The sequence below is a fragment of the Schistocerca cancellata genome, chromosome 8 (assembly GCF_023864275.1).
Source record: "Schistocerca cancellata isolate TAMUIC-IGC-003103 chromosome 8, iqSchCanc2.1, whole genome shotgun sequence".
Taxonomy (NCBI): domain Eukaryota; kingdom Metazoa; phylum Arthropoda; class Insecta; order Orthoptera; family Acrididae; genus Schistocerca; species Schistocerca cancellata.
The window spans coordinates 343443790-343587968 of record NC_064633.1 but is presented as its reverse complement, the minus strand read 5'-3'; the positions used below and the strand labels follow the sequence as shown (position 1 = coordinate 343587968).

The 144179-nt window shown below is 42.6% G+C and overlaps 1 protein-coding gene and 1 pseudogene across 1 annotated transcript; one reads left to right on the top strand and one right to left on the bottom strand.

Moving 5' to 3' along the window:
- Positions 1–20089: 20089 nt before the first annotated feature.
- LOC126095961 (5S ribosomal RNA) lies at positions 20090–20207 on the bottom strand (annotated as a pseudogene).
- A 45652-nt stretch (positions 20208–65859) lies between these two features.
- On the top strand, positions 65860–135291 carry LOC126095563 (lipase 3-like). The gene is made up of 7 exons (XM_049910341.1): positions 65860–66024; positions 84434–84623; positions 89455–89569; positions 100346–100592; positions 115118–115205; positions 129210–129352; positions 135109–135291. Exons 1-7 carry the CDS (start codon positions 65860–65862, stop codon positions 135289–135291), a joined length of 1131 nt encoding a protein of 376 aa, XP_049766298.1.
- Positions 135292–144179: the final 8888 nt, after the last annotated feature.

Below are 144179 nucleotides of genomic sequence, written 5' to 3'. Positions count from 1 at the left end.
CACAATTAATTAAGTCCCCAGCAACTATAAAACCTACGAAACCAAAGCACAAGTGTAATTGTTCTGTGTGTAGGAGTGTGACTCAACGTACATCTGGCACGGTTCTTCTTCAACAAGACGAGAATTTTTTAAATATCGTTTATACTGACGTGATAAAAGAAAATTAGAAATACTATAATTGCGCAAGAAAACCAGAATTACACTCTAATACAAGAACACATGCCAGATGCTTTGTTGACTGAACCTGTAATGATGCATTATGTGAGACACAGAAATAATAAAAAGAAAAAAACAGGGAATTTGTTACCTTCATATATATTGACGAAATGCACTCTGATCATTACAATATCTCCATTAGAATAACATCTGCTATCTCTCCCATCAAATAGCTGCACAAAACATGGAACAAACACTCCCTACTACCACATCCCCACAACTCTCCACTACATCTGCACAAGAACCGCCTACCACAACTTCTCAAGAATCACTGCCAGTGGAGGCGGCGGAAAAAAACTCTCTGGCGCGATCTATATAGCCACCTTTCACCATTACAGCGCGTATTTAAAGCAAACGTCATTTGCATCCTCATAGCGGCGTTACTAGCGCCACTCTAATGCATCTGAGACGGCATTTGAGTATACATCATCTTTCAGATGTAGAAACACGCCTACCAACTTTTGTTTATGTCGTGCAGCTTCTTGTTGTTGTTGGGATATATATACTAGTCATATCCTCTGTGAAGAATTTCACATGTTTCGTTTTCATACCAAAAGATGCAGAATCTCTTACTGTAGGTCGACACTGTATATGGTGTAACTCAGTTTAGACCAACATGGACGTAACGAGTCATTACACCAACGCTCTCGATTAATTTTTTGGTATTAACCATGGTTGAGAAAGCACTGTAAAATTGAAGCACAATGCAAAACTTTATACTTATCTTACAACATTATTAATCTACGCAATGCTTCCGAAGCACTCCGGATTGAAAACAGAGCGTGAAACTTGATATTTTCATGACGTTCCAGAACAAGCAACTGTCAGTCTGAAATGTGGCCATTGTTCGGAGAAAACACGCGTCAGTCTGCGGTGAGTTCTATAGCAGTCCTCTGAGAGCTTCAGGAGAGGGCGCCCCGGCAGCGTAACCGGAGCTTAATTAAGACCCCGCGGCGCCCGTTCGTTGGTAGGATGGACAGCTTTCATTGTAATTGCTCATGAAGACTGCTTGGAAGTGCGACAGAGCCGTCCTGTTATCACTCAGGTACTCGCTGCACCGCTGGCTGTTCTCGCTATTCGAAAGGTCAGTTTGTATTGTATCTCTGATCAACTCAGAGTCACTTTCATTTTTGAGCTTCCTGAGCGTACGTTATTCCTGAGTTCGCCGTTTCATGTTTTGTGGTGCTACAGTAGCTGGAGCAGTAAAGTTAATTCAGAATCTATAACAGTAATTGAAGCAGTACATTCAACAACTGCTGCTTGTCCCTGACAAAGGAACACCGTGTTTAAATTAATAGCGTATGTTTTACTGACGAGATTCGTATTGCGTATTGAATGAACAGACTATGGGATTGCACTGTTCTGCCGAACTAGTTAACAGTATAGCAAATTCCCTATTATCGGGGCGCGGATTACCCCTGCATAACCTGGAGATTTTTGAAAAAATTAGAAACGAATCCAGAAGTTTTCTGTTACAATTAGGCTAGGTATTTTCGTTTAGAATATAAATTTCTGGTAGAGAAGACTCACAGATGTGGTTAAATAATGACGCCTGTAAAGCATCGTTATATGCAACTATGCAGGATAAATTCGTTTGACTGTACCGATGTTTCAACTCTCTGGAAATGAGAACCGTGTTCAGGCAAAAAGACTAAATGAAAAACAGAAACGAATAAAAGTTGACAGAATTTCCCGAAATTGCAAGAAAGTGACAAAGGTACAGTGTGTTTTAAGAGTTATTTTGTAGACAAGTTGTCATTTTCCGGAGAGCACTACGTTAGTGATCTAGTCGACTTTAAAAGTTACATGTGTTTTTTTTTTTTTAATATAGCAAACGGCAGATTCCGGTGACAACATGCGTATTTTGGATTATTCGTGTTTTTTTTGTTAAGCATGGAGTTTATAGACCGTTTGAGTCCTAATAATTGAGAGTTTCCTGTATTGACGAAATGATTTAGGTGATCAAACTCCGCTACTGAGAGATACCATCGAAATCCCAGTGCCAACGCCAAGCCTGGATAAAGATGGAGGGTTGGGCGTAGGGCTAACAACCCTACCCCGGAAAAAAGGGTTGGTGCGGGACCAAAGGACAAAGGAAGACGGGCGGATGTAACGAATAAACTGACTTGGCAACGGAAACGGCATATGAATTGGTATTTGGCGACATGGAATGTGCGTACACTGATCAAGACTGGAGGACTACAGAATCTGAAAAAGCAAATAAAGAAATATAATGTGATCATGGTGGCAATACAAGAGATGAAATGGAAAGGAAGTGGAATATTAGCTTCTGGGACACACGCATCGTTCTACAGCTATGGAGACAGAGTATATGGAGGCACAGGTTTTCTGGTTGATAATGCTCAAAGGCTGCCTTATTGAAATTTAAGCCTATTGGTGAATGAATCTGCGTGTTAGGAATGAATATTCAACGTGTCCTTCACATGTACGTATGCAGCAATAGAAGATGCAGAGCTGGGTGGAAAAAGATATATTCTATGAGCAACTGGAACAGGAAATAGCAAGATGTCAGAACATGATGTTAACGTGGTCAGGGGGGACTTCAATGCTCAAGTAGGAAGAGAAGTTGCCTATAAGAAAGCAGCTGGTAAGGAGAGTCTGCATGAAGCTTCTAATGACAATGGTACCAGACTAACTAATTTTGCCAAATGCAGCAAGATGATTATTAAAAGCACATGGGTGCAAAGGAAGGATATAAGGAAAGTTACAAGGTGCTCCCAAGATGGGATCACAAAATAAGCTTGATGATCTCAAGTTAATAAATGATGAATTGACAGTACAACAGTATAGAACTATTATGACAAATAGACTTAATGAAGCCAACGGTCAAAGATATAGTACAGGAGACAGCTGAAACTGTGCTGGGTAGAAAGAAGCAATTGAGAGCTCAGGTCTGGTTTGATGAAGATTGTAGGAGGAAGATAGAATAAAGGAATGAGGCAAGAAAAAGAATGCCGCAGAGGAGAACAAGAATTACTGTAGAAGAATACCAGGAGAAGAGAAAGGAAACAGGTAAGGTATGTAGGAGGAAAAAAAGAGAATTTGAAACACGGTGGAGAGAGAAAGACTGCTAGGGAGACAAGGAAATTCTATATGAGGGTGAAAGATATAGAGAAAGTGTTCCAACCCAAAACAGTCTTCTGTAAAGTTAAGGAGGGAATTCTGATAGGAGGAAAAGATCAAATTTTAGAAAGATGGGTGGAGAACTTTTGTGAACTATAGAATACTGAATCGAAAAACGAAGGTGAAGTAGATGCTGCTATGGTAGAAGAGATGCAACAGGAAGTAAACAGAGAATAAGAGTACCAGGAATCTGTCGAGAAACCTACACTGGAAGAAGTTAAAGGTAGTATCAAGACTCTTAAAAACAATAAAGCGCCGGGAGAAGATAATATTACAGCAGAAATGATAAAAATATAGCAGAGAAAAACTAATAACGGTTTTGCATTAGATTATAGTGGAAATATGGCGGAAAGAAAATATGCCGGAACAGTGGAATACAGAAATGCGAGGGCAGTTCAATAAGTAATGCAACAGATTTTTTTTCTGAAACAGGGGTTGTTTTATTCAGCATTGAAATACACCAGGTTATTCCCCAATCTTTTAGCTACACAACACTATTTTTCAACGTAATCTCCATTCAATGCTACGGCCTTACGCCACCTTGAAATGAGGGCCTGTATGCCTGCACGGTACCATTCCACTGGTCGATGTCGGAGCCAACGTCGTACTGCATCAATAACTTCTTCATCATCCGCGTAGTGCCTCCCACGGATTGCGTCCTTCATTGGGCCAAACATATGGAAAACCGACGGTGCGAGATCGGGGCTGTAGGGTGCATGAGGAAGAACAGTCCACTGAAGTTTTGTGAGCTCCTCTCGGGTGCGAAGACTTGTGTGAGGTCTTGCGTTGTCATGAAGAAGGATAAGTTCGTTCTGATTTTTGTGCCTACGAACACGCTGAAGTCGTTTCTTCAATTTCTGAAGAGTAGCACAATACACTTCAGAGTTGATCGTTTGACCATGGGGAAGGACATCGAACAGAATAACCCCTTCAGCGTCCCAGAAGACTGTAACCATGACTTTACCGGCTGAGGGTATGGCTTTAAACTTTTTCTTGGTAGGGGAGTGGGTGTGGCGCCACTTCATTGATTGCCGTTTTGTTTCAGGTTCGAAGTGATGAACCCGTGTTTCATCGCCTGTAACAATCTTTGACAAGAAATTGTCACCCTCAGCCACATGACGAGCAAGCAATTCCGCACAGATGGTTCTCCTTTGCTCTTTATGGTGTTCGGTTAGACAACGAGGGACCCAGCGGGAACAAACCTTTGAATATGCCAACTGGTGAACAATTGTGACAGCACTACCAACAGAGATGTCAAGTTGAGCACTGAGTTGTTTGATGGTGATCCGTCGATCATCTCGAACGAGTGTGTTCGCACGCTCCGCCATTGCAGGAGTCACAGCTGTGCACGGCCGGCCCGCACGCGGGAGATCAGACAGTCTTGCTTGACCTTGCGGCGATGATGACACACGCTTTGCCCAACGACTCACCGTGCTTTTGTCCACTGCCAGATCACCGTAGACATTCTGCAAGCGCCTATGAATATCTGAGATGCCCTGGTTTTCCGCCAAAAGAAACTCGATCACTGCCCGTTGTTTGCAACGCACATCCGTTACAGACGCCATTTTAACAGCTCCGTACAGCGCTGCCACCTGTCAGAAGTCAATGAAACTATACGAGACGAAGCGGGAATGTTTGAAAATATTCCACAAGAAATTTCCGGTTTTTTCAACCAAAATTGGCCGGGAAAAAAAAAGTGTTGCATTACTTATTGAACTGCCCTCGTAGGTTGCCCTACACATAAGAAAAATGACAAAGCCGACTGTGTGAATTATAGAGGAATTGCGCTGCTCTGTATAGTATGTAAAGTATTAGGAAAATTGAAGGCGGGGCGACTCAGAACATATGTAGAAGAGTACCTAGAAGACTACTAGTGTGGTTTCAGAAGTAATAGACCGGCTACAGATCAGATTTTTACTATCAGACAGATCCTTGAAAAAATGGTATAACATCGATGTCCACCAGCTGTTCTCTGATTTCAAATAAACTTATAACAATATCAAAACGGATCAACTCTGGTAGTAATGCAAGACGCAGAAGTACCCAGAAAACTAAGACTGGTTCAAATGACTTTGAGAAGAAAGTATTTAATGTAAAGGCTGAAGCGCTTTATCAAAGGCGTTTGAAGTTAACCAAGACTTCGACAAGGTAATGTGCTCTCGACTATTCTGTTTAACGTCGCCTTGGAGGGGGTAATGCGAAAGACACAAAGCGGCAACCCAGGGGTAACACTGTCTAATAGAATGACATAGGTTCTTGCATATGCAGAGGATATCGATTTCTTATCCTGGAGGAAACAGGAACTAAAATAAAAGCTCGAAAAATTAAAAAGATATGGAACGGAGATTGGGCTGACAATTAATCAGTCAAAGACCAAGTACATGTTAACATCTAGGAAAAGGTATAGTAAAGGAGAAAGAAGCATGAAATTCAGTGGGAAAGGATATGAACGCTGTGAGAGCTTAAAATATCTTCGGTCACTGGTAACTGAGAATAACGATACGAACGAAGAAATACATGCAAGGATTACAGCTGGTAACAGGTGCTACTTTGCACCGATTGAAGCATTTAAATCAAGAAGGCTTAGTAGGAAGCTGGAGCTGGGAGCGAGAACTGTAGTGATGTATGATTTGGAGACTTGGAGAATGACGCAAAATGATGAGGAGTTGTTGCAGAGATGACAGAGGAAGATACTTAGGAAAATCTTCGGGCCAGTGAATGATAGGGAGTTTTGGCGAATCCGAAATAATAAGGAGATCAGAGAGTTGTACAACAAACCAGGTATCGTGACAGAAGTAAAGAGTAACAGACTACTTTGGTTGGGACATGTAGAAAGAATGGTGGAGAGCAGTACAATCAAGGAAGTCTTCAAAGGAAAACCAGGTGAACGCCCTATAAGGGCAGATAAAGGACCAGATTGCTAGACAACGTGGAGGAGGACTTGAGAAGAATGGTAGTTAGATGATGGAGAGCCGAGGCAGCCACCAAAGAAGAGTGGGCGGGGATTGTCCAGGAGGCCAAGGTCCTAAAAGAGCTGTAGCGCCAAAGAGGAAGTAAATTAGTTCTGACGATCAGCTTAGTGCAGCTTAGAGCTTTTGAGTGAGTGAGTTGCACGAATTGTATTTTTGTCGTGACATTCTAAACAATAACCATACGGGATTGCGTGTATGCACACGGGCACCCATGTGTGTGTGTGTGTGTGTGTGTGTGTGTGTGTGTGGCCCATTTCTGTTTAATTTAATGTACTTGTCAGACATCACCTGTGTTGCTGCGCAATGGTTGTTGATCAAAACAGTGACGCTGGTGTTCTATGTCTTCTCTTCTGTCTAAAATATTAATTAATATTTGTGTCAGAATATGTAGTTTTAGTCGAATTTCCTAAACATTAATGGGGATTTATTTGTTTGGAACAATTGAGGTGAATACTGCGGCCTAGAGTGCCAATTTTTGATTTCGCTTTAACTGATACGACGGAAATTAAGAAAACAAGCTACACATTATTATGGCAGTCCAAGTAACTTTTATTGAGTGCTGTACTACACTTGAATGTGACACCCATGACACTGTTTTCTCACATAGACACCAAGTTCGTGTAAACAACGGTCATATCCTTTTACCAATCGTTCCTGACGTGAGAAATCCGTTCCTTGACTACGGAGACATTCGAGAACCGCTGTGTCAAAGTCCTCATTGTTGGAAACTTTCTTTCCCCAGATGGTCTTTCAGCCTGCCGGAAAGACGGCCTGGACACCATCGTCATGGTCTTCCTTCCCGATCGGTATGACTCCTATTTGTGTGGCTTTGATTAAAATATTGGCAATATTTCACTACGGTCGGACGCGAAATTGCATTTGGTCCAAACACGGTGAATCTGTGTGCAACTGAGACGTTTTGCACGCAAGAACTTCACTGTTCCGCGTACTTCAACACTTGAGTGCGGTTCCAGCTGCCACGCAGTTTCACTCGGACCCGTTACCCGTACGGAAGCTCAACTGTCTCTGCCGGCTTCCCCGGTAGTGTACTGTCTTCTCACGATACGCCACTCTTGTTCCACTATAGTCTTAGCGTAGGGCGACGTGCACAGCTTACCTTCTGAAGCCTCTGCGTGCAATAGCTACTAATTACGCTTGCCATGCAGTGAATTTTATTTCGCTGACTGATAGACGTGTTGCGTAACCGGCGTGGCGTGGGGTGATCCGATCTTGTTACAAAGCATACAAATTTTTTTAGCAGATGGAAAGCACAGTGATACCAGAGGATGTCATTTTCCTCAAACACGCTTCCTTATGTCACTTATCCAGCACTAGATGTTTAAACTACAATCCTCTGGTCATACTGTAACGTAGCATATTACTACGAGTTGCCATCTTGCATTGAAAGCGTAGGTTGCCGTGGAGCCAGGAGAAGGCCAGCCGTGGACTTGCCTAACTCTGGTGTGCAATACGCCACACATACTCTCTATGAATATGAAGAAGTACTATTATACATTAATCGATCTTTTTCATACCTAGTCACCAAATTCTATTTATAACACAACTGTACTCTTAAAATTTTAAATCAATAGCTTCAACACTTTCGGAGATATTAAGTTTTACCTACATCTACATATATACTCCGCTAGCCACCAAACGGTGTGTGGCGGAGGGCACAATTCGCGCCAAAGTCATATTTACCCCCATTTGTCCCACTCGCGGATCGCGCGAGGGAAAAGCGACGCCTCAGTACGAGCTCTTAGTTCCCTTATCTTTGAATGGAGGTCATTGCTTGATTTGAAATTTTGTGGTAATAATATATGCTCTACATCCTGGGTGAAGGTTGGATTTCGGAATTTAGAGAGCAGCCCCTTCTGTTCAGCGCGTCGTCTATCTGCAAGTGTGTCCCACTTCAAACTTTCCATGAGATTTGTAACGCTCTCGCGATGACTAAATGTACCAGTCACGAATCTTGCCGCTCTTCTTTGGACCCTCTCAATCTCTTGAATCAGACCCAACTGGTAAGGGTCCCATACAGACGAACAATACTCTAAGAATGAACGAACTAACGTATTGTAAGCTTTGTTGAAGGACTGCATCGCTTCAGGATTCTACCAATAAACCGCAATCTAGAGTTCGCCTTACCCGTTCCTTGTGTAATCTGATCATTCCATTGGAGATCATTTCGAATAGCCACACCCAGATACTTGACGGATGTTACCGCTTCCAAAGACTGATAATTTATTTTGTACTCATACATTAATGGGGATTTTCGTCTTGTTATACGCAGTAGATTACATTTACTAATATTGAGAATATTGAGAGATAACTGCCAGTCATTACACCACGCATTTATTTTCTGCAAATCCTCATTGATTTGTTCACAACATTCGTGTCATACTACTTTCCTGTAGATTACAGCATCATCGGCAAACAGTCTAATGCCGCTGTCAATACAATCAACCAGATCGTTTATGTAAATCGTAAAAGGAAGAGGACCTACTATGCTGCCCTGGGGTACAATTGAAGTTACGCTTGTTTCTGTTGAAGTCACCCCATTCAGGACGACATACTACTCTCTGTCTGTTAGTAAACTTTCTATCCAACCTCATATGTCATCGGATAGACCGTAAGCGCGCACTTTTGGAGCAAGCGACAGTGAGGTACTAAGTCGAACGCCTTTTGAAAGTCGAGAAATATGGCATCCATCTGGGAGCCGGTATCTAGAGCCTGTTGTATATCATGCACCTAAAGCGCGTAATAACCGTGCTGGAATTGTGAATCTGTGACTGTAATGTATTCATTTATAGCATGAATTAAAACTACAGCTAAGAGGACAGGTTCACGTAATTTAATTTTCAGAAATTTTCTTTAGTTTAATCGCCACAGATTTCTGACGTACTTAAAAGTACTTTAAAAAATTATTGCCTCATCGTGTTTTGGTTGTGTGAGTATTTTGAAGAGATTGAGAGAGTGAATGGAGAACATATATAAAGTGAAAATGTAATAGTCTATTAAAACTATGTAAAATGCGTGAGAAAGTTGTTGTGCAATAGGGGAATTTGTGACGTAGGTCCGAGTGCGCCTGATTTTGTAAACGGCAGCCAGAAGGGGCATTGAGCATTAAATTTCTTAGTAATTTATTTTGTGGAAAGGAATCGTATCTTGTTTTCATTAAATTTTATTTAGTTTCGGAATTACGAGATTTCTAGTTTAAATTAGTTGTAATGTGTCCGACTGACGTTAGAAATACCGCGAATACGAAGTCCTCGAGAAAACCTGATTGGCTGCTTTACACGCTAGCCAATAGGAATTCAGCATTTCATGCGCGTTTGAGTATGGCTTTGTGCCTCACATCTATGAGCCGTCTTCTGGTAAACACCGTGTTGATCAAATCTGTACAAAAATGAAGAATTTCGCACGTTTAATCGGTTCTTGTGTCGTTCACGAAAAGCGACTACTGTGTTATTTTGTGAAAGTTTGAGCTTTGTGAGTGGTTTATTTTAGGAGATATTCACCTATTAACATTTAATGTCGTCCATAAACTCCGTGTGGCGTGTTTCGTGCAGATTGCGAGACATTACGGCGTGCACTTCTTTACAGGAAACTTACTGAACAACTGAATATGCTAACTCGCACGTAGTCGTGGGTCAGTCACTGTTTAGGACGTCCAAAATATCGGGTCTGACTAAATGTCTTCTGATTGCTTTCAGTTGTGATCTTAGAGAGAGTCAGTATTATTGCATAATTGATATCGGGATATTAAATACGTGCTCGATAGCCATTTTCCGTCTTTTAAAGATAATAAACCAACTTAAAGGAAATTTTAGACATTTTTTCAAGCGAGTCATGGAGGAATACTGACGCTCGATAGTTTCATTAACTTTCAGCTAGTGCTCATGGACTGGAGTCATGTGGCCTTTGCGTGGTAAGCGTTTAGTCGAATTTTCGTCAACGCTGCTTTTGTCGGTTTAATCACTATATACCATCGCAGAGGTAAGGGGCAGACAACTTGAAACCTATCCAGGGAGGGGCAGTGATGGTTTAAAGGGTAGTGAGAGACCAACCCGCCCAGCCGAGTAACGCAAGAAAGAAATCCAATATTCACAACTGATTTAAGACGTCATGCTTTGTTTTACATCGTCAGAATTTTATCTAGGATCTAAAATGTTTTAGCTACTGCATTTCATCTGCTTGAAGCAAAAGTCTATGTTGCTATAGAAGGAAGATGCATTCATTGTACATGATTCATTCGCAATTGATACAGTAAAACATGTGTTTAAATACAGGTGTTAACATTGTTTAAATATAAAACTGAATGAAAAGCCCAACAGTCTGCTGTAGCTGTATTTATTTAAGTCGATTAGACACCCACGCTTCGCAACGTTTTGGTTGCATCTTATGATTGTATACAAACTTTGTGTCATATGGTACTGGAAGTACTGGAAGTTAGACAATGCCGCAGAGGCCAGGCAAAGTTGTCAGCCCTCCTCAACTGACAAAAACCATCGTCAATGATGAACGTCCTATATGTGTTAAAATTACGAACTGTCATCACTTTACCGATCGGCCTATGTCAAACGACAAAAAAAAAAGGTTCAAATGGCTCTGAGCACTATGGGACTTAACTTCTGAGGTCATCAGTCCCCTAGAACTTAGAACTACTTAAACCTAACTAACCTAAGGACATCACACACACCCATGCCCGAGACAAGATTCGAACCTGCGACCGTAGCATTCGTGTGGTTCCGGACAGAAGCGCCTAGAACCGCTCGGCCACAGCGGCCGGCCGCATACATTTTTTATTTATCAGTTATAATACATAGGCTGCTTAGTATGATTATTATCGCTAAATAACGCACTATTTTTATTTGTTAATAGAATTTGTGTAAGCTCCTCGGCTAGCTCATTTGCGCATTTCTTGTGCGTTACACACATAATACCCACTACACCGAAGTTACGTTAACAGGCTTCTACGTTAGTCAGTTGACAAGCTTAATTCCTGAAATTCACACTTATGTTATCTCACGACCATGACTTGTTATTTTATTGTTTTCGAGGCGTATTTTTACTTGATAGGAGCCACGCGGTTTTTTCTAACTCACTTTTTCCACACAATTTGTAACAAGTTAAGTGTGTACTCTTGGCTTCTAGTATTTTAACTACATTTGCTGTTTCTGTTTTATTTCAACCTTTTGTAATCAATGTGTAATTTCTGGGCGTTATAATCTCCTTCTGAAGAAGATAATTTTTTAACTATTGAAACCTAGGTCAAGGGTTCTAATAAATCTTGTTACGTATCTTGCTGGATGGTTTTTCTCATCCTTTACAAGGCAATCGAACCCGATTTGGGAAATCGCAAGAGCTGTCTCGCGTTGTACTGACCAGTAATATCTGCGATAGAGCCTGAAGTTAGGAAGCCTGTCTAACGAGTTGGCAACACTGTTATCTTCCGTGTTCCATTACGGCGTATACCATCGTAGAGATTATTCATCCTGAATTTTCCGTTAGTGACTAGTGTGCTTTCGCTTGTTCCCTAGAGTAGTTGTTTCCGTTTAATAAGCAATATTTTAACGCCTCATTCAGATGCTGCGAGTTGTGCTGTTATGCCTACTGGTTGCATAGACTGCAATCAGACTGAACTATTGTTGGTAACGTACCACTGTTTGTAGCTGAGTTCGGTTCCCGACGCTCACTAGGCCTTTCGACGGTATTTTGTTTTTCAGAATCTGTACTTGTATACAGTGAAACAAAAATTCTCTCAGCGTTTCCCAGCTCCGCGTGGGTGTGATGGCCGGCGACATGTTAATAAATTGAGTGCCGGTCCCCAAGCCTTACTTAAACGTAAACATTCGTCCTGTGTATTTGGCTCTCTTCATTTCGACTCTCCCCTGAATTATGAAGCCTTTTTTTAGGGCAGTGCTACCGAAGCCCACATCCGACACCGGCAACGAATTCAGAAGAGATCTATGCGACTGGCTCTAGATCTTTCTGGGGTCTCTCCTCCGCGAAAACTGCAGCTGCTGGCTGATGTACCGCAATGGAAAGAACGACGCTGAGAAACTGCAAGGAAGTTCTAGTATCAGACTGCCTGCTCTACAATTACAGAGTGAATCAGGAGGAAAGGCACAACCTTTGACGGTTGATAATATTAGTGATTTTGAACAAAAAGCACCAATGACCATAGGTCCTTTTCTTGACAGTTTCCGAGGAAACTAATGAAAACAGTTGAGAACAGGGCAAACGCAGGTGATAGTAAATGAAACCTTGTGTTCCAGTGTTCTAATTCATTGTGTACCTTTCCTCACAAAAGATGTTCAAAAAGTCCACTATCAACTGCAATGAATTTTGCAGCTCTTTGTAGACTGGTGCTGTGTTGTTGATCTGAGCTCGTTCGTACGGTCCTTTACTTGAACACATACATGTAACATATGAGCAAGACGTTCCTCCTTTGTATGAACTCTGTCTGTGTTTGCAGACTTCGTTCTTGAGCCAACTCTACAAGCAACAATGTAATGGTGTAAGAACGGGTGACCTCGGTGGCCAAGAAATGATTCCACGGCGACTGTTCCAACGCCCAGGATACGTTTCAGTGACGTACTGTGTTACTAGCCGTAGGGAATGTGCGGGTGCTCTGTCGTGCACAAGGGGCACACGAAGACGTGCTGCCAAAGAAATACCCTGCAAGTATTGTGGGAACACATTTTGAAGGAAATAAAAATACCGTACTCCATTAAGACGCTTATGTCAAATAACTGGACCTATAAGTACGTTTTCAATAATCCTGCACCACACATGCATTGAGCTACGTAGCCTAATGTCGCTTTGCTTGTGAAGAAGGACATGCGACTGACGCCCGTGATTTTCAAACAGCTATATACGGTTAAGAAAACGGTATTGTTTATTTGAAGTGTTTTGTTCAGTGTCACCAATACTATCCTCTTCAATGCATGTACTTTTCTACTCACTCACCCTGTATACATATCAAAACTTGGGTAACTGAGGCGAGTATGCGCTGACTTTGCGATGACCATACACCTTCGGGACTAATATAGTGCCATAATAAAAATAAAATAAACTTAAAAATCCCTTACTTAGGCAGCAGCAATTGATTTCACCAAATTTTCTTCAAGTAATGACAGCCATACTTTAGAAAAATACGGAAAATCAAGCAGCGAAGGTGAAGATAAAACATAAAGCGTTAAAACTTTATCTTAAATAGGAAGTAAAGAGTTTCCAGTACTCAAGCTCGCATATGTCCGTCAATAGTATGGTTGGAATCCAAGCATCGAGTAGACATAACAGCAAGACTCTCTGCACCTGAAGAAGAATTATGTTAATTCTTTTGGCGTATTAAGAAATTATATTGTAACTGTAGCTCTGGTTTTATATGTAATATTCTTTGAATGTAATAATTTGTAAAACCTCTGTATTTTACTGTCCGTAAGTAGGGAAGCTAAATGTAAAACCTGTGGTAAAGCCCCGCCGCTGCGGAAGTAGTTTGGTGGGAGTTGAAAACGTGGACCTGGCGAGCAAGGCGCTTGATTCCTTTTCAGCGAGTGACATTTCGAGTTCTGACTGTGATACTGAGTGTTCCGTTGGAGCCTTGGTCAGCTAATGTGGTTAATTTGGATGTATTAATTGAGGCAAGAACAGCTTGCGAGCATGTAAATTAACCTCGGATGGAATGTAAAGTGGCCTATCGACAATGACATCATTATTGGCCCTCTTTGGTTAAAATTACGACGCCAAGAAGAGCTATATCAGAGCGTGACTAACATAAAAAAACATGGTTACTTTACCGCCAATTTTATAACCACTGTAATTTGCCACCTTCAGCAGAATAGTTATCTAAATGTGTACATCCAGTGGACCTGGTATTATGTATTGAATAACAAAATTTGTAGGACTTCTAAAAAATGTGTGCATATCTACGATTATCCTTAGTCACATTCCTAGACAGGGTACTTTCTATGTGAATTAATTCCTGGTATCCTGTTTTTATTAAGCTGACGCTTTTGACAGTAAACCATTTTGCAGTTTTATTAACTTTGGGCATTATGAAGTTTGGTTAGTTTTCTGTAAAGTGGTAAATGATTTAATCCACATAAATTTTCATCTTAAAGTTCCCTAAAGTATGTTAATAAAGAAAGAATTATTCATTGAATAAGAAGCTGCCATTAAAATAATCAATAACCAAAATGTAAAGTGCTTATAGCTGTCTGTAAGCAAAAGGTATAAAAAGACTGTAGTATTATTTCACTTCCAACAGGTTTGCAAACTTGTGATAGTTTGTTTCTTTGTATATGTTGTTTTAAAGCAGTTTTTCAAGTTGTGTGGTCATTTACAAAGCTAGCTGGACTTTGGGTCCCCTTGTTAGCTGTTGAACTAGTTTTGCATTATTCATTAAACTTAAAGTTGTTAATAAAGGTATTTGCCATTTTTTAAATTTGGTATTTTACTATTTACAATTGCTTATGGTTTTCCAAACCATACCAGTTGAAGGGAGCCCATAAGCTACTTAGCTTGTGTTGTAAATGAAAGTAAACGCTCCTTGTGAGCAAGTGTAGCAATCAGTACAACCATTTATTCTTATAAATTAGCTGTACTGCCCGTTTGTGTAGAGTACCTTCATGTGCAAATTTCTGAAGCCGATAGTAATCAGTACTATTTCAAATGATTGTTGATTATACTGGGCAATATTCTTTGCGAATAGCAAGTGTTGTTATGACATAGTGTGTACTGCTACATTTATTGGCCATTCTATGTTCTGCGTAAGGGTTACCTGTTGTGTTGTTTCCTAGGGCAAGTTACTCTATAATATTGGGAGTAACTGTGTTACAAGAGATTAGTTGGGGTATCAAGTGAGGTTAGTTTCCTTAGGTGAAGTTTATTTCCGCTTTGCCATAAAACTTGATACCGCATTGCCTAATTAGCCTTTGATACCGCATTGCCTAATTAGCCTGGCGACCGTATGTACACATAATTACAGTTTACTTTCGTATTAGTAGAACGTCAGTTCAAAACCTGTTTGCTTTGCTGTTTTACTGATTCACTTATTTCGCGATTACAAAAGTATTGTACGATTCTCTGTCATCAGGTACTGTCACGGTCAGGCTAAACCCTTCACAGAAGGTTGACATTGTCGGCGATTGCCAATTTGGTAAGGGCCGGTAGAGTTACGATACCACTTCTCGTTAGTTCCTTCCCCTTGCGAAAGTGTGTTAATTTCTATGATTACCTTTAAGTATTGTTCCATAATACATCAACGGCGGATATTACTGTAAGTTTTATTTTTAAGTCATCGTGCGTGGTGGTCGGTCGTAGTTATTTCTTTCGTTCACGTCACATTTTCGCGTCTGTCCTTTCCACGATCTTGCTGTCTCGATTTTGTAGAAATCTGCACTCCTCGAACTGCCAAGTTAGTTTGTACACAAAGCGTCCTGTAAGGAAAGCATATCTTCTGGACACTTCTAAGGCAACAACGGGTCCCTAGGACTCCTGCCTAATGATTCGTTGCAGACGGATTTCACGGAACCACCGCACTTAAGTCTGGCGACAGGCGGCGTCTTGTTGTGTCTTTCCGTGCGGCACGCGTCGGAATCCACTCTCCGCTATCTCGTGCGTCTGTCAGCGCGCCGCCAGGCTGCCGTCCAGGACCTGACAGCCCGCTCGGCAAACACGACAACTTCTGCAGCTGCCGGGCGCCGCACTGAGGATACAGCAGTATCTCTGGCACAGTCGCCGACCATTGCAACAAGGATTGTGGTCTTCTCAGCAGGTTGGTCACCCAGAGATTAGTTCCTCTAACCCTTACAGTTTCATACGCACATCATAATATAACTATTTTATCTCTGTACAGTCGGCCGGTGTGGCCGTGCGGTTCTAGGCGCTTCAGTCTGGCACCGCGAGACCGCTACGGTCGCAGGTTCGAATCCTGCCTCGGGCATGGATGTGTGTGATGTCCATAGGTTAGTTAGGTTTAAGTAGTTCTAAGTTCTAGGGGACTGATGACCACAGATGTTAAGTCCCATAGTGCTCAGAGCCATTTGAACCAATTTATCTCTGTACAAATGTACAAACAGTTCATATAGTAATTTGGAAATCTTACAGTGGGATTTGCTATTGTCAAAAACCCCACCATTCTTATCGAATCTAGAGACTACGAAATTGTGATTCAAGTGTGATATGACGTAACATCATGGTACTTCTGAAGCTCGTCCTGAGAGGAGTATTTAAGGTTGAATCCGTACGTAATGACGTGGTAATCATCGTGAACTTTACATATACTAGCACATGATACCAAAATGAATATAGTGATTACAAACGGTTATAATACATAGCGCACATCGATAAGAATTACAGAAAATATAAAAGAAAGTACAAAATTTCGATCTTTCCGCAAGTGCTGTGATTAGAAGTTTCATATTTTTAAGTCAACAATTTTCAAACAATGATTTTATCTTGGAACTCTTTCATTTGGTCCGTGTTTGCATAGAGAAACAGTAATATCAGAAATTGAGTCCGCCTTGATGCAAAACACCTTGTTTTTCGTTTATTTCTTTATTATCCCAAACTAGTAATATTATGGATCAGAAACAAAGAGCTAAAGTTTTGTTTTTCTGCGTATAAAATCAGCCACATACCATCCAACGAACGTGAGTACACGAAAGCTGAGTAACAGCTCAGTACACACCAAATAACTGCTTTCCACAACACTATCACATCCCCAAGTATATATTGCTGACATATGTTCACCTTTTAGTATTTTGTTTACTAACTGCCGCTCACATGGTTGCAGATGACATGATGTTCGCTAAGTAAAAAAACGGCAACAGGAAGAAAAAGAGCACGGAAAGTATGTCGCAAACAGCGCCAATAATTGTTTAAAACATGCCGTAACATACAATAAATAAGGTAGTATGAAAGTATCCATAGAAAACTATATTTCAAAAGACGAATAGTAAAAATGTAATAATGTTGTACTATGTTTGTATAACCATGCTATTTTCTGCATGTTTTAGAAAAAAAAAACCCACTGATGATGGTGATATTGGTTGCCGAAACTATTTTGGGATAATAAAGAAATAAACGAATAACAAGGTGTTTTGCATCAAGGCGGACTCAATTTCTGATATTACTGTACAACTTTCAAACAGATAAATCGGTCGTAACTGGACAGGATTCTGTTTTATTCTGCCCTTAACCCCCTGGATCTGACACCCATTGATATCTTTTTATCTGATTAAACGAAAGAACGTTTGTAAGTGCCTCTTTTACCAAAAACAATTCCCAAACTCAAAATAAACATTTCCAGTGCGGTCATGTCGTTGACTCCTCACATTCTACAGAATCCATAGAGTGAAATGGATTATTGGTTAGATATTGTCCGTGTGACCAACGCATCGCATATAAAACAAGTACAAAGTATGTAAAATAATTCAACTTTCTATTCACTCTTTGTAATTCTTATCGACGTATCGCTTTGTTTATCCGTCTGTAATCACCATATTCATTTTGCCCTGTACTCCGCTCTCAATCGTTTCCCAAATACAGCTGTCTCAAACTGTCAAGAATGGGAAAGACCGTAAACTACTGCAGTTTGACTTGAGGAACCTGTTACTGATCTGATTAGAGAAAACATATTAGGTTTTAAAGGCCATGTCGATGACGAGATCATTACAGCCGGAGCACACCCTTAGAATGGACAAAAATGTGATTTAGAGAAACCATAAAAAATCTAAATCGTATGGTAGGACGGGGGTTTCTACTCTGTGCCTTCCGAGATGGATCAACTGTCTAACCACTACGACACCTCGTTCTGTCACTTGGAAGACTTGTATCTTGTAAATAAATAGGTGTTTTGACCTCTAACAGTCTAGTGTTAATAGCGGTAGACTGACGTCTTACTGCCAGTTTCCATATACAATTCATGTTCCTTAACGCCACCAACTTCAATACATTTAGTATATAAAAAATGTGCTGCTAATAGAAATTGGTCTCAATAATCCTTTTCAGCATGCGCACGAGTTTTTAAAAAGCGAAAAAGCAATTTCACTCTCTTGTTCAGGCTTTTTCACATTGATTGGAATCATACAAAGAACTATCTGGTGGCGGAAGATCGGTTGACTTCGATGGCCATATGACAGTATCGTATGGAACAGACCAGCTGCATGTATAAGTGGGGAGGGGGCGGGTGGGACTTCTGGGCTTAAGTCATCCCACATGTGAAATAATAGACGTGTTTGTCTTACACGTCTGCATACAATATAATAATATTCTGAGTATAATACAAGGGTTAACAACACCTTTGCTTCAAAGGCAGGTTGTTTGCTGCTACATTATACCAACGACTACTGTTTTCCAACAACTCTCCGCACAAAACAGAACCGCCGATAGCTGGCATGGTTGTACGTGAGACTGGTTGATAGTAAATAGAGTTTATTAAAGCATTATAGCTTATTAATTTAAACAACATGCTTCATTACATAGCAACATTATATGATTCCAGTTTTTTTAGTAACAAGTATCAGTTTAACTTCAACAATGAATTAAATACAAAGCTTATGAGCTCACTCTCAGCACATTTTAATGAATACAAAAATAATGCGCATTTTGGAGGTGGTGGACACATTATCGGAACATATACTGAACAGGAAATTTTCCAATTTGTTTTGTACACGATTCTCTGCGTTACCAGTAGTTAAATTGTTGATATGATAATTTTGCGAAAACCAGTGTTATTGAAGCTGGTATAGTGAAGTCTCAAATCAAGAGCTAAGAAAGCGCATCGCAAAACAGATGCTGGAAACATCGTGCACTACTTCTCCAAAACACCACGTCGAGAAGAAACTCTGTCCTCTAAGGCCGGAAAAATGGATTATCCTCCACAGTTGACACCGCTGCTGTTTTCAAACAATGGAAGCATTACTGCTAATTCAAAATCAGATTTGACTGCTCCTGAAGCGGAATCGACACCTTTCATTGACACATCAAGCTCTGACAATCCACCACCAGGCTGTAAGTTGGACATAAGTGATTGTTTGCTATCAAATAACAAAAAAGTAGATGACCACGTGAAGCTACACTATTTCCATTACCTTTTTGTGGGCGACGCAAATTACAAATTTCGCCCAACCTTGCAAAGTGGCCAATATCGTAAGTTCAAACTACATTGGATGGAGAAATATTTTTGGTTAGTAGACTCTTCCAAAGTGCCTTCTGTAAGTAGTGTGCGTATTTCGCTAACAGTACAAGATCTGGTAAAGATGGTCATAAAAATGTTGGAGGTATGCTAAGCACCAAGTTTCCGAAGTAGAAGCATGCCCTTGAATATTTCTGCATCCATGCGATCAACGTTCACCACAAGGCTGCTGTAATCGATGGTGACAATTTTCTTCACATGCAGATGAACAAGACAGAAGATACCTGGACCAAGGTTAGGAGGATCAGGTGAAAAAAAAGCAAAGTCCCCATCATCGAGACGGCGATTCTCTGTGGAGGTTTAGAGATTGCATTAAGGCGACACAGGAGCTTCGGGTCTATTAAAAAAAAAGCACTCCGTCTTCAGGCCACGAGTGGCCCATTGGGACCATCCGACCGCCGCGTCATCCTCGGCTGAGGATGCGGATAGGAGGGGCGTGTAGTCAGCACACCGCTCTCACGGTCGTTAAGATGGTTTTCTGTGACTGGAGCCGCTACTGTTCGCTCGAGTAGCTCCTCAATTGACATTACGAGGCTGAGTGTACCCCGAAAAATGGCAACAGCGCATGGCGGCCCGGATGGTCACCCATCCAAGTGGCGGCCACGCCCGACAGCACTTAACTTCGGCGATCTGACGGGAACCGGTGTATCCACTGCGGCAAGGCCGTTGCCCCGGGTCTCTTAAAGCTGGCAAACAATATGACAAGAACATGGCTAACTTTCGATCCATTCTAAAATGTTGCACGAAAGATGACGAAAACGAGCAAATCTGGAAGGAACTGGTAAACGCGACAAATAAATTAGTGCCACAATCCAAAATCGAATCATCATTTGCCTCATTAACCAACTCCCGGGAAGGATTGTGCAGCGTGTTAATGATGCCAAAGGTTTCAGATTCTTGCGGATAACACTTTTTGCGTTGCTGAAATAGAGAAAACTCTCTCTTTGTGTCCGTTATATTTCCCCATATCTCAAGATTCGTGAACATTTCCTCCACTTTGTCTCAGTTTTTGATGTGAAGGGTAAATGATTAGCTGGATCTATAACTGGAAACTTGTAATATTTGGTCTTTGTATGTCATTTGACGAGGACATGGTACCGCATGCGTGTCGGGAAAAGCTCGTGGGGCTGATGCATTCATACAACAGTACTATCGTTTAGCCCTATACTCTCATTGTGCAGTTCATAGTTTCAGTTTGGTAGTCACCGACACATGCAATATTCCACATATCAGGAATTCACTAGGAATAGTAGAAATACAGGCAGTACGTAATTTCTTTGGGCCGCTGAAGTGTAGGCAAATACTAAATCACGCCCTTCAATCATTATCCGATGTTCGAGACAGGAGTATGAAACGTATGGCACTCGCTAGATGGGCTGAGCGTCTTCGCAGGGCAAAAGACTTCAAGGAATTACATGGTTGTTTTGTTTCAGCTCTGGGGAAGATTCAAGAATTTGGCCACAAGACCACATCCCACGGTGCCCTGATTCTGTTAACAGGCATCACTAGTAGATTTTGTCGTCTGCTCGGTTATACTTTCTGAACTATTTGCACTGGGTGATTCCACCCTCAGCTTTAGCGCTAATATATAGATTTTGCAGAGTGAATCAGCGTTGCCAGGGATCTCAAAAGTGAACTGCTGGCAATGAGAGAAAATGTTGATGATACTTTCAGCCGGCTAGTCTTAGAAGTCAGGGAACTAGCTTCAGTCAGTGGAGCCGAAATCAAGCAATCACGCATTTCAACCAAGCCGCATGTCGTGCAAATCGGGATACCGGTGTTGATGTTGAGGGTTATATCAAAGTGTCCATGTTAATACCCTTTCTGGATGCCTTCGTTAGTTCAATGCAGGATCAGTTCTTGACGCACTGTGAACTTGCTAACAACTTTAACTGTCTTCCACCACGAAAAACTGACGACATATATATCATTGACGGAGTTACGAAACTCCATTCATTTTAGGCTTCAGATCCATTAGTCGCCTATTTAACAACAACAACAACGGCTGAGCTAAGACTTTTATCAACGTCTGAGTTGACTGGAGCTGTTGCCTCAAAACGCAATGGAAGCTGTGTCTGCCTGTGACCGTCAAGTCTGTCCTAACTTGTTTCGGTTTGTACACCTCTTGCCAACTCTACCAGTGACAACGGGCACGAATGAACGTAGTTTCTCCACCTTAAGAGAATCAAAATTAAGAATACCTAAGGAATACAACTAGGGAGGCACATCTGAAAAACTCTGCCAGAAGAAAAGATTTATGCCCAAGCTGTAATTAGAGATACGGAAAAACAAAGATACCGTCATCTTCCTTTTGTACTTTAAATTTTTAGTAAATGGTTTAAAAATTGTTCTCTTTATGCGCAATAAAGTATCAGACACAAATATTTTATACACTTCACAGTCAATTGACACGGGCCTAGACTATAAAATAGGCAATTAATAGAATCGGTACAGAAAATTCTTTTAGCGGTGGATTCTGTTTTATTAAAATTATTTAAACTTCATCACCTGATTTCGTGATGTAATTTGTAACCTCAATAAATTGTTTGCGTGATGTCATACGTGCTCTTATTAAACAAAGAGATTCTCGGTAAGTATGAAACTGGACAGGACTTATTTCTGCTCTGTATTCGATCTAAAATCTAATAGGAATTCCGTCGCGGTCTGTTTCCCTTCCGATTCGAGTAATGGCAGACGATTTTCAGCACTGACATTGCTTATTTTCGTTATTCTATTTGTGAGTATTTGTGAACTCACTCACAGAATAATAACTGTTGTATTATATTGCCCGAAAATTTTTATATCTTGACAAATAACAATGGTAAGCTCCATCACGTTATTTCTTTGCATACTCATCGTACACATCTCTGTCCAAGTGATATACGTGTCTGTTAAGTGTTATACCCAGTCAAACAAAGGCACATTTTACACAGAATGTGCTCAGTAACAGATGTTTTCACGTCGTACTTGATCATAATACGAGCAACACCAGGATTATCAATAATGGATGCCAACAAGCACAGTCTTGGTACCCTTCCTGTTCAACCAGTAATGGGTATAGGTGCAGATACTTTTATTGGTGACTGAGAACAGTGTATCGAACAACATTATGTCAGTATTTACCATATTTGAGGACTAATAATTATAGCTATTACGAGTAGTATGTTTTCAGGCTGGTTAGTACCTCCAAGTACATGTAGCAAGAGCAAACCATTAACGCTTATTTCCCCCTGAACAGCGAATCAAGTGTTTTGAAGTGTAAACACGTGGACGCAAAACAGGTGTAGTCCACTTAGCGGTGCAGTTACGACAATGCAGAAAACATCAGGTACTAAATTATGTGACGTGTTTGTGGGCAGAAAAAAACCACCAGCACATCGATGTGTGTACTTATTAACTGGTATCACATACAAAAATATTTAGATTTAACACCAGTTACGTCCTATGTAGCCGATCTCCCAGCCATAGCGGGAAAAAGTTTTTTTAGGCAAATGCTATAGCTTTGGCAGTACTGTACAAATCTCTTGTTGCAACAGTCGACATTCTTACTGTCCTACATACATAATTCAAGAGATGGAGACTTAAACGTAATCCATCTAAAACTGACGTCTGGACTTTCATCTTAATAATAAGGTGGCAAACATATGAATGAGTGCGCAGCTTGGCGGGGTTAAACTGAATCATAAAAAGCATGCCAAGTGTTTAGAGACGACATTTGACCGCACTTTTATGTATGGAAAACACCGTGCGAACATCGCAGCAAAAATGTTAGCTCGAAATAAAACATCAGTTCATAGTAACATAATTCATAAAATCTGTGGAATCACTTGCAGAGCAACTGCTGAAATTCTTCGCACTTCATCGCTTGTTCTAGTATTGAAGAGCCGGTATGAATGAAGAGCTGTCATTCCCAGCTTGTTGACAGACAATTGAGCAACACCGGGAGACTGATCTCTGGGATAATTCGCACCTACATACTGGTTTTCCGGTATTGTATAGCGTGTTACCTCCGGAGAGGCGTAGAAAAGAACCCCTCCTACGCGAATTACGAAACATTGTTAAAAAGCGAGGCCTGCCAGTCCACGAAGATCTTCCACAACTAAGTCAAAAGTCCCGACAAGCAGAGCTACGCCTGCCTGAAAAACTTCTAAACGACGGTTATGAGTTAAGTGATCAATGGACGCGTAACTGGAATCCAACAACAAACGAATAGCTACAAGAACTGTTCCACAGCTGCAACCATAACATCTAATGTGGGTAAAAGGACATTCAGGCTTTCGGCATAATGATGTAATAGTGGTCTTGTTAAACAAAGTACCAAAGAAGGGAGCCCGCTATTTACGCAGCTTCCATATTCCGACTTTATAACGCATAAAAAAAGAGAGAGGCTTGAGTTAAAGGGAAACGCAAAGGCAAATATCGCAGCGGAAAAAGGCTTCTCGTTCGTTTCAGTTCAGTGCACTTTATAAACCGTGCTACAGACAGAAAAGTCTACTCATTCTTGTTCCAACCCTAATCTAGTAACTGATGTCACTAGAATAGGGTTGGGACAAGCACGTGTTCCGCACACACTACAGAATACTCTTCCACATCCAGAAGACGATGGAGATCTTGATCATATCGCAGAGGGATTTTCCAAATATGTTTAGTATCAAATAACTTGTAGGAAAACCTCGCAAGAATGAAGATTCCCATGCCAATAAATATTAAAATATTAATGAGAGCAGTCTCACAATTAACGGTTTAACAGTACGTTAGTCACAAAGAGCAGATATGAAGCTCTGACATATTAAATACTGAATTTGTAATTTTATGTATGTACAAAATAACTGGTAATATTATGTATGTATAAAATAGTTGTGTCTTTTAAATTTGATTGGAATTGCTAACCTAAGTAATTGTAATGGCTGTATTGTTTGCTACAAAAAGCCATTAAAATTAATTAAATAAAACATCAACATTCTGGAAACTGAAATAAACCGAAGACAATAGACGGAACTTAACTGGGTGCGCACTGAACGTGGCAAGTGAGTGGCCGAAACGTTCGTTTTCTCCAGCAGTAGTTTTATACAATTTGACGCGGTACCATACCCAGGAAACTTTTATGTCGCCTGACTCTGGCCGCGGAAGCCTACGCAAAAATACATTATTTATAATAAATGACTTTTACTGTTGCAAATAAAAATCCTACTAAATTAATAAGAAAGGCCTAGAATCTTTTTGAAATCAGTGAATGAATAAAAGATTTAGAAGTGGATAGACCCCAACATGCGATTTTATCTTTACAGTTTGTGACACTAACAACTAAACTATAATTATGTGTTACAATATGTAAAGACCATAACTAATGATGTCATTATTTGTTATTTATCTATGAAAAATTGTACCAAAAAAAGCGCGCTTTCGATAACTCATAATTCTGCCGAAGCGTTAAAACGGCATACTTTCACAGCACACAAGTTTACTGTAACAAATCGTATCTAAAACGACGCATTTTCGAAAAATCCTCATTGTGCTGGTACTTTGAAATAGCTTATATTCATAACAAATACACTATAATATAAAAATCGCAAAAAACAGAGTTCAACTCTGTATAAATTAATTCAAAATAGCTTCTCCTGAGTTCTGCTTGTGACGCCAAATCGATGCTTCATCTCACAGGCCACATTCCTCTCCACGAGGCAAAAATCTGACATGGCGGATTCTTCCTTTCACGCTTGGCAGTGCAGTGGAACGTGGAATTTCACGCTGTGAAGTCACCAGCTCCTCGTCCATGAAGGTTTTCATGTCCTGTGAGAGGACGCCTTATGGCACATCTCCTGGAAAATAAAGGAGCGTTCACCAATGCACCAAATGTGACGCCTCTGTTCGTGGCGTATTGCAGTGATACCGTAGTAGCATGTGTAAACTCTCAATTTTAGGTGGCGTCCCTGCAGTGGCACCACTTTCCGCCGTACCACTAAAATATCGAAATCAGCTGTAATTACTGAGGCTACTAGCCTTTCTCCACTACGGACCAACACCATTCGACTGGTAGTTATATGTAGTTGCGTATCGAAAAATACGATTCTTCGTAATCATCTTAGGTGACTCTAATGTCGTTTGATAAGTTCAAAAAATTCTAAGGGTCTTCCTCTATCACATAATATTTTATCAGAAAGTAAAGGCGAAGATCCAGAAAATTCATACGAAACTCATATATTTAAAAAAATCTTTATTAATATGATAAAAATAAGGTACTTTTAAGATTATAATGAAGTAATAAGTTCTTCAGTTCTAATGCAAAAGGTTAAATCTTAATGTCTCTCTTCCTTTTCCTCTCAGATCTCCGTAGTTTCGCCTTCGTATACTCTTTTCTATTATTTACTTTGTTTTGTTTTACTATTATTATTATTATTTGCGTAACAACGCATATATGAAAAGAGCCGCGAAATACCTTTTAGTAATGCTGTGCTATGAATTTCTTTATAATCATTAATATCATTAATATATTGGGTTCTTATTGTTCTGTATCTGGCTTTCTATTAAAGGAACATTTTTCGTTACTGTAACTCACTCTAAAAGTCAACATATCTTCCCTACTTTACAGTTATTGAAAATGAAAATTACTTTGTTATAAATACTGCTGTTACAGTTCGCATGATTGTTCAACAACAAAATTTTGCAGTGGATTTTGGTTATCAGTAAAACACCATTCAGTACCACGACTAGCCCAAGAACATGAGACTATTATCGGAGAAAAATACGTTTTCACTATAAGGTTTGCCAGACCAGAACCAAGCACAGCAAGATTCCTATTATATTACGAAGGTAAATTATCTTTTTGTACTGTTAGTTATATATATTATCAGCAGCCCGCGTCAACCTGTAACACATCATAAAATCTGCTGCTCTGCTCTGCAAGTCCGGAAGCTGAAAGAAATAATTTTATTTCACTATTACCTTCCCGCTTCTTTGCGGTATGATAGATTTCATTTAATGTAGTTTGAATACGCCGCGGCAGCGGCTCGTTCGTTCGTAGCGCAGCTCGGCACCACGGATAATATTTAAATAACTGAAAATGTCTCAAAAGGATGGGATAATATGCCAAGCAAGCTATTACAACTAATAATGCAAGGTTTCATTTAAATAACTCTATTCAAAACATTTAAATATGTTAACTATTACACACCTTTAAAATGAGTAAGTAATGGCGTACATCTCTCAGTCTTGACAAAAGAAGGCTACGCTAGCGTACAATACAACGTCACAGGCTATCCTACTCGCTTAACTCCAAGAAGAAGAAGAGAGAAATTAATGTTCGCTCTGTATTATTTATGCTAGTTGCACATTCTCATCTTTGTTTGATATTTATCGTCTGTGGCGGTTTCAGTACTCGCCGACACAGATATTATAAATAATAAAAAAATACATAATTTTATACAATAACAAAATATGATACACAAGGTTTTCTCGTTACTACATAATATGTCTTTTGCTAATAGACGTTACAATGCCTCCTGGCAGCAATTGACTAACGTTAACAAGGCCCCCGGAGTAGACAACATTACATTGGAACTACTGACGGCCTTGGGAGAGCCAGTCCTGACAAAACTCTACCACCTGGTGAGCAAGATGTATGAAACAGGCGAAATACCCTCAGACTTCAAGAAGAATATAATAATTCCAATCCCAAAGAAAGCAGGTGTTGACAGATGTGAAAATTACCGAACAATCAGTTTAATAAGCCACAGCTGCAAAGTACTAACACGAATTCTTTACAGACGAATGGAAAAACTAGTAGAAGCCGACCTCGGGGAAGATCAGTTTGGATTCCGTAGAAATACTGGAACACGTGAGGCAATACTGACCTTACGACTTATCTTAGAAGAAAGATTAAGGAAAGGCAAACCTACGTTTCTAGCATTTGTAGACTTAGAGAAAGCTTTTGATAATGTTGCCTGGAATACTCTCTTTCAAATTCTAAAGGTGGCAGGGGTAAAATACAGGGAGCGAAAGGCTATTTACAACTTGTACAGAAACCAGACGGCAGTTATAAGAGTCGATGGACATGAAAGGGAAGCAGTGGTTGGGAAGGGAGTAAGGCAGGGTTGTAGCCTCTCCCCGATGTTATTCAATCTGTATATTGAGCAAGCAGTAAAGGAAACAAAAGAAAAATTCGGAGTAGGTATTAAAATCCATGGAGAAAAAATAAAAACCTTGAGGTTTGCCGATGACATTGTAATTCTGTCAGAGACAGCAAAGGACCTGGAAGGGCAGTTGAACGGAATGGACAGTGTCTTAAAAGGAGGATATAAGATGAACATCAACAAAAGCAAAATGAGGATAATGGAATGTAGTCGAATTAAGTCGGGTGATGCTGAGGGAATTAGATTAGGAAATGAGGCACTTAAAGTAGTAAAGGAGTTTTGCTATTTGGGGAGCAAAATAACTGATGATGGTCGAAGTAGAGAGGATATAAAATGTAGACTGGCAATGGCAAGGAAAGCGTTTCTGAAGAAGAGAAATTTGTTAACATCGAGTATAGATTTAAGTGTCAGGAAGTCATTTCTGAAAGTATTTGTATGGAGTGTAGCCATGTATGGAAGTGAAACATGGACGGTAAATAGTTTGGACAGGAAGAGAATAGAAGCTTTCGAAATGTGGTGCTACAAAGAATGCTGAAGATTAGATGGGTAGATCACATACCTAATGAGGAAGTATTGAATAGGATTGGGGAGAAGAGAAGTTTGTGGCACAACTTGACCAGAAGAAGGGATCGGTTGGTAGGACATGTTCTGAGGCATCAAGGGATCACCAATTTAGTTTTGGAGGGCAGCGTGGAGGGTAAAAATCGTAGGGGGAGACCAAGAGATGAATACACTAAGCAGATTCAGAAGGATGTAGGTTGCAGTAGGTACTGGGAGATGAAGAAGCTTGCACAGGATAGAGTAGGATGGAGAGCTGCATCAAACCAGTCTCAGGACTGAAGACCACAACAACAACAACAAGAATGTTCGGCAATATGCTGCCACTAACGTCTGTTTTGTCATTGTCTGTCACCTTAATTGGAATATTCACTGTTCACTTCTTAGCTCTTTTGCACTATAGTTTTAATTACACTCTTTATAGTTTTCTCACACTTTGCGAGGTGACCGTAAACCTAGTCCCAGGGTCATTACAGTTATCTGGCTCCCCCATTTGGGCTACGTGCGGTCAGAAAACCTGGGAAAACTGCGCCGGAGCCATGGTCATCTCGCCGGGTTTGTCTTAACACACAGTTTGATTGTTCATCAAAAAAAGGTTGGACTTTATCCAATGTTCACAGATGACAAAGGCTATTTATGACAAAATGTTAAACTTTTAGTCTCTTTGTTAAAAATGTACCTTCTACACTCTTTCATATTTGTATTCTGTGTTACAATGAAAGTCAATCATTAAACAGTTTTACAGTATTGTAATGGATTGTCTCTGCACTTACTCACGACAAATGTTCTACCATGGTATGGCATTCGTGTCAGTTTACTTCACTAATATGATGAAAACATATCATATATATCACTGAACCAATGAATATTTTGAGTCTACACACAGTAACTAAAGAAAAAAAAATGTTCGTCACGTAATTTCGTGTCCAATAAACCATTTTCATATTAGTACATTAACCACGTAGTTGGTAGTTCGGTTGAATGACAACAATGTTGTACAGAGCGGGCGGCGCGAAGCAATTGTTGCGTAGCGTCGTCTGGAACGCTGGGGTCGACGACCGGCTCGCAGTAACAGTGACGTCGTGCTGAGGTGGCGCCCGAGCAGTCGCGAACCGCGCCGAACCATTCACCAATGTCGGCGTGTTGCAGTGGTTTACCGCGACCGGCTGGCTGGCGGCACGGCACTCGTCTCTGCTTCTCCGCATGGCTCCCCGTCGTAACGCATGAAACAAATATTCCACAACAGTGTACTGTCTTTAAGGATACAGATTACTAGCTGTGGAAGAAAATGCAACTTGGTTAAAAGCGTTTATTGTTCAGTAAGTCGTCGCTTCGCTGGTATGCACAGGATGTTTTGGCGTGATAACAGTTTTCTTGTGGCATTGTGACACTGGTATTCAGGGTTCGTCACACGCACATTGTACTACACACTTTCACTTGTTCTCACGGTCGATACGCTGCCAGAGCGTCTCTCAACACGCGAAAATGTTTCGGTTCACACGCACTAAATGTCTCCGTCGAGCAATGTTTGTTTGAATCGACTCCGAACGGATCACTAACTACTGTTTTTATACAAAGTATATTGTTCGTTGAGCACTGCACTATGACAGTTAGTCACTCAACACTTGACTTATGCCGACGTATATATTGGTGCAGATACAACAGTCATTTTCTGTCCCTACTACACACAATATTCCGTCCATTCCTCGATTGTTTATGCACACAGTTTATTTTTAATGCATCTCAACTGTTCTTAGCATAATCACTCTCATCTACATTGAGTCCATTGTTTTTACCTTGTCACTACACACTTTTAATGCTATTACTAGGCGTACATGGCCTTTTTATAATTATTTAAAGGTGTGTGATTTTTGGTACATAGCTTTCTTTTCCTTTTTCAGTGTAGCTTGCCAGGTTATCACCCATCTAGCAAACAGATTTTATCATGTGCATGACAGCTTGACTTGGGCATATTGCTCAATAAATACTTCATTTAGTACTAGTATTATTTTTAATGATCTGTCCTACAGGACTACAGTGTAGTTTCCGCGTTGATTGACTTGATTCGCGTATCGCGTAATTAATATTCAAGGGCGTGTACCAAGTACACAGGCTTCAATTGAAGCATCGATACATACAAAGCGGAGTTCACACTGAACGGGTTTGTTTTTGATTGGATTCTGCTCCAGTGTCGTTCTCAAATCACTACTGGCAGTAAACGTTACATCACACAATTGTTTCGTACTACAAAGTCAATTTTTGGCTAGTAGAGACTCTCTCTCAGGGTTCCTTAATTCTAACACAATTACATCTTTTACTTTACTATATGAGATTGCATCATTAATTGTACTTACTTACTACAAATGGAAAATGATTCAAAAAATTAATCCTTATTTTATCAACAAAAAGATTGTTCGTTGTTTGATGAGCATATAGTATTTTAATGACACTAATTGTCTGTAAACAAAGTCTTCCCTTTGCATGCTATTGCTCAGTTTACTGATTCTACTTCCTCAAAGTTTAATTACACACAAATTCTTTCTTAAAACTAACATACTTATACTCTAAAACACAATTGAAATCTTCTTATAACTACTACTATTTACATGTGACATGTCACTGAATAAAAAATTTTACATCTTTATGTGGATACAATCCTTTTATCTTCCCCGTTTGAGGATGTGCTAACAAATAGCTACATTCGTGTGGCACCTTTATTACTTCAAAGGGCCCTAAATATAACAATTGCCACTTACTATTTTGCTTTAAGGTGGCTGAGGATTTGGGGTGGTTACGAATAAGCACCATGTCCCCTACATTGTATTTCTGTTTGTTAGTTACACCTCGGTCATACTTCTTTTTTCTCTTGGCAGCACAGCTGGTTAGTTTGTTCCATATCTTTTTTATCTTTTCCTCCCTTGTTTCTGCCCTGGCTGGTAGTCTCGGTAAAGGCGTGAGCCATTCATTCTGTGTCTCATTAACTCCTTTCAATATCTCTACCGGTGGGTATCCTGTACTTGAATGGGGTATTAAATTGTGTATTTCTACAAATTTAGGTACCAACCCAGGCCATTTTGTATGTCGGTTCCCTATGTAAATTCTAAGGAACTTATTCAATTCTCTGAATGTTCTTTCGACTAAACTTGCTTCTGGATGGAACCGGGATACCAGAATATGCTGTATACCTTGTTCCCGTAGATAATTTTTCCAGGTGCGACCCGTGAAATAAGTGGCATTGTCAGTCGTTATGGCTTCTGGTTTCCCCACTTGAGGCAAGTATTCTTGATTGATCCGTCTGACTATGGTTTTGGCAGTAGCTGATTTTATACAATAAATTGCCAAGTATTTGGAAAAAATATCGTACATGGCCAGTATATATTTCATACCTCCTCTGGCCATGGGATAGGGACCTGCTACATCCAAAGATACTAATTGAAGTGGCCGGAGTGGAACTATGGGATGAAGTTCAAATTTGGTGGACCTATTATAGTGTTTTGCTTTCTGGCAAATAGCGCAAGTCCTAACTATTGCCTGAATTTGGTGTTTCATTCGGGGAAAGTAGCAGTATCTCGCCATGATTTCTGCACACTTCCCGATCCCTGCATGGCCCCATGCCAAGTGCGTGTGCCATATTATAACTTTTATGGACTGGTTAGGTATGCATACTGCCCAGCAGTCTTCTTTCGTGCTAAGTTTATGATACAAAATATTGTCCACAATTTTAAAACCTTGCTCATCTCTATTGTTAGCACCCTTTTCAATATTATTAATGATTTTTGCCCACATTGGATCTGATCTCTGTAGTTCAAACATATTTTTACATAGATATAAAAAATCCTTCCTGTAAGTATTGTCACGTACTAAAAGCACTTTATACTCGGCGGATTGTTCTCGCATTTCTGCTAACGCCGGTAATCCTACTGGCAGTCGCGATAAAGCATCCGCTACTATGTTATCTTGGCCCTTTATGTACATAATCTTTATTCGGTATTCTTCTAAGGTAAGCATCCATCTCCTCAGTCGGGTATGGAATAGCTTGCATGACATCAAAAAACTTAACGCCTGGTGGTCACTATACACTTTAATCTCCTTACCATATAGATAGTAATTAAACTTTTTTACAGCCCAGACTACGGCGAGCGCTTCCAGTTCGGTTGCCGAGTAGGCTTTCTCGCAGCTAGTTAAAGTCCTACTGGCAAAGCCAATAATCTTTATTGTTGCCGGGTCGTTGCCTTCCTCCCACAGGAACAGGCACGCTCCCAAGCCATAGGAACACGAGTCCGTCGCAAGACAGAAATTTTTTGATAGATCCGGGTGCTGCAAAATATTTGCATTCAGCAGGGCGGTTTTAATTGCTTCGAAAGCTTGCTGACATTTGTCAGTCCAAACCCACTGCACATTTTTTCGTAGTAGGTTTAACAATGACGCGTCGTTTAACAACTGATTAGGTACGAACCTTCTGAAAAAAGACGTAAGTCCAATGAACGCTTTCAATTGTCTCTTAGTTCGGGGGCTCGGAAATTCTCGGATCGCCTCTAGTTTTTTGTTGTCTGGGCTGATATCAAGCGGCGTGATAAGGTGGCCTAGAAATTTAATTTTATTTCGTCCGAATTTTGACTTTTCTAAATTTGCTGTCACACCTGCTTGCTTAAATCTCTCTAATACTCTATGCAGCAATTCCATATGTTCGTCCCAAGTAGCAGTAGCGATTACAAGGTCATCAACATATACTGTGATTTTTTCTAACAAGTCTGGACCCAGTACCGTGTCTAGAGCAGTAATAAATACTCCAGCACTCCATTCAATCCGAAGGGAAGTACCTTGAATTGGTAACTTCGCCCTCCGAATATGAAGGCTGTGTACTTCCTTGATTCTGGTGTAAGTGGGATTTGCCAGTACGAACTTTTAAGATCGACCGAGGTCAAGTACTGCACTCCGTGAAATTTTTGTATCTGCTCATCTAAATTTTCTGGACGAGTCCTGACAGGTATAATAATTTTATTGATGTCCCGCGCATCTAACACTAGCCGGATTTTTCCGTTGGCTTTCGCCACTGCTACAAGAGGACTATTGTATGGGGAGAAAGAGGGCTCAATGATATTCCACTCTAACATCTACCGAATCTCTTTAGCCACTACTTCCCTCCTCGACCAAGGGATGGAGTAAGTTGCGCGACAGTATGTTTTGTGGGGCATCACCTCTATGTGATAGTGGTACCCTTTGACTATTCCTGGTCGGTCGGTAAATACCATGGTATATTCCGATAGCAGCTGCGTCAACTGTTGCTTTTGTATGTTGCTTAAACTTTCAGATTCCTGTACTTTGGTTTGAAATGCCTCAACATTTGTTTCAAAATTTCGATCCTCTAAATTCGGGTAATAGAGGTCTGCTACATATGAAAAATCATCGAGGTGTAGTACCCAGGGGTTCCTACATTTGATATTAATTCGGGTGCAACATGGCACAAGTACCTCCTTCGATTTCATCATAGGCAACTCAATCCTCCTACCTTTATTAACTATGCTTAGTTTTCCCGAGGAGAGGTCGATCACGGCGTCTCTCTCACGGAGAAAATCTACTCCCAGAATGCAGGCCACCTTTAACCCTTTAACAATGAGGAACGAGCTCACTATGGCTTCGCCCTCCTTACAAATCTCCACCTGCACCTGGTACTTAACTAATTGGCTCTGTGCACTTATAGCTCCAGACACCTTGCAATTATTAACCGGGAAAGTCGGTATGCTACGTCCTTTCCCCAGCGCTTTAAACAACTCTGTACTCATTACACTCACTGAGGCACCTGTGTCGATGATTATATTCACTGCAACATCATTGATTTTCGCTTCTATTATGGCTTGCACATTCTCGTTGCTATCTTTCTTACATTCGTGCGGTTCGGTCAGTAGATCTTTATCCATACTGATACCGTCGTTGTATCGCAGCATACGTATTCCAGGGATATTATTGTCATTCGTGTTGCTCTCACTCCACCCCTCGGCCAGCGATGGAGAGCATATCGAGGCCGATTCTAGTTTGTTGGATTGCTTGCTTGTGATGTACTTGGACGGCTATTGTCCGCGACCTCTACTATGTGTACGTTTTGATTTGTAGGCCGCCACGACTGCGCAATAGGCGCGTTTTGCAGTGTTGGTCTGTTGTTGTCGTAGCGGTCATTACCCTGTCGCTCTGGGCTTGGTCGCTGATTCTGATTCCAATTGCGATTACTGTCACTGTAATTGCTATGCCACTGACCTCTCGCATTTTTCCAGCGGTTAGTCCCTGGCAGTCCGGAATCGTACCGGTCGTCAGATCGACGCTTTTTATTATGGGACGGTTGCCCATACCCGTTCTGACTTCTACCATTATTACCATTTTGCGAATGCTCCTGCCTCTTGTTACCACCCCCACCATTTCCATGGTTGTGGTTTTGTGCACTATTATTTCTGTCATGTTTACACCCTGATCCATTATTCCGTGAGTGATCACACGCTGCTTTTGCGTCTTCCTGGATTAAGTCTATTGAATCTAGAACAGACAGGAAATGTTCCATGTCGCTCTCTGGTACGTGTATTAATTTCTCTTTGATATGAATGGGTAAATGTGATTTTAGGAGTCTTATTAGGTCTCTTGGTGAGATAGGCTCGTCCCAGTAGCGCGTTTTGTTTATATACTTTTCAAAATACCGTCTCAAATTCCCAAGACGGGGTGAGTACGGTTCGGGATTGTATACTTCTTTTCTTAGCCGCTCTTGTATACAAGGCGACCAGTATTTCGACAAAAACGCCCTTTCGAATTGTTCATACGTCATGCAGCTGTCTGCTACTTCCGTAGCCCACAACGCTGCATCACCCTGAATGTATGACATTATGTATTGAATTTTCTGTGCTTCGTTCCACACACTAGGCAAGATATTTTTAAAGCTTTTTATGAATACTACGGGGTGTACTGACTTCCGTTCAGTAGTAAACATTTGAAACTGCCTATTTTTGATTAAACTTTCTCCAACTAATATTTTTGGACTATATAGGTTTGCTCCTGGGACATAGGCTGTGTGCTCCGAACCGAAGCTACAGCTCTTCGCATTATCGCCTAAGGATTCACCATTGTTACGTCGCGTATAAGTTTGTGCGTTGCCAAAAACATTGGCTGTTGGCGACATAGTTTCATGTTCAAGATGTTTGCTGCTTTGTGCTAAACCCTTTTCCAAGTCGGATATCCGTTTGTTAATATTCACTTGCCACTGCGGAATATCCTCACTGAGTATTTGTTTGATGGTTTGCACGTCGTTCTGTACCTGACTATTTACTGCGGTACTGAACGATTCGGAATCTCTATCGGCCATGGCTGCTTGTATTTTAGAATTAATATTTTTGTCGATATCACTACCCTTCGCTTCTAGCAATGAGTTGAATTCGGTTTCAATTTTAGTCGCTTGTTCGTTCCACTTCTGCTCTACAAGCTGTGTGGAGTCTATTTCTAGCTTTTCTAATCGGTTGGCTAAGACACCTATCTCGTCTACCCTGTTAGTGTTTGCTACTTGCAGGTTGTTGACCTGTACAGTCAACTCCTGCACGGCTTTAGGTATCGACTCATAATTCTGTTTCATACCGGCAATCTCTTTTTTCATAATTTCTAACGATTGCACAAGTTGCTGGTCTCGCTCAGCTTGCTGGCGATCCCGCTCAGCTTGCTGGGCAAGGAACTTTTCCTCTAGCTGGCGATCTCGCTCAGCTTGCTGCGCGAGAAAGATCTCAATTTTTTCATCCTTTTCAGCTTGTTGTTGTGCAAATTTTGAGTGGTAATCCAGCACGCGCTCTAATATCGCCTGAAGTGAATACCCACCAGGCAGATTACCACTCTCTGGTACCTGCTTTTCTGGGGTTGGTGCAATTTCTTTATCTACATCTCCTTGAGCACTGGTGGGCGGTGGCACCACTTCCTGTGCCCCTGCCCCCACATTTTCGCATGGTATATCCGCAAAAAGAGTACTTGTACTGCTTAATGCACCCGTTTCTACATTTCCTGCACTAACTAATGGCTGTTCCTCAGTATCCATATTGCTCGGACGTTGACTACGCAATTTAACCACATTCATAAATTGCCTACTCGAACACAAGATCTGACAGTTTTGCCACTTGCACACAAAATATGTTAATTTATCTACAATACTCTGCACACTAAAAATTACTATCTATACTCAACTTTGCCCTGTTATAAACACTAACGTCAAACTACGCACACCACTAGCGATATGAGATCACTTCACTGGAGTTAAGCTTCTACACACAGGACAACTACACTGTAGTCTTACCTTTATTTTATCTGATTTCGGGGTTCGGCTGCCCCCGGATTATGTAGTCGTTACAGTTTCTCAGTACTATCAGGATCGTTTCCTCTGACTCGCTTGCAGTAGTGCGTTTTTTCATGAAATAATGTTTGTACATTCATTAATACATGGCATTAATCATGATACACATACATACATTTATCACTAAATACATACATATATATAACAATAGGCACTGAAAAGAAAATACATAAAACAATTATTTTCGTGGCCACTGCAAATTCGGGCCCCGCGTTTTTTGGGCGACAGTTTCGCCTTCGTATACTCTTTTCTATTATTTGCTTTGTTTTGTTTTACTATTATTATTATTATTTGCGTAACAACGCATATATGAAAAGAGCCGCGAAATACCTTTTAGTAATGCTGTGCTATGAATTTCTTTATAATCATTAATTTTCAACAAAACAGAATATATTGGGTTCTTATTGTTCTGTATCTGGCTTTCTATTAAAGGAACATTTTTCGTTACTGTAACTCACTCTAAAAGTCAACATATCTTCCCTACTTTACAGTTATTGAAAATGAAAATTACTTTGTTATGAATACTGCTGTTACAGTTCGCATGATTGTTCAACAACAAAATTTTGCAGTGGATTTTGGTTATCAGTAAAACACCATTCAGTACCACGACTAGCCCAAGAAAATGAGGCTATTATCGGAGAAAAATACGTTTTCACTATAAGGTTTGCCAGACCAGAACCAAGCACAGCAAGATTCCTATTATATTACGAAGGTAAATTATCTTTTTGTACTGTTAGTTATATATATTATCAGCAGCCCACGTCAACCTGTAACACATCATAAAATCTGCTGCTCTGCTCTGCAAGTCCGGAAGCTGAAAGAAATAATTTTATTTCACTATTACCTTCCCGCTTCTTTGCGGTATGATAGATTTCATTTAATGTAGTTTGAATACGCCGCGGCAGCGGCTCGTTCGTTCGTAGCGCAGCTCGGCACCACGGATAATATTTAAATAACTGAAAATGTCTCAAAAGGATGGGATAATATGCCAAGCAAGCTATTACAAATAATAATGCAAGGTTTCATTTAAATAAGTCTATTCAAAACATTTAAATATGTTAACTATTACACACCTTTAAAATGAGTAAGTAATGGCGTACATCTCTCAGTCTTGACAAAAGAAGGCTACGCTAGCGTACAATACAACGTCACAGGCTATCCGACTCGCTTAACTCCAAGAAGAAGAGAGAGAAATTAATGTTCGCTCTGTATTATTTATACTAGTTGCACATTCTCATCTTTGTTTGATATTTATCGTCTGTGGCGGTTTCAGTACTCGCCGACACAAATATTATAAATAATAAAAAAATACATAATTTTATACAATAACAAAATATGATACACAAGGTTTTCTCGTTACTACATAATATGTCTTTTGCTAATAGACGTTACAGTAGTGTCTTGTGATGTGCACTGATGTAGCTGACATGCCATACGTCCTGGTACTGCCGTTCCACTTCTTTAGTCTTTTAATAGAACCTTACTCCGCTTTTCTCACTCACAGCCTCTAGATTTGCTAGGAAATAACTGACGCGAGAGTCTAGAAAGTGAAGTTTCAAGCTGATTGAGGCATCTAATACTCAGAAGATATGCGCGACATTTCTTATTAATTCTCGTAGTCAGGGTATTTGTAGTTGCCAATAAGCTTATTGACAATTTATTTGAATGATATCCAAGACGAAAATTTCATTCATTTTGTTTTCAGCTGTTTCGTCTGTCGTTCGTTTTCGAACTTCAGGACTGACGAGGAGGAGGAGATTAGTATATAACGCCCCGTCGACATGGAGGTGATTAGAGACGGAGCCAAGTTCGGATTTGGGAAGGATAGGGAAGAAAATGTGCCATGCCCTTTAAAGGAACCATCTCGGCATTGCCTCATACGATTTAGGGAAATTACGGAAAACCTAAATCAGGATGGCCGGACACGGGTTTGAACCGTCATCCTACCGAATGCGAGACCATTGTGCTAACCGTGGTGCCACCTTACTCGGTCAGGGCTGATGAAAACTCCCTTTTTTCACCTTAGCCTTCCGATGGCCACTGTAACTTACTTGTCACATACATGAAAGGGAGCTAATATTTTGGTAGGGCTTTAACCGATTTTTTTCATAGTGTCAAGTGTTCTGTGAAGTAGAAACAGAAGATTTTTGGGTCCATCATTGGATAGAATACTACGTTTTCACCTTCAACATTTGGTGGTCTAACTGGCCAGAGTTTGTGAGACTCCAGCTTGTCTTTTGCACATCTGTCGCGTTTGCATAGGGAGGTGGGGAGGTGGTTACTTCCTCACAGCTTGAACACACGCCATGTGGTGCCCATGACTTGCCCTGGTCCCCAAACTTTACGCCAAAGTACGCAAAATAAACTTCTTGGAAAAAGTCTGAGATCGTCCGCTGCTGCTTCATTACAAATTTTACACAGATGCATCACAAGTGGTCAGGAGAATTAATATAAAGTCTTGAACATATTAAATTCTGAGAAGCATGAACCAATCGATTTATCACTCGTTGATGAAGTTTGCGTGAGAAACGATAAGTGAAACAAACGTATGGGCTTCAACATTACAATATCATCGAAATGTATAGATAGCTGCATTAGAGACTATAAAATGAAAAACCTTTTTCAAACAGGTTACATTGCAAACCTTCACAAATCAGTACTAGCTTAATTACAACGATTAAATTATAATATTTTGCATACCTCAAGGAAATTTTTAATTTCTGTCAAAACTGCATGTGATTGAATATTCTGAATACATTGCCTGAAATCAGCATCCAAAAAATACATAAGAAAAACTCTTTGACTTTAAGAAAAAATGTCGTGTTCGTCCTTTATCTGTTAGGCGACAAACACTCAAAAAATACAAGGAGTAAGAAACATCCGAACTACAGAATTTCACACTACTGACGTCTCGGAATTTACCTTAAGCTTCGTGTATTAACGAATGTGTACTTCGAATGGTCCTCTAACGATTAGTATGAAATCTAAACGCGTATTGAAATGTTTTGCACAACAATAAAAACACATAAAATAAAGTAAACCTTGTTTAATGAACGGTGTCGACACTGTAAAAATTTTTGTGAATAATTTTGTATTACGAAGAAACTATTTTGTTTTTGCGTAAATCAACATTTATTGCAGTATTGAAATTAAATCTACATCTACATCATTCTCCGCAAGGCAGCTAATGATGTGTGGTGGAGGGCACTTCTGCTACCGCTAACTGAATCCCCCTTCCCTGCTTCACACGGGAATGGCTTGTGGGAAGAATGCTTGTCGGTAAACCTCTGTATTATGTTGTGAAACAAATACTAACAAAGACATAGAGGGGCTGGCCAGTACTTACCTCAGCTCAGTACAGCCGATAGATGCACATAAAACAGAACCAAAAATTTACATTCCTAGCTTTCGGAACAAAAGTTCCTTCATCGGGGAGGAGAGAGGGGAAAGAAAGGGAAGAAGGGAAAGGAGATTCAGTTACTCACAACCCAGGTTATGAAGCAACAGGGAAAGGAAAATAGGGAGGGTAGCAAGGATGGAGGCATGGTTGTCAGAGGGAAGCCAAAGATATTCTACTGTAAGTACTGTGCCAGCTTCAAACCAAAGAGGATGCATACAGAAGTAAAGAGGATATAGTATAAAGATAAACACAACTATGCAGGATGAAAAGATTCGTGAATGGCTAAAGAGGAAAGGGAAAGAGGAGAAGACTGAAGAGTGAATGGGAGTGAGGTTGTTTAACGTAGGTTCAGTCCAGGAGGATGGCGGGATGAAAGGATGTGTTGGAGTGCAAGTTCCCATCTCCACAGTTCAGAGGGACTGGTGTTGGGTGGGAGAAGCCAAATGGCACATACGGTGTAGCAGGTTCCTAGGTCCCTAGAATTATGCTGGAGGGCATGCTCCGCTACTGGGTATTGGGCATCTCCTAGGCGGACAGTTCGTCTGTGTCCGTTCATGCGCTCAGCCAGTTTCGTTGTTGTCATACCGATGTAAAAGGCTGTGCAGTGGTCTGGCCTTAAAAATTAATAATTACTTCACTTTTGAAGGCCAGACCTACAAACAAATCAGGGGAACGGCCATGGGAACCAGGATGGCTCCGTCCTATGCCAACCTCTTCATGGGCCGCATGGAGGAGGCTTTCCTGAAGACCCAACAGCTGCTTCCCCTGGCCTGGTATAGTTTTATAGATGACATCTTTGTGGTCTGGACTCATGGTGAAGAAACACTCCTTAATTTCCTCCATAACCTCAACTCCTTTTCGAATCTGAATTTCACCTGGTTCTTCTCCAAAACCCAAGCCACCTTCCTGGATGTTGACCTTCATCTTGTTGAAGCTCACATCCACACCTCTGTCCATATCAAACCCACAAACAAACAACAGTACCTTCACTTTGATAGCTGCCATCCTTTCCACATCAAACGCTCCCTTCCCTACAGCCTAGGTATTCGTGGCAAACGTATCTGCTCCAGTGACGAATCCCTCAACAATTACACCAATAACCCGACCAGTGCTTTCCTCTCCCGCAACTATCCTGCAGATCTTGTGCATAAACAGATTTCCCGAGCAATACATTCCTCCCCGTCCAACAACAATGTTCCTACCCCCAGACCACACAGAAGCATCCCCCTTGTCACCCAATATTATCCTGGCCTCGAAAACATCAACAAATTACTCCGCCAGGGATATGACTTTCTCAAGTCAACCCCTGAAATGAGATCATCCCTTGACAAAATTGTCCCCACACCACCCAGAGTTGCCTTTCGTCGCCCCCCTAACCTTCGTAACATCCTTGTTGCACCCTACAATATTCCCAGACTACCTTCTCTACCCAGCGGTTCCTACCCCTGTAACCGACCCCGCTGCAAAACCTGCCCCATGCATCCCCCCACAACCACCTACTCCAGCCCCGCTACTGGTAAAACGTACACAATTCAAGGCAGGGCTACGTGTGAAACAACACATGTCATTTATCAACTGACAAGCAGCTTGTAAGTCACATCCTTCGTGAATCAGTAACACTTCTTTAAGATTCTTTCTGTGACTCCCACGCTGGCATCTGCTTTTACTGCTCCTTGTTTTACGTGCTCAATCCAATTAAAGTCTCGAAAAATATTACGTATATGTTTCTTAATTTACAAATGTGCCTGCATAAGTCACTTTCGTTACGTTACATAGCGTCATATGTCTACTTCTGCTGCGACTTTTCCACACGCCCCATGCGCAGTAACTGTTTGTACGCGTATGTTTCAAAAGTAAATATGCGAGACAGTATATCCCTGTTCAATTACAACTCTCAAACCACTTTTCGCTACTGTGAAGAATTGGCTATAGGAATATACACTGTCGACGCAAAACGTTCCGACAGTAATGTTTCAGCTTAAACTGTTATCTATTAACAACAGGTGTTCATTCGACCAGTCTGGTTAGTGCAGGTAGTACTAAACAGTTGACGTGGGACCGTAGTGTGTCAGCTTTGTCAGTCAGCAATAGAGCAACATCCTTAAGGGGAGGTTACTATCTTTTGGTTCAAAAAATCGATTTTTTAAAAAAATTGCATTTTTGGATCCATGAAAGTGTTTAGAATTTACCCCTGAAACCGTTTTCCCGAATACGGTACGGAAATGTTTGTTATTCGCGGTAGAACAAAAAAATGCACCTGCCTGAAATCGACGTCTTTCGGAGGACGAATTATTGTACCGGTGCTTGGGAGGAAACACACAAAATTCAATGAAAGTTTGAACGCGTGTGTTTGGAAGTTAGCCCCCAAGAATTTGCATTCTGGTGTGAAGAATGTGGAGACCACGACTTTCCTGGCAGTGAGCAGCTTCAACGAAGGGTATTCAGCAATTCTGAAGACCATGACAACGATGGACGTCACCCTGAGTCTCTATTCGAAGCAGTTCGCCAAGCATTCGGGCGACCACCGGATTCAAGCGGCCGAAAACCGCTGTCACCGGCCGTACGAGCGGTCTGGAGCAGCGCAGGATGGCCCAGATCGAGCAGAACGCCCTCTATGGGTAAGAAGAAGGACCAGTTTATGGACCCGGATTAGCAGATTGAACGTACGTTGCATAATATTGCATTCATACGTAGTGAAAACTTCAAACGCTTTTTTCTCGAAATGACGTTTTTTTTTATCCCGCGGTTTGGTAACTTCAAATCTACTGAACCGATTGTTTCCAACGAAGCTAACTAAATTGTCTAGGAGTTGTACCACTTTTATTCCGATCCATCAACTATAAATATTTTTACTTGGCCGACGAAGTCGAAAAATCGATGAAAAAACTCTATTTTTTTAAAATGGGCGCCATTTTGTTTCTATGGTCCAAATAACTTAAGCGAGGTATAACTCCTAAAGAATCTTGCGTACTTCGCTAACGTCAACGCAATTTTGATTTCAGACGAGCCAGCTGACCTGTGACATACCGAGCGTGGAGGTCTACATCGAAATTTTGTTTCGTTCCGATGGCCCTTCCGCCTTTGCTCTTCATCATTTCCGGTCGAAAAACTCCAGTTTGTAGACGAAATATCAATAAACATTTTGACCAAATTTGACATTGATATCTATCACACATCCCGAGAAAGAAATTCTCAAAGAACATGCTTTTTTCGGGCCAAAGATAGTAAACCTTCCCTTAAATCAAACGTTCAAGACATTCTCCGGAATGTTTTGAAGAAATGAAAGGTATGTGCAACATTTGTTCCCACACATCTAGACTCCCGGATTAAAACTACGACGCGTGGACGCCTGCCGCGAATTCATTGAAACGCAAAACGCAGACAATTCTTTTCTGAAAAGCCGGCCGGAGTGGCCGTGCGGCTATAGGCGCTACAGTCTGGAACCGGGCGACCGCTACGGTCGCAGGTTCGAATCCTGCCTCGGGCATGGATGTGTGTGATGTCCTTAGGTTAGTTAGATTTAATTAGTTTTAAGTTCTAGGCGACTGATGACCTCAGAAGTTAAGTTACATAGTGCTCAGAACCATTTGAACCATTTTTCTGAAAAAATGATCGCAAGTGACGAGACTTGATGTTATCAATACGAAACTAGCACAAACCGACGATATGCAGAAATTCACATGAAGATCAACGCTTTTACATTATAACAACGTTCAGACCAAAGTGACGCGTGATTTGAACAACATCCCAATGAAAGAGTTTTCTGGCAGTTTCACGTGGTCACATGAACGTTTTGTGCGTTTGTAATCAATTGTCAGGTGGGGAAGGGTAGGGGGGAGAGTATGTACAACAACTGAAGCATTAAAACCATCATATCAACGGTTATTTTTATTTAACCGGTCTCGAAACGTTTCGAACTGAGTGGGTAGACGCAAAGCTTTAAGCTGCATTTGTTGTGTGGGATAGCACAATTATTTCTCTGATCTGTAAGCCGAAGGAAGTCTGTAAGTTCTGCCTTTGCTGTATAGTGCTCCTTGTGTACCGTACCTCCTCACTACTCGCAGAAGTGTTGAGTAACAGGAAGTTCTGTTTCGGGTGTCAGCTCTTTCATAATTACCAGCAAAGAACCCTGTTCTCAGCGACTTTCGTCACGTCCTGCTCAGAAGATAGGAACTTTGTCTTAAAAGTTTGATAGCAATAAGAATGCAAACATGCACATCTGGCTGCGATCCCCAGTGTGCGATATGATATGGTTGAAGAATTATGTCAAATTATCAATTTGATTGCGCAAGATAGACCGTTCAGAATTCAAATATGTACAAATGTACTTAAATGCATTGAATGCAGTACATTTGCAGCTAGTTTCTCATTTGATTACAGCCTGCATGAAGGTACTGACAGCTATTAAAAGGTAAATGAATTGACAAAGCAACCGAGTAATTTGTATAATGCTCAGCTTTAAGGAGCAGTTGTAGTCCTCTATTAGTGTATCGTTTAGCTGCATTTGGGAGTACTTCCATTTAAAATACTTGCAAACTTAATTGCCAGTTCCAGAGATTTACAGTGGGACATAACGTGAAGTAAAAAATGCCTTCGTTCACTGCAGTGCTTCTCAGCGCCATTAGTGGCATAAATCTAATGCCACTCACTTAACAAAAAAATCTCGTTACCAAGGCCGTAATGTCTTCATTCCGGGTATCTTTCTTAATGAAAAGCATTCTAAACGTGACATATTTCTATGAGAACTACTTCAGTTTCGCACGCTTGGAAGTGTTGGCGTAAAAACGTGATATACAGGGTGACCAAAAAGTCCATTAACATTTGAAAACTATTTACTTCACGGAATAATGTAGGAAGAGCGCTGTATATTGACACTCTTACTTGAAATGACACGGGGATTTAATGAAACTAAAAAAAATGTGCAAAATGACCAACAAATTGTGGTCGAATTGGACACTACACCATCCGTACTGTTCAGTGAGACGACTGCAGAAGTTCGGCAGTCAACAGTTGCGGCTCTGTTAGTTAGGTAAGCCGATCCACCACAGCAAGGTCGAATCACATCGACTGTAAGAAATAGATTTTTAGTTTACCTTATGCCAAAAAAGCAAAATGACATCGGTTTTTCGTTGTCCTGGTTCCAAAAACCACACAAAAAGCAAAAATGACATCGGTTTTTAATTGAATGTTCCGTATGCTATACACCGTTTTCTACCACAAGTTGAAATAGAGGAACAGCATGTTCCCTAACAGACCAGAGTGTCTCGGGGGTCACACTGAGAACGCGTTGTGCAATTCGTGTCTCTAGTTCAGCGACGATCGTCACTGGAACACACAATACATTTTTCAGATAACCCCCTAGCCAGAAGTCACACGGAGTAATATCAGATGATCTGTCTTGCCAGGCTGTAGGGAAATGACGTGTGATAATTCTAACGTTTCCGAAATGCATCTGCAGCAACCGCTTCAGTGGCTGAGCAATCTGCGGAGGAGCGCTGTCTCGCATAAAAATGACCCTACCCACACATCCACGCTGTCGAAGGGGTGGAATGACGTTGGAGCGCAAAAAACTCACATAGCGTTTACCAGTGACGGCACAGCTAACAGGATCCCCAGGACACATGTCCTGGAAAAAATGCGTACCTACGATAAACGATGCCGTCAGCCCGCCCCACTCAGTCATCCTTGCAGAATGAAGTGGTACCGGTTGACGTACGTGCCCAGTTTCCATTGTCCATATTCTACAGTTATGCGTATTGGGATGTCCTTGGAGGTAGAAATGGACTTCGTCAGTCCACAGAATGTTACATGTCCTTTTATCGTCCACTTCCATACGAGCAAGATACTCCAGAGCGAAGGTTTGTCTTGTAGGAAGGTGTTGAGCAACTCTTGAACATGGCTGATTTTGTACGGATAGCAATGCAGGATGTTTCGTAGGATTTTATGTACCGTGCTCGCAGGTTTGTTCAACTTTCGGGCAATTCCCCGTGCCCTGCATGTTTGCACACAACTGCTCGACCCCTCCTGCAGTGCTGTGGTCTCAACTTCGACAGTCGTCGTATCAACTGTTTTCTCTTCTCTGTCACATAGCACAAACGTCTTTTCGATTTTTGTAATCATTTACTCCAGACCCTTAGCCGACATCGAACCAGTGTCTTTCTTCATACCCTCGAGTGTCGGGAATTTCTGCAGGGCTACTGGCGCACAGTCACCTTTCTTGTAAAAGAGCTTCATCTCCTAGGAGACTGTCGTTGTGGGCGTCTCGGACGCAAACTGAGGAACAACTGTATGCTGTTGAAGGGTTGGAATGACGTAGGAACGCAACTGATATGTAACATCAGTTTATTTATTAGTTTAAATTAGATGAAATTGCCATTTCATACGCCTATAGCGATGTGATCCTCGACCGAACGACATCGGTAATTTCAACTGCTGTCACCAAGGGATAGTTGAGTTTGGATTGTGGATCAGTGGAAACGTTTCGGCTGGTTGGATGAATAATGGTCCTGGCTACGGCTCGATGGTCGTGTTGGATATGTCATCATCCAAGCGAACAGTTGCTTGAAACATGCTCTGCGCCACTGATTCCAGCTGTAGGGGTAGTATTACGATTTGAGGATCATTCGTTTGGGCTTAAATATAGATTGTGGTAGGCATCATGATTGCTTTAGACCATTTGAACATTACTGTGGACCACTTGCAGCCCTTTGTGCTTGATATTCGGATGGTGATGACATCTTCTAGCACTATAACTGTCTGTATCACGAGATCAGAAATGGGTTACAGTGATTTGAAGAGCATGTTAGTGAACTCACGTTGATGTCTCGGTCACCAAATGCGTCGGCACTATGTCTGGCGACCCTCATCCAGGACGCTATCAGGCACCAGTCCTGCATCAACTAACTACCACGGGAACTGAGTGACCTGTGTGTAACTATTTGATGCAACACGCCTCCGGAAACCTACAAAGGATGTATCACATCCATGGCACTCAGGATCGCTGCTGTACTGCGTTACAAATGTGGACCAGCATACTATTAATCAGGTATATACAGGGTGTCCCAGAAATGTTGCGACAAACTTCAAAGGGCTGTATAGGGTGTCTTGAGCAACAAATTGAGGATAGGAACATGTGTCCAGAAACGTTATCCAGCGCAACAGAGCGTCGCAGTTACAGGTGCCGGCTCCTACCACTCGGCCACCCATCTGCCAACAAATGTGACTGCGTCCGCTGATGGACCATAGGCGGTACGTCTCGCGATGTTGTTTGTTACTGTGAGCGCGACTGATCGCCACCATCGCCTGTGGAGAAGATGGGGCAAGCTGCTCCGTAGAAAGGCCATGTTTCCTATGAATCAGATGCTCTGTAGCCTCGGTGGACGACAGTTTCTCTCACGTGTTTCCATCTGCAGTTTACTTTTCCCCTGGAACCCTCTAAAATTTCTAATGTCTGTCGGCATATAGAAGAAAAATAAACTGCAGATAGAAACGCAGTGTCCGAAACAGTTACTGCGCCTACAACTTCGACACTCTGTAGCGTTGTTGGGTGACGTCCCGAGGCATGGGTTCCTATCTTAGATTTGTTGCTCAATACAATCTCTACAACCCCTTGAAGCTTGAACATTTCTGGGACATCTTGTATGTTGGCTCCTGGTGACATTATACAACTGTTTCTTAAGGAGTAATATGGATTTCCGATATTTGTAATGATCTGAATATTCTTTTGTGCCATTACTAGACTGAAAAGCATTCCCCCGCTTAAGTTAAAGTCACTGTCTCACATAAATAATCTTCACGTGATTCGAAACTATTCTAAGCGAATACTGCTGCTGTATTTAGACGGTAAAAGGCAAGTAGAATAAATCGTAAATACTCTGATCACCAGATGGTCCAAGTGCCTTGGGTTAAACTTCATATGTCTCTTCATTACACAGGGTGATTCCGTAAGAGCGTGTCATAGAGGATGCTCCAATGAACAATTTGAGGTAAGGAACGTGGAGTAGGAGAAGCCAGCCTACAGAGATAATACGAATAAAATCACATTCCTGTGTACTTTTTTATTTATATTAGTTACAGTTAACTGAAACACCATCACCGACATAATGGACGCACCATTTGTACTGTATGTTACATAATGAGCTGAAACTGACGGCTATCAACCTCAATGCAAGCATGACATTGGCCACTGACGAAAAAGATTCTGAAGCACCCTGACATATATACTAGGGTGTTTCGAATCACATCACAGGCAGCTACAGTTGTGACTACTAATTCCGTCTCCATATCCAAAGGGGTCTCATACACAAGTGACTTTCGGTATCCCCATAGGCAATAATCCAGGGGATTCAGGTGACCTCGCAGGCCATGGAATAGGACCTTCCCTTCCAATCCAGCAACCAGGAAATACATCGTTGAGATGGTTGCGGACATCCATACTGAAGTGAGGTGTGCACATCATGTTTTATCCCATCCTCTTCTGAACAGCCAAGGGTACATTCCCGAACAACTCAGGTAGAACTGTTTGATGAGCCTTCAGATGTCCACTTAGAAGACATGAAGGCTCGTCCTCCTTGTTTCCTTGCAGAAAATAAAGAATGTACACACAAATAAACAGCACAGTACATATAAACTTGTTCACAGTTTAGTTGTTAATGAGCCGGAAAACAGTACTGCTAGGCAAAGCGATAGACAAGTTTACTCCCATGCCTGTTTAAGGTGGCTTCTACGACCCCAAGTTCCCTACCTCAAATTGTTCAGTGGAGCATTCTCGATGTCCTGTTACATTTTTGAATGCTCTTATGGAAGCACCCTGTATAATGGAGTGAGAGCAAAAAAGGTGATGTATCTTTTTGTTGTCCCCCCTAGTGATATTCAAGTTGTGTACTCGTTGTATATCACCTGGTGGGAAGGGGATCATTATTATGAAAAGAAAAGTTACTACTCACCATATAACGGAGATGCTGAGTCGCAGATAGACACAACAAAAAGACTGTCACAAATAAGCTTTCGGCCAACAAGGCCTTTCTCAAAAATACACACACACACACACACACACACACACACACACACACACACAGAGAAGCAAATGAAACTCCCACACACACATGACTGCAGTCTCTGACAGCTGAAACCACACTGTGAGCAGCAGCAGCAATGCATGATGGGAGTGGTAACTGGGTGGGGGTATGGAGGCTGGGGTGGGGAGGGGCAGGGCTAGTAGGATAGGGGTGTCAGACAGGGAAGTGCTGCTGGGGAGTGTGCAGGGGCGAGGTGAAGAGAGGGTAGGGCAGCTAGATGCTGTTGGGAGGTTAGATGGTGGGCAAGGGAGAGGTGGTGGTAGGGGGGAGTGGGGGTTAGCGTAAAAGGAGAGAAGTGAAAAGTCTGGGTGTGTTGGTGGAATGAGGGCTGTGTAGTGCTGGAATGGGGACAGGGAAGGGGCTGTATGGGTGAGGGCAATGACTAACGAAGGTTGAGGCCAGGAGGGTTATGGGAATGTGAGATATAGTGCAGGGAGAGTTCCCACCTGCACAATTCAGAAAAGCTGGTGTTGGTGGGGGTAGATCCATACAGCACAGGCTGTAAAGCAGTCATTGAAATGAAGGATGTCATGTTGGACAGTTGCTCAGCAACAGGGTTGTCCATTTGTTTCCTGGTCACAGTTTGTCAGTGGCTGCTCATGCAGACAGACATCTTGTTGGTTGTCATGCCCACATAGAATGCAGCACAGTGGTTGCAGCTTAGCATGTAGATCACATGACTGGTTTCACAAGTAGCCCTTCCTCTGATGGGGTGGGTGATGGCTGTTACCAGACTGGACTAGGTGATGGTGGGGGGATGTATGGGATGGGTCTTGCATCTAGGTCTATTACAGGGCCTTGAGGTAAGTGGTTGGGAGCAGGGGTTGTGTAGGGACAGGCGAGTATATTGTGTAGCTTTGTTGGATGGTGGAATACCACTGTGGGAGGGATGGGAAGGATAGTTGGCAGGACATTTCTCATTTCAGGGCATGGTGAGAGGTAGTCGAAACCCTGGTGGAGAATGTAATTCAGTTGATACGGTCCTGGGTGGTGCTGAATTATGAGGGGAATGCTCCTTTGTGTCCAGACGGTGAGACTTTGGGAGGTGGCAGGAGACTGAAAAGATAAGGCGCAGAGGATCTGTTTTTGGACAAGGTTGGGAGGATAATTAAGGTCTGTGAGGACTTCAGAGAGACCCTCAGTGTAATTTGAGAGGCACCACTCGCCACTGCAGATGTGATGACCACAGGTGACTAGGCTGTGCAAAAGGGACTTCTTGGTATGGAATGGGTGGCAGCTGTTGAAGTGGAGTTATTTCTGGTGGTTAGTGGTTGATATGGACAGAGATACTGATGTAGCCATCTTTGAGGTGGAGGTCAACACACAGGAAGGTGGCTTGTTGGGTTAAGTAGGACCAGGTGAAGCAAATGGGGGAGAAGCTGTTGAGGTTCTGGAGGACTGTGGATGTGATGTACTCACCCTCACTCGAGATCACAAAGATGTCATCCTTGAATATGAAGCAGGTGAGGGATTTAGCATTCTGGGCCTTTATGCAGGATTCCTCTAGATGACCCATGAATAGGATGGTACCATGTGGGTGCCCAATGCCTACCCCAGATTTGTGTGTAGGTAATGCCTTCAAAGGAGCAGCAATTATGGGTGAGGATATATAGTTGGTCATGGCGACCAGGAAGGAGGTTGTTGGCTTGGAATCCGTTGGGCGTTAGGAAAGGCAGTACCCAATACTGGTAAGGCCATGGGCACTAGGGATGCTAGTATTAAGTGAAGCAGCATCAGTAGTGACGAACAGGGCACCATGTGGCAAAGGGACAGGAACTATGGATAGTCAGTGGAGGAAATGGTTGGTGTCTTTTATATAGTTGGGTAAGTTCCATGTAATAAGTTGAAAGTGTCTGTCTACGAGAGCAGAGACTCTCTCAGTGGGGGAGGGGGGGCGGGTAAAGTGATTATCCACAATGAGGTGTTCTGGGTGGTTGGGTTTGTGGACTTTAGGAAGCATTTAGAAGGCAGGAGTGTGGGGAATGGTAGGGATGAGCAAAGAGATGAACTCTGGGGAGAGGTTCTCGGATGGGCCTAAGGATTTGAAGAGTGACTGGATATACTGCTGGATTTCTGGAATGGGGTCACTGTGGCAAGGTTTGTGGGTGGATGTATCTGACAGTTGGAGGAGTCAGTCTTTATGTTGTGCCTATCTGCGACTCAGCATCTCCGCTATATGGTGAGTAGCAACTTAGCTTTTCATAATATTCTTACACTCCATCCTGAATTTTCCATTGTCTGATATGTAACATCAACTTATTTATTAGAGTAAATTAGATAGTTGTTGTTTCATACACCCATAGCGATGTAATCCTCGATGATGTGAAACATTATTTGCAAAAGAACTACCACTGTCTTCTATTGTTTAACTGACAAAATTATCCGCTTCTCTTCATCATTGATTGTACCAGTCTCCTAATCAATTTCTCCAACATTGTCGTTTTTTATTGTCTGAACTGGCTTTCTTCATCTCATATTCTGCAGTATTTAACAAACTACAGAATCAGTTTATCAGCTGTTATAGACAGATAGTGTTTCCTTTTTGTCCTACGAGATAGGATACTTTTATTTCCTGAATATTTTTAATGTGGATTTCTATCCAGTTTCTGTTACTTGAGGAAGACAGAGTTAAAATAATAGGAAAAGATTAATAGTAACTATGTAGTATATTAAATATACTGAAACGACAAAGAAACTGCTATAGCCATGCATATTCAAATACAAAGATATGTAAACAGGCAGAATAAGGCGCTGCGATCGGCAACGCCTGTATAAGACAAGTGTCTGTCGCAGTTGTTAGATCGGTTACTGCTTCTACAATGGCAGGTAATCAAGACTTAAGTAAATTTGAAAGTGGTGTTATAGTGGCGCACGATCGATGGGACACAGCATTTCCGAGATAGTGATGAAGTGGGATTTACCCAGTTTCACGAGTGAATATAAGGAATCTGGTAAAACATCAAATCTCCGACATCGATGCAGCCGGAAAAAGACCCTGCAAGAACGGGACCGACGACGACTAAAGAGAACCGTTCAACGTGACAGAACTGCAAGTGTGCCACAAACTGCTGCAGATTTCAATGCTGGGCCATCAACAAGTGTCAGCATGCGAACCATTTAACGAAACATCATCGATACGGGCTTTCGGAGACGAAAGCCCATTCATGTCCCCTTGATGACCTCACGACACATAGATTTACGCCTCGCCTGGGCCCGTCAACACCGACATTGGACTCTTGATGACTGGAAACATGTTGCCCGGTCAGACGAGGCTCGTTTCAAATTGTATAACCTCGTAAATCCATGGACCCTGCATGTCAGCAGGGGACTGTTCAAGCTGGTGGAAGCTCTGTAATGGTGTGAGTCGTGTGCAGTTCGAGTTATATGGGACCCCTGATATGTCTAGATACGACTCTGATAGTTGACACGTACATAAGCATCCTGTCTCATCACCTGCATATACACTCCTGGAAATTGAAATAAGAACACCGTGAATTCATTGTCCCAGGAAGGGGAAACTTTATTGACACATTCCTGGGGTCAGATGCATCACATGATCACACTGACAGAACCACAGGCACATAGGCACAGGCAACAGAGCAGGAACAATGTCGGCACTAGTACAGTGTATATCCACCTTTCGCAGCAATGCAGGCTGCTATTCTCCCATGGAGACGATCGTAGAGATGCTGGATGTAGTCCTGTGGAACGGCTTGCCATGCCATTTCCACCTGGCGCCTCAGTTGGACCAGCGTTCGTGCTGGACGTGAAGACCGCGTGAGACGACGCTTCATCCAGTCCCAAACATGCTCAATGGGGGACAGATCCGGAGATCTTGCTGGCCAGGGTAGTTGACTTACACCTTCTAGAGCACGTTGGGTGGCACGGGATACATGCGGACGTGCATTGTCCTGTTGGAACAGCAAGTTCCCTTGCCGGTCTAGGAATGGTAGAACGATGGGTTCGATGACGGTTTGGATGTACCGTACACTATTCAGTGTCCCCTCGACGATCACCAGTGGTGTACGGCCAGTGTAGGAGATCGCTCCCCACACCATGATGCCGGGTGTTGGCCCTGTGTGCCTCGGTCGTATGCAGTCCTGATTGTGGCGCTCACCTGCACGGCGCCAAACACGCATACGACCATCATTGGCACCAAGGCAGAAGCGACTCTCATCGCTGAAGACGACACGTCTCCATTCGTCCCTCCATTCACGCCTGTCGCGACACCACTGGAGGCGGGCTGCACGATGTTGGGGCGTGAGCGGAAGACGGCCTAACGGTGTGCGGGACCGTAGCCCAGCTTCATGGAGACGGTTGCGAATGGTCCTCGCCGATACCCCAGGAGCAACAGTGTCCCTAATTTGCTGGGAAGTGGCGGTGCGGTCCCCTACGGCACTGCGTAGGATCCTACGGTCTTGGCGTGCATCCGTGCGTCGCTGCGGTCCGGTCCCAGGTCGACGGGCACGTGCACCTTCCGCCGACCACTGGCGACAACATCGATGTACTGTGGAGACCTCACGCCCCACGTGTTGAGCAATTCGGCGGTACGTCCACCCGGCCTCCCGCATGCCCACTATACGCCCTCGCTCAAAGTCGGTCAACTGCACATACGGTTCACGTCCACGCTGTCGCGGCATGCTACCAGTGTTCAAGACTGCGATGGAGCTCCGTATGCCACGGCAAACTGGCTGACACTGACGGCGGCGGTGCACAAATGCTGCGCAGCTAGCGCCATTCGACGGCCAACACCGCGGTTCCTGGTGTGTCCGCTGTGCCGTGCGTGTGACCATTGCTTGTACAGCCCTCTCGCAGTGTCCGGAGCAAGTATGGTGGGTCTGACACACCGGTGTCAATGTGTTCTTTTTTCCATTTCCAGGATTGTATTTATGTCCATTGTGCATTCCGACGGGCTTGGGCAATTCTAACGTCCAGAATTGCTACAGTGTGGCTTCAGGAACACTGTTCTGTGTTTCAACACTATCGCTGGCCACAAAATTCCCCAGACATGAACATTATTGAGCATATCTGGGATGCCTTGCAACGTACTGTTTAGGAGAGATCTCCACCCTCTCGTACTCTTACCGCTTTATGGCTAGTCCTGCAGGACTCACGGTGTCAGTTCCCTCCAGCGCTACTTCAGACAATAGCAGAGTCCATGCCACGTCGTGTTACGGCACTTCTGCGTGCTCGCGAGGGCCCTACTCGGTATTAGGCATGTGTACCAGTTTCTTTGGTTCTTCAGTGTAGTGTATTAAATGCATGTCGTGTAACAGGAAACGCCGCTGATTGTTTCAGATGTCCTCTCTCTAGTTTACGTTTTATGATTACCTTTTCTCTTCTCACTGTAATTTGATCAGTTGACGCTGCTCTTGTGAATGCAGTAAACTGTTCGACAACGTGGTATCTTACATCTGTTTTAAATGTTGATCTTACCATTCAGAGTTTCAAACAATGAGGTACAGTAACACATTTTTGTTGAAGTGAAGAAAAATTACTTAATGAGTTAGCTGTAATAAAACATTTTGATAAGTGGCATCTAGTTGTTGACTACTGTTTGGATCTCTTACTGCATTCCGATACAACGCAAGACGCTATGATTAGTCTTAGTTACATTTTCTGCTCCAATTATTTTCTTTTCGGTGCTGCTTCCATCTAAAAACTTCACTCGGATTCGAAGCTGCGTCACGTCTGTATTAAAACTTGAGTTTCCAAAGTATTCACCATCTTCATTGTCGGGAACTGACTGGCTGCAGAGGACGGCGTTGTTGTGGTGTTCTGTACGAAGGCGGGTTTGTCGTAGCTCTCCACGCCAGTTTATACTGTGCAAGCCTCTTCATTTCAGTATGACTACAGCAACTCAAATCCGTTTGAATCTATTTACTGTAATCAAGTCTTTGCCTCTATAATTTTTACTTTCCTCGTATCAAATGATGATTCCTTGACTCCTCAGGATGTGTCATATAAACCGATCCCTTGTTTTAGTCAAGGTGGGCCGGAAACTTCTTTTCTTCCGACTGGATTAATTAACTTCTTATTCGTTATTTCATTTGTCCATTTAATTTTCAGTGTTTTTCTAAAGCTCCACATTTCAAAAACTTTTAATATTTTCTTCTCTGAAATGTTTATTGCCAATGTTTCACTTCCGTACAATGCTACGCTCCAGACAAATACCATCAGAAAAGACCTTCTAATACTCAAATTTATTATCGATGTTAACAAATTTCTCTTTTCAAAAATGCTTTCCTTGATACCGCCAGGTTACTTTGTATATCTTTGCTACATCGGCCATTGTCAATTAGTTTGCTGCCCAAGTAGTAAAACCTTCGTATGTATGTATGTATGTTGAGTGTTAACCGGGGGCCCAGAAACGACGGAGAGGCACCGTCCCCACCGCAGCCGCAGTGGTTCACAACCCCACAAGGACTACCGCAGTCCACTTCACCCCTCCACCGACCCACACCGCCCCACTTTTTCAGGGTTATTGTGCGGTTCGGTCCCCGAAGGACCCCCCAGGGAACGTCTCACACCACACGAGTGTAACCCCTATGTTTGGGTGGTAGAGTACGTGTACGTGGAGAACTTGCTTGCGCAGCAATCGCCGACATAGTGTAGCTCAGGCATGGGACAGAATTTTAGTTTCATCGAACAATATTTTATGTTTGATCATGAGGCTGTGCTCCGCAATTGCCGATTTCTCCAGTTCTCTATTTTTAATATGGCGTTGGTGTTCTGCACAACGGTCGGAGCGGTACGAATGGTCTGACCTATATATTTACTTCTACACTCACAGGGGATATTATAAACTCCATGGACCCTGAGGCCGGGATTGTCCTTAACAGGGCGCATCATCTCCTTAATTTTTTTAGGAGGACGAAAAATCGGTCTTAAAACGCGTCTACGCAGGACTCTTCCTATTTTGCTGGAAATAGCGCCACAAAAAGGAAGAACCGCAATCGGTGTTTCATACTGTGAGTGTGCAGCATTTTCACGTTTCCTTTATTTGGAGAACGCTGCCTTATATCGCGTGCACCATGGCCATTCTTTCGGAACACGTACTTCAGATGGTTAATCTCGGACCTTAAGTAGTACTCGTCGGAAACATTTTTTGCTCTATATACCAAAGTGTTCAAAACAGGTCTCTTCTGAGCAGGATGATAGAAAATCTGTGCATTCGGGTATAAATGGGTATGCGTCGGCTTACGGTATACAGAGTGGCCAAGACGCCCTTGTAATAAAATGTCTAAGAAAGGCAGTCTCCCTTCCTTCTTCACCTCGACAGTGAACTGGATGTTCGAATGTATGCTGTTCATGTGTTACATGAATTGTTCGAGAGCTTCTGCGTCACGTGGCCAGATCATAAATGTATCGTCAACACAACGATAAAATAAGGATGGACGGAGGGGGAGCCGAGTTTAATGCAGTGATGGAGACAACGGAGAGCCCATCGCCATACCGTCCGTTATTTCATAAAATTTGTTACCGTACAAGTAGGTGGTCGTCATCACATGCCGGAACAACTTTATAGTTTCAAGAAGAAAAAGATCCTGCAGCATTTTCAAAGTTTCCTCCACCGTAACTTATGTGAACAGTGATACCACATCCAGCCTGACTAAAATGTCATTTGGACCAACTCTAATCTGTTTGATTTTCTCATTGAAAATCTGGGAGTTTTTTGATGTGATTTCACACCGGCCGATGCATACCGATTTATACTTGAATTCACAGAGTTTCCTTCATCCTGTTCAGATGAGACCCGTTTTGAACACGTTGGTATATAGAGCAAAAGCAGTTCCTGACGAGGACAACTTAAGGTCCGAGATTAACCATCTGAGGTACGTGTTCCGAAAGAATGGCTTTGGTGCACGCGATATAAAGGCAGCGTTCTCCAAATAAAGGAAACGTGAAACTGCTGCACACTCACAGGATGAAACACTGATTGCAGTTCTTCCTTTTTGTGGCGCTATTTCCAGAAAAATAGGAAGAGTCGTGCGTAGACGGGTTATAAGACCGATTTTTCGTCCTCCTAAGAAAATTAAGGAGATGATGCACCCTGTTAAGGATAATCTCGGTCTCAGGGTCCATGGAGTTTATAATATCCCCTTGTAATGGTACTTGAATTACGTAACCATTACGCACCTCACCTCAACCTCTCGATACCAGCAATATTCTACTGTGTTTCTATAAAATAGTTAACATATTTCTGTGACAACATTCAGATTTGATTTCATTAAGGTAGAGGTACTTCGATACATCGATATGTACATACTGCAATGATATTATCCTTATGTGTATTCTTTCTTTTGTCACTCTGATCATTGACGTATTTGTAACTCTGATTTTTGGGCGCGTAAGCGGTTATTAGAGAATCAAGCTTTGGTCGTCATGTTAAAAAAACGCAAATTGCAGTCAGTTTATGAAATGTGAACTTTAATGGTGAGGAAGATATTTTCAGGTATGTTTTATATTGTGAAATGATGTTTTGGAACGAGTTACGTGATATTGCAACAAAAGTAATAAAAAAGAAGTGTAACTTAAATTCGGAGTGCTGATTACTTTTTTACATCACCATTGTCCTAACTTGCAAAAGTTTAATCTTCAAGAATGGTTTATGAAACAAATCTATAAAACTTTTGAATATCGCAGAATAGCACCTAGGCCTCTTTGTATCCGAGCTTGCAATCATCAGTACCTAGATTTTCGACGATTGAGCCATGAGCTCACAACGAGACCGGCGTGGGAAACACGAAAAGATGAGTGCCTAGTTTATCCGTTATTTCAAGAAATGACTTTATTCACTGTGCTCTAATGACACCTGCCACATAATATAACTTTGTTGTTGCCCGAAAATGCAATATTTAGCAGCGTGAGCAAGACTACAATCATAATTAATTTTTGACCTTTGTTGTGGTAGGGTTGTTAGACCCTGTGAGTGTGGAACCAATTATATAGGTTACACCATTCGTATCGTTTCCGACCGCTGTGCAGAACACCAACGCCATATTAAAAATAGACAACTGAATAAATCGGCAATTCCGGAGCACAGCTTCATGAACAAACATAAAATATTGTTCGACGAAACAAAAATTCTGTCCCATGCTTCCACGTACTGGGATTCCGTTATTAAGGAGGCTGTTGAAATAAGAATGAGCCAAAAGAACTTTAACCGCGATAGCGGATACCATCTGAGCTGTGCGTGGAAACGAGCGATTGATGCAGAGAAGCAGCAGACACGTTCCTTCCAAGGTTTACGTTCCGACGGAAGCGGTGGCGCCACCGGCGCACACATTCACACCGTCTGCGACAGCAGTACGTAATCGCCGACCAATCACAAGCTGACCAATCAGAAGCCGTCCACGGGCTATAAAAAAAAGGCTACCACAGCAGCAGTGAAGATAGTCAGTTGCTCCTGATGATGACGATGGAGGACATTTTCGAAAGCTTGAGATTTTATCCCGAATTGACGCGGCAAGTAAACCGAGAATGTTTTACATGTAAGTGCCGTCGCGAAAGACCACGTTCCCATATGAACATAATATTGACTGGAAATTGTAATTTTCGGTTACCTGAAGACTATTTTATTTGCAGCTATTCACGTAATTCCTGTTCCCAAACAACGATGGAAGAGCACAATGGTTGGCGACTTGTTTGAAGAACATTCTGGACAATTCGAGCGAATGATTTGACCACACAGACCACTCGACATGAATCCCATCGAACGTTTACGTGACATAACGACAGTTCGTGCGCAGGCAACGCTTTTGCAATTGTGGGCAGCTATGGTGGTAGCATGGCTCAGTATTTCTGCAGGGGACTTCCAAAGATTTGTTGAGTCCATGCCACGTCGAGTTCCTGAACTATGCAGGGATAAAGGAGATCAGAAACGATCTTTTTGTCACCTCAGTTTAAAAATAGCGTTTAGAATCAAATGTAAATATTCAATGCCGTGCCGTGTATTAGCTGTTGGCGCCACAGTTAAATCCAGAACCCACCCAGCTGTTGGGCCAGCTCTCTACACGTGTCGCAGTCGCACCAGAGGGTGTGCGTGTATGAGAACTATGCGAGCGCAGCGCCACGGCAAAGTGAGAAGCTGCATGGAGTCAGCGCGGTTGGGAGTCTGACGACTTGACGATTGGAATGGAATTGCCGCACCTACCTGAGCCGCCATTGGCAGTGATGGGCAGGACTTCTGGTTCGGCGACGGGTATGGCAGGGTACGCCCGTAAGTTTTACAGAAACATGACATCGGTCTTATGTTTAGACCTACAACGAAAATAAGTACTCCGATCTGTGAGGGATGAACGCCCTCCTCTGTCGACATGTGGTGTATACAAAATTCCGTGTACGTGTGGTAAAGTTTTTATTTGAACTACCAAGAGGAGCGTAAATACAGGCTAAAAGAGCACAAACGTCTTTGCCGACTAGGAAAAATAGCGAAATCAGCTGTAGCAGTCAGGAAACCACGAAGTGAAGTTTTCTGAATCAGAAATTTTATCTAAAATGTCAAATTACTATCCTCGACTATTTAGAGAACCCATTGAAATTTATACACGTCAGGACAATTTTAACAGGAAAGAGGAGGCAATGAAACTTTTCGACATATGGGCAGTAGCTTTGCAGGGTCGCTAGACGGTTTTATCTTTGACAAGGCGATAACCGATAGTTAAGTGTTATCTCTGACAAGGATTATCTCTGCTCATCACGTGTTACTTTGATCACGCCCCCTTTCCTACAGTATTTGTGTCGCTCTCGTACGTCCGACCGCTCAGTCGGCAAGACTCAGCGGAGGAGCGCCTCTGAGGATTAGTCGTGGATGAAATGTCAGAAACAGAAGAGTTTCTTGGACCACGACCTCACATCCTGAACGGTTTAGCAGCAGCTATGTCATCCGGTCGTGAAAGCCTTCATTCTATAGTTTTCCGTCTACACTGACTCAAGTAGCGAAAGTTATAATAGCCATCTTTCATTTAAGGCTAATGTATTACAGTTGATTCTGTCTATCTGCCTGGGTACCAGTCTAGTGTTAGCTTGTAATGTATTTGGTTGGATGTATTTTATGACTAGGTATTGGAATAAGATCTTTTATTGGGTATCATTGCGTTCTCCTGCTGATGAGAGTGTAGTTAGGAGGGGCGTCCGATAAGCGAAGCGACATTTTCTGATCCAGCTTCAGTTAAAATAGATGTGGAAGTTGTTGAGGCCACAGTGGAATGTTTCCGCCTCAGACTCTGTAGTTTCATGAAGCTCCGAGAAGTGGCAGCTTTATACATAGTCTTCAAAATGGCGCCTGTAACGGAGGTATGTTCCAAGCAGACAGCTGTGAGTTTCTTTAGGCAGAAAACCAGAGCATCGCAGATATTCACAGGCGCTTGCAGAATGTCTACAGAGAGCTGGCAGTGAACATAACATAGTGAGCGCGCGTGCGACGCGTCTATCATCATTGCAAGGTCGAGCAAACATATCCAATCTCCCGCGTGGCTGCAGGCCGCACACAACTGTGACTGTTGAAGTGTCGTCGCCACAAAATCGCAAACGAACTTTTCAATGACAATGCAAGGCGCCACATAAGACTGTGGACCAGAGTGGATCTAACAGTTGCACTGTCATTCTTCATCCGTTCTACAGTTCGGATCTCGTACGTTCGGCTTTCCATCTGTTTGGCCCAATGAAGGATGGGTGATGGGGAGGTTATGATGCAGCAAGGTCTTCGATCCGACGTCGACCAATGAAGTGGTACCATGCTGGCATACAGACCCTTCCAGTAAGGTGGCGTAAGGCTGTCGCATTGCACGGAGATTATGCTGAAATATATGGTTTTGTAGCGCAAAGAGTGGGGAATAATATAGTGTATTGGAATCATGAATAAAACTGACCTCCTTTCATAACAAAGTTGTTGCATTACTTATCGAAAGCTCCTTGTATATCGGTGTATCAATTCGCTCTTCCTCTGCTGTAAGGTTTTTGCTCTCAGATGGGTTGATACTTTGTGATATTGTCTTAGGTTAGTGTTTTGTTATTTAGGTACATTTATTCGTGTCCATCTATGGAAAACTTTATTAGTTACAGTCTAGCAAATATATCATGAAATGGCCGTCCGGTGTGGCCGAGCGGTTCTAGGCGCTTCAGTCTGGAACCGCGCGACCTCTACGGTCGCAGATTCGAATCCTGCCTTGGGCATGGATGTGTGTCATGTCTTTAGGTTAGTGAGGTTTAATTAGTTCTAAGTTCTAGGGGACTGATGACCTCAGATGTTAAGTCCCGTAGTGCTCAGAGCCATTGGAACCATTTCATACCATGGAATACTATATTGTTGTATTAGAGCTCTAATGTCATTTGATTGAGTGAGCGATTTTTCCTTGTTTGTTTCTTGTCGTGTATCCGCTTTCAGTTATTATACAGTTTAACAAATTTTATTTACACGTTTCAGAAAGTTTATGCCGTCAATATCACCAGTCATCTTCCACTCTCACGTTTGCTGCCGCACAATGCATAGCGATCATAACCAACATTACAGAGAATATATAAAACAGTTCAAAATTTGGATCGTTGCGCAAGCGCAGTGGATCGGAAGACGCTGGATGCATGGTGATACATAAGTGAAAAGTCTCGCGTCATGTGTGAATATGGTGGGTCCATACAGAAGGCGTTCTGCCTATTAGAATTTAACAATGGTCGTTCTGTCATCACACTGCAGCGAAGATGCGATTTACAGCAATGCTGAAGTAAAGTCTTTCTTTCCTGTAGCCACACAATGAAGCAGCTCCATATGCCAACAACATTCGCAGATGGTATCGGCAGTTTGATGAAACAGAATTTTTTTGCTATGGATATAGTACTGGCTGGCCACGAGTTTTAACAAACATTTGCATCGACATGCTTGAGAAATGGTGGATCCACGGCTTGATAGAGATTCCAACCAGAAAATGTTTCAGCAAGATTGAGTTCCCCACTCTTGGGCATAGAGGATTACACGTTTGTAAATTGCTTCCAAATCGTTGACCTGTAGAACTGGACATGACAACAATGTATTCTGTTCTTTCACATTACGATATCTGGATCTGACATCCATGGATTTCTTTTTACCGGGTCATATAAAAGATTCTGAGAATGTGACTCCTTAGCCGAAAACAAGTCCAGAAGACAAAATACTGTTTTCTAATATGCTTGTGTTGGTAACTCCACATAGGCTTTACAGTATATTGCGAGAAATGGACTATCGATTAGATGCTACCCATGTTACGAAGATGATATTTTGAACTTTTGATTTTAAACTCTAAATCGATTGGCTTACGATAGTACAACAAAGGTACAAGGCGTTAATCTGTCTGATATGCTGGTGAAGCTCCATCAAGCCAACAGCAATGGTCATCACTTTTCTATCAGAATAATGTTTCATTTGATCAACGTGTCATGAGCAATGTACAGCTCTTGGGTAAACGGCACTGTATAGACAATCCTTTCGTATCAGCCACTGCTTAATTTTGAATGCTAAATTGCTGCATATCTTTTGGAAAGATTAAATAACGAGATAGTAAACAGAGCTTAACCATCGCACTTTCCAGTACAGCTGAAGAAGAAGACGAAGAAGAAGAAGACATCGAAGAAGAGAAGGGAGTAGCAAAAGCACCTCAAAATGTAACTGGTGTGTGCTTCGATGGTCTGAGTCATTGGTTAGAACAGTTATCAGACAAATGGAGACGCAAATTAGCAAAAATTGTAGTAGAATAATATGTGGAAAATTGTCTGGAGATATAAATCTCAGAAATTGAAGATGGTTACACGCAACAAAAATCTATAGTGATATTATTACCTTGGAATCGACAATTGGTTACTAAAATTTTTGCCTATTAAGGAAACATGTTTATTTGTTATCCCGAACACATACCAGTATAATTATCCGTCTTGATCACCATTTATACACTATCGCTGTTTTTTATTACGTAGTGATTACGGACTAATACGTCACGTATAGACCAAACACATGTACCTGCCTCAATAATACCACGTAATATCACATCTAAATCTATAAACTGAAAACTATTTAATAAAGAAATCTCATATTCTTCCTTTCAGAACAATTTGCAGAAATTTTTTTTGGACAAGTGGACCATGCAACATGTATTTAATGTCACAGTATGGTTCGATAGTATTTGAAGAACCCTGCTGATATGATTCTTTTACTTTAGTACAATATTTACGTAGATATGAGCATGTTATGAAGAGTAATAACAGATGTCAGTATCTTCTACGTGTGCTTTAGGCCGTCGCAGCAGTCAGTTTCAAACTATCTGGTGCAACAAGCAGCTAAAAAGGAAAAAAACATACGGTTGTATTATGTTACTACATCACGTAGATGTTGGTCTGTCCGTAGGGCAGAGACGCTGAACTATTGGTGTCATTAGAGATTACGATGCACACTCCTACCGAGTTCCAGCCTCCTCCTTCCTTCAATTTCTATAAAAATTCATGAAAACAGAGACACACAAGCAAGGGCGCCCATAGGATACGAGGGTCAGTCAAAAAGTAATGCCTCCTATTTTTTTTTCTACGTTTAATTGTCAGGAAATTTAAATGCAATTACATAGGTTGAAAACCACAACATTGAGGACCATTTTGTCATTTTTCAATGTAATCTCCGCCCATCTCTACAGTTTTGGTCCATCTTTGAACAAGGGCATGTATCCCAGCACGGTAAAAATCACAGCTCTGCTTCCTAAGCCATTGACGCACGGATGTTTTGACGGCCTCCTCATCTTCAAAATGAATCCCACGATGAGCTTCTTTTAGTGGCCCGAACAGATGGAAGTCTGATGGTGCCAGGTCAGGGCTGTATGGGGGATGAGGCAAAACTTCCCATCAAATTTTGACAATCTCGTCAGAGGTGTGACGACTGGTGTGTGGTCTTGCATTGTCATGCAAAAGAAGAACATCTGCCATTGATTTTGTTGGGCGAACTCGCTGAAGACGTGCTTTAAGTAGTTTGTTGAGGGTTGTGACGTATTGAACAGAATTTATTGTGCATCCCTGCTCCAAAAAATTAACCAGAATCACACCTTCTGTATCCCAGAAAACTGTTGCCATAACTTTCCCTGCCGATCGCACAGTTTTGAATTTTTTCTTCCTCGGCGAGCTTGTGTGACGCCACTCCATTGACTGCCTCTTTGATTCGGGTTCAAAAAAATGCACCCATGTTTCGTCCCCGGTCACAATTTTTTTCAGAAACTCATCTCCCTCCAAACGGAAGCGCTGCAAGTGTTGGGAGGCTATTGTTTTCCTTGCCTCTTTATTCTGATCGGTTAACATTCTTGGAACCCACCGTGCACAAACTTTTGAGTACCCCAATTGTTTAATAATCGTGATCACACTGCCTTTACTAAGAGAAATAATGCGACACACTTCATCTGCAGTCACCCGACGGTCACCACGAATGATGTCATCAACTTGCTGAATGTTGTGTGGAGTCACTGCACTCACCGGCCTGCCGCTCCGCTTTTCGTCAGTCAACGGTGTTTGCCCTTCAGCTTCCTTACAACGACGAACCCATCGTCTAACAGTGCTGACATCCACTGTCACAACACCATACACCTTCTTCAGTCTTTCATGAATGCGTATGGGCGTTTCACCTTCTGCATTCAAGAATTCAATCACACAACGCTGTCTCAAACAAACATCGATGTCGGCCATCTTACAAACTTCTGCTGTGCTGCCACCTGTTGACACAGAAAGTTACTACTGCAGTGGATTGCAGAAGAAGGTTTGAGGAATGGCGCCAAATTCAAATTTTTCACTTAACTTAATTTCTTTAAGTAGAAAAAAAATGGGAGGCATTACTTTTTGACCGACCCTCGTAGATTGACTGCAGTGGCGGTGGCAGGTGCGGGGTAGAGGGCCGGGGGAGCTGGGAACTAAACCTGTGGGTACAGGATATTTTAATATTTTGGAAAACAAATAGCGACTTGTAAGTAGCTGTAAAAAAGTTCCACTTCCGACCGTGTTAAAAACCTTCGTAATACTGATTTTTAAATCATTTTCTTGAAAGAAAAGCATATGACGACACTATATTTTTTTCCTTTCCTTGAGAGCTAAGGTGCGGCGCCCCTTTGCCCCTGAGTATGGGCGTCCTTGCACCCAAGACTATATGCAATAATTATTTCAGAATTTCTGCATACTGTATCGTTATCGATGTAGGCAGGTCACAATGTTTGCTTTGAAGCAGCGACTGTGAATGTGCTGAGTGAATCCTGTGTTGTTGCCACCGAGGGCGGTAGCGCAGTAAAGGACAAAGGACCCACGTTGTGGAAGACGGCAGTTCAAATGCAGATAATTCGCTTAAGGTCAACGCTCGGCTGATTCCTTTGAAAGCGTATGACCGATAGCCTTCTCTAATCACAGCTTGCTGAGCATCTGCAATGGCCTCATTGTCAATGGCTCTGAGCACCATGGGACTTAACTTCTGAGGTCATCAATCCCCTGGAACTTAGAACTACGTAAACCTAACTAACCTAAGGACATCACACACATCCATGCCCGAGGCAGGATTCGAACCTGCGACCGTAGCGCCCAGAACCGCTCGGCTACCCCGGCCGACGCCTCATTGTCGACGGGGCATTAAACTCTAATCCTATTCTTCCCTTGGTCTTCTAACTAATGTTCTATGTAGGTCATTTTGTTTAAACAAGTAAACACCTACAAAATACACTACAGAACTAGCTCTCTGTGTCCTAAACCTGTTTTTCGAACCTTTCAGGATCGACAGTACGCCACAGGAAAACCTTCCGACAGATTGTGGCTATGAGGTGGAAATTGTTCGAGGCGGTCTCATTGATGGGACTGTTGTCGCTGACATCGATTGTGAACACAGTGGGGAAGAAGCATCCGCAGGCAACGGAGAAGAAACACCCGCAGACGGTGGAGAAGAACCACCAGCCGGCCAAGGAACCAGAGCGCCTGGACACTGTGAGTTCTAGGGCCAGAGCCAATGGCGCCGTCGGAACATTCTCTTCTTTACAACAGATAATCTTCATACAAGCCCCATACAGTAATAGTAATTAAGCTAGACCACTATATGGTCTGCAAATCGCTAATATTCATACCATTTACTTCTTAGTCTCTTTTTCTAGGTGAGAAATTAATGTTAGTAAAGGGGGTATTGTCTGTGGTCCAACTGAATACTTCTTAACCACCCGTTCTGAGTGGTTGGGATCAACTTTGTCTTTTCAAATGGGAAATCCCCCTCCTATTGTTATTGGATATTCGGATCCTACGCGAAAAGATCCGCACGACTTACCAAACTATTGTTTATCATTCCTAGTAGATGGTGCTGTAATCAACAGATGTCAAGTGTGCCTGTTTTTGCAATTAAGAATCGACGCATTTGATTCTACATTTCATTTATGATGTAAATGTAAAACTCTGTGTTCTGACTATTGATATTGATGTTCAGACGTTATTTGAGTGTTGCAGTTGTGATTATACAGTACAAGACAATGTGGCTAGACATTGACATTTTTGGTAAATAAACTACTTATATGGTAACATAGTTTTCTGTTCTCTACAGGGTTGATTTTGGTGAGCCCTCAAACCGTTGAAATGCTTGATTTCGGTGGCCACTCTCGAACATCGTCATCAGGGTAACTGATTTCGGGGTGTTTCCATGCAATGCTGTGAACCTGAAAATACAGGTCACGCTGGAGGGGTTGTTAGGAGGTGGCCAATTGTGGCACAGTCATATGTCACCTTTACTACTATTATCTTTTCACGTACAACAATTTTTTGTACGATGCGTCGTTTTCGAGATATTTAATTACCTCAGTTTAAAACAAGCACCCTGTATACGTAATAAGAAGACTTTCTTCACGCCATGACAATTGCGTGAGGAAAGTTTCTCCATATAATGTTTTGTGTAATTCTGGTGAATGTTCTACGTGTAATTGTGGCACTTTTCTTGCAGAGTACACACAATGATGGTATCTGTGACAACAGAAAAAAAATCTGCAAATTTAATTCCTCAGTTGGTAATATCAGCCATTGGAAATACTTTATATTTCCATGACTTTAAAATCGATCAGGAACTGCTGTTGCCGGCCGGAGTGGCCGAGCGGTTCTAGGCGCTGCAGTCTGGAACCGCGCGACCGCTATGGTCGCAGGTTCGAATCCTGCATCGGGCATGGATGTGTGTGATGTCCTTAGGTTAGTTAGGTTTAAGTAGTTCTAAGTTCTAGGGGACTGATGACCTCAGAAGTTAAGTCCCATAGTGCTCAGAGCCATTTGAACCATTTGAACTGCTGTTTACTGTTCATTTGAGTGATTTTAAAATTTGTCTGATATAGTGTAATACGGTTACTGAAAGAAAAAAGTTCTCCCTATCGCAGTTTACGAACATTTAACTGACACATATGGAAATTTGAGGAATGAAGATAGTAGTAAGGCTCTGCCGACTCTGATCCCTTTGTTTACATTTGCGACATCATGTAAGCAGGTCAGTGCCCTACCTACAGCCGACATCCCCCTTATCTATGACGTTATTCACAATCCATGAAGCTACACCACATTTCTTGAAATGGTAGCGGCCATTAAAACGAATCAGCCAATCACATCACTTAAATAATTTCACATCTAAATTTTTCCACAAAACAAATGTGCCTGTCAAGTGTCACAGTGTTAATTCAGCATCTCAGATTTCTGCAGAAATATGTGAACTTCATTTTTATGTCAGTTCAGTGTTTGTCAGTAGTATTCCCACGTCAAACGATGTGTCAAAATTGATGCCTAAGACGTGACTGTAGACACTCAAATTAAGTGTAACAATGCAATGTACATGTAATAATCGTTACAACCAGTTGACCTTTAATTTTTATCTTTTTGTAAAGCAGAGTGGACCTTGAAATTAAATACATCATAATGCATGGATATGAATGTAAATGTGGCCATAAGCTAATGAGGGACAAGGGTCCACACAGAGACGAAAGTTCGATATCTTGAAAATATAACATTTGCACCAGAATAAAATTATTTATCAAACAATTACAGATTATCAGAACGCATGCAGATTGTTTATTGTAATACGCATTCAGGAACGACACTCAGAACTTTGCACCAAAATAAAATTATATTATTTCTCAAAAAAATGTAAAATTTCAAGGACAAAATGCACGTGGCACTACTGTCGTAGTAAGATTAAAGAAACATACAATGATTCACATGTTGACATTACTGATAAAACTTACAGAGTAGGCAGCTCTTGTTGATGACTTAAGTTCGATAACCGTACCACAGTTTCCATCGCACAATGAACCATCAAATTAAGTTTTTCCACATCTAATTTATCTGTAATGCTTATCAATATATTAAGTGGCTCTATAGATATAACTTATTGGTTAGTCAATGAGTTGACTTTAATCTTTGTACCAGTCATTAAATTTAGGAAAACACATAAAATTCGTTGCATAAAACTGTGCAAATTGAATTTACAGAATAAAGTTCACTCATCGATGATATCAGTTTTATCTTTGTGCCAAACTAAACAGTGTTATCATCTCACCTAAATTTCTTACAAACTCTCTTTAGTTCAGCTAATGCCGATATCAAAGTGAGCCAAACATTATAGTGACCTCATTGCCGGGGTATTATTTTTGTCTTGCAGTAAAAAATGTTGTCACCGTCTTCTGATAACGGTAAATCACGATGTCCCACAGGAGAGATTACATAACGCTGCAATGACCAGAAGCTGGACACATGTGTGTAGGAAAAAACGAGTTTCCTGTGCTTTCCAACTACTTTCCAAAGGCACCCAAACAATATAGTGACTCCCACGCTAGGCTATTAAACATTTACCTTGCAGTACAAAACCTTTGTCACTTTCTGCTATAATAGAGTGAAGACTACGTAATACTTCACTCCATATATCGTCATTTTACAGCAAAATTATAGCTCACTGCTCCATGCATCACTATGTTTCAACAAACTGGGCCACCAGTAGTCAAATAATTTGTCAAAATCCGGCTAAAATCTGTAGAAACCTGCTAAATCTAATTACAGAAAATTGTGATAAATTAGCCCTTCATACATCAATATTATTATACAAAATTGTAACTAACTGAGGCAATGATGGTCAGTTGACAGGGTGATTACCATTACCATGATGATGGTGATTGTTGCAAAAAGTAAGAACTAATTAGAATTAATTAGAACTATCCAGTACAAGATGGAACTACTGAGAACTAGTGAGAACGTCAGATTTTTTACTTTTTTGAGTCATCAGTCTTCTGAGTATCTCAGAATAGCAGTTGCAACCTACGTCCTCAATTATTTGCTGGATGTATCCCAATCTCTGTCTTCCTGTACAGGTTTTGCCCTCTACAGCTCCCTCTAGTACCATGGAAGCTATTCCCTGATGTCTTATCTGACGTCCTATCATACTCATCCTTCTTCTAGTCAGTGTTTTTCATATATTCCTTTATCAGTCCACCTACTTCTCAGCATAGTTCTGTTGCACCACATCTGCTTCTGTTCTCTTCTGTTCCAGGTTTTCCAAAGTCCATGTCTCATTTCCATACAATGCTGTGCTCCAAACGTACACTCTCAGAAATTTTTTCCTCAAATTAAGACCTGTGTTTGATACTAGTAGACTTCTCTTGGCCACGAATGCCCTTTTTGCCGGGACTACTCTGCTTTTTATGTCCTCCTTTCTCCATGCATCATAGGTTATTTCCTGCCTAGGTGGCACAATTTCTTATCTCGTCTACTTCATGATCACCAAATATGATGTTAATTTCTCTCTTTTCTCGTTTGTGCCACTTCTCATTACTTTCTTCGATTTACTCTCAATCCAAGTGCTGTACTCATTAAACTGTTCATTCCAGTCAGCAGATCCCGAAATTCTTCTTCACTTTCATTGAGAATAGCAATGTCATCAGCGAATCTTAACATCGACATCCTTTCGTCTTGAATCCCACTCTTGAACCTTTCTTTTATTCCCGTCATTGCTTCTTTGATATATATAGACCGATGAGTAGCGACGAAGAACTAAGTCTCTGTCTTGCACCCTTTTTAACCCGTGCACTTCGTTCTTGATCTTTCACTCTTACTGCTCCCTTTTGGTTCTTGTACGTATTGTATATTACTTGTCTTTCCCTGTAAGTTACCCCTATTTTCCTCAGGATTTAGAACACCTTGCACCATTTCATACTGTCGAAAGATTTTTTGAGGTCGACAAATCCTTTGAACGTCTCTTGATTTTCCCTCATCCTTGCTTTCATTATCAAACGCAACTTCAAAACTGCCTCCTCTTTGCCTTTACCTATTCTAAAGCCAAATTGGTCGTCATCTAATAGACTATCAGTTTTCCATTCTTCTGTTCTCGTCAGCAACGTGGACGCATGAGCTGATTGTGCGATAATTCTCGCACTTACCATCTCTTGCTACCTTCGGAATTGTGTAGATGATGGTTTTCCGCAAGACTGATCGTATGTCGTCGATCTCATACATTCTACACAATATTGCGAGTAGCCATTTTGTTGCCACTTCCGCCAATGATTTTAGAAATTCTGATGGAATGTTATCTATTTCTTCTGCTTAATTTGATCTTAAGTTCTCTAAATCTCTTTTAAATTCTGACTATAATACAGTATCTACTATCTCTTCCTTGTCGACACCTGTTCTTTCTTCTATCACTTCACCAGAAAGTCTTCCCCTCATAGAGACCTTCAATGTACGCTTTCCACCTATTCGCTCTCTCTTATGCACTTAACAACGGAATTCTCATAGCGCTCTTAATGTTATTGCCCTTGCTTTTAAGTTCACCGAAAGTTGTTTTGGTTTTTCTGTATGGTGAGTCAGTCCTTCCAACAATCATATAGTTTTCACTTTCTTCACATATTGCAGGCAGCCAATTCACCTTAACTTCCATGACTTACTATTTACTTTATTTCTAAGTGACTTGTATTTCTGTATTCTTGAATTTCGCTGAACATTTTTGTACTTTCTTCTTTGATCGATCAGCTGAAGTATTTCTTCTGGTGCCCATGGTTTCTTCGCAGCTACCTTCCTCGTACCTACGTCTTTCTCTCCAACTTCTGTCATTGCCCTTTTTTTTGGAAACTTTCATTCCTCATCAACTGAACTGCCTATTGAGTTATTCATTATCGCAATACCTATACCCTCAGAGAACTACAGGTGTCTCTCTTCATCCCATATTACTTTCGTATCCCATTTCTTTTCCTGACTAGTCTCTTAGATTCAGCCTACTCTTGACAGCTAATAAATTGTGATCTGAGTCTATAGCTGCTCCACAGTACACGTTACAATCCAGTATATGATTTCGAAATCTCTGCCTGATCATGTCATCAATTAAAATCTTGCCGTATCTGCAAGCATTTTCCATTTATACCATCTCCTCTTGTGATTCTTGATCAGAGTATTCGATATTAACGTCTGAATTTTATTGCGGAAGTTAGTTACTCTTTCTCTTTTGTCTTTTCTACTACAAGTGTGTGGAGGCACAAGTTTGTAGAGGAACAAGTGCGTAGGGACAGAAGTGAAATGAGGCAAATGTGTGTAGAAACAAAAGCATGTCGAGGCAAGCTGATATATCTCTTTCCTGAATAGTAACAGCATATAATTTTATAAAGACGCCTCCTTTTCTCTATTTAATTAGAATTATGAAGAGATAGGTTACAATCTCGTAGCAAGTGTGTGTACCTAATAATAGGTTGACATGCTGCTTCTGGCCTTAAGATATAATTTAATGGTTATGGACGTCTCATTGTACTAGAAATTACCTGTGCTATCCTACACATTCCCACCATTTGTGGTAACCTAATGCATTTTCACTCTGCAAACGTGTGGAATGAATATACTGTTTGTTCTTAATAACGCACTTGATACAAAATTTACAAAACTCAGTCGCCATCAGTTAATTACAACATGATTGAAACATGTATTAGTAATGGGTGACTACTTCTTCCGTGCGGCTCTATTTTTGCCTTTAATTCTCTTCATTACACAAGACAACAAACTTTTAATTTTTCGTGGCAGATCATAGGTTATAAGCGCCTGTTTTAGGACTATAGTTTGAGACATTGATTCATTTCTTTTCGGATACTATGAATGTTTCATAGATACACTGCTAGCAATTAAAATTGTAACACGAGCGCGACATGCAGCGGATGTAAAATTGACATGAAGAGTACTAGGTGTCTGATATGTGAATGATTAGCACTTCAGCACTACTGTACATTGTAGCTGTGTGCCACGCCATCCATTTTCGGTATATGAGGAAAGATTATACAATGTCTTTCACAACTAGGCTATGAATATTGTTTGTTTAGGAGACAATTGTGGTAGGTTTCGTGTAAGAAGGTATAACATCTACTTGCAAAATGTAAACTGTTACGGACGGAAATGGCTCGCTAGCCAAGGTGTGAATTGAAAATTCAAAAAAGATACGATCTCTCTTGAAAACGTCCTCCGCAGATGGAGACGAAACGTCGGGTTTTAAGGTGAAATCAATTCGACCACGGCATAATAGCCCGGAATATTTTATTAATTGTAATAACGTTTCGGAATTCGACAGCAGCTGGATTGTAGCCTATGGTGTTGGTCGGTATTTCATGAATGCCATGCGGGTATGGGTTGGTTCAGGAAAGCCATAATCAACGCCATGCAGGTTCTTAGCAGCAGCCGCGCGGGGTGGCCGTGCGGTCTAGGGCGTCCTGTAAAGGTTCGCGCGGCTCCTCCCGTCGGAGGTTCGAGTGCTCCCTCAGGCATGGGTGTGTGTGTTGTCCTTAGATTAAGTTAGTTTGAGTTAGATTAAGTAGTGCGTAAGCCTAGGGACCGATGACCTCAGCAGTTTGGTCCCATAGTCCTTACCACAAATTTCCAATTTTTCTTTGCAGCACAGCTTGACTAGCGCCCCAGAGGACAGACACATTGTTTGCTTGGCTGTGCAGAATCAGCCACGTAAGGTACCTTGCTTGAGCCAGGAAATGGGCTTGTTTGCAAGAAGACAGATATCCGTACGCACAATGCAACAAAATTTGGTGATCCAGATGTTCGGAACTCCATGGATAACCAACCCGCCGACCACTTTTTCGAATGCCCTTGACGTGACAGTAGAGAGCGGCACATGTATAGTGGTCAGCAGCTCGTGGTCTAGTGGGTAGCGTTGCTGCCTCTGGAACCCGGGGTCCCGGGTTCGATTCCGGCCGGGGTGGGGATTTTCTCTGCTCGGGGACTAGGTGTTTGTGTTGTCATCATCATCTCGGCATCGTCATTCTTGACAGTGGCTAGATTGGACTATGTAAAAAATTGTACTTTGTAAAAATTGGGACCTTGTACGGGCACTGATGACTGTACAGTTGAGCGGCCCACAAATCAAACATCATCATCATCATCACATGTACAGTGAGGACCCAGCAACAACAGGGAACTTTGGAATGGAACCACTTAACTTATTCAGACGAGGCTATGTTCTGCACAAAGCACCGTGTTCGATGTATCCAAGTGTGGAAGGTCCAGGGAAGAACAAACTTTACCAGATAGCATTCGCCATCGCCATAAGAGCCTTTCACCTGTCGTTAATGTATGGTGTACGGCTGGGTACACAGCATGATCGGCTACACTAACGGGCCAAAACACTACAACCGTTACCCAACGCGAAATGGAATGCCTCCTTCTGGCGAAGCAGGTACCTGACGTGGTAAGCAAAGTTTATAAAAAACCAGAGACGAACGGGGAATCATTCTAGATATGATACGGGCAGCAAATAGGGAAACCCGCCAGCATGAACTTTCAAGAAATGTATTCGCAATTGCGAATACAGATAACCATCAGCTGTGTAATGGAATGACGACAATGAAAATTTGTGCCATACCAGGATTCGAACCCGGATTTCCCGCTTTACGTCAGCGATCGCCTTAAGCGCTTTGGCTATCGGTGCAGGACTCACGGCCAGACCATAACTTCCATATGTCGTCGTTCCTTCGCCACAACCTGCACTCGTATACATTATGTAATTCCTGTAAGGGAAGGAACAGGCAGCCACTCTTGTAAAAGAGGGAGATCTGGGTTCGAGTTCCGGTCAGTAACAAATTTTCGATGTCGCCGTTTCATTATACAGTGATGGTTGTTCGTATTCGCAACTGCGAATACATTTCATGTATTTAATGACGGCTGTAGTTGCTGCAGCACCCGTTCCTTCCACATACATGGATGTCCGAAGGAACATTGTGTAGTATTTCTTAACAACACAGGCACACACTGCTGTCCACATCTATCATGGAACATGGAGACAGCCTGCCCTGTAAAGCAGGACAGGTTGCAAGGTGTGGCAGATACGACGATAGAGGACAAGTGATCAGCAGCACACATTATTCAGCGCTTCAGGTTGAAATCAGTCTCCACAGCAGATGCCCCCTACTTCCACATTGACTCAATGATGACTGATCACTTGATCGTGCCATAGCATTGTACTGTATCATCACTCCGCCAAATCCTGCCGCCTATGCTGCTTTACAAGGCAGGCTGTCTCCAAGTTCCTTGATGGTATGTGGGCAGCATACATGTGCCTTAAGAACAGGTAGCCAAAAAAGAGGTGTTCTTAGGTGTAGTTGCATGAGTAGGAATTAAATGATTGTGTACATTAATGTTAGCACTAATCATGTAGGGTCAGGGATTTTCTCTGCCTCGTGATGACTGGGTGTTGTGTGATGTTCTTAGGTTAGTTAGGTTTAAGTAGTTCTAAGTTGTAGGGGACTGATGACCATAGATGTTAAGTCCCATAGTGCTCAGAGCCATTTGAACCATTTTGAACTAATCATGTACACATATCTTGTAAGCTGACTCGTTCCACATCATTTCGATAAAATAATCGTTCAGAACTTGTAATTAACTAATTTAAGGAAGAGATTATAATGTTCAGAACATGCAATTAACTAATTTAAGGGAGCGATTATAATGTTTTGGCTCAGCTGAGTATGTGCACTTAGCCAGTAATTCGGGCAGCAGTCATTACATTTATAATGTATTTACGCTGGTGGATGTGCCATGTCTTCGAGGTCTCTGTGATGGTACCTTCCAACAAGATAGCATAAGGCATTTGGCCTGATGATGCAACACATGCAACACTATCGTACTGTATGGCGTGTATCACGCGACTCCCATGCACAAAGATCTGCACTGAGTTCCGAATGGTCGACAGCGCACTACAAGAAAAAAAAAAGTTAAGCAGCGAAATGCAAGAAACCGTTTGAACAAAGAGCACCGCCAAGTGGAGTACAGTCCTTTTGCTAGCCCACTGACACAAGTTCCGAAGCATGTTACCACATGCAAGAAGCTTTTTCTGGTTACTACGTTTCATTGTCTGTCCCTAGGGTAGAGATATGGGAAAAAACAAGATTAAAAAGAAATACGAGAATGACTACAGTTTCTTAGACTTGGTGGAGACATCTTGGAAAAAAATAATATTGATAGAAATGACGAACTTTGTCGAAATGCTCGTAATTAGTAGCCATCATTACCGGAAAAAAGCCCTGAGAATACTGGCTCTATTCGCCGTATGGAAGCAATGAAAAGAAAAAAAATAGGAACTCTGTGGCTTAGAGCAAGACGAATATAAAAAAGAAAACATTGTAAGAAGTCAGGAGTACCAATCGTCTACTTGACTTTTTATTGCTTAAAAGGCAAGTGAATATTTCTTAATTTTATCCATTGCTGTCAGTGGTACTTCCGTGAAAGTATTTCTTCCATAAAATAACAAACCACCTTCAGTAACAAATCGTGATTTTTTATTTCAATGCATGGTACATTTAGAGCCGTGACTACTCATTTTCAGATGCTTCATCGCTCTACATCATTTTTCGAAATTAGATTATTGCTCATCACGGTAAGAATACGTAGGTATATTACAAAGTTACGCACTGTGAAATTTTGTAAAAATAAGACAATAACAAAAAATAATCACCGTTTTCGATAGTAGTTACATGGTTTTCAAGCACAGTATGAATAGACGTAAACGTACATATACAACGTTTTCGTCCTAAAGCACATTTCTAAACACAATCCAAATGTAAAGATGCTGCAGTTCTATATGTACACTTGTGTTTTTTCTAAGATGATATAAAATTGTTATATTATTAGCTATACAAAGAAGCACGAGAAAATTTTGTTGGTCTGATATTTATCAACCTCTGAAGAGATGTTCATCACAGAATATTTACAGCAACTGCGACATGGTCGCGTATACAAACAGTGATCCAATACTGTCAAATGTTTTTTTATTTCAGTCTTTGATCACAAGATGAATTCTTTAGACGATGACCGGTTTCAGTCCGTAACGACCATCCTCAGATGTATAGTATACAAGTATTTACACCTAGTGAGCAGTGTGTCTTTCAACATAATACAGCAATACGCATCACAATACACTATCATACAACCAGGGAGATGTACAGAAAATATGGTAAAGCGTACCTTTTCTACACCATGTCGTAAAGTGATTAGGCCATAATGGTATCGTCAAAACATATAAATATAATCAGCATAGTATCGTCATAAAGATCTAAAATAAGGTGAAGAACAGGCCGCATCGTCCACGCAGTCATTATTGCAACTGGCCACTGAAATACAGTAGCCAACAGAAATCTGTTTCCCTACATCATCCCTAGATGTCGCTACTGTCAGCTTAGACGTAGTCATCATTTACGCAAAACACATAATCTGATAAAAACACATTATGTAAATTATATGTAGCAGACTTCTAAAATTGATAACTATCATAGAAACTAAATTGTGATACATTAAAAGACGAATACAGTTACCCGTATAAAATTATTAAAAGAAATGTATGAATAGAATAGGATCGATCCTTTTTATGGTGAATTTACGGTCAACAATTAATATACGTATTACATTGCCTTTAGCAACCTATAAATTGTCTATGAAAGATAAAATGTCTATATGAAAGCTGAAAAAAGGAAAGATCAATGATCAGTGCCCTCTGTTGGGTCGTCCGCTAGGATGTTATTTAGGCGTTCACCGATCTTAAGAACTTAAACCACTGGAGGGCTTTACATGCAACGTGATGTAACTTCCACAGAAACTTTTAAACAACATATTAACAGTCAATAAACAAAATTATATAGTCTGGTTATACATTCAATGAGTAGGTAGGACATAATCAGTTACAGGATTAGTGCGATTAATATATGGAAGTAAGGCAAATGCCTACTGTTCTCGACATAAATCATCAAGTAAGGCTAGATATAAATACGCGAGGCATCTAAGTTGACAGTAGCGACATCTAGGGATGATGTAGGGAAACAGATTTCTGTTAGCTACTGTACTTCATTAGCCAGTTGCAATAATGACTGTGTGGTCGATGCGGCCTATTCTACACCTTACTTTAGATCTTTATGACGATACTATGCTGATTATATTTATAAATTTTGTACAAGAGAATAACAAAATTAAATTCAAGAAAAACATTCTTTTAGTATTGAGTTATGTTTGTTGCAGAATTCCAGTCTTGGAGTCAGATGCTGCAAAGTATACTGTAGAACCCTTGTGCTGTTGAGCAGGAAATGGCTTTTCCTAACATTTTACAGGCACAAATTGTTTTGTCTGTTTACTTCTCCAAATGTTTTTACTCGTTTCCGAAGCTAAATATTTTGACGCAGGGCATTTGGAACTCTAGAGGGAAGCAATTCTTGGCATAAAGACCATGCGTCATCTAGCAATGTGTGTTTGATACATGTGTCTAAATTTTAGCAATTGGAGCAAGTCTAGGGCATTCAGTAGAGTACGAAGAATACCATAGGACTGTAAATGCCTTTTTTTTGAAGAAGTGGCACTTAGAATGTTTGAGATTGTCACTCTTCATATGTATTCCTTCCCCATATCCACACTCTCCCGCCCATGAACCATAGACCTTGCCGTTGGTGGGGAGGCTTGAGTGCCTCAGCGACACAGATAGCCGTACCATAGGTGCAACCACAACGGAGGGGTAGATGTTAAGAGGCCAGACAAACTTATGGTTCCTGAAGAGGGGCAGCAGCCTTTTCAGTAGTTGCAGGGGCAACAGTCTGGATGATTGACTGATCTGGCCTTGTAACATTAACGAAAACGGCCTTGCTGTGCTGCTACTGCGAACGGCTGAAAGGAAGGGGAAACTACAGCCGTAATTTTTCCCGAGGGCATGCAGCTTTACTGTATGGATAAATGATGATGGTGTCCTCTTGGGTAAAATATTCCGGAGGTAAAATAGTCCCCCATTCGGATCTCCGGGCGGGGACTACTCAGGAGGACGTCGTTATCAGGAGAAAGAAAACTGGCGTTCTACGGATCGGAGCGTGGAATGTCAGATCCCTTAATCGGGCAGGTAGATTAGAAAATTTAAAAAGGGAAATGGATAGGTTAAAGTTAGATATAGTGGGAATTAGCGAAGATCGGTGGCAGGAGGAACAAGACTTTTGGTCAGGTGAATACAGGGTTATAAATACAAAATCAAATAGGGGTAATGCAGGAGTAGGTTTAATAATGAATAAAAAAAATAGGAGTTCGGGTAAGCTACTACAAACAACATAGTGAACGCATTATTGTGGCCAAGATAGATACGAAGCCCACGGCTACAACAGTAGTACAAGTTTATATGCCAACTAGCTCTGCAGATGACGAAGAAATTGATGAAATGTATGACGAGATAAAATAAATTATTCAGGTAGTGAAGGGAGACGAAAATTTAATAGTCATGAGTGATTGGAATTCGAGAGTAGGAAAAGGGAGAGAAGGAAACATAGTAGGTGAATATGGATTGGGGTTAAGAAAAGAAAGAGGAAGCCGCCTGGTAGAATTTTGCGCAGAGCATAACTTAATCATAGCTAACACTTGGTTCAAGAATCATGAAAGAAGGTTGTATACATGGAAGAACCCTGGAGATACTAGAAGATATCAGATAGATTATATAATGGTAAGACAGAGATTTAGGAACCAGGTTTTAAATTGTAAGACATTTACAGGGGCAGATATGGACTCTGACCACAATCTATTGGTTATGAACTGTAGATTAAAACTGAAGAAACTGCAAAAAGGTGGGAATTTGAGGAGATGGGACCTGGATAAACTGAAAGAACCAGAGGTTGTAGAGAGTTTCAGGAAGAGCATAAAGGAACAATTGACGAGAATGGGGGAAAGAAATACAGTAGAAGAAGAATGGATAGCTTTGAGGGATGAACTGGTGAAGGCAGCAGAGGATCAAGTAGGCAAAAAGACGAGGGCTAGTAGAAATCCTTGGGTGAGAGAAGAAATACTGAATTTAATTGATGAAAGGAGAAAATATAAAAATGCAGTAAATGGAGCAGGCAAAAAGGAGTACAAACTTCTAAAAAATGAGATCGACAGGAAGTGCAAAATGGCTAAGCAGGCATGGCTAGAGGGCAAATGTAAGGATGTAGAGGCTTATCTCACTAGGGGTAAGATAGATACTGCCTACAGGAAAATTAAAGAGACCTCTGGAGTAAAGAGAACCACTTGTATGAATATCAAGGGCTCAGATAGAAACCCAGTTCTAAGCAAATAAGGGAAAGCAGAAAGGTCGATGGAGTATATACAGGGACTATACAAGGGCGATGTTCTTGAGGACAATATTATGGAAATGGAAGAGAATGTAGATGAAGATGAAATGGGAGATATGATACTGCGTGAAGAATTTGATAGAGCACTGAAAGACCTAAGTCGAAACAAGGTCCCGGGAGTAGACAACATTCCATTAGAACTACTGACAGCCTTGGGAGAGCCAGTCCTGACAAAACTCTACCATCTGGTGAGCAAAATGTACGAGACAGGCAAAATACCCTGAGACTTCAAGAAGAATATAATAATTCCAATCCCAAAGAAAGCAGGCGTTGACAGATGTGAAAGTTACCGAACTGTCAGTTTAACAAGTCACAGCTGCAAAATACTAACAAGAATTCTGTACAGACGAATGGAAAAACTGGTAGAAGCCGACCTCGGGGAAGATCAGTTTGGATTCCGTAGAAATATGGGAACACGTGAGGAAATACTGACCCTACGACTTATCTTAGAAGCTAGATTAAGAAAAGGCAAACCTACGTTTCTAGCATTTGTAGACTTGGAGAAAGCTTTTGACAATGTTGACTGGAATAATCTCTTTCAAATTCTGAAGGTGGCAGGGGTAAAATACAGGGAGCGAAGGGCTATTTACAATTTGTACAGAAATCAGATGGCAGTTATAAGAGTCGAGGGACACGAAAGGGAAGCAGTGGTTGGGGAGGGAGTGAGACAGGTTTGTAGCCACTCCCCGATGTTATTCAATCTGTATTTTGAGCAAGCAGTAAAGGAAACAAAAGAAAAATTCGTAGTAGGTAGTAAAATCCATGGAGAAGAAATAAAAACTTTAAAGATCGCCGATGACATTGTAATTCTGTCAGAGACAGCAAAGGACTTGGAAGAGCAGTTGAACGGAATGGACAGTGTCTTGAAGGGAGGATATAAGATGAACATCAACAAAAGCAAAACAAGAATAATGGAATGTAGTCGAATTAAGTCGGGTGATGTTGAGGGTATTAGGTTAGGAAATGAGACACTTAAAGTACTAAATGAGTTTTGCTATTTGGGGAGCAAAGTAACTGATGATGCTCGAAGTAGAGAGGATATAAAATGTAGACTGGCAATAGCAAGGAAAGCGTTTCTGAAGAAGAGAAATTTGTTAACATCGAGTATAGATTTAAATGTCAGGAAGTCGTTTCTGAAAGTATTTGTATGGAGTGTAGCCATGTATGGAAGTGAAAAATGGACGATAAATAGTTCGGACAAGAAGAGAATAGATGCCTTTGAAATGTGGTGCTACAGAAGAATGCTGAAGATTAGATGGGTAGACCACGTAACTAATGAGGAAGTATTGAAGAGGATTGGGGAGAAGAGGAGTTTGTGGCACAACTTGACAAGAAGAAGGGATCGGTTGGTAGGACATTTTCTGAGGCATCAAGGGATCACCAATTTAGTGTTGGAGGGCAGCGTGGAGGATAAAAATCGTAGAGGGAGACCAAGAGATGAATACACTAAACAGATTCAGAAGGATGTAGGCTGCAGTACGTATTGGGGGATGAAGAAACTTGCACAGGATAGAGTAGCATGGAGAGCTGCATCAAACCAGTCTCAGGACTGAAGACCACAACAACAACAATCCACATTCTCTGCAACGCTAAACAACGGAAATCGCTTTGTGCCCCGTATGTAAATAATGCCGTCCATTTAATACGTACCTCCTCGGGTGCATCTGAAACTACCATTGCATCTCCTTTTTTCTTCTTTTTATTCTTTTCGTTCTCCACTGCTAGGACTGGAGTGAGCTGTTCGAAATCCGGCTCATTGAAGAATCGTGGTTCTATTCAGCCAATTATCAGACAAGCTGGCTGAGGTGGGGGGGGGGGGGGGGGCAAACGGGGGATCCCAATTGGAAACAGGTGGGAGGGGCTTACCAGTTCCGGCACACACTGTACAAACAGGGCAAAACTTCCGAAAACCTTAGTCGGAACCGGGGGATTGGAATCATATTAAATTATTTCTGAGACAACGTCCTTCGATGACAACGTTGTCCCAGCCAAGAATGAAAATGTTGTGTATGTATAAGATGTGTATTTGTGTTGTATGAGAGTGTATGTGTTACTGAACGGAGCGGATTGCTGGGTGTTGTCGTCACCGTTACAACTTATTTTTTGAAGTAGTCTTCACGCTCTCCATTCGAAGGAGTGGAGCAGACTATTGTAGATCCAGTCCATTAAAGGGTCGCGTTTCTACACTGTTAGAAATGGAAAAAAGAACACATTGACACCGGTGTGTCAGACCCACCATACTTGCTCCGGACACTGCGAGAGGGCTGTACAAGCAATGATCACACGCACGGCACAGCGGACACACCAGGAACCGCGGTGTTGGCCGTCGAATGGCGCTAGCTGCGCAGCATTTGTGCACCACCGCCGTCAGTGTCAGCCAGTTTGCCGTGGCATACGGAGCTCCATCGCAGTCTTTAACACTGGTAGCATGCCGCGACAGCGTGGACGTGAACCGTATGTGCAGTTGACGGACTTTGAGCGAGGGCGTATAGTGCGCATGCGGGAGGCCGGGTGGACGTACCGCCGAATTGCTCAACACGTGGGGCGTGAGGTCTCCACAGTACATCGATGTTGTCGCCAGTGGTCGGCGGAAGGTGCACGTGCCCGTCGACCTGGGACCGGACCGCAGCGACGCACGGATGCACGCCAAGACCGTAGGATCCTACGCAGTGCCGTAGGGGACCGCACCGCCACTTCCCAGCAAATTAGGGACACTGTTGCTCCTGGGGTATCGGCGAGGACCATTCGCAACCGTCTCCATGAAGCTGGGCTACGGTCCCGCACACCGTTAGGCCGTCTTCCGCTCACGCTCCAACATCGTGCAGCCCGCCTCCAGTGGTGTCGCGACAGGCGTGAATGGAGGGACGAATGGAGACGTGTCGTCTTCAGCGATGAGAGTCGCTTCTGCCTTGGTGCCAATGATGGTCGTATGCGTGTTTGGCGCCGTGTAGGTGAGCGCCACAATCAGGACTGCATACGACCGAGGCACACAGGGCCAACACCCGGCATCATGGTGTGGGGAGCGATCTCCTACACTGGCCGTACACCACTGATGATCGTCGAGGGGACACTGAATAGTGCACGGTACATCCAAACCGTCATCGAACCCATCGTTCTACCATTCCTAGATCGGCAAGGGAACTTGCTGTTCCAACAGGAAAATGCACGTCCGCATGTATCCCGTGCCACCCAACGTGCTCTAGAAGGTGTAAGTCAACTACCCTGGCCAGCAAGATCTCCGGATCTGTCCCCCATTGAGCATGTTTGGGACTGGATGAAGCGTCGTCTCACGCGGTCTGCACGTCCAGCACGAACGCTGGTCCAACTGAGGCGCCAGGTGGAAATGGCATGGCAAGCCGTTCCACAGGACTACATCCAGCATCTCTACGATCGTCTCCATGGGAGAATAGCAGCCTGCATTGCTCCGAAAGGTGGATATACACTGTACTAGTGCCGACATTGTGCATGCTCTGTTGCCTGTGTCTATGTGCCTGTGGTTCTGTCAGTGTGATCATGTGATGTATCTGACCCCAGGAATGTGTCAATAAAGTTTCCCCTTCCTGGGACAATGAATTCACGGTGTTTTTATTTCAATTTGCAGGACTGTATTCATCCAGTTATCAGACTAGCTGATGGGCAAATGGATGATACTCAATTGAGAATAAACGGGAGGAACTCACTAGTTTTGACATTCGCCTTACATCCAGGGGAAACCTTTGTAAGTAGGCTGTTTAGGTTTTTATGTTGGTAACTCCACGTCGCGCTCTGTATGAAAATCACAGACTGCACTACTGTGCTGGTAAAATTCTAAGTTATTTGATACAGAGACAGCTGAATAAAACTGAACGTACTCAGACAGTTTTCTCTTTACTTATTCTGATCATCGCTAAACTGACACACAATATTTCTAGCGCAACGCAATCTGACTTTCAATAATCCCTATAAAAGAATGGTCCTGACTAACAATAACCTATACCTTTCATGAATCACTTACCTCACAAAAATCTTCGTTACTCGAACTACTGCAATACAGTGGGCGCCAATACTGCCAGCTAAATAAAAGATTCTAACTACTGAAGGCACTAACCACTGATAGGCATAGTTAGCAAATGAAAGATTTTGATAGAGAACAAACAATGTATTTACCTTCATAGTGTTCAAAAGTCATTTTATATATATATATATATATATATATATATATATATATATATATATAAATTCATGACCTTCATCTTTACAAATTTCCTTTTTCTGGCGGACACACGCCCAAATCGTCTGGTATCTCTCTCTCCACATCCACCACTGCTGGCGGCTCACCTCCAACTGCCCAACGCTACGCGCTGTTCACACCCAACTGCCCAACGCTAGAAGCGAATATTCGAATATTCCAACAATGAGTCCAACCAGCCACAGACTGCACGCAGTACAGTCAGTGATTTTCATACAGAGCGCTACGTGGCGTTACCAACATAAAAACACAAACATCCTACTTACACCTTCGGAAAATTTATGTCGGAACCGAGGGATTCGAATCATCGTAGTTTATTCCTAGGATTGTCGTTTCGTCCATTAAAGAACCATTTGAGTTCTACCTGCGAGAAAGTCCTGGGACGACCCTGGGTAAGCTTATTCTTTGTTCACTAACCGACAGTGGCGAACTGTTGGATCCACTTATGAGCGTCCAAAATCACTAGCCTGCTGTCAGTTGTAACCCTCCGCCTCGCTGTCTGGTGTTCCAGGCGCAGATGCTGCGGCAGCACGGCTACCGGGTAGAAGAGCACTACGCCGTCACGGAGGACGGCTACGTGCTGCGCCTGTTCCGGATCCCGCCGCGCCACCGACCTGTCGACATGCCGCCGGTGCTGGTGCAGCACGGCCTGCTCTCCAGCTCTGACGACTGGGTCGTCAGCGGGCCCGCCAAGTCGCTGGGTGAGCACTCGCCACTGCGCAGGTGACGCGCCGCTTCTCTCAGCACTGCGCTTACGCAATAGGACAGATAGGACCGGGTCTGGAGTAGATACCTCCTTACTGTCTGTCTGCCACTATCTGAACTGCTACCGTTAAAGTATCTCACTCGGCCGTAACGGAAACATATGTGTACTAAAGCACAGTGGCCAAAGCAGATCAGCTTGATTTTCCGCAAGCCTGGAAAGCTTCACGAGACCCGTTACGCCTGCTGCACCCGACAACAGATTTATCTGTCAGTCCAACTCGCCTAGCGTGGTATATACACATATCAAAAAATGTTTTGCATCACCTCGGTTCCGAGAGTTCCTGAACCTGTACAGAAAATTCGAATAGAGATCAACATAAACATCACTTCCGCCCTTTCTATTGCTCATGAAAACCACACATTGCATGTTATACTACCATACAGAGAGACCTTCAGAGGTGTTGGTCCAGCCTACTGTACCCACCGGTGTCTCTAATACCCAGTAGCACGTCCTCTTCCATTGATCAATGCCTGTGTTCGTCGTGGCGTACTATCCACGAGTTCATCAAGGCATTGATGGCCCAGATTGCTCCACTCCTCAATGGCGATTCGTCGTAGAACCCTAAGAGTGGTTGGTGAGTCACGTCGTCCATAAACAGCCCTTTTCAATCTATCCCAGGCATGTTAGATAGGGTTCATGTCTTCAGAGCATGCTGGCCACTCTAATCGATCGATGTTGTTGTCATGAAGAAGTCATTCACTAGATGTGCACGATGAGGGCGCGAACTGTCGTCCGTGAAGACGAGCGCCTCGCCAATATGCTGGCGATATGGTTGCACTAGCGGTCGGAGGATGGCATTCACATGTCATACAGCTGTTACGGCGCCTTCCATGACCACAGCGACGTATGTCGGCCCCACAAAATGAGACTCCAAAACAGCATGCAACCTCCACCTTGCTGTACTCGCTGGACAGTGTGTCCAAGGCGTTCAGCACGACCGGGTTGTCTCCAAACACGTCTCCGACGGTTGTCTGGTTGAAGGCACATGCGACACTCATCGGTGAAGAGAACGTCATGCCAATCCCGAGCGGTCCATTCGGCATGTTGTTGGGCCCATCTGTACCGCACTGCATGGTGTCGTGGTTGCAAAGATGGACCTCGCCATGGACGTCGGGAATGAAGTTGCGCATCATGGAACCTATTGCGCACAATTTGAGTCGTAACACGACGTCCTGTGGCTGCACGAAAAGCATTGTTCAACATGGTGGCGTTGCTGTCACGGTTCCTTCGAGCCACAATCCGTAGGCAGCAGTCATCCACTTCAGTAGTAGCCCTTGGGCGGCCTGAGCGAGGCATGTCATCGACAGTTCCTGTCTCTCTATATCTCTTCCATGGCCGAACAACATCGCTTTGGTTCAGTCTGAGACGCCAGGACACTTCCCTTGTTGAGAGCCCTTCCTGGCCCAAAGTAACAATGCGGACGCTATCCAACCGCGGTACTGACCGTCTAGGCATAGTTGAACTACAGACAACACGAGCTGTGTATCTCCTTCCTGGTAGAATGACTGGAACTGATCGGCTCTCGGACCCCCTCCGTCTAATAGGCGCTGCTCATGTATGGTTGTTTACATCTTTGGACTGGTTTAGTGACATCTCTGAACAGTCAAAGCGAATGTGTCGGTGATACAATATCCACAGTCAACGTCTATCTTCAGGAGTTCTGGGAACTGGGGTGATGCAAAACTTTTTTTGATGTGTGTATTTTGAAATTTCGCATAAAATCATCAACTCTGTGATTCTGCCCAGGGGGTTCCTGGAACTTGAAATATCCTACAGCGAACTGTGTATTTACTTTTGTGTCACTTCTCTGAACAATGTAGCATGCTGAAATCAAGATCGTTTCTATGTCGATGGCCGAAAATGTCATAGAGAAAGAATGTTACGATTGCAAGTGAAGTGAACCGAGACCAGTATCTAAGGGCAAAACCAGAATCTGGAACTTCGTGCCATATTAAATCTGGCCGACTGGGACGCGAACATGGGACTTCACTATCCGCTGCGAAGTACTCTACTGATTTGGCTAGCGAAACACGACTCACCGCCACAGCTTTATTTCCGCCAGTACCTCTTCTTCTACCTTCCATACTTCACACAGAATTTGTCCTAGGTATTTTCGCGTGGAGAGAAGAAAGAATATTTGAGATAAATGCCTTATCTGCATCCTAGGGAACTGTCACCAGAATGAAATTTCACTCTGCAGTGAAGCATGCCCTGATTAAAACCTTCCTCGCTGATTAAAACTGCATGTTTGCCCAGGAATCGAACATTCTGTGAAGTTAGGAAGATACGGGGAAAAATGGTGACGGAATGAAAGCTGTTAGTGCTTGGATAATTCAGTCAATGGAACACTCCCCCCCCCCCCCCCCCCGAATGGCGAAGGTCCCAGATTCTAGTCCTGGTCCTGCACATAGATTTAATCTCATAGGAAATTTCAAATCAGCGCAAACTCCAGGGTGAAATGTCATTCTGGTAAGCCAGAATCGTCCACACAAATATAGAATGAAAACCACAGTTAACAATCACATGACAACAAGCATAAAGAACTACAATTTACTGTTGAATTGCCTCTACGAGCAGTGTAGGTACGGAATAAAATAGTGACCAAAACAAAAAAATACTAGCTGAAACAAGCTCTATAGAATATATTTAATTTAGTAACACACAGTTACACAAATTTTCAGTTGTTATGTAGCCTATATAATCGTGTGCAAATTAAGGGCGAAAGTAGCTTCCGTATGATGTTTCACTGCCAAGTAAAAAAGCTCGTTGAAACCTGGACTACACATAGAAATAACTTATACAGTAGAGTACATTACAGTACAGGAGATAACTAAAATAAATGACACTTTTCATTCAAAGAAAATAATTACACTGAATTCATCACATTTTGTGATGGTCCCCTGGATATTACAAAAGACCGGACACGGTTCTTAATAGTGTGCGTGATCGTCACGGACAGCACGTATGCTCTGCACCGTGCCTACATGTTGGTAATAAGGTCGATAAGAAGTTGCTGGGCGTTCTTTTGCACCACCAGCGCGGTTGAGAACTGCTGGACGGTCATTGGTACATGTAGACTGCTACAACCCGTCTGTCCAACGCACTCAACTCGTGCTTCATGGAATTGAGGTAGGGGGATGGAGAAGGCCAATCCATTTACCGAAATTCTGTAGTTCCAAGAACTCATCTACTTGCGCTGTTCGATGCGATCGAGGATTTTCACCCACAAAAATAAAGTCAGTGTTGAATGCACCTCTGAAAATAGGCACGTGGGGAAGGAGCGCGACAATAACATTGACCTTAGAGGGTACCGTGTTTAAAGGTTTGGAAACCAGCACGCCCATGCAGCATTATGCCTCTCTACAGTATGACACCTGGACCATCAAAATGCTCATGTTTGACAATGTTCCTGTGTGCATTATGTGCTGCCACCTCTTCCCATATGAGGGTACGTCCAGTAGTAATCAAACACGTTGGTGGAGGAATGCAGTCCCGTACCACAAAGACTCCTTAGCAACTTGGTACGTTACAGTACATGCATTACCATCCACGATGATCACTCAACGCTATTAAGCACTATGGCCCACCATTTTTAATGTCCAGAGTACCATCATGAATAGCGGGAATGTTGATATAATTATTGTCTTTGAATAAAGCATCGTTTCTCTTCGTCTCGTTAGGTATTTCTGTCAATTACCTTCTGTACTTCACTGTAGTAGTTCTATGTACAGTCCAAGTTGCACTGAGCTATATTACTTGGCAGTGACGCATTATGAGAAAGTCACTTTTATCCTTAAATTTTGTACACCAATGTGTTATTGACTATTTAGTTTTCCTTCCTCCGTTCATCTGCAACACGAGTGCCGTTTGTACCATTTTGGGGTGTGGAGATGGAAGGTGGAGGTTGTTTTCGTGAAACGTCGGCTACGCCGTCCTCTCCATAGTTTGTAGCCGACACTTCAGCACTCCAGCACGCTGCTAGCCACCAGTGTCCACTGGACACGTGTATACGCGTCGCCAGTCAGGACTTCCTCGTGTAGAGATGATGACACGATTGTCCAGCAATCACTGGAAACAGTTACGCCCACAGAAAATCTGGGAGTATGTGGATTAAAGCGGAACAACCATGCAAAACAATCAGGAAAGGTAGATACCAGAGTGAGAGTAATTGGAAAACTCTTCAGGAAGTACAGTCCACCCACGAAATTGGTAACTTTCACAACGGTCGTTCGACCAATAATTTAATATCGCTCGGCAGTCTTAGACAGTGATATTACAGGGACTGGAAAAGAGCCAAAGAACAGCACCACGTTTTGCCAAGAGTCAGTGTAGTGAGCGTCATAATGACAATAAGATGTTCATCCAGCTCCAGAGACGGTGCTGCATGCGAAATATTAAACAGCATGGTGCCATCTACTATTAAAATTCCGAGAGGGTACGTCCGTTGTCTACTGAGAAGCCAAAACTAGGCCAAACTACTGATGTATACTACTGATGAAATCTTCTCGGGCTTCCAGCCGGGTATCTGCGTCGAAAATCCGCGACGTTTCGATGAGTGGACACTTCGCCAGAAGATGATGGGATCGACACTCATCGAAACGTCGCGATTTTCGTGCAGATACCCGGATTGACGCCCGAGAAGATTTCATCAAAGTTTGTAGATTTGCACCACTCGACTAGGCTGGAGCGTGGGAAGATTTTATTAAAACCTGGTTGCTTGCATGACGGCCTCGAAAGTATTAACCTCTCTCTCTTTTTTTCATTAGCGTACCTCTTGGCTGACACCGGTTTCGATGTCTGGCTGGGGAATGGCCGCGGTAACGTCTACTCTAGGCACCACGTCCGACTGAACACCAAACATTCCAAATTCTGGAAATTCAGGTAAGTATGGTGCATAGCCATTGGGCTAGATACTAAGGAAAATCTAATCATAACTGATTGAGTTACAGACTTCTGCCTAACAAGAAGGTGGACGCCCCCCCCCCCCCCCCCCTTTTCATTATGGCATCATAGCACGCCGTGAAACACCGAACTTTTTGGGGAACTGTCGTCATTGATGACTGCTCAATCACCACCCGCAACTCCTTTTTTGCTGGAAATGCACTCTTTCTCGATGATGAACCAGATATGTTCAATAAGACTGAGATCAGTTGACCTGGGATGCCATCCAAGTCATGAGGTAATCCTCTCAAACGGTTTGAAACAATTCAGAAGTGGTGAGGTGATGCAGTATCTTGGATAGCGGAGTGTGCTCTGTTTTGAAACAACGTGCTATTTCAAAACCGTGTGCTTGTCTAGAAACAGAATCCAGAACCTCGCAGGATTTTCGTTGTACTTGTACCGTCTGCATCTACATCTACATGACTAAACTGCACTCTTAAGTGTCTGGCAGAGAATGAGTGTTCCACTCTCGTACAGCACGTGGGAAAAATTAACATCTAAATCTTTACAGGTGAACTCTGATTTCTGTTATTTTTATTATGATGGCCATTTGCTCCTACGGAGGTGGAAATCAACGCAATACACACATCAAAAAAGGTTTTGCGTCACCCCAGTTCCCAGAGCCCCTGAAGATAGATGTTGACTGTGGGTATTATATCACAGTCACAGTCCCTTTGGCTGTTCAAAGATGACACTTAAACCCGCCTATAGGACGGAGGGGCTCCGACAGCCCATCAGTTCCAGTCATTCCACCAGGAAGCAGCTACACGGCTCGTGTTGTCTGAAGTTCACCCAAGCCTAGACGGTCAATACCGCGGTTCGATCACGTCCGCATTGTTACTTTGTACCAGGAAGAGCTCTCAACAAGGGAAGTGTCCAGACAACTCGGAGTGAACCAAGGCGATGTTGTTCGGAAGTGGAGGAGATACAGAGAGACAGGAACTGCCGATAAGATGCCTCGCTCAGGCCGCCAAAGGGCTACTACTGCAGTGGATGACCACTACCTAAGCATTATGGCTTGGAGGAACCCTGACAGCACCGCCACTATGTTCAATAATGCTTTTCGTGCAGCCGCAGAACGTCGTGTTACGGCTCAAACTGTGCGCAGTAGGTTGCATTTTGTATTTCTTCTCTCCCGGCGTCCATGGCGAGGTCCATCTTTGCAACCACGACACCACGCAGTGCGGTGCAGATGGGTCCAACAACATACCGAATGGACCGCTCGGGATTGGCATGACGTTCTCTTCACCGATGAGTGTCCCATATGCCTTCAACCAGACAATCGCCGGAGACGTGTTTGGGGGCAACCCGGTCAGACTGAACACCTTAGACACACTGTCCAGCGGGTACAGCAAGGTGGAGGTTCCCTGCTGTTTTGGGATGGCATTATGTGGGGCCGACGTACGCCGCTGTGGTCATGGAAAGCGCTGTAACGGCTGTACGATAGGTGAATGCCATACTCCGACCTACAGTGCAACCGTATTGGCGGCATATTGACGAGGCATTGGTCTTCATGGACCACAATTTGCGTCCCCATCGTGCACATCTTGCATATTCATGATGTAAGACGAAACATACCACAGGTGGAGGAGGTTATGTGGATTCGTAGAGCATAAGACTCGAAATTGGCAGCATAGTCTTACCAAAACCGGTCATAGAAATAAACGCTTCACTAGTCATCTTGGGTTTTTGAAGTTCTTCTTCTGAATTTAGTGTTATTCTAACCTCTGTCTTTTGTGACACGCGGCTATTAGAGATGAACCTGCGGAGTGGCGGCTTTTTTTCTCCGTAAGTAGGGAGCGATTCTGAGTGGTACGGTATCTCACTGGCTGTAGATGCCCAACACTCATTTAACGATGCGCTGTGGCCTGTCTACTTGCTTTTGCAGTTCGCAGCAGCCGACGGCGAACCCTGTCATCAACAGGTTGTATCCACAGTAGTGGACTCTGTTGACAGTAGTTTTCTCCCAACACAAGTAGACTACTCTGGTATCCCGTTGACAGGGCGGTAATGAAAAACTCAATGCCTTTGCGACTTCACAAACGGTGCGTCCGCCTTCTTCTTTCACTTTCCATGGATTTCGACTGGTTTGGTTCGTTTTGCCAGTATTTCCTCTCCGTGGCAACGTCTTCGTCTCAGAGCGCACTTGCCCCCTGCTACAGCAATCATTTCTTTTATGTATTCCAATCACTGTCTTCACCTACAGGTTTTACCCTCTACAGCTCCCTCTATTTCTATGGAAATTATTCCCTCGTGTCTTTACATACGTCCTATCATCCGAACCCTTCTTTTTGTCTGTGTTTTCCATACGTCCCATGTGTCCCTTTACCGTGAGAGAATAATACAGGGTCATCTAGTTATGCTGTTCAATGTGAAGTCTATTCATAGCTATGTTAATTAAGAGATATCGGTATCACCCTCCCCTTTTCAAATAGAAGGATAGCACTTTCTGCTGCTAACGTTGTAGCTGTAAGGGATGTGAATTTAACGACGTTCGTTCTTTAAAATCCTATTAGTAGTTCTGGAATATACACAGTATCTAAAACTTAAAATTTATCTGTTTCTACATGAGACCAATTTCTGTCCTATGCGAGAATTCGTGATTTCAAAGTCCAATAAGGAAAACATTGACGTCAGATAACGAGGAAACTGAATTATACACAGCCACGATACCTTTTAGGGACACACAGGAACTGCAGCTCTCATTCTGTCGTGTGTCGAATGCCATTCAGTGTGAAAAAATAAATGTATTTCACTAACAATAGAAATTAGATATGCTATGGAGGGATCGCTTTTCTCTCATCTCCCGATATGAGTGCTGACAAAGCCAAGTTCGTCGAGCGCCGAACACTGAATCAACGGCTATAACAAGAACGGCAAAGTCCATCTACAATACGACTGATAGCAGTTCACACAGAAAATATATGGCCAGGGATCTATTCAGTGCAGGTGCACACCAGGCTGTAACTCTTACGGGAATCGGCGAAATGCCGCGAGTAACGAGGATAATGGGCAAGCGACATTACATCAGTAGTATGGGGATAAGTTGAGAATTTGCGTCTGACGGGAGGCGTGCTACCGTAGTCCGTGCAGTTGCCATGGCCACTGTGTCTGGATGGCATAGAGGTCAAAACATCTGCCCAGTGAGCAGGAAATCCGAGTTCGAATCTCGGTCCGGCAACTTTTCCCATTGATATAAATCAATGCCCACTCGCAGCCAAAGTCTGTAACTCCTTTATGCCTTTTATCATAATTGCTTGCCTTCTACATCTACATCCATACTCTGCAAGCTACCTGACGGTGTGTGGCGGAGGGTACCTTGAGTACCTCTATCGGTTCTCCCTTCAATTCCAGTCCCGTATTGTTCGTGGAAAGAAGGATTGTCGGTATGCCTCTGTGTGGGCTCTAATCTCTCTGATTTTATCCTCGTGGTCTCTTCGCGAGATACACGTAGGAAGGAGCAATATACTGCTTGACTCCTCGGTATAGGTATGTTCTCGAAACTTCAACAAAAGACCGTACCGAGCTACTGCAGAGTCTTCCACTGGAGTTTATCTAACATCTCCGTAACGCTTTCGCGATTACTAAATGATCCTGTAACGAAGCGCGCTGCTCTCCGTTGGATCTTCTCTATCTCTTCTATCAACCCTATCTGGTACGGATCCCACACTGCTGAGCAGTATTCAAGCAGTGGGCGAACAAGTGTACTGTAACCTACTTCCTTTGTTTTCGGATTGTATTTCCTTAGGATTCTTCCAATGAATCTCAGTCTGGCATCTGCTTTACCGACGATCAACTTTATATGATCATTCCATTTTAAATCACTCCTAATGCGTACTTCCAGATAATTTATGGAATTAACTGCTTCCAGTTGCTGACCTGCTATATTGTAGCTAAATGATAAGGGATCTTTCTTTCTATGTATTCGCAGCACATTACACTTGTCTATATTGAGATTCAATTGCCATTCCCTGCACCACGCGTCAATTCGTTGCAGATCCTCCTGCATTTCAGTAAAATTTTCCTTACAACCTCTCGATATACCACAGCATCATCCGCAAAAAGCCTCGGTGAACAAGGTCGTTTATGTATATTGTTAATAGCAACGGTCCTACGACACTCCCCTGCGGCACACCTGAAATCACTCTTACTTCGGAAGACTTCTCTCCATTGAGAATGACATGCTGCGGTCTGTTATCTAGGAACTATTCAATCCAATCACACAATTGGTCTGATAGTCCATATGCTCTTACTCTGTTCATTAAATGACTGTGGGGAACTGTATCGAACGCCTTGCGGAAGTCAAGAAACACGGCATCTACCTGGGAACCCGTGTCTATGACCCTCTGAGTCTCGTGGACGAATAGCGCGAGCTGGGTTTCACACGATCATCTTTTTCGAAACCCATGCTGAGTCCTACAAGGTAGATTTCTAGTCTCCAGAAAAATCATTATAATACGTGTTCCAAAATTCTACAACTGATAGACGTTAGAGATATAGGTCTATAGTTCGGTACATCTGTTCGACGTCGCTTCTTGAAAACGGGATGACCTGTGCCCTTTTCAAATCCTTTGGAACGCTACGCTCTTCTCGAGACCTACGGTACACCGCTGCAAGAAGGGGGGCAAGTTCCTTAGCGTACTCTGTGTAAAATCGAACTGGTATCCCATCAGGTCCAGCGGCTTTTCCTCTTTTGAGCGATTTTAATTGTTTCTCTATCCCTCTGTCGTCTATTTCGATATCTACCATTTTGTCATCTGTGCGACAATCTAGAGAAGGAACTACAGTGCAGGCTGCTGCGAGTGGCTCCGGTCATGCGATGTGCCGCGCACACTCCTGGTGAACTGTAGCACCTCTGAGCCACCATCGGTATCGACCGTCACCAGAGTTGTTAAAAATTAGGAGGAAACTACATTTACAAATCATAAAAATATAAATGTAAGAAATATGCATTATTAAACCACTCCGAGTCCGTACTGGCTAATGTGAGTTGAATATCAGAGGCCGTGAGTGTAAGCGTTTGGTGCGGGATTATTAGAATTTATGTGAGTTGTCCTCACTTCACTGAAGAAACCTTATGGCTAAATGATACGCACAATTTCTTACCGATGTGCTACCGGCTGTTCTGGGAGAAGTACCACTTTAAATACGTAGATGTATTGCTGGACTGCTCGCTATTCGAGTGTGGCTGTGAAAACGCTCATCCAGTTCGTCGCTGGACAGGACATGAAGGGGTTATTAGTTAGCCAGCACGTTAGCTTGATTTGACATTACTTTACTTTTATATCTGGGGTAAACTTAGAGATGAAATTTATGCACAAGTTCCAACGACCCAAAATCATTCAAAACCTCTCATTTTTGCTGCATATCCAGTAATATCTCTTCAGTCTGTCCAAAGTCTGCATAAGTCAGCAATAGGTTTCATGTTCAAAACAGATAATTTCTAACTTATAATTATTTTAAATGCTACAAATCTAGTAATCAGGTTTTTAAGAGTTTAATAATATTGAATTAATCTCCTTTAGAACTGAGATATCAGTAGCAGAAATAACTATATTTCTGTAATTCTTCATGCTTTCCCGGCGATCTGTTGACATCTTGGATATTCGGGATTCCCGCATATCCAAGATGTCAACTATATTTCTGTTTGATAAAGCGAAGTTGATATTAATATGTCTGTAATTAATATCGCTATGACAAGAGTCTAAATTTTTATCGAGGACATTTCCACAACTAATTTGGGTGTAAGCAGAATCACGATATATTAAACGATTTAGGAAGTATCTGAGATGAACAGAAAAGCTGCATCATCCTGTATATTTCCACATCCAACGTATCATCACACTTAGTAGCCAATGCTGCACGTCACTGTCACAGCATGATGAACTGTTCCATTTTATGGTGACAAGAGCTTCTGTCTCCAACAGTAAAATAGTCTTTAATTCAGCAAATGGTAATATAAGCATAACAACTAACGTGTGCTGATTTCTCACTGACACTGGTGAAGCTCTGGTCTCGACATAGATGTCATTGTTATTATTTTAAAGGCTATAGCACACTAGATACCTGACCATAGTAGGCTTATAGCTTACGAGATCAACGTATTCATCAGTACTGACTCTCTTAACTGTTCCGAATACTGGTTGCCAACATAAGGCGCTTAAAACTTTCTAGATAGGCCCAGCAACGAGTATCTGAAACACATTCCATGAAAGGATGGAGACATATTTGCCATATTTAATGTACAATTCTCATTTTTCTAACATGCTAAATTTTTGGACAATGAGATATATTTCTTTCTGGCTTTCTAGATATTTTTTCTTTCTATCTCATGAGTTCATAATCACTTTCTACTCGCAAATGGTTCAGGACTGGCACATGCTATATTATGTCGTAACTGTTTGATAAATAAGTTAGTTTCACTTTTAGTTACTTTGGTACTCACGAAGTTCATTTTCTATTTGCATTCTTCTGGAACAATATTTTCAGGACAAACATATTAGCTGTGTCATTTCTGCCATCGTACACATTGATTTTCGCAGTAAAGTCGTTATTTAGTTTGTATTTTCATTCTTCCTGACACCTACGATTTCCATCTCACTGTCGTTCATTAGTTTCTGCAACTCTTTATAGAGGTCATGTTACCATTCCATCAGAATGCGAGCATTTTGGTGAAACAACATAAATTTCGGTGAAATGTGTCTTTTTTTTAATTTTTAAGGCAAATTTTTCTGTTCAATCGGTGATTTCTACAATATCTACTATGACTATGTTTTAATTTTCTTATTTTCATTACAGCCTACGATTTATCTATTTGCTCTGTTACTCTGTAAGTGCCGGCCGGAGTGGCCGAGCGGTTCCAGGCGCTACAGTCTGGAACTGCGCGATCGCTACTGTCGCAGGTTCGAATCCTGCCTCGGGCATGGATGTGTGTGACGTCCTTAGGTTACTTAGGTTTAAGTAGTTCTTAGTTCTAGGGGGCTGATGCCCTAAACAGTTAAGTCCCATAGTGCTCAGAGCCATTTGAACCATTTTTTGAACTCTGTAGTTAAATATTCAACCAATCGCGACAGAATATCGAAGTTCCAGCATCTTGCACATGGCGGTCATCATCAAAAATAGTTGTGCTCACTGCTGAGCGTCGTGACGCTATGCAACAAGCGCCTCCATCCTGGACGCTTACCTGTGTCTCTTACAGCCTGCTGAAGAGGTAATCCAGAGATCTTCTTGATTTGGTCAGTCCATGTGTTCCCTCCTATTTCCGTTGGTCTCCTGCCCCATTTCTCTCTTCTGTGAGTATTTTATCCAGATTTTTTCCATCTGTTATACGGCCAAGGAAGTGAAGAATGTGTTGGTTGACACTAGAAGAGAGGCGCTTGGAGATACTGAGTAATTCAATAATGGACATACACTACTGGAAATTGAAATAAGAACACCGTGAATTCATTGTCCCAGGAAGGGGAAACTTTATTGACACATTCCTGGGGTCAGATACATCACATGATCACACTGACAGAACCACAGGCACATAGACACAGGCAACAGAGCATGCACAATGTCGGCACTAGTACAGTGTATATCCACCTTTCGCAGCAATGCAGGCTGCTATTCTCCCATGGAGACGATCGTAGAGATGCTGGATGTAGTCCTGTGGAACGGCTTGCCATGCCATTTCCACCTGGCGCCTCAGTTGGACCAGCGTTCGTGCTGGACGTGCAGACCGCGTGAGACGACGCTTCATCCAGTCCCAAACATGCTCAATGGGGGACAGATCCGGAGATCTTGCTGGCCAGGGTAGTTGACTTACACCTTCTAGAGCACGTTGGGTGGCACGGGATACATGCGGACGTGCATTGTCCTGTTGGAACAGCAAGTTCCCTTGCCGGTCTAGGAATGGTAGAACGATGGGTTCGATGACGGTTTGGATGTACCGTGCACTATTCAGTGCCCCTCGACGATCACCAGTGGTGTACGGCCAGTGTAGGAGATCGCTCCCCATACCATGATGCCGGGTGTTGGCCCTGTGTGCCTCGGTCGTATGCAGTCCTGATTGTGGCGCTCACCTGCACGGCGCCAAACACGCATACGACCATCATTGGCACCAAGGCAGAAGCGACTCTCATCGCTGAAGACGACACGTCTCCATTCGTCCCTCCATTCACGCCTGTCGCGACACCACTGGAGGCGGGCTGCACGATGTTGGGGCGTGAGCGGAAGACGGCCTAACGGTGTGCGGGACCGTAGCCCAGCTTCATGGAGACGGTTGTGAATGGTCCTCGCCGATACCCCAGGAGCAACAGTGTCCCTAATTTGCTGGGAAGTGGCGGTGCGGTCCCCTACGGCACTGCGTAGGATCCTACGGTCTTGGCGTGCATCCGTGCGTCGCTGCGGTCCGATCCCAGGTCGACGGGCACGTGCACCTTCCGCCGACCACTGGCGACAACATCGATGTGCTGTGGAGACCTCACGCCCCACGTGTTGAGCAATTCGGCGGTACGTCCACCCGGCCTCCCGCATGCCCACTATACGCCCTCGCTCAAAGTCCGTCAACTGCACATACGGTTCACGTCCACGCTGTCGTGGCATGCTACCAGTGTTAAAGACTGCGATGGAGCTCCGTATGCCACGGCAAACTGGCTGACACTGACGGCGGCGGTGCACAAATGCTGCGCAGCTAGCGCCATTCGACGGCCAACACCGCGGTTCCTGGTGTGTCCGCTGTGCCGTGCGTGTGATCATTGCTTGTACAGCCCTCTCGCAGTGTCCGGAGCAAGTATGGTGGGTCTGACACACCGGTGTCAATGTGTTCTTTTTTCCATTTCCAGGAGTGTATGTTTTTTCTTTCCGTCCATCTTATGAGCAGCATCCTACGCCAGCTACTAAGCTCAAACGCATTGATGCGTTGTTTATCTCTGGCTTTTAGGGCCAATGTCTCATACCCATGAAAGAAGACGAAAAACACGAGTGTTTCAACAAGCTGGAACTTTGTGGTGTTCGTTATTTCTGTGTTCTGCCAGATCTTCGTGAGCTTCTTCATAGCCACTAGCCCTGTCATGATCCGCCTTATCTCATCTTCACAGCTCCCCGTGCCACAAGATAGAAGAAAGAATGCACTCCTTTCACTTCCTTTTATCGACCTGTGAATTGAACCTGTACTTATCAATCAGTTATCATGAGTTTGGACTTGCTGAGATTGAGGTTCAGTCCATATGATAGACTAAGGTATTTTACCTTTGTTAATAGCTCAGCTAGTTCCTCTTCGCTGATAGCTAAAATCACGGTGTCATAAGCAAATCGAAGGATTTTAATAATTTTATCACCAATGGAGACGCCTTTAGTCCAAACGTTAAGAGCGTTGCTAATGACATGTTCTGCATAGATGTTGACAGTTGGGGGTGTAGAACACAACCCTATCTGACACCTTTTGATATACTGAAGAAATCAAACTTATCAGCACTTGTCTTCACAGCTGCGAAGGTGGTTATGGAGTAGACTTCTGATCAATGCTGTCAAGTGTGGTTGAACACCGAAGTCTGCAAGCACTTGCCCCAACTTCTCCCAGACAACAGTCAAAACCTTTCCAATAGTCAAGAAAGTAGATAAAGACAGATTTATTTATCGAGAACCTGTTGTTGTGTTTATTTTCCTTCGGCAAAACCTGCTTGTTTTATGGATATGTGAAGCTGAAAGTTTGGCTTCAAACGCTGGTTCAAGATGTAGAGCAAATGTTACTTGCGTTGGGTATGAGAGCAATGGTTAGGTGGTTGGAGAAGTTTATGATTGACCCTTTCTTGTGCAAGAGGATGAAGAGAGACCAGTCTTTCGGCCACTCCCCAGTTTGCAATAGTCTAGTACACATTGAATACAGCACATCGACACCTTCCTCACCTATCTGCCTGATCATCTCACCAGATATATTGTCTAGACCAGGGGCTTTATAGTTGCATTGCGTTCTCTATTTCTCTGCGTAAGATTGCATGCTCCGGTGTAAGCTTCTCAACTGCTTGATGTTTAGTACTCTTGTTAACCCGAGAATGCAACTTTTCACAGTACTGTTTCCACCTCGCAACAGCTTGTTCCTTGTCTCCGATGGGGTTGCACGTGGCGGAAGGGATTTCAAAATCCCTGCCTTGGATGCATTACAGTCCGCTCGAGCCTGAAGCTTGTGGTTAGATACCTGAAGAGTGTTAAATCTCAACAGAGCTGTGTTCACAGCAGTCTCATCCCAGGCCCGAGCGATTCTGCCTTAAGAGCCTGAGATCGAATGCCAGCAGAGACCTAACATCAGTTATGTCATTTAGGGGTTAGTCAGCCTTTATTTAGTCCAGAGGATAACAGACTTCGAAGCAGCGCGCTTTTTGGCCACCTTTTTTGTTCTGCATAAAACGGACCATAAATATTGTTACCATATGGGATGTAATACCAGTAGTTGTATGGTGCGAACTTTCGAGATCTGTACTACTTGATTAGCTTAATAATTATTATAATGTAATCTATTACTACTCACTTCTTAGTAGATCAACCCTTGCGAAAATGAACATTTTACAGATACCAAATTGCTAGCATTTTGTTACATACAAAAGAAGCACATTTTACTGCCCTTTGCTTTGCCAGATATTCTGAAAGTTGTTAATTGCTTGTTGTTTAGAGATATTAAACTATAGATCATAACTGTAACGCGCTAATAGAAATGTTCTCTGCTCTGATCGGTTACAGCTGGCACGAGCAGGGGGTGTATGACATCCCAGCTGTGATCGATCACATCTTATACACAACGGGACATCGAGACCTCTTCTACATGGGCCATTCCATGGGCACCACCATGTTCTTCGTCATGACGTCCGAGAAGCCTGAGTACAACAAAAAGATCAGGGCTGCATTCCTCATGGCACCGGTGGCCTATATGCGCCACATCACCAGTCCATTCCTGAAGCTGTTTTCAGAGTTTGAAGGACCGTTGACGGTGAGCATCCAGACTTATTTCTGTGGGTAAGGTTCAATTCAGGATTCGTCATACAATTCTGCACTATTGTGCATATACTGTACATCTGAAAATAAGCTCTAATGGCACTGCTTTCATGAGGATAGCTCTTTGTTTCACACTGATTCTCTGTATGGCTACAGTTGCATTATTCGAAAAAGAAGAAGGAAAGTGCGCTCTGGGAGGAGAAAAATATGCCATGTGAGCGTGACGTCGTTAAACTGACACTGCTGTTTAAGGGTTAAGGGACACGCAGTAACAATATGAGCAAGAGACAGATCTCGCTGCATTTGGTCGCTTCCACCACCACCGAAATCATGCGGGCACTAAGCTGTAGCCGGCCAGGGTGACCGAGCGGTTCTAGGCGCTACAGTCTGGAACCGCGCGACCGCTGCGGTCGCAGGTTCGAATCCTTCCTCGGGCATGGATGTGTGTGATGTTCTTAGGTTAGTTAGGTTTAAGTAGTTCTAAGTTCTAGGGGACTGATGACCTCAGAAGTTAAGTCCCATAGTGTTCAGAGCCATTTGAACCATTTTGAACTAAGCTGTAGTTGGGTTAACATGTCAAGCATCCACTGCCGCACAAGCACTGCTTTCCAGCAACTGGTAAACCACTTGCACGCTTCCATCTATCACGACGACATCACTGAATAGCCAGTCATCTACATTATGGCACTTTGCACTACAATCTCCAGTCAGGTCCCGGAAGAAGGCTGAAATATGTGATAGAAAGATAGTGCTTGCAAGACGCAGTATCAGTACGCAACTTTTAACCTCAGTGACAACGTTCCTATACGTACTTTATAATCTGTGAACTGTGCTTAACCTTTAAATTCTGGAAACGTTACCATTTTACACTGTCAGTCGCTTCATCTTGTGTTGTATTGTATGGAACTGGGGACCTAGAAAAGACGAAGAGGCTTCGTCCCCGCTGTAGCTTGCAGTGGTTCACAACCCCACAACAGGCTACAGCAGTCCACTCACCCCAACGCCGCCCCACACCGAACCAGGGTTATTGTGCGGTTCGGACCCCAGTGGATCCCCCCACAGGAACGTCTCACACTAGTCGAGTGTAACCCCCATGTTCGCGTGGTATAGCAATTATGGTGTATGTGTACGTGGAGAAAGTATTTGCGCAGCAAAAAAATGGTTCAAATGGCTCTGAGCACTATGGGACTTAACTTCTGAGGTCATCAGTCCCCTAGAACTTAGGACTACTTAAACCTAACTAACCTAAAGACATCACACACATGGATGCCCGAGGCAGGATTCTAACCTGCGACCGTAGTGGTCGCGCGGTTCCAGACTGTAGCGCCTAGAACCGCTCGGCCACCGCGGCCGGCATTTGCGCAGCAATCGCTGAGATAGTGTAATAAGGTGGAATAAGGGGACCAAGCCCGTATTCGCTAAGGGAGATGGAAAACCGCCTTAAAAACCACCCACAGACTGACGGGTACACCAGGCCTTGAGACTAATCCGCCGGGCGGATTCGTGCCGGAGACCGGTATGCCTTCCCGCCCGGAAAGCAGTGCGTTAGACCGCACGGCTAACCGGGCGGGCTGCTTCATCTTACTCACGAAGAGTATGATAAATAAGTAAGTGGCCAAATCAAACAATCTAGTACCTTTATTTACATTGTCCAGTCACACTAATGTGATCACCTGTCAGAAGCTTAAATATAGTTCGCAATGTTAGAAAAATGGTTCAAATGGCTCTGAGCACTATGGGACTTAACATCTGAGGTCATCAGTCCCCTAGAACTTAGAACTACTTAAACCTAACTAACCTAAGCACAGGACACAAATCCATGCCCGAGGCAGGATTCGAACCTGCGACCGTAGCGGTCGCGCGGTTCCAGACTGTAGCGTCTAGAATCGCCCAGCCACCCCGGCCGGCTCGCAATGATAGATACATACTTGTATTGATCCAAGGATCACACAGGGAATGCCATAACGCTCCGTCCTCTGGTGTGATCCATTCAGATGATTGTTGCAGTGTGTTTGCTTTCAGACGTTACACACCTTACACGCCAATGCCCACCTGTCCGATGGAGCATAAAAGGTGATTCATCAGAAGAGGCCACATGAGAGGCGTCTCAGTGGAAGTCCAGTTGCGGTACTGTCGTGAAACTTCCAGCCTTCGCCGTCCATGAACAGCATTCAGCATGGGTGCATGAGCCAGGCCCCTGCTGCAGAGGTCCATACGCAGCAACGTTCGCTAATGGTCGTTGCGGAGACACGGTTGGTAGCCCCTCGGTCCATCGGGGCGGTCAGTTGCTCAGCAGTTGGACGTCTGTACGCCCGTACACGTCTCCACAGCTGGGTCCACCTCTGTTATCTGGGCCCTGTGTGTACCACAGTTGTCTCGGGCACCGGTTGTGAATAGACCCACTTCGCCATGCACGGCATACTTTAACCACGGTTGCACGCGAACAGTTCACAAACTTAGTGACCTCAGATAAATCGCTCCGTTTCCTCATTACGACAACGACTGCGCTGTTCTCCGCGTCCCTTGGACACGCTTTGTATACCCTCCACAGCCGGTGCCGCCACCTGCCCTTTGTGAGTGGTTATTGCACGTTGACTTCGAACATAGGCGGTTGTCACAGTAATGTGAGTAGATTGTGTACTTTCCTTAGTGCGTCAAGTGCCCGCAGTGAAATAGGGCAGAATTCAGTGTCACAGTGAGCGATGCTCACTTTGTTTTGGCACATCAGTGAGTTTGTGAATTTTTTTCGCACGGATATCTAATTGTGTAACTACATAACTGGCCATTAAAGTTGCTACACCAAGAAAAATGCAGATGATAAACGGGTATTCATTCGACAAATATATTATACTAGAACTCACATGTGATTACATTTTCACGCAATTTGGGTGCATAGATCCTGAGAAATCAGTACCCAAAACAACCACCTCAGGCCGTAATAATGGCCTTGATACACCCGGGCATTGAGGCAGAGATTGGATGGAGTGTACAGGTACAGCTGCCCGTACAGCTTCAACACAATACCACTGTACATCAAGAGTAGTGACTGGCGTATTGTGACGAGCCAGTTGCACGGCCACCATTGACCAGACGTTTTCAATTGGTGAGCGATCTGGAGAATGTGCTGGCCAGGGCAGCAGTCGAACATTTTCTGTAACCAGTCCAGAAAGACCCGTACAGGACCTGCAATATGCGGTAGTGCATTATCCTGCTGAAATGTAGGGTTTCGCAGGGATCGAATGAAAGGTAGAGCCACGGGTCGTAAAACATCTGAAATGTAACGTCCACTGTTCAAACTGCCGTCAATGCGAACAAGAGGTGACCGAGACATGTAACCAATGGCACCCCATACCATCACGCCTGGTGATACGCTAGTATGGGGATGACGAATACACGCTTCCAATGTGCGTTCACCACGATGACGCCGAAAACGGATGCGACCATCATGATGCTGTAAACAGAACCTGGATTCATCCGAAAAAATGAAGTTTTGCCATTTGTGCACCCAGGTTCGTCGTTGAGTACACCATTGCAGGCGCTCCTGTCTGTGATGCAGCGTCAAGGGTAACCGTAGGCATGGTCTCCGAGCTGATAGTCCATGCTGCTGCAAACGTCGTCGAACTGTTCGTGCAGATGCTTGTTGTTTTGCAAACGTCCCCATATGTTGATTCAGGGATCGAGACATGGCTGCACGATCCGTTACAGCCATGCGCAAAAGATGCCTGTCATCTCGACTGCCCCGGCCGCGGTGGTCTAGTGGTTCTAGGCGCGCAGTCCGGAACCGCGGGACTGCTACGGTCGCAGGTTCGAATCCTGCCTCGGGCATGGATGTGTGTGATGTCCTTAGGTTAGTTAGGTTTAAGTAGTTCTAAGTTCTAGGGAACTGATGACCACAGAAGTTAAGTCCCATAGTGCTCAGAGCCATTTTTGAACCATCTCGACTGCTAGTGATACGAGGCCGTTGGGATCCAGCACGGCGTTCCGTATTACGCTTCTGAACCCACCGATTCCATATTCTGCTAACAGTCATTGGATCTCGACCCACGCGAGCAGCAATGTCGCGAAACGATAAACCGCAATCGCGATAGGCTACAATCCGGCCTTTATCAAAGTCGGAAACGTGATGGTAGGCATTTTTCCTCCTTACCCGAGGCACCACAACAACGTTTCACCAGGCAACGCCGGTCAACTGCTGTTTGTGTATGAGAAATCGGTTGGAAACTTTCCTCATGTCAAAATGGTTGAAATGGCTCTGAGCAGTATGGGACTTAACATCTAAGTCATGAGTCCCCTAGAACGTAGAACTACTTAAACCTAACCAACCTAAGGGTATCACACACATCCATGCCTCAGGCAGGATTCGAACCTGCGACCCTAGCAGTCGCGCGCTTCCGGACTGAAGCACCTGGAACCGCTCGGCCACCGCGGCCGGTTTCCTCATGTCAGCACGTTGTAGGTGTCGCCCCCAGCGCCAACCTTGTGTGAATGCTCTGAAAAGCTTATCATTTGCATACCACAGCATCTTCTTCCTGTCGGTTAAATTTCGCATCTGTAGCACTTCTTCTTCGTGGTGTACCAATTTTAATGGCCAGTAGTGTATTTATTGTTGCTTGGTTCATATGCCAGAGCCCTTATGTTGTTGCGATATGCAAGTAAATGACTCTACAGTTATTGCCTTTATCTTTTCCCAGGAGGGATTCTTGGTTCTAGTTATCCTGTGAGTACATCACCTGTAGAAACCGCAAGCTGCAGTGCTGTGTATAGCGTTCATTCCCACACTGTGTGTCCTTTTTTGTATGATCATTATCGCTTCATTTCATATCACCCAGCTACTTAAAATTCGTATTCAATTATCTTCAGGTCTTGTTGGAGATGGTAGGAGTAGACGAATTCGAGCCCGCCAATGAGATCACGAAGAGGGCAACCGACATTTTCTGTAGCGACCGCTCGCTGGCGCAAAATGTGTGCAACAACGCTATCATACTCATCGCTGGTTACAACGGAAAGGAAATCAACGAGGTGGGTTGCTGAATTTAGCGCTGCGCCTTTCTTTCGTACATTCCCATTTGAATTCGCTGGGCAAGTATGTTACTCTTGCATAATGTGTGGTATAGCATATTGTAATAACAACAGCCCGTTTTTGAATTTGTTCGATATCCGTCATGCCAACTAGATAAGAACTCCAAACGCTGGAGTAATAATTTAGATTTGGTCTCACTGTTTGGTGGTTCTAGGTAACTGTCAGCTCAGCCAGAAACTCATTTCAGCATTGCTATAATGTTCCCAAGTACATTTCAGTTTCTGTCTCAGATCACACGGTAGCGTTATATTCTTTTCCAGAAGTCGATGTGACGTATTTCTCCACAGAATGATTTCTGGGAAACGACTGAGAATGGTCCAGTTTTGACACCTTGCTGCAGACCATGTGTCACAGGCCAAGCTTATGGCCTTCTACAGTCGTCTTCTACACGCATTTCTGGTGTTACTTCGTTACAGACAAATTCGATTCCGCATGGTAGCATGTGTGTACTGCTGTCACGCCACGAGACTGTGGTGAGGGTACGGTAAGAGGGAAGTGCCCTGTACGCATGCATAAGATAACGTAACTTCTGAAGTAAAGAAAGGTAAATGGAAAGGAATATTGAAAAAAGCTGCTACAGGTAATCTGTGTCAGTTCTTAAGTGTTCCATATCTATTTGTACCTTAAATACAAAAATATACAGATTTATAATTACAAAACAGTTATTAAAGCCCTTATACCTGAATTTAAATATGACAACTTACAATGTTCTGCAACGGTCGCCACTTATAACATAACCATTTTTATGACACATGGCTGACTGAGAGGTTAAAATACTCGCGAGAGAAACTAGATCAATAAGAAATTGAGAAAATAATCTCTGACAAATGTCACATGTAAATGCAGATTAATTATCAGAATTAAAGAATAAAATAGTTGTGAGTCAGTCAGTTTCGAATACAGCAATATACCTCAAAAATCTATAAATATTGTAAATTCAAGCCTCCACCACGTTTTTCTTTCTGTATGTTATGCATAATGTCAGGAACTATTGTAAGAATTTTGATTCAGTTTTCAGTAATAGGTATAAAGATACACGAGGAGTGTTTGTGTATACAGTTTATGATTATAGTAATGATCAGTGGGTATTATACATATTGTTATGTGTTCCACATTTAGTTGGTGTTTGGAATGATATCTTGTGGCAATGGTGTGATCCACGTGCTGCTCAGCTATAGGAAATCGGTTGTCTGGCGGGAAGGGCAGTAAACAGACACCGCAACTTCAAGTCAGCAGCGAAGTTGACCACAATCTAAACATATTATAAATTTCAGGCCTCTGATGTGTTTTTGTATCTGTATTTGATGACTAATCTCAGGAACGATGTTCACTTATAGATAGACTGATTCATAAGGAAGGTTCATAAGTTCAAATGGCTCTGAGCACTATGGGACTCAACTGCTGTGGTCATAAGTCCCGTCCGCAGCTCGTGGTCGTGCGGTAGCGTTCTCGCTTCCCACGCCCGGGTTCCCGGGTTCGATTCCCGGCGGGGTCAGGGATTTTCTCTGCCTCGTGATGACTGGGTGTTGTGTGATGTCCTTAGGTTAGTTAGGTTTAAGTAGTTCTAAGTTCTAGGGGACTGATGACCATAGATGTTAAGTCCCATAGTGCTCAGAGCCATTTGAACCATTTTCATAAGTCCCCTAGAACTTAGAACTACTTTAAACCAAACTAACCTAAGAACATCACACACATCCATGCCCGAGGCAGGATTCGAACCTGCGACCATAGCGGTCGTGCGGTTCCAGACTGTAGCGCCTTTAACCGCTCGGCCACTCCGGCCGGCGAAGGTTCATAAGTATCACTATATGTTATAAACAAGTTTTCTGGCCACAAATACTTACAAGGAAATACTACCTGGAGTAAATAAACGATCTTGATAATATTAGGCGAGTATGAGGAGGAGTAAAAATAATGCAATATGTATTTTTCGTTTTTGTCAACTTTCACTTTTAAGGGGTAGAACACACCGCAAAAGATAATTTGGTACATTAGGTTTAGACGGAATGTCTTCAAAACCATGAAATATAAAAAATGTGTTGCATATAAAAGTTGAAATGTAATTAATGTTCTTGACAACTATATAATCAACTTCACGCCTCATCCGTTCCTGCGTAATAAAGCTGGTTTCTGAAATAAAATTATTAGAAAATAAGCTGAACACAGCTTACTGTTGGAGTATCTTCAATACATCTAATTAAAATATCTAAACTTTCATTATTATTCTACTTATTTGTTTTACTTATTTTTGTGTTATTTAAATAGTTATTTTATGTTTTACGTTAATGTTTTTCTGTTTTTTTAATTATTTATTTACTTATTTTTTTTAGTTTACCGTTTCACGTATGTGTATTTTGTTTACGGAAAGTAATAAGTAACTTCTTATGATACAAAAATCGTTACGACAGTGATAATCTGTAAAGAAATTCTTAAAACATAACGTTTTATTGCACTTTAAATATAGAATGAATGAAATTTCTTCACATGATCCATATGACGGACAACACAATATAAAACATAATTCAGCAGGATTTCAAACTGTGGCGGGCGATCGGCTAAAAATCCTGATTTGTGCGAGACATATTTCAGTACATTTGAAAATCTTGGCGAAGAGAGTGGATTACGTTCTAGTGACCGCAGCTGGATTATATTGTGGTTTTAGGGATGACTGATGTCAGTCACTAGATATGAACTAGATATGAAAAGCTTCTCACAGAGTTCTTCCAACATCAACAGTAGTATAGCTCCAATGGCTGTACCTATTCCATCGAGCCTTCTGCTGTCATCAGATGAATACGTTTTTCGTCCTCAGGCACTACGCTCAAAACGGTTCTTTCACATTGACCACCCCGAGAATGTAACAATAACAGAGATTTTTCTCCCATAGTGTGAAATATCTTTTAGCGTGGTCAGACGCTAGTTGGAAATTGGAAATGTGTGGCAAGTTCTATGGGACCAAACTGCTGAGGTCATCCGTCCTTAGGCATACACACTACTTAACTAACTTAAACTAACTTACGCTAAGAATAACACACACACACACCCATACCCAAGGGAGGACTCCCCAAACTCCGATGGGGGGAACCACGCGAATCGTGGCAAGGCGCCCCAGACTGCACGGCTATCCCGCGCGGCTCTGACTGTAGTTCACCAAATTTCGCTGGCGACACAAGAAGATATGGGATTTCAGAAGGAGATTCTCGAATTCTCGATGCAGACTCTACATTAGTTTCTCTTGAAAGTATCAAAATAGGGGTTGTTAGTGTTATTCAAATTGTAGTTTCTCAGCATTCTACCACGGCTCGAACATATCTTAATGGAATGAGTCGTAGCTGTTAACAATTTTCCCTAGGGACCTCATAATGTTCCTGACTTAGTCATAATCTTACATCCTACATGGCGCCCATCTTTAATTACTAATGTACTTGTTATTTCTACATCTGTGAACATTCACATTTCGTGTTTACAGCAAAATTTCTTATCTCTCTTCTAGTTTATCCTTACAAAATTACCGAAGTTTTCGGGGCACCCAAGGTTTTCCTCGCCTGAGTCACTGAGTCTGCATTGGATGGCGTAGCGCACTTTTTTGTGGCAAACCAAACGAACTACGGGATGTGATTCAGTGCATAGAGCAGAGTGCCTTGTTAAAATGTACTGGCTGCATATTACAAACGCTAACGATTCGGCCTTCGGTCTCTTACCAAACACTGCAAACCCAACATTATGAGAAAAGTAAGGGAAGATCAATCCAAAGGATGAAGGGAAGCCCACGAGTGGATTCTAAAAATCAGGCCGCTACTCACGTAGCGTGCTGCCCCAGTTGAATCGCTGCTTGCAGTCTTGCTTCGTTGGTTGGTTTGGGGAAGGAGACAAGACAGCGAGGTCATCGGTCTCATCGGATTAGGGAAGGACGGGGAATTAAGTCGGCCGTGCCCTTTTAAAGGAACCATCCCGGCATTTGCCTGGAGCGATTTAGGGTAATCTCGGAAAACCTAAATCAGGATGGCCGGACGCGGGATTGAACCGTCGTCCTCCCGAATGCGAGTCCAGTGTCTAACCACGCCTGCAGTCTTCTGCCAGTATGTGTACTCTCCTGATCGTCATGGATTCATCAGTCTCCACACCAGTACCACTTCTGACACCAAAATGTAACGGTGCAGAAGTGGAACACGAGTAGTTGCTGTTTGTGAGTACGTGATCGAATCTTCTATGCGCGTTGTAAGGTTCATACGTGGTTTGGCAGACAGGTGTGATGTGTGGGGAAGCTGTAGACAAACTCACGTGATCGTACAGCAGTACTTCTTTAAGTTATTCAGTTTAGACAGTCTTCTGAGTGTACCCTATTCTCTGGCACGGTACGGTGTTTCTTCGTACAGGTGAGGGCAGAGGTGGCTGGACCCTCACATCGCATTCCCAGGATGGTGGCAAAGTGCGGGACTCCATTGGGGCCCAGATGTGCTCGGCGGTGGGAGATGCGTCTACGCCGTCAGCGCGACGCTGAGTAGCACAAGCCCCACATCACAGAACTGCCCGGCTGCTTCAACACGAAAAGCTGGTTCATTCACGTTTAAATGCTGCTGCTCTCTTCTGATTTCATGGTAAAGGCGACATTAGTGGGTCGCGTCGAATGTTCTGCGCTGGGGAGATGACGCAGTTGTCGTATTTGGGTCGTAATACTTCCCTGAAGGCTGGCTTGGCATCAGAACGTGTGATCTGCCGACACGGACGCAGCTGAAAAGCTGCCGACTGGACTCTCCTCTGGCGAGCACCAGCCGCCTTCGTCTGTGGCCTGATTCATCCTGGCGCTCTATCGCTGCCTCTAAGTCACATTGTAACTATACTGTTACCATTTACAATTTCCTCATTTCTACGGAAAAATTACACAGTTACTAGTGAATTAGAATCATGTACTCTTCGCATTTCTACTCTCACTAACGATGTCACTTTGTTCTTTGCAACATTTGCGTTTTCTGTCCGACTTCACTAGCATTTGGTTCTAGGCAGAGGTCTTTGTTAATGGTTCATTTTATCCTTCATCAGATTAGTTCTTTTTCGGTAGCAGCTTTTGGTTCCATTACTTGGAAGGGAATGGATGTCAGAATGGCATTCTACGACTACAATCTGGTCTGCTCTTATCTAATCCTCTCCACGTCAGCTTCTAACAGTTTATACCAGTAACTCACTATTTTTCGTCAACAACTTACAAGAAAAATACATTTTCTGTGGACCAAGCTTTGCACTTATCTATGTGGAACAAAACTGACCTATGATCAGAATGGGTCGTGCATTGCCATATTCCTTGCCGATACTGGTCTGTGTGAACTCGGTAGTATGCGTACTGTCCTTCTGCTCCATCTCCTTACATATCAGACTGTGCGGCTGGTCCCGGCGGAGGTTCGAGTCCTCCCGCGGGCATGGGTGTGTGTGTTTGTCCTTAGGATAATTTAGGTTAAGTAGTGTGTAAGCTTAGGGACTGATGACCTTAGCAGTTAAGTACCATACGATTTCTACATCTACATCCATACTCCGCAAGCCACCTGACGGTGTGTGGCGGAGGGTACCTTGAGTACCTCTATTGGTTCTCCCTTCTATTCCAGTCTCGTATTGTTCGTGGACAGAAGGATTGTCGGTATGCCTCTGTGTGGGCTCTAATCTCTCTGATTTTATCCTCATGGTCTCTTCGCGAGTATACACTCCTCGGTGAAGGTATGTTCTCGAAATTTCAACAAAAGCCCGTACCGAGCTACTGAGCGTCTCTCCTGCAGAGTCTTCCACTGGAGTTTATCTAACATCTCCGTAACGCTTTCGGATTACTAAATGATCCTGTAACGAAGCGCGCTGCTCTCCGTTGGATCTTCTCTATCTCTTCTATCAACCCTATCTGGTACGGATCCCACACTGCTGAGCAGTATTGAAGCAGTGGGCGAACAAGCGTACTGTAACCTACTTCCTTTGTTTTCGGATTGCATTTCCTTAGGATTCTTCCAATGAATCTCAGTCTGGCATCTGCTTTACCGACGATCTACTTTATATGATCATTCCATTTTTAATCACTCCTAATGCGTACTCCCAGATAATTTATGGAATTAACTGCTTCCAGTTGCTGACTTGCTATATTGTAGCTAAATGTTAAGGGATCTTTCTTTCTATGTATTCGCAGCACATTACACTTGTCTACATTGAGATTCAATTGCCATTCCCTGCACCATGCGTCAATTCGCTGCAGATCCTCCTGCATTTCAGAACAATTTTCCATTGTTACAACCTCTCGATATACCACAGCATCATCCGCAAAAAGCCTCAGTGAACTTCCGATTCCATCCACAAGGTCATTTATGTATAATGACATTTGAACATTTTTTCCTTACATATAAACAATTCGGAAAAGTTTATTTACAACAGTAGGAAACCTATGGTAGCTTGGCTCTTGTCGCGTCTAACGTCATGACAGCAAAATGTAGCCGAATTTCAGTTACCTGTTATTCTTTTCACTCGGTATTAGTTCTTTAATACTTCCTCTCGCTCTGAGAGATCTTTCCAGTGGTCCTGCTTCAAAAACTCTTCGATATCAGTGGCCCACCTACAGGCGCTATACCAGCAAAGACACCCCCCCCCCCACCCCGTGATGCACATCGTAACATTTTGCCAGCCAGAGGCGCTACATCAGTGCACCCGGTGTTGTAGAATAATGTAAAATTTTAGAAAGCATTCTGTAATTGGAGCACGGCGATCGGGACAAAATGCTACAAATCAAATAAAAACAGTCTCGATCATATTTTCAGAGTTTTAATTTATTAGAATCCGGTTTCGGCCCTTTCCTCAGACCTTCGTCAGGATTTTCACCGCTGCAATACAGTAATAATACGTATTCAGTACAGAAGAATGAAAATGTGCCTAAACAACGTCAAGAATATAAGCTACAATAATTAAAAAGTACGGTGCTATACCCATTATGGCAGATGAAGACAGATTCTTAGAAGTATGGTTATTGCTGCTGAATAAGGCAGCTTTTAACTAGATTATACACTGTAAGCTCCGACCATCGTCTACAGCATTACATCATTGATGAACAGTCATGCATGAGAAATGCAACATTGATTGGTTTAGTCGAATTAATAAGAAAAACGGATACCGCAATAAATACACAAATTACGTGTATATACATTTTACGTGTATTATCCTATCATAATTGATTTAAGTAAAAGAAACAAAATGACAGGCATGCTGTAATCCCTATCGTGTGCGGACTGCCCCTGTGGGCATTTCTATGTACTTTCTGCAGCAGAGAGAACTGCATTTGGTTACCATAGTAATGGCTTGCCAGAATCTACAGTTGCACTACAGCGAGGCCCACCACAGAAACCGTGGCAGAGGACGGAACGCAGAAGAGGCAGTGAATGTCCGGTGGCTTGCAAGTCGATCTTCGTGCTTCAGTTTCACTCGACGGCAGTAGCGAAGACTGCTGCCACAATATAGCCTCCAATGGTCAGAATACGTACAGATTTATTTATAAGACCAGTGCGCTATTTTATTATCAGAATATTCGCTAATACTAAAAAAACATACAAATGTTGAATAATGATCGCTTAAGCGGTTTATTATGACCACTGGAGGCTATATTGTGGCAGCTAAGGACGGAAATAAAATCTCCTTCAATGATGGCTAAAATGGCTCCGAGCACTATGGGACTTAACGTCTGAGGTCATCAGTCCCCTAGAACGTAGAACTACTTAAACCTAATTAACCTAAGACATCACACACATCCATGTCCGAGGCAGGATTCGAACCTGCGACAGTAGCAACAGCATGGTTCCGGACTGAAGTGCCTAGAACCGCTCGGCCACAACAGCCGGCTCCTGCGATGATGATCTTACCTTTCGACTACCTCAGATAATACGGGACATCTTCAGTAAAAAACTTTGCCCTTGCAGCTCTGTTGTTTGACCTGGAGGGAGCGTAGAGATTTAAGAGTTACCCCATTCAGAACGCCTTTGACGGTGCGTCCTCCCTGCTCTTTCTCTACGTCCCGTAACTCTAAACCATCTCTGGTTAAGATACAGCAACCCAGAAATAACGTAATAAAGTCTTCCTCAATGGTATAAAGCCGTTACTTGATATGTGATTTCGTTTTCTCTCGTGCAGTTAGCGAAATATTTTTTCTATCTAAGTCGACTCATAATTTTTCAGTTTAAAAAAAAAATTATAGTAACTGCATTTCATGTTATGACATTCTTTTCTGCTTTCAGAGCTATTCAGCTCCCCTGGTATTTCTAAAATGGCGCTTACAGCCTTTAAACTATATTTATAAGCTCTCATGTAGACAATTTGTTACCGTGTCTTCTGCTGTCAGATAAAATTATTGACTTCCACTGCGTGTACAAAATAATGTTCATCGTACATTTGTCTGTCTACATTTTGAATGTTAACTAGTGTGTTAATATTTGTGGCTACTAGATGGCACTCTTGGTGTAATGTTCGCCTGCCCGCAATTGCTAACGCGGGCGCCTCAGTCGGATGCTGCAGTAGCTCGACGCATGTGAGCAGCCCATAGTGGCTTGCCTTTTTAAGTATTCTGTTTTACAAATTTTTTGACTAAAGCTTTATTGCTTGAATTTTAGTTTAATACATGACATGTAAGTACTGTTTCTTTTTTTTTGCACTACTAGCTAGTACTTACACTTAATAAAATTTTTTCTTTCCTGAAATTTTGTAATTATGTTATAGGACAATTTGAGAGTTTTATTTTTGATGAAGGCACTCATAGAAGTGCCGAAACCTGGGTCAGAAGACTAATTTTTTGCGACCGAGGGCTGCTATTACTGTTTTTACTTTGTAAACGTTTGCTGACCACGCAGCCATGTTCAAAACTGTGACTAAATTAAATTTCGTGCAGAAAGATCCTGCTCGTCGAGCGAGCGAGAGAATATGAAAATCCCGCGCTTGATTTTTGAAGGCAAGATGTAGCATTGCTAGTTGCATAAACAGAAGTCGGTATGGGCAGCTGACTCGCCATGTATACATATTGTCTACATAATATATATTCTGCTTGCTGAATTATTCAGCTCCCGTGGTATTTCTAGCATTTCTAAAATGGCGCTTACACACACACACATTATATATATATATATATATATATATATATATATATATATCGGTCTCTACGACCGAGAGGGCGGTGTGTGACGACATGCCCCTCCATATCCGCATCTAGTGACGCCTATGGGCTGAGGAGGATGACACGGCAGCCGGTCGGTACCGTTGGGGCTTCATGGCCCGTTCGGATATAATCTGCTGCTGAAGTTTTACCCGTTTTACACTTGAAATACCTCATGAGAAAGCAGAATATGTGACCGATAACGAGCTACTGGTACAGTATTAAGCTATGACGAGAACAATGCATATTTGGAGTAAGGAAATAATTTTTTGCTGTCACTTTCCAGACAATGCTGCCCGTCTACCTGGCGCACTCACCGGCAGGAGCGTCTGTCAGGCAGCTCGACCACTACGCCCAGGAGATCCGAAATGGAGGTGAGAGTCAGTGCTAGTCTTCTCCACAGGCGTTGCTGCATGTGCTGTCAACAACTGAATGCTTCGCTATTACAAGTTGCACATATGATGTCAGATAGGCTCACGGGGCAAAATATTACTCACACACATCAAAGAGCACACTGGTTGCTTCGAGCGCTGCACAGCTGTTGCAGGTCATAGTAAAAAAAGTGATGTGTATGTGCAAGTCGGTTGAATGGACTCTAATGTATATGTGCAAGTCGACTGTATGGAATGCAGTAACGTCAATCGACCCTGAGACATGACAGAATGCCAGAGTGAAGGTACGGTGTTTGGATGTCACCAAGACCACACCGTGAATGAAGACAGCTACTTAGTTAGTTGGTGTGTGTGTGTGTGTGTGTGTGTGTGTGTGTGTGTGTGTGTGTGTTGTTTTACACGTGATAATTTTACAATGGTTTGGGGTTGTAATGACGTAATACTTTTTAAATGGAAGTTCCGCGATTTGACTGTATAGATGGTTTACTCTATTGTACAATCATGATTTTGGGCTATGGCAATTTTAAAGTACCACAATGTTGGGCAAGATCAGAAGTTCCATAAACGAAATCATCGTCGAAATATATAACAAAGTTTATGTAGAGTCTGAGACAAGAAAAACAACGGACTACGAATTATCCGAGCGGAACGGCAATCGATAGATGTGATCTACATGTGCAGACAAACCTATGATTCTGATGTGGGTGGAACGTAACAATCACCATCCTCACAGTACGATAGCTCGAAGGGATCACATCATGAATGAGTTGCTTCAGTTGGACAAAATATATCTGAAGAAACTTCCTCGCTGAACTGAAGCCATGATTGAGGCTGGGGGCGGTGTGACATTGTGTCCATACTTCGATAAGTTCTCATCCTCTTCACGATGTTCGCATTTCACTTTATTAGCCGCGTAGTTTCCCCAAGGGGTGTTTCGACACTTTGCCGATGATCTTTGACGGAAATGTCACACTCAAATTAATGTCTGGTTACGAAACATAACTTTCTTAATCCTATAGACGGGGTGATTATAATTAAATCTAATCATTCAAACCGCTGTAGAAATAACACCACTGGCTAGAATGACGCCAATTGCAACGGAATATTATCGTAGAAGGGGTAAAACGTGTGGCAGAAGGAAAATAAACATTTACAAAAAATAGCAATAGCTGCGCTGTAAGCATCATGATTTACTACTGGTCGACTGCAAATGACAAATGAATCATACAACAATGCCTAAGATTTACGTTTGACGTTAAACAAACTATACTACTGAGTGTGCATGGGTGTACAGGTGTGATGCTGTTAGTTACGTATGCCCATCCACCACGGCAAGGTCATATCACATCGGATGGGAAAAATCGGTTTATAATTTTCCTGAGGCCAAAAATCGCATAAAAAGCATCAATCAAAATGAAATCGGATTATGAATTTCCGTGTGACTGGCCCAAAACATGTTCAATATTCTGTCCACTGTTTTCTGCAATAAGTCGAAATCGAGAAAAAGCACGTTCCACAATTGATCGAAGCGTTTCCGGGGACACGTTCAGAATGTGTTGCGCAATGCGTGCTTTAATGCAGCTAGGTTTGCAATCGGAACACTGAACACAACATGTTTCAGATAGCCCCACAGCCAGAAGTCACACGGATTAAGATCAGGTGATCGGCCAGGCTGTAGGGAAATGGCGGCTGATAATTTTAGCATTTACGAAATGGCGCTTCAGCAGCTGCTTAACTGGATTTGCAACGTGCGGAGGTGAGCCATCTTGCGTAAAAATGATCCCATCCACACATCCACGCTGTAGGAGAGCTGGAATGACGTAGTTCCGCAAAATACACTCATAGCGCTTACCACTGCCGGTACAGTTAACACGAACAGAGCACCTGTCTCTTCGAAAAAATATGGCCCTATGGTAAATGATGCAGCATACCCGCACCACATAGTGACCTTTTCAGGAAGAAGTGGTACTGTTTGATGGGTGTGTGGATTTTCCGTGGCCCATATTCGACAGTCCTTTGTATTGACATACATCTACATCTACATCTACATCTACATCTACATACATACTCCGCAATCCACCATACGGTGCGTGGCGGAGGGTACCTCGTACCACAACTAGCATCTTCTCTCCCTGTTCCACTTCCAAACAGAACGAGGGAAAAATGACTGCCTATATGCCTCTGTACGAGCCCTAATCTCCCTTATCTTATCTTTATGGACTTTCCGCGAAATGTGAGTTGGCGGCAGTAAAATTGTACTGCAGTCAGCCTCAAATGCTGAGTCTCTAAATTTCCTCAGTAGCGATTCACGAAAAGAACGCCTCCTTTCCTCTAGAGACTCCCGCCCGAGTTCCTAAAGCATTTCCGTAACACTCGCGCGATGATCAAACCTACCAGTAACAAATCTAGCAGCCCGCCTCTGAATTGCTTCTATGTCCTCCCTCAATCCGACCTGATAGGGATCCCAAACGCTGGAGCAGTACTCAAGAATAGGTCGTATTAGTGTTTTATAAGCGGTCTCCTTTACAGATTAACCACATCCTCCCAAAATTCTACCAATGAACCGAAGATGACTATCCGCCTTCCCCACAACTGCCATTACATACTTGTCCCACTTCATATCGCTCTTCAAAGTTACGCCCAAATATTTAATCGACGTGACTGTGTCAAGCGCTACACTACTAATGGAGTATTCAAACATTACGGGATTCTTTTTCCTATTCATCTGCATTAATTTACATTTATCTATATTTAGAGTTAGCTGCCATTCTTAACACCAATCACAAATCCTGTTCAAGTCATCTTATATCCTCCTACAGTTACTCAACGACGACACCTTCCCGTACACCACACCATCATCAGCAAACAGCCACACATTGCTATCCACCCAATCCAAAAGATCTTTTATGTAGATAGAAAACAACAGCGGACCTACCACACTTGCCGGCCGGTGTGGCCGTGCGGTTCTAGGCGCTTCAGTCTGGAACCGCGTGACCGCTACTGTGGCAGGTTTGAATCCTGCCTCGGGCATGGATGTGTGTGATGTCCTTAGGTTAGTTAGGTTTAAGTAGTTCTAAGTTCTAGGGGACTGATGACCTCAGATGTTGAGTCCCATAGTGCTCAGAGACATTTGAACCAGCCAAACCCCACCTCCCTGGGCACTCCAGATGACACCCTCACCTCCGATGAACACTCACCATCGAGGACAACGTACTGGGTTCTATTACTTAAGACATATGCTGTCAGAAGGAAGTGGGCATCGTGCGTCCACAAAATCTTCCACGGCCAATCATTGTCTTCTTCTATGCGAGCAAGAAATTCTAAACCAAAGGTCAAGCTGTCAGGTCAACAGGAAGCAAGGCGCGCACATGGGTGATTTTGAATGGATATCAAAGAAGGATGTTTTGTAGGATTTTACGCACCGTGCTCACGGCTATGTCCAATGTTCGGGAAATTCTCCGTGCACTACACGTTTGCACACCACCACTCGTCTCCTCCTGCATTGCTGTGGCCACTGCTTTCAGTGACGTCGAATCAATTCGTTTCGTGCCTCTAACAGGTTGCACATCAATAGAACCCGTCCTTTATAATTTTCGTATCATTTTCTCCAGATCCACTGCAGTCATCGGACTAACGCCTTTTTTCAAACCCTTCGGTGTCCGGAACTTCTGCAGAGCGACGTGTGCACAGTCATCATTCTTGTAAAACAGCTTTACAAGCAGAGCGCGAGCCTGCATTGAGACAGTCATGGCGAACGTCGCAGACGCGAAAGGAGGAAAAGCCGTATACCCAGCGTGTTTATACCAACTTCAGTGAGTCGTGCGAATGACAGGTGTTTCCATTTACGTACTCGAACACGTACAGAGCCATCTGTTGATGAATTTTCACACTATTTTTTTCCTCTGCCATACGTTTTCCCCCTTCTACGATAATATTCGGTCACAATTTGACGTCATTCTGATCAGTGGTGTTATTCCTACAGCGTTTTGAAAGTTTAATTATTATAAACCTGTATGTTAGTTTAGACGGGTCTCAAAGCCTTTTTGTAGTAGGACACTGTGAAGCTTTTCTGCTCTTAGTATTCCATATCTGATACTGATTGTTTGAGCTCACTTGTGGAGAAGGACGATTGAAGTGATCTTGTCGTTTCTACGAGCATCGATTTATAGTCACAGAAATTCATATGATGGTACCATTGCTATATTTTATTCACTCCTTTCTGAAAGAGATTTGTTTCTTTATGAGCGTGTTGAAAGCAGAAAGCGTGATTCGAGAATACCGGTGGTTTGAGAATGGTATGGTTCAATAATTATCAGTGCTGTAGCATTTGTTACTGGTACACTGCAAACTCCCGTCTAGTTTTGAAAATGGATTATATTTTTACATGTTTTGCGTCTTGATAGGGGTCCACAGATGTCAGAAGTCACTATTTGTAACGCTCTTGTAGGTAGGATACGATGCAGTTCACATTTCCTACGTTTATATGGAGGTCTTGTCTTCTGGCAAAGCAGATGAGTTGTAAATAACTGCTGCACCTTCTACATGATCTCTCCAAAATGATCCCAGGCACAATGAGCATACCATATGAATTCATTTTCTCCCTCAGCAGGTATGCAAACACACTAGGCCTTAAACTCAGGATGTCTCTTGTAGAATAACACGCCAGTGTGGATGTTATAATGAGTGCTTAACTTCTCAGATGGATTATTTAGTAAATGCTGTTTCACTTTCAGCCAGCAGAGATTAGTATCTTGTATCTCTGCCATAGTTCTGCGTAGATCCAAGAAGCAATTCGTATTTGACTCATCCGTCAATAAATATAGTTGAATATCACATTCACGATCATGTCTCCGAGTTCTTCACGCAGCCTTGGTGGGGCATCTGCCACTATATTACCTTGGCCCCTGTCATGTATAGTGTTAAAACTGTACTCCTGTGGATCTAGCGACTACCTTGATAGTGCATGCAATAATATGCAATGTAAACAAAACACTGAGGGCTTGGTGGTCACATACACATTTGTATGATGGCTGTATATGTTACTGTGAAATCTTTTGAAAGCCATCATTACAGCAAAAGCTTCTAACTCGTTGGTGATGTACGATCTGCCACAACTAGTTAGAATCCTCCTTCTGAAGCCGATTGACGAATGGTTGATTTACCATTGATTGAACGTACAAGAAACAGATACACTGCTAGAAAAATATTTGATGCTGCTGTTGAGAGGGAAAATCCTAACTCATGTCTGGATGGTATAATAACTTTGCATTGTAAAGAGCTTGCTTGATCTGTTCAAAAGCTTGCTCGCATTCCCTGGACCAGTACCAATGCTCATGCTTTTTGAGCAGTCGTGTCAATGCTTTCAGTAAATGGTTCAGAATAAATCAATGATAAAAAGATACTAACCCATGACTTGAATTTAATTGGTTCCTAGTTCTGGGACATACATATTCTTCAGCACATTAATCTAGGTTGAATTAGTTCTCAGTGCCGTCAGCACAGATTTATGTCAAACCAAGTCAAGGAAAAGCTTTCTCATAACTTTTGACAGTTACAAATTTTCGTTTAGGAATTACAAATAGTATTACAACTACTTTTGAAATCATTTTGTTCCTTCCCCGAATCGAAATTTAATGTTGTGTGTGCATCTGATGGTAATTTGAGCATATAAAAAGGACATATTGCCTACGTTAATGGAGGACTGAACATTTACTTAAAACAGGATCTAACTGCCATTGGTGCCACATCAGGAGGGTAGAAAGTCACATATTTAGCTTTTTCTGTGTGCTTTCGTAATTTAATTCTTAAATTATTTGCCTGGTTTTATAGTGAAGAGGTGTAATTTCGCGTTTTAGTTACTGTAGAGCGTAGATTCGCGCAATCTGTAGCGCAGTTCCCGGTCTCATGTTTTGATTGGCCAGCTGCACAGCTCAGAAAGGCACCGGCCTCCGTCACGGAGACACCAGGAGAGAGTCAGGTTAAAGTTTGGCTCTGTCTGCGTGCTTTTTTAGTTAATTCTTATGTTATTAGTTCTAACATAGTATGTATGCCTGGTGGATGCGAACGGTCCTAGGCGTTTCAATCCGGAACCGCGCTGCTGTTATGGTCGCAGGTTCGAATCCTGCCTCGGGCATGGATGTGTGTGATGTCCTTAGGTTAGTTAGGTTTAAGTAATTCTAAGTCTATGGGACTAATGACCTCAGATGGTAAGTCCCATAGTGCTTAGAGCCATTTTAACCATTTTGCAAAAACACTGCAGGTGGTGGCTCACGTCGGTACCAATGACGTGTGTCGCTTTTTATCGAAAGAGATTCTTTCTGGTTTCGAGCGGCTAACAGAAGTAATAAAGGCTGCCAGTCTTGCTTGCGAAATGAAAGCAGAGTTCACCATTTCCAGCATAGTCGATAGGACCGATTACGGGCCTCTGGTACAGAGCCGGGTGAAGGGTCTGAATCAGAGGCTCAGACGGTTCTGCGTCCTTGTAGGCTGCAGACTCCTCGACTTGCGCCATAGGGTGGTTGGGTTTCGGTCTCTGCTGAATAAGTCACAAGTCCACGTTACGCAGGAGGCGGCTACACGGATAGGAAGGGCGTGGACTAGGCGGTTATTTAGGTTAGAGTGTCTCGGGGAAACACAAGAAGGGCTTCAGTCTCACAGGATGCAGGTCGAACACAGGAAGAATGTGTATACAGGAACCATTGGTATAACAGTTATAAACTGTCGTAGCTGTGTTGGGAAAGTACCAGAGCTCCAAGCGCTACTAGAAAGCACTGACGCTCAAGTAGTTACAGGCACAGACAGCTGGCTAAAACCGGGGATAGTTTCAGCCGAAATTTTGCAAAGAACCTAACGGTGTTCAGAAATGATAGGCCAAACACAGTTGGCGCTTGCGTGGTTGATGCTGTTAGAAGTAGTTTATCTTGAAGCGAAAATGTAGCAGACAGTTGCTGTGAGCTAGTAACGGCAGAGGTCATTCTTGGCAATCGGAATATAATAGTAATTGGATCCTTTTACCGACCTCCAACTCAGATGATGCAGTTGCTGAAAATTAGATTAATTTCAAACATATACTCGACTCATACAATTCTAGTTAGCGCTGGCTTCAGTTTACCCTCCATATGTTGGCGGGAAAATACATGTTTAAATCCGGAAGTATGCATAAAGCATCATCTGGAATTGTGCTAAACGCATTTTATGAACATTATTTCGAGCAGTTACTTCATGACCCCTCACGAATAGTAAACAGTTGTGAAAACGCTCTTGACCTCTTAGCAACAAATAATCCTGAGCTAATAACGAGCATCAAAACGGATACGGGATTAGTGAACATAGGGCTGTCCTAGCGAGACTGAATATTGTAACCCTCAAATTCTCCAAAAATAAACGAAAAATATACATATTCAAAAAAGCAGATAAAAATTCTCTTGTCGCCTTCCTGAGAGTCAGTCTTCACTCCTACCAACTTACGAACGTAAGTGTAGACTAGATGTGGCTTGAATTCAAAGAAATAGTATCGATAGCAATTGAGAGATTTATACCAGATAAATTAACGAACGAAGATCCCCTTTGGTACACAAAACGGGTCAGAACAATGTGCAGAGACAACGAAAAAAGCATGCCAGATTTAAACGAACGTAATAACTCTAGGATTGGAGATCTCTTGCAGAAGCTTGAAATTTAGCTCGGACATCAATGCGACATGCTTATAATAGTTTCGGCGATGAAATTTTATTTTGAAACCTGGCAGAAAATACAAAGAGATTCTCGTCGTTTGTAAAGTATGCTAGCGGCAAGACACAGTCAATGCCTTCTCTGCGCGATAGCGATGGAAATACTTTCGACGTCAATGTTGCGAAAGCAGAGTTACTAAACACAGCATTTCGAAATTCCTTCACCAAAGAAGACGAAGTAAATATTCGAGAATTCGAATCAAGATCAGCTGCCAAAATCAGTAACTTAGAAGTAGATATCCTCGGAGTAGTGTAACAACTTAAATCACTCAACAAAGGCTAGCTTCTGGTCCACACTGTGTATCAATTAGATTCCTTTCAAAGTATGCTGACGCAATAACTCCATACTTAAGAGTCACGTACAACAACTCACTCGACGGAAGATCCGTATCCAAAGACTGGAAAGTTGCAAAGGCCACACCAATATTCAAAAAGGGTAGTAGGAGTAATGCACTAAATCACAGGCCGATATCATTAACGTCGATATGCAGCAGAATTTTGGAACGTATATTGTATATTTACCTCGAAGAGAACGGCCTATTGACACACAGTCAATAAATATTTAGAAAACATCGTTCTTGAGAAACACAACTAGCTCTCAACACACACGAAGTATTTAGTGCTATTGACAAGCGACTCCATATTTATTCCATATTTAAAGGTTTCCAGAAGGCTTTTGACACTGTACCACAAAAGCGGTTTGTGGATAAATTGTGTGCTAATGGAATATCGTCTCAGTTACGTGACTGGATACGTGATTTCCTGTCAGAGGTCACAGTTCGTAGTAACTGACGGAAAGTCACCGAGTAAAACAGAAGTGATATCTGGCTTTCCCCAAGGTACTGTTATAGGCCCTCTGCTGTTCCTTATCTATATAAACGATTTAGGGAACAATCTAAGCAGCCGTCTTAGATTGTTTGCAGATGATCCTGTTATTTATCATCTAGTAAACTCATAAAAAAAAGAAGATCAAAACAAATTGCAAAACGACTTAGGAAAGATACCTGAATGGTGCGAAAATTGGAATTGATCCTAAATAATGAAAAGTGCGAGGACATCGACATGAGTGCCAAAAGGAATCTGTTAAACTTCGATTACACGATAAGTCAGTCTAATCTAAAGGGTGTAAATTCAACTGTATACCTAGGAATTACAATTACGAATAATTTAAATTGGAAAGAACTTACAGAAAATGTTGTGGGGAAGGCTAACCAAAGACTGCGTTTTATTGGCAGAACACTTAGAAAATGTGACAGATCTACTAAAGAGATTGCCTGCACTACTTTTGTCCGTACAATTTTGGAGTACTGCTGTGTAGTCTGGGACCCTTACCAGAGAGGATTAACGGCGCACATCGAGAAAGTTCAGTGAAAAGCAGCACGTTTTGTATTATCGTGACATAGGGGATAGAGTCAAGGAAATGATACAGAATTTGGGATGGACACCATTAAAACAAAGGCGTTTTTCGTTGCGGCGCAACCTTCGCACGAAATTTCAATCACCAACCTTTTCCTTCTAATGCGAAAATAATTTGTTGACGCCGACGTACATACGGAGAAATGATCATCATAATAAAATAAGGGAAATCAAATCTCACACAGAAAAATATAGGTGTTCGTTTTTTCCGCGCGCAGTTCTGGAGAGGAATAATCGAGAATTATTGTGAAGGTGGTTCGATGAACCCTCTGCCAGGCACTTAAGTGTGATTTGTGGTGTATCCATGTAGATGTAGATGCGTCGCTTGAGGGGGAGAGTCAACGTGGAGTCGGGCCATCCGGTCCTCGGCCATTCACCCTGTGAGTGGACAGGTGGTCACTCATTTAGCAGGGTCTCATCTGGGACATGGGTACAGGTGTTTACTAGTTATCGCCAACTCCAATGTTAGGCGTATTATGGAGCACAGATTAGGGCTGAAAAGAAGTCTTATGTGCGTTCAGTGTCTGCTGGGGGCTAGCAGTGTTCTTATGAATTGCACATGGGAGTTTTTTATGTTAGGTGGTGATATGAGGTCCTATGATGAATGCTCTGCATCTGATACACAGAGACTGAAATCAGACAGTGTACAAAAGAAAAACACTTTGAACGTCAACATCTTAATAGGAAAATGTCGAGGTATTTATAATAAAGTGTTGACTGAATTGACGTCCCACCAGGGAAGTTGTCAAGCTCAAATTACTTTCGGATCCGAGAGACGGCTGAAACCCAAAAGAAAGCTTTTAAATATTAAGCGAGGTATGGATCGTATATCGAAAAGACAGATTAGATGCCATAGGAGGGCAGAGTGTTGATCGCTATCGACGAAAATATTGTGTATGTTGAGGTTGAAAATGAGTCGAACTAAGGACGCATGTAAGAAGCCTTTATGAACTCAAATTAATTATGTTTTTTTTTACTGGCCATCCGATTCCATAGTGACAGTTTTAAAATCATTCATATAAAGCAGAGGTTGCAAAGAGTTTCCGGGAGAGCATTAGGGAACGATTGACAAGAATGGGGGAAAGAAATACAGAAGAAGAAGAACGGGTAGCTTTGAGAGATGAAATAGTGAAAGCAGCAGAGGATCAAGTAGGTAAAAAGACGAGGGCTAGTAGAAATCTTTGGGTAACAGAAGAGATATTGAATTTAATTGATGAAAGGAGAAAATACAAAAATGGAGTAAATGAAGCAGGCAAAAAGGAATACAAAGGTCTCAAAAATGATATCGACAGAAAGTTCAGAATGGCTAAGCAGGGATGGCTAGAGGACAAATGTAAGGATGTAGAGGCTTATCTCACTAGGGGTAAGATAGATACTGCCTACAGGAAAATTAAAGAGACCTTTGGAGAAAAGAGAACCACTTGCATGAATGTCAAGACCACAGATGGAAATCCAGTTCTAAGCAAAGAAGGGAAAGCAGAAAGGTGGAAGGAGTACATAGAGGGTCTATACAAGGGCGATGTTCTTGAGGAAAATATTACGGAAATTGAAGAGGAGGTAAGATGAAGATGAAATGGGAGATATAATACTGCGTGAAGAGTTTGACAGAGCACTGAAAGACCTAAGTCGAAACAAGGCCCCGGGAGTAGATAACATTCCATTAGAACTACTGACAGCCTTGGGAGAGCCAGTACTGACGATGGTAGACCATCTGGTGAGCAAGATGTATGAGACAGGCAAAATACCCTGAGACTTCAAGAAGAATATAATAATTCCAATTCCAAAGAAAGCAGGTGTTGACAGATGTGAAAATTAGCGAACTATCAGATTAATAAGCCACGGCTGCAAAATACTAACACGAATTCTTTACAGACGAATGAAAAAACTGGTAGAAGCCGACCTCGGGGAAGATCAGTTTGGATTCCGTAGAAATGTTGGAACACATGAGGCAATACTGACCATACGACATATCTTAGAAAATAGATTAAGGACAGGCATACCTACGTTTCTAGCATTTGTAGACTTAGAGAAAGCTTGCACAGGATAGAGTAGCATGGAGAGCTGCATCAAACCAGTCTCTGGGCTGAAGACCACAACAACAACAAAGACTACGCTCAGTAGCACAGAAATACCCAGATCATGCAGTATTCTTTGGAGGCGCATGGTAGACAGGGACGTCTATGGTTTCATTGTAGGTAATGGACAGTCTTGTGTAGTAGCTCTGAACACATCTTTCTAAAACTGTCTTGAACAGCTAGTTCGACAGCCTACACGCAAATTCAGTATTCTGGACTTAGCAGATACAAACAAGCCTGATCTTATCGACAGTGTCAGGGATTGGTAATCATAATGTCATCAAAGTGACGATGGCTACTGAAGTTTATAAATCCACCTAGAAAGCTAGGAAAGCAGTTTTGCTAGAAATAGCAGATGACAGTTGTTGGTATCCCACTTAGACAATGAATGTACATCATTTAGTTCCAATATGACGAACGTAGACGAATTATGGGTCAAGTTTAAACGGATTGTAAATCACACTAAGTTTAAACGGACTGTAAATCGCACTCTGGAGAAGTATATGCTGAGTAAGTGGATTAAGAATGGAAAAGACCCACCCTGGTTTAATAACAAAATGCTGAAAATGCTGAGGAAGCAGGGACTGTTGCACTTCCGGTTCAAGGAAGAGCGCGCAACTGACGACAAGCAAAAGCTGATAGAAATTCGTGTATCTGTAAAAAGATCGACATAGGAAGCATACAACAACTTCCACGTCATACCTTAGCAAAAGGTCTTGCCAAGCACACGACAAAATTCTGGTCCTATGTAAAATCGCTAAGTCGATCGAAGGGTTCTGCTTCACCCCACTGTGTGTGTGGCAATAGAAGACAGCAAAAGGAAAACTGAAGTTTTAAATTTTGCGTTTACGAAATCATTCAAGCAAGTTGATGGCACAAACATACCGACGTTTGACCGTCGCACAGACTTCCTTCTGGAGAACATAGTAATTGGCATCTCTGGCACAGAGAAGCAACTGAGAGGCTTGAAAACAAATCAGTCGTCAGGTACGGATGGCTTCGCAGTTCGATTCCAAGCAGAGTACTCTACGGCACAGACATTTACCTTGTATTTATCGCCAATTTCTCGCTCAGCGCAGAGCAGCTCTTCAATTGTCGCGAGATCCCGTAGTCAGAAGGATCATGTCGGTACATTCTGCAAAGATGTACTCAACCATGTTGCTCTAACACTCAGACACGTGATTGAGGCTCAAATCAGGTGAGAGAGGAAGGATGGCCAATACGACGTAAGCAGCCCCCCTCCCCCCCACGTGACTACCCCGTTGCAAACCTACCTAGCAAACATGTTTTCAAAAGGCTGTAGCGCGGAAGCGGTACGTTTCTGGACATGGGTACGTATTCAGGTTATTATGTACTCGCTCCCTTCTGCGAGTCCTAGAAGTTTGTAATGGGATTTTCCGATCATCCAGCATATCAGTACAGAGACAGTCAGTTACTGACAAGGGAACCTCCCCATCGCACCCCCCTCAGATTTAGTTATAAGTTGACACAGTGGATTGGCCTTGAAAAACTGAACACAGATCAATCGAGAAAACAGGAAGAAGTTGTGTGGAAGTATGGAAAAAATAAGCAAAATATACAAACTGAGTAGTCCATGCGCAAGATAGGCAATATCAAGGAGAGTGTGAGCTCAGGAGCGCCGTGGTCCCGTCGTTAGCGTGAGCAGCTACAGAACGTGAGGTCCTTGGTTCAAGTCTTTCCTCGAGTGAAAAGTTTAATTTTTTATTTTCAGACAATTATTATCTGTCCGTCCGATGCGATCACTTTTTTGGGAGTGATTATCACATCCACAAGAAAAACTAAATCGGGAAAGGTAGAAGAATCTTTTTACCCATTTGCCAAGTGTACAAGTTAGGCAGGTCGACAACATATGCCGTCACCAGTGTCGTATAGAAAATATCAGACGTGTTTTCCTGTGGAGGAATCGGTTGACCTATGACCTTGCGATCAAATGTTTTCGGTTCCCATTGGAGATGCACGTCCTTTCGTCTTCTAGTCGCAGGGTTTTGCGGTGCGGTCGCAAAACACAGACACTAAACTTTTTACTGTGAACAGAGACGTCAATGAACGAGCGGACAGATAATAATTGTCTGAAAAAAAAGTAAACTTCTCACTCGAAGGAAGACTTGAACCAAGGACCTTTCGTTCCGTAGCTGCTCACGCTAACCACGGGACCACGGCGCTTCTGAGCAGATATTGTCCTTGATGTTGCCTATCTTGCGCATGGACTACTCAGTTTGTATATTTTGCTTGTTTTATTTTTCATACTTCCACACAACTTCTTCCTGTTTTCTCGATTGATCTGTGTTCAGGTTTTCAAGGCCTATCCACTGTGCCAACTTATAACTAAATCTGAGAGGGTGCGATGGGGAGGTTCCCTTATGAGTACCAGGCGCCGGTGTCACAGGCATCCCTTTCGACATCCTCTTTGGATTTCAGGGGTTCGAAATGATCGCCTTTCACATTGGCGCCTAGTAATCGGTGACTGGCTGTTTCTGTACAGGTATATTTTTAAAGTGATCAGCAAAGGTGCGCAGGTGCCACCGAGGGCGAACTGTGTGGTCTTAGAGGGACACTATGCGGTTCTATTCACACAGGTCCATGTCGCTTTCTCCGCATCTTCCTCCCTCCCCCCCACCCACGCCCCACCCTTTCCCCATGATCACGCCTGCACACGTTGCTGTAAGGCTTGGTAACTACTTTGCTGATTTTGGTCGCAACTTGGCAAATACGACGCAATGCGACGCTTGGCGTTGGTGTTGCAGGCCACTTCCGGCAGTTCGACTTCGGGCCGACGGCGAACCGCGAGCGCTACGGCAGCCGCGTCCCTCCGGACTACCGGCTGTCCGCCGCCACTGCGCCTGTCGCCTTGTACTACGGGAACAACGACTGTCTGGCCCGCGAGCAGGTGAGTCCCATCTTTTAGCAGATAAGCTTTGTCATTTCAAGGCGAATTGTACACTGATATCCACAACTGAAGGGACGCTCGAGGTTCACATAACGAGCGCTCTCTGTCTCCGGTATATCTGCCTCCACACGATACACTTTTGTGTTCAACTTTGCACAAGCGCAACACATTTGTAACTGCGCAAGCGCGCATCTGCATCTGCGAGCGTTCTAGCTCACTCCGTCCTGTGTTTCGTGAGAATCTCTTACACAGATCAGCCAAAACGTTATGACCACTGCCCGTCGTGACGATGGATGCCGCCTGGTGGCGTTGCGGGCGTGTGACGCGGTAACAAAAGTATGTAAGCGGAGCAGACACGGACGGGGGATCATCCTAGCGAAGATACGGGCTGCAAATGGATAAACCCACTGTGATAAGCGGCTTTGACAAAGGCAGATTATTATTACGCAGAGCCTGTGAACGAGTGTCTCGAAAGTGGCGAAGCTGGTCGAATGCTCGCGTGTTACTGCCGTGAGCACATAGGAAAGAGGTAGAAGGATGGTGAAACTACCACTAGGCGCTACATTCTTGGACGTCCACGACTCTTCACAGAACGTGGGGTTCGATGGCTTGTCTGCTCTGTAAAGTAAGATAGACGTGTTCTGTGGCATCTCTGCCGAAAGAACACAATACTCGCGCACGGACAAGTGTTTCGGAACACACCGATCATCGTACATTGATGAACAAGGAGTTCCGCAGCATGATGACCCAGCGACTTCGTCGGTTAAGACAGGACTATGGGGATTCGACCGTCGATCAATGGAAACGTTTCGGCCCAGAGGGTGAATCGCATTTTTGCTACACTAAGTGAATGGTCGTCTCCACAAACGCCTTCATCGAGGTGAACGGCAGCTCGTAACGTGCAGCGCGCCACTGATGTAGCCTGGTGGAAGCAGTAGAATGGTATGGAGACATTTTCCTGCGCTTGCATGTGAGCTGTGGTGGTAACTGAAGACATGCTGACAGCTGCGAACCACCTGCATCCCTTCATACTTAATGTCTTCCCTGACGGTGATGTCTTTCACGAATATTATTGTCCATGCTTCAGAGCCATAACCGGGTACAGTGGTTTGAGTGGCATTATAGTGAACTCAGACTGATGTCTCGGCCACCAAATTCGCCTGATGCAAATTTATGGAACGCATCTGGGTCGCTAACGGGCGTTATCATCGCGCACGAAAATCAGAGTTGTTGTTGTGGTGGTCTTCAGTCCTGAGACTGGTTTGATGCCGCTCTCCATGCTACTCTATCCTTTGCAAGCTTCTTCATCTCCCAGTACCTACTGCAACCTACATCCTTCTGAATCTGTTTAGTGTATTCATCTCTTGGTCTCCCTCTACGATTTTTATCCTCCACTCTGCCCTCCAGTACTAAATTGGTGATCCCTTGATTCCTCAGAACATGTCCTACCAACCGATCCCTTCTTCTAGTCAAGTTGTGCCACAAACTTCTCTTCTTCTCAATCCTATTCAGTACCTCCTCATTAGTTATATGATCTACCCATCTAATCTTCAGCATTCTTCTGTAGCACTACATTTCGAAAGCTTCTATTCTCTTCTTGTCCAAACTAGTTATCGTCCATTTTTCACTTCCATACATGGCTACGCTCCATACAAATATTTTCAGAAACGACTTCCTGGCACTTAAATCTATACTCGATGTTAACAAATTTATATTTTTCAGAAACGCTTTCCTTGCCATTGCCAGTCTACATTTTATATCCTCTCTACTTCGACCATCATTAGTTATTTTGCTCCTCAAATAGCAAAACTCCTTTACTACTTTAAGTGCCTCATTTCCTAATCTAATTCCCTCAGCATCACCCGACTTAATTCGACTACATTCCATTATCCTCGTTTTGCTTTTGTTGATGTTCATCTTATACCCTCCTTTCATGTCACTGTCCATTCCGTTCAACTGTTCTTCCAAGTCCTTTGCTGTATCTGACAGAATTACAATGTCATCGGCTAACCTCAGAGTTTTTATTTCTTCTCTATGGATTTTAATACCTACTCCGAATTTTTCTTTTGTTTCCTTACTGCTTGCTCAATATACAGATTGAATATCATCGGGGAGAGGCTGCAACCCTGTCTCACTCCCTTCCCAACCACTTCTTCCCTTTCACGTTCCTCTACTCTTATAATTGAGTTATTTACTCGAATTACAATACCTGTATGGAGACGTCGAATGCCACGTACCTCCACAAAACTGGCAACAAACTGTCGGATCCTTAAAAGTAGAATCAGTGATGTATTTCTTTCCAAAGACGGACAAACAACCTATTAAGCAGGTGGTCATTATGTTTTGGCTCATCAGTGTATGGTGTTTAGCAGACGGTAGGCAGCAGGTGTCTGCGTATGTTTCGATGTGTACTACTGTACTGCAGTTATGCTTTAAGGCGATTTATGCGCAGTGAAGTCTGTTGACTCCGAAGAAAGATACTGAAATTATGCATGATTACTCACAAAGAGGACTCATATGGTACTCCACTACTGAAGATTACTCGAGTGAAAATTTGCGATGCCACATCCCGAGCGCCAATTATAGACTTCACTCAGTTGGAACTACAAATACGATACAAAGTCTCCGGTCTTAACACGGTAAAGAAGAAAATAAATGTCGAAGGGGAAAAACAGAGAAGGAACAGCTTACAAATTTACTAAATGTGCTTGTCAAAGCTATAGACAAATATTTTCGCTTTAACTACTTAGCAGCGCAGCAACAGCGAAGCCTGTCGTATGGACAACTGAAAAAGGTGGTGCAGGCGAAGCTCCTCAACAAACAGCTAGAAACTGAAAGAACAGTAACGATGCAAAGAATAAAAATTTTGAAACATGACTTCCGATGTAGTGGATTCTGTTGTCTATGACATATCCGAAGCTGTTGAGTAAGAAGATGTTAGTACCTAATCTGGTTTGAGCATCGTTATGGAAACAATAATTTGTAAAAGAAAATGTAAATGACATAATGAATGCCAGCTAACCACCATATAATCCTCATTAGGATATGGAGATGCAGATGCGCAAACAGGAGACATCGCAAGGAACGGCGCCTGGCGCGGTTGGACACCTGCCTGATGCGCTCAACGGGAGACAGCGATTTGCGCGGCAAAGACAATGGCAACATTGACACTCAAGAGGAGGCTCTTTCCACTACACAATTTAAAAAAATGTTGACTCTCTCAGTTTGAAGATTCCACAAAGAAGCAAGATATTAAATTAAATAGGCAAATAAAAGAAAACTTAATCCGTTCACAGCTTTTCTCGAAATGTGATAAGTGTTTGAATTTTACAAAAAATTACCAGTATTCTCCTACAGATTCTAATGTTTTGAAACTATGCTCAAAAATGACGTATCATACCACCATTTGAGCATTACGATTAATCAGAACTGAGATTGAAAAACTCAGTTTTTCGTGTTAATTGGTCCAGTTTCAAGGGCTACAAGCAGATAAAGGCATATTATGTGGACATAGGCAGCAGCTCAGCTACATTCTATTTTTATTGCACTCGAAGACTGAATTCTTAAGTTTTTAATTCATTACTGTTACCATAATTTCCTTCCTCTTTTATTAATTCACCAGGGGACCCTTGCAAAACTGTAGGACTTTTATATTTTTAAATAATCTCACTATTTGGAATAAGTGTAGTCGTTGGGATAAGAATAGTCGTGGGACTGAAGAGAAAACATTTTTAAAAATCAACCGAATGACGTGAAATAATAATCATGAATTTATGATACAGCCTTGTATACACATATCCATGCAATATTGCTTGTAATTTTCTAACTTTCGATAGTCATATTTACATTTACCTGTTGTTGAAGAGAAGTTTAATGAGAAATAAGAATATAAAATACAGGGATGTAAATAAACGCGAAATGTATAAGTTAGAACATAGTGTTTGCTTGTTACCTGGGACATCACTAAGGCCACAATAATCTCTAACTGAATTTTGAGATCTTAATTGTACTTAATACTTTGTGTAAGTACGTTAGGTCTAGAAGCAGTAGGTAACTCGTAATTCAAGGCGATAGCGATAAATATAATGATTCCAAATCTTATTAAAAATAGATTTTATCATCACAACTGACACGGATTAGTACAACTCAGAAAACTACTACCCACAATTTTTGTTTGTCTCCAAGAACTTAGTGACGAATTTCGTCCTCGAGTCCATGAAGACGTAAACCAATTAGTGGACGATGTCTTATCTGGGTGGTTCGAGGAGCGCCAGGATGCGTTTACCGTACTCCCTAGGTCGCCAGACTCCACGGATTAAAACCCAATCGCGAATATGCGGGACCACCTCGATCGTGCTGCACGTAGCATGAATCCTCATCAGAGAAACCTAGCGAAGATTCCCGGGGCAGTGGGGGCGGCATGGCTCCACAACTCCGTCGGTAGCTTCCAAATTCTCAGTGACACACTTCGTACAAATCTCGCAGCGGTCCGAAATGCGACAGATGGCTATTCGGGCTTTTGACATGTGCTCATATTAATGAGAGAGGGTAATGTATTACTTCCACATTCGCCTCGCGAAATGATCGTGCCGAGAGAATTAGAGTAAGAAGAGTTCGTACGGAGCAGTGCCGATAGTAATAATTTTCTGCACGTCATTCGTGAAATGAAGAGGATAAGTGAGACAAGATAGTTACCCTCGGCCACACACCTCAAGGTGGAAATACATACACACATTATGAACAGCGATGCTTGTCTCCTTCCGGCTCTACAGTTACATCTGTATGATTGTTTACTATTTGTAAAGGTGGAACGAATCAAGTAGATAAGGCGTCACTGAAGTTTTCGGTGACGTGAATCTGTACTACAAAGTTAACTCACTGTATACTAACGGTCGCAAATACGAAAAGAGATAAATAAACTGTTACTCTTTATTTCTACTCAAAAGCACGTAAAATGCTACTAATCTAAAAGATACATACAAACTATGAAATTATGTGTTACAATATTGGAAAAGATGCGGCTACGCATATGAAGCAATTGAAGTGTTTGTTGTGGACTGGCAAGACAGCCAATCCACTAGGAGGAAGCCGAAAGGCACGCGTTTAAGCTCACGCAGGCTGGCGTGAGGTTGGTAATGGCGCCTTGCTAGGTCGTAGCAAATGACGTTGCTGAAGGCTATGCTAACTATCGTCTCGGTAAATGAGAGCATAATTTGTCAGTGAACCATCGCTAGCAAAGTCGGCTGTACAACTGGGTCGAGTGCTAGGAAGTGTCTCTAGACCTGCCGTGTGGCGGCGCTCGGTCTGCAATCACTGATAGTGGCGACACTCGGGTCCGACGTATACTAACCGACCGCGGCCGATTTAAAGGCTACCACCTAGCAAGTGTGGTGTCTGGCGGTGACACCACAGTGTTACTGTCTCCATTACAAGTCATGATCTCTGATGCTGTTCCCACCGTTATCAGTAACATGACGGATGAATTATTGGTAAAAGTGAACCTCATATAAGGAAAGAATGTAATTCGCTCTACAAACCTGCTTCATATTAAATAGCAAATGACAATTTTCTTGTAGATCTAAATGTCGATAAAATTATTATTCCACAATACACCAATCCATTAAGATCGATAAACAGAGGCTTATGCAGAACTGCTATATTTGCTCATTTGTTCTATATTCAGAATTTATAATTTTAATTCCGCACTTAATCATTGCCTTACGAAACAACACTATAACTGTATTTTTATTTTTCAGGATGTGAAGAAAGCATATAAGGAGCTGAAGAACCCCATCGGACTATTTCGCGTAGATATGGACGAGTGGTCGCATCTGGATTTCATTTGGGGAATCCATGCAAGGGAGCTCGTCTACGAGAAGATATTCGAACAAATGACGCCATTCTTGCACCACCCCTTTAACAAAACCAGGGGATCGTAATGATGTCTCCTTGTTGAGGGATGAGTAAAAACAAAAAGGACAAAAATATATTTATATTACTTAAATAAAACATCCTTTATTGTACGCTGTGATATCAATTGCTAACATTCCATCGTTGACCTTTTATAGACGTTAATTAAAAATAATTCCGCTCACGCGATTTATAGTCTGAGAAAAAGCAATTACAAAAGAAAACTATATGAATTGGTGGTTTAAAATACGTGATTACTTGACGACAGTAAGTATTAAGCAATTCTCGTTTAGAAGGTGGCTTGTGCAGCACAGTATTTTATAAGGTATCGTCCGTTCGGAGGTAAAATGCTCTAGCCTTCCTCCATCTGTGAAGTGGCTTAGCTTGCCATCTATCAGGGGACCCGCATTTTAACGTGGACAACGAACAACAGTACATAATTTCTCACATTAAAAACTAATTGCAAATTGTGACGAAGTGATAAATGACAGATTACGTCCTAAAGTTACTGGGGCTTGAACCCTGAACTTTTGAATTTGCAGTGTGACACTGACTGGACGAAATAACAAAAAAAAGTTTTAGATTAGGTAGCACCTTCAGCAGACGAGCTACGCAGAAACAGGCGGTCGCTCTCAGCGATGGGCGAGTCCACCGCTCCGTTCCGAAGGGGCAGCCGGCTTAGTCTGCATTCGCCTACTCAGCGATTCGGTTTGTCTGTTGTGAATGGCTGCAATGCGGGAACAAACCTTTCTCAAACGACTTTGAAGAAAAGTGTTCATACTGTATATTCAGTGTACTTTATGTGATGTTGTATGTAACACTTGTTCTGCCTTTGACATGCCGGTGTGCACTGGCCAACCAAGACATTATGGCCACCTACCTAATAGCCGGTATGCCCTGCTGTGGCACTGATAACAGCGGCGACATGTCGGGGCATGGAAGCAGTGCGGCCTTGGTAAGTCGGTGGAGGGAGTTGGCACCAAATCTACACATATAGGTCACCTAATTTTCGTAAATTCCGGGGAAGGGGGATTTGAGCTCAGACACCAAGTGCAATCACATCCCAGACGTGTTCCATCAGGTTCAGATCTGGTGAGTTGTGGAGCCAGAATATCAATTGGAATTCGCCACTGTGTTCCTCGAACCACTCCATCACACTCCCCACCTTGTGATATGGCACATTATCTTGTTGAAAAACTCCTCTGCCGTCGGGAAGCATGATCATCACGAAGTGGGTGTACGTGGTCTGCAGCCAGTGAATGATACACCTGGGCCATCAGCGTACCTTGCACGAGCTCCACTGCACATATGGATGCCCACGTGATAATGAAGTCGCCGACACCTTGTCTCCGTCCTGCAGTACAGGTGTCAACGAGTTGTTGCCCTGGTAGACGACGGGTTCACGTCCTCCCATCGGCATGACGAAGAAGGTATCGGGGTTTATTAGATCATGGGATACACTGCCGTTGCGCCAAAGTCCAGTGCCGGTCGTCACGTGCTGCCGATGTCGTGGTGTTAACATTCGCAAACGCATGGGTCGTCTGCTGATAAGAAGTCCATCGTTAGGAGTGTTCGGTGCACTATGTGTTCAGACACACTTGTACTCTGCCCACCATTAAGGTCTGGTGTTCGTTCCGTGATGATGATGATGATGTTTGGTTTGTGGGGCGCTCAACAGCGTGGTTATCAGCGCCCGTACAATTACCCAATCTTTGCTCAGTCCAATTTCGCCACTTTCCTGGACGATGATGAAATGATGGGGACAACAGAAACACCCAGTCATCTCGAGGCAGGTGAAAATCCCTGACCCCGCCGGGAATCGAACCCGGGACCCCGTGCTCGGGAAGTGGTGTTCGTTCCGTCACAGTTCTCCGCCTGTCCTGTTTTACCAGTCTGCCCAGCATACATTACGTCCGACATCTGTATAGTGAGGTAGACACTCAACCAAACGATGTCTGGACGTGGTTTCATTTTGTTTTCGCCATGTGTTGAAGACACTCACCACAGCACTCCTCGACCACCCGACAAGTCGCGCAGTTTCCGAAATGCTTGTGCTGAACCTCCGGACAATAGTGTCCTCGTCCAAATTCAGTTATCTCCCGCGCTTCCCCATTCTACACACGTACAGCACGCACACTGATAGTACATGCTCCATGCTTGTGTCTGACGAGCGGTCATTCCTCGACAGGTGACGGTGCTATCGCCTGGACGGGTTTATATCGATAGTAGGTCGATGGTAACTGATCAGGGTACTACGCCTTGCATTTCTTGGAATGTCTATTTGTTAGGTGACACAAATTATTGTACACGTGGACGAGACGTTTTAAAATGTAGTGCATAAGATCCGAAGATGGCAAAATCATTCCAGAAAAGCCTGGAATTGAATAAATACTCTACTAAAGGAATCGTGGCATTTTGAAGTTTGTTACTTCTACTTTCATCAATATTGAGCATTGGTTCTTCGGTAGGACGCACTCTTGCCACATAGCTTGTAATTCTCCGTTGCGACGAGCTTCCTATTGAAGAAAACAGAGCTTATCGTTCTCTAACTTCCACTGAATGACAAGTCATCTGCAGTCTCACAATGATTAATTGAATTTCGTCCTACGTTCTATCAAAAAGAAACTGCGTGACAGAAATAGGGACTTGAATTCAAACGGGTCAGGGATTGAACTTTACTGAATGCCTCTTCGTATGTTTCTCTAAAAGCGTACGTGAGGCTAATGACTACAGGAGTGTGGTGGCATAGTGGCAATGAACTAAGTTAACACCAAATTGTCATTTATTTACAAAGTGGAGCATACTTCTCGATTTAAGTAGAGTTTAACACGTATAGTTTCATAAGGGGAAGCTGTTTGTCATTATATTAACCATCATTATTTAGTGAGGATTAAGTTCGCTAAGCAATGGAACATGGACGGTCATGTGCCCACACACAGAGATTCAAATATTCAGAAAATAACCATAGGCAAAACTCACCATTTTCTAGTTGGGGTCGAGTCATCGAAATTAGCTTGTGACTCGCAGCGCACAGAAACACTAAATTTAATCGGAATGCCATTTTTCCTGTTTCCTGTTATTAATCTCTACAGGCGCCTGTTTAAAATTATGCAGTGACTGAATCTCAGTTGTGTCTCCTGCCACGAAAGGACACGATCGGTCCGATCCTCCTGCGTACAACGGCAAATACTCCACGGATGTGGTCACTTGTTTTACCTTGACATCTCAACTACTGTCTAGTTTCATTGCTTCATAACCTCATCATTTTTGCAGGAATTGTCCAAAGACATTCTGCAGCAGTGTCATTTGCTCTTTTGTAACTTTACTGACGACTTCACTTAGCTGTGATTGATTAGTCAAGTGCTGTTCCTTGCGACTATCTCTCTAACCTCTCTAACACGATAAACCGATTTTCTACCATTTCACTTGTTTTAGTTTGGATTCCATCCACTTTATTTATTTTATTGGTCGCCTCTTTGCGCCATTTTATAATTGTGCGTAATTTGGTTCGCACTTCTCGCAGTTCTCATTTATTTTCTTCTATACATGCGTCAATTTTGATGTTGTGAGTCTCAATCCTTTTACCTGATTGCTTACTCTATGCTTGAACCTCTTATCGTAACACAGTTCTTAACTTATTTAAATTAGCGTTGTGTGTCTCAGAACTCTGTTGTAGAGCCTGAAAGTGCTGTAACAAGATTTTGGAACGTAAGAAAATCAAATGCGGTTGCAGAAGGTGTGTCTGCTTCTGGCATAGTTCCCTCTTCGGCAGGTTCAAAAGCACCGCGCACCACCTGAACTACCAGCGTGGACGGATGTAAACCATGTTTAGGCTGCCTCCTCCTGTGTGGTCCTTTTTGCGCAGAGTTGCCGGCACATCTGAAAGCTCGAGAACAATGTTTATGCCCCACTATAGCTTAAGTACCCAGCCTCCATATTTTGAGTCTTGAATCTAGTACGCCTATGTGTATTAAACTACCTAGAGTACCAACCGACAAAACTGGGAGGGATTTAAAAATGTCTTATATCCCTCGGTAACTTATCGTAGATAGCGACAATTTCACATACGCACACACACGCGCGCGCGCACACACACACACACACACACACACAAACACACACACACAGATACACACATTCATACTACTCACAGATAAAACTACGGCCTCTCCTAAAACACACGCAAAATGTGGTTTCGACGCCGAAATTTCAATGAACTTACGAAACATAGAAACTGCATTGCTCCAGTAAAATATATATATATATATATATATATATATATATATATATATATATATATATATATATATATATACACACATGAAACATTTCTTAGCATCTAACGCATCTCAATGTCCTGGAAGGCATCACCAGATAAAAGTTGCTCATTGTTTTCTGGATACTGTAAATGTGTATATATTGGTAACAGTTTTTTTTATATTACATTTATAGTTTTCCGTGGATCCAGTGGAGAGGAGTCTCTGGGATGTGGAAAGAGTCAAAGGTTTTTTTAATTTTTTTTTTTTTTTTGCTCAGATGCATGGATATTGTACAATTCTAATGCAGACAGAGTTATGAGCTATAATCCTTGTAAAGATATTCATCGATGGCGTAGAAGGAGTTGGCCAACAGGAAGTTCTTTAATTCACTCTGAAACAAGACCTTTGACATGCTCTGGTAAGGTATTGAATATATGAGTACCCATGTATTTGACTCCTTTTTGTACTAATGTTAAGCTTTTATAGTCCTTATACAGATTGTTTTTGGTTGTGATATTATAATCATCTTTTGCACTATTTTGTGTAAAAAGAGACGTGTTGCAAATGACAAAGGATATCAGTGAGTAGATTACTGAGAAGTAGTAGTTAGAATACCAAGTTTCCTAAAGAGGTCTCTTCATGATGATCTGAGACTGACTCCATATATAATTCTAATGACTCGTTTCTAATTTTCAAAATGTTCTCTTTGTGAGAGGAGTTTCCCCAAAGGATGATTCCATAACTCATTAGTGAATGAAAGTAGGCCGAATAAACTAACTTCTCCATTTTTAATCATCTATTTCTGCTATCATGCATACTGCAAATGTAGCTGAAGTAAGGCGTTTCATTAAGTAGAGAGTGTGAGTTTTCCAATTTAGGTTGTGGTCAATTTGTAGCCCTAAAAATTTGAAATTAAAGCTACAGACAGTATCATTGTTTGAATACATTATACTTATAGGGTCAGATACTCTTTGTGAGGTACTAAACTGTATGTACTGGGTCTTGTCAAAATTCAGTGATAATCCATTTGCTGTGAACCACACATTGATACTTACAAATATTTCATTAGCTGATTTCTCAGTGAGATCACAAGTACTGTTTTTATACCAGTACTTGTATCATCTGCAAATAAGAGAAAATTTGCATTTTGTGACACTGCATATGGAAGGTCATTAATATATAATATGAACAACAAGGGACCTAAAAAAGAGCCCTGGGGCACTCCTTGTCTGATGGTTTCGTATTTTGAATGTCTATTGTTATGTGGTAAGCCTGATATGGACACACATTGTTTTCTATTAAAGAGATAGGATGAGAACCACGAGCCTGCTACTCCTTTAACTTTTGTATAAGGTTACCATGCTTAACACAATCAAAAGATTTAGCCAGATCACAGAATATTCCAAGTAGTAATAACTTTTGATTTATTGATTCTAATATATCTGTAAAAGTGAATATAGCTTGATCAGTTGACAATCCTTTCCGAAATCCAAACTGATTGCGAATGAGAATAATCTTCTGTACTAAGTGTTTATAAAGTTAATTGTACATAACTCTTTCAAACACTTTTGAAAATATTGCCAATAATGAAATGGGACAGAATTTTTCCACTGATAATTAGCATCCTTTTTTGTGTAATGGTTTGACAATAACATATTTAAGCCTATCTGGAAAAGTACCATTGTGGAGGGATTCATTACGTAAGTAACTAAGTATGTCACGAAGTTCTGAGGAGCAACATTTAATTATGGTAGTACTGATTTCATCATTACCACTGAAACATTTGTTTTTAAGAGAACTAATAATATTAGAAATCTCTTTCAATGAGGTAGGATATAGTTGAATTTTGTCAAACTTCTGCGGAAATGCATTTTTTAAATATTTTAAGCTGTCTTCTGAGGAACTAAACAAACCTAAGTTATCTGCTACTGAAAGGAAAAAGTTGTTGAAAGTGTCTGCGATTTTGGAGGAATCTCTAATCAACTCATTATTTACTTTTAACATAATTTCCTCATTTGCCTGATTAGTTATCCCTGTTTCACATTTTAATATGTTCCATATAGTTTTTATCTTGTTATTAGAGGCATTTATTTTTTCTTGATAGTAAATACATTTTGAGGTTCTGATTACTTTTTTTAGAATTTTACAATATAATTTTTAATGTCATTTAGCTCTGTAGACATCGTTTTCCCTTGACGTTAAGTACAGTCTTCCTTTTGTTTTGCAATATACTTTTATTCCATTTGTAATCCAAGGTTTTGAAACATTTAATCTATTTGCTTTGATTACTTTCTTAGGGCAGCAGTTGTGAATGTGACCTATGACTGTATTAGAGAAACAGTTATATTTTTCATTTATCCTGGGTGAATTGTATACATCTTTCCAGTCTGTATTCCCCAAACAGTTTTTTATGTCTTCAACTCCTGTCTCATTTATTACACTGGTCAACACTCATTTTCTTGCCAAGGATATTTGAGTGGCTTTAGGATGGGTTAGTGGTGCTGAGGACGAATATAGCAACCATTTATGCAGTTTGGCTCTAGTTTTTGAGATAATGCATGATTTATTCAAAAAATTAGAAAAAATTGCTAATACTGAACTCGAGCGCTACAAACTACAATGAAAAAAGAAAATAATCTTTATAAATAGCTTCTATGAAAACCTGATAGGCATTTGTCCACGTATAAAACATAATTGAAAAGTTTCTCTATAAGTATATCATTTTCCGTCCATGACGAACCGCTTCCTGCACGCTTTCCTTTTATAGGTCTCTTCAGAACAGTCACGTTGCAGATTCCAGCAATAATCTGCCATCATATGCCTGTCCCATCTTCCTTTATATCTTTCCTCTATTCCTTTCATATCTTGATGGAACCGCTCTCCTTGTTCCTCACTGAAATCACCTAGATTACGAGGAAATCGATCCAAGTGGCTGTGAAGGAAGTGCAATTTTATGCTCATGTTAGCTCCTAAGTTTTGAAAGTTAGTGAGCATGTTTTTGACCAGTTCCTCGTAATTGGGAGCTTTATGATTGCCCAAAAAACATTTTACAACAGCGACAAAACTGTTCCAGGCCGATGCTTCAGTGACAGTCATGACACTTGTAAAATTGGTATCGTTGATGAGCCTGCGAATTTGAGGACCATCAAATATTCCTGCCTTAAGTTTTTCACTACTGAGTCCAGGGAACGTATTGCAGATGTATGTGAAGCAATTACCATTTCTGTCTAAAGCTTTGGTGAATTGCTTCATTAGTCCTAACTTAATATGTAATGGTGGAAGAACAATCTTGTCCCTACTAACCAGAGGTTCATTAATGATGTTTGCTTCACCAACACCCATATGTTCCCTTGGAGGCCATGTTTTCTGCTTCCAATGTTCGTGCTTTGCCCTACTATCCCACATGCAGATGAAACATGGGTGCTTTGTGTATCCACTTTGTTGTCCAAGCAAGAAGTTCACCATTTTCAAATCAACACAAATCAACCACTGGTGCTGCATATACTGAATTTTCTGCAGAACCATCTTGATGTTAGCATATGCTTCACAAAGTTTTGTTGAGTGGGCAATTGGAATAGATGCGTAACGATTGCCATTGTGTACGAGAACACATTTTAAACTTCTAGTGGAACTGTCTATGAAGAGACGCCAGTCCTCTGGTCTATATTCCGGCAGCCCCAATTCAAGTAAAAGTCCAGGTATATTGCTGCAATACACTATAACCTCTTCTTGGTTGAAGTATGGAAGAAGGTTTTCTTCTCTCGTCCGGTAAGCTGTTATTTTAACACTTGGATGAAGACAGTTCTTTTCCTTAAGCCTGGATGCTAAGAGTTCTGATGCTTGCTTTGAAAGATTGAGTTCTCGTATCAAGTCACTGAGCTCCTTCTGGTCGAACTGCTGGGGTTGTGTCTCACGTCCTTCGTATTCCGAACCACTACTTGTACATTCCTCGCCGTGCACCTCGTCATCTGATGATGTTAGCGTGGGTAATGTTGTGAAGGTTGGTACAGGAACATCGTTGCTGTGCACCACCGGTCTTCTTGCTGACTCCAAATCGGGATATTCCCACTTTCGTTTTTTGAACCTATTAAAACCTTTCACATTAACAATGCAAAAATAGCAATCATCTGTATGGTTCTTCTGCTCTCGCCATACCATAGGCACTCCGAAGTTTAAGCTTTTCCTTTTTCGTTTTGTCCACTGCCGTAAGCACTCCACACAGCATTTACAAACTTTATGGGGTGCCCACGCCTTGTCTTGATCTCAAAGTTTAATTCCGAAATATGCCAGATACGCTTCCTTCACAAAAGGAGTGATATTCTTCCTGTTCTTTTGAAGAACGTATTCACCACAAATGTAGCAGAACTCATCTGGATGGTTCACGCAAAGACGGCGTGAAGAACTCATGTTTTCCTAAAACAAAATTGCACAAATACTACATATTATGCAGAACTTTCTTGTATTTGCATGTCAATCACATCCAACAAATAACATTAATTGTTTTGTGTGAAATGAATACTCACCTCTTATTTGCTACGTTACGATGAAAAGGTTCTATCTCCTTGAAGCTGCACTGCACATGTGTGTGACTTTCGACCATCGCCAGTTTTCTTGTTTACACTGAACGCTACCTATCGGCTGTTGCGGGGATTACCTCG

What these genes read in the sequence shown, in the direction of transcription:
- LOC126095563 (XM_049910341.1), top strand. Translation starts at nt 65,860, where the DNA reads ATGAGGTGGAAATTGTTCGAGGCGGTCTCATTGATGGGACTGTTGTCG. An exon ending in CCAGGAGATCCGAAATGGAG is followed by an intron (nt 115,206 to 129,209) that starts GTGAGAGTCAGT and finishes TTGGTGTTGCAG; the next exon opens with GCCACTTCCGGCAGTTCGAC. An exon ending in ACTGTCTGGCCCGCGAGCAG is followed by an intron (nt 129,353 to 135,108) that starts GTGAGTCCCATC and finishes TTTATTTTTCAG; the next exon opens with GATGTGAAGAAAGCATATAA.